Source organism: Ctenopharyngodon idella, chromosome 21 (assembly GCF_019924925.1).
Source record: "Ctenopharyngodon idella isolate HZGC_01 chromosome 21, HZGC01, whole genome shotgun sequence".
Lineage (NCBI taxonomy): Eukaryota > Metazoa > Chordata > Actinopteri > Cypriniformes > Xenocyprididae > Ctenopharyngodon > Ctenopharyngodon idella.
This window is the reverse complement of record NC_067240.1, coordinates 185660-329838: the sequence shown is the minus strand read 5'-3', so window position 1 is coordinate 329838 and position 144179 is coordinate 185660. Positions and strand designations below refer to the sequence as shown.

Below are 144179 nucleotides of genomic sequence, written 5' to 3'. Positions count from 1 at the left end.
TGTGGAGGAAGGCTTCCGTTGGCAAGCCTGAACCCCTTCGCTTTCACAAGCCGATGCCAGAATCAGTACGGCAGGTTCGCAGGCCTCGTTTCAATAAAGTGTTGGAGAGTTTCATTCACTTATCAATGTATTCTGTGCGGGTCTGTGTTTGGAGCAGATCCACGATCGTTTTTCTATCTGGATCTTTATATCAGACTGTATTGATAGAGCATGTCTCGCTCCATCTCTTCCGTCCAGTCTGTTTTTAGAGCAGAATTCCCTCTGTGATGCTTTTCCACACTTCCATCTGCTGACTGAGAGGATCCGCTTCCACCTGAGCTGACATCTGCCGGTTTTTCCCTCTCTCTCGCTCTCATCTAAGATGCTGTGCACATTTTGGATTGAAGCATTTAATTGTCCCACTGTGTGTCAGATGAGAGTCACAGACGGGTCTGATCGCTCTTCATTTCATTTCAATCTTGATCTTAAAGTTAATCTTTTGATCTAAAGGTTTCTGCTGAAATGCTTGAAACGTGTTACACGCACGTTTTTACTGTGAGCGAGTGATTTTCACGAGTAACGCCCCGGTATAAAGCGTTCACAGTCCGCTGAGCTCAAATATCTGGAGTCCCGCTGAGACTCTTCAGTTCGGTTATGAAATGATGACACATTCAGTTGGCCGAAGCTCTTGAATAACTCTGATAATCTCTGTAAATATCAGTGTAGGTCATCGAAGATGAGTATGTCCACATCTGACCACACACTCCGTCATGAACGTTTATCTGATTATTTGTGCTGAGAACAGAACCGGTCATTATACAGTTCTGGGTCAGTGATTTGAAGAACAACGTTTTAAGTTTGTCTGTTAACTGTCAGTGTCTCGGTTTATTGCATTTTCCCCCTTTTTCACATATTTTAGTAATCATTATAATACTAGGCATCATTAAAAATTCAAAGCCATTTTGAAATCAGACATTGCGTTACCATAAAAATGGTGCTTTAAAATCTTTTAGAAGCTCAGTTTTTGTGATATCAACTTCAAATTTGGAACACAACTTGGTTAGACATACGACTTTGATTTTCTAGCAATTTCAAATTATTTTGTAAAACATATTTTGTAGGGATGCACCGATATGAAAATTTTGGCCGATACCAATAACCGATAATTCTTTGTATTTGAAAGCCGATAAATCTAAATCAAAAAATTTTTATATAATTTTGAGAGCCTGATTACAAAAACAGAAGTTTCACTGTTAAAAGCCATGTCCCAAACACACAGTGTACGTTGCACTTAACTGTATTTTCCTTTTTGAAGTGATTTTTAATCATATTTCAAGCAATTCAAAACCAACATGGAGGACAGTGCGTATCTGAAGTGTCTCAGCTGAAGGAAATAATCCATTATTTATCAGCTTTAATATATCGGACAAATTTTCTTATCCGGCCGATAACGTTAACATTAAAAATCAACATATATCAGCCGATACCGATATGGTGGCCAATATATCGTGCATCTCTAATATTTTGTGTAAAGTAAAAGATGTTTAGATCTGCTTTCACTATAATCTTCTTCATGCACTCATGAATTGCAGCCATTTCAGTTCAGATCTGTGATAAAAAAATGGCGGCGACAGTTAACAGGTTTAATAATAGGCCTACATTTGATACTTTTTCTATCTAGAAAACATGTTTTTAATTCATCCTACTGTAGAGTAAAAGAGCAACACATCAGAAATAGTGTTTTCAGGGCATGCACTTATAATGGAAGTCAATGCATTAACGTTAACGTGTAGTAATTTCCTCTTCCTGTCGTCCCAATTCAACTTCCTGTGTGTTGTGGTCAGTTCAGTTCATTAAAGGATTAGTTCACTTTCAAATAAACTTTTCCTGATAATTTACTCACCCGCATGTCATCCAAGATGTTCATGTCTTTCTTTCTTCAGTCCAAAAGAAATTAAGGTTTTTGATGAAAACATTCCAGGATTTTTCTGCTTATAGTGGACTTCACTGGACACCAAACAGTTGAAGGTCAAAATTAAAGTTTGAGTGCAGCTTCAAAGGGCTTTAAACTATACCAGACGAGGAATAAGGGTCTTATCTAGAGAAACCATTGGTCATTTTCGAAAAAAAATCAAAATGTGCTTTATAGGCACAAAAGCGATTCCGTATTCTTCAGAAAGCTTACGCTGAATGTCCTACACCTTCCCTATTCAACTTACGGAACGAACGCAGCACCAGTTCTGTTTTTTCCGTAAGTTGAATAGGGAAGGTGTAGGACATTCAGCGTAAGCTTTCTGAAGAATCGCGTTCTGGTGGAAGCACTTGTGATGCGATCATTTGTGCCTATAAAGCACATTTTGGTTTTTTTTCGAAAATGACCAATGGTTTCGCTAGATAAGACTCTTATTCCTCGTCTGGTATCGTTTAAAGCCCTTTGAAGCTGCACTGAAACTGACATTTGGACCTTCAACCGTTTGGAGGCCAGTGAAGTCCACTATATGGAGAAAAATCCTGGAATGTTTTCCTCAAAAACCTTCATTTCTTTTGGACTGAAGAAAGAAGGACATGGACATCTTGGATGACATGGAGGAGAGTAAATTATCAGGAGATTTTTATTTGAAAGTGTAATATTCCTTTAATTAAAATTGAACTGATTCATCGCTGGTGTTTCAATACAGCTGAATCACTGTGCAGATTACTTACCGATTCCAAATAGTCAGTAACATGTACTAGCTTGCACTTTTTTGGTAATCTGATTACTTTTAGATTACTTGTTTATCACATACTGTAGATTTGAGAAGGATAATCTTGTGCATTTTGGTATAAGCCTAACCCTAGTTGACCAATGAAACGACAGCTGTTCATAAAGATTATTGGAGAAATACAATTCAGTTTTTCGACTTCCAAATTTCGCGCTTAATTCAATTTGTTACTTTCCATTTCTTTGTAATTCTGTGTAAATCAATTTCTGAGTGAAAATTGTTTCAAAGTCATTTTTTCTTCAGCATACATTTATAATATGATTTGGAACAATTATTAAACATTAGAAGATTTATTTTGAAACAACTCAGAAATTGCTGGCTAATATTAAAAAAAAATTAGAAAGAAACAGCAAATAAAAAAATGAACAAAGTATTTTTTTGTAAAACATACTTTAATAATCTTTGTTTTATTTACAACTTAGAAAAATCATTTTTTACAGTGTAGGTGAGGTGATTTATTGTTTTATCTTGCTTTTCCAGGTCATTTGCATGTCCGGATCCGAGTGTTGAGATCCGTGCGAGACATCACAGTCTCTTGCATCATCCGTCGGCGAGGAGCGGCGCAGTCACACTAGGTGAACGCAGGGGCGAGACGCTTCCGGCGACTTGCACATCTACCTCTTACACACACACACACACACATACACACGTGAGTCAGCGAGAGAGAGTAAAAGGTAAAACCACACCCAAGGTGTGAATGTGTGTCAACAGGATTAAGTAACATTGAGTTGTGGTTTATAATGAACAGACCAAACTGTCCTGACATTGTGTAAACGAGTAATTACAACTTGTTAAATGAGAGTACTGCAAAACATGATGTTCTTCCTCGGTGTTTCTGTCTTGTTTTCCAGCACAAATATCTAAAAATATTTAAATCGAGATACATTTACTGGAAAAGCAAAATGACTGAAGATATTAAGTCTTGTTTTCTGAAAAATTAATCAGATTTAAGTGAGTTTTTACAAATATCTGCCAATGGGGTCGGAAAAATAAACTTTGAATTGTTCTTGTTTTAAGCAAAAGTCTTGCTTTTCAAAAAAAGAAGACTTAATATCTTCAGTCATTTTGCTTTTACAGTAATTGATTTGAGAGTGTTTAGATATTTGCATTATAAAACTATCACATGTATTCACAATTATACTGAACATCTGCTCTTGTGTTTACAGAAGAAAGTCATACGAGGTTGGAACGATACGAGGGTGAGTAAATGATTTTGCTGATCTATGTGTGTGTGTGTGTGTGTGTGTGTGTGTGTGTGTGTTTCTTGATAATCAAGAGTAAAACTGTAAATGACATACATTTACTGTACAAGTCAAAAGGTTGGAATAGTTACGATCCTTAACCCCATACATACACATGCATAGAGTATGTGAACGTTTCAGCATTGAAAATCTCAAACTACAAACATAATGAAACGGTTTTTACTGTCAGTTTGATGTTGTTGATGTGTGTGTTGGGGTGAATAAATACAGGGTCTCCGCCGCGTTCAGACCACTCATTAAACTCCAGACTTATTTTAAGCTTCTGGTGGTTTAAACCAGAGCAGCACTCTTGATTTCTGCTCATTCACTGTAAACACAGACGCTGGGACAGCAGGGCTTTTTCATCTACACTGGATTCTAGATCAGGGGTTTCAGTCTTTTAGATCCACGGACCCCCAAAATATGACCATCCTCATGCAAGGGACCATCCTAAAACGGTTAAGGCATCTACACTGCAAATAATGATGTTCTTCCTCAGTGTTTCTGTCTTGTTTTCCAGCACAAATATCTAAACATTCTTAAATCTGAAGATATTAAGTCTGAAAAAAGAATCAAAATGAAGTGAGTTTGTACTTTAAACAAGAATAAATATCTGCCAATAGTGTCAGAATATTATTTATTGTTTTTACATTGTTTTTCTCTTAAACATTTCCTCGCTCTCCCTTGCGGCCCAGTTTGAAAACTCTTGTTTTGCTCGAGTAGAAAACAGATTCAGGAATCATTTGCTCATGAAGTTTAGAGCGCAAGAAACAAGATTAAAAAGAATCAGGTTCGTCCTGAAACACACATCAGGTCTGTAGAGCATGTGTTCACTCTGAACAAACCCAAAAATCTGGAGAATCTTCACCACTGACCAATTACAAGCGTGCAAAACATGCACATACCTCTTGTAATTATCAACAGTTCGTTCCCTTGAGAAAATATGTTAGTTCAAATAGATCACCGAACAAGAGACACAGAAAACACACACACAGATTTAAGCCATCAGTACTGGTAGTTTACTGTAGTATTTCTCTGTAACGCTAGGAATCATCAGGACTGGGTTATTTTTAACCTCATGCTACAGAAAATCTCTATGGAAACTTGTTTCCACCAAGTAATAAAAAATAAAAAAGTTAATTGTGACTTTTTATCTCACAATTCTGAATTTTTTTATCTGACAGTTCTGGGAATTTTTTGTTTAATTGTCAGATATAAACTCACAATTATTAAAAAAGTCAGAATTGCGAAATATAAACTTTGAATTGCGAGAAAAAAGTCAAAATTGCAAAATATAAACTCGCAATTGCGAAAAAAGTCAGAATTGCGAAATATAAACTTGGAATTGCGAGAAAAAAGTCAAAATTGCAAAATATAAACTCGCAATTGTGGAAAAAATTTCAGAATTGCAAAATATAAACTCGTAATTGCGAACAAAAAAGTCAAAATTGCAAAATATAAACTCATAATTGCGGGGAAAAATAGTCAAAATTGCAAAATAAACTCGGAATTGCAACAAAAAGTCAGAATTGCGAAATATAAACTCGCAATTGCAGAAAAAAAGTCAGAATTGCAAAATATAAACTCGCAATTGCGGAAAAAAAGTCAGAATTGCAAAATATAAACTCGCAATTGCGGAAAAAAAGTCAGAATTGCAAAATATAAACTCGCAATTGTGGAAAAAATTTCAGAATTGCAAAATATAAACTCGCAATTGCGAACAAAAAAGTCAAAATTGCAAAATATAAACTCATAATTGCGGGGAAAAATAGTCAAAATTGCAAAATAAACTCGGAATTGCAACAAAAAGTCAGAATTGCGAAATATAAACTCAGAATTGCAAAAAAATGTCAGAATTGCGAAAAAATATCAGAATTGCGAAATATAAACTCGGAATTGCGAAAAAATGTTAGAATTGCGAAATATAAACTCAAAATTGTGAAAAAATGTCAGAATTGTGAAATATAAACTCAAAATTGCGAAAAAATGTCAGAATTGTGAAATATAAACTCAAAATTGCGAAAAAAATGTCAGAATTGTGAAATATAAACTCAAAATTGCGAAAAAAATGTCAGAATTGTGAAATATAAACTCATAATTGCGAAAAAATGTCAGAATTGTGAAATATAAACTCAAAATTGCGAAAAAAATGTCAGAATTGTGAAATATAAACTCATAATTGCGAAAAAATGTTCGAATGTTGTGAAATATAAACTCAGAATTGTGAAAAATGTCATTATTGCGAAATATAAATAGTTGTGAAAAGTGTCAGATTTGTGAGATATAAACTTGTAATTATGAGATCAAAGTCTAAATTGTGAGATGTAAACTCAGAATTGTGAAAAAATTTTCAAATTGCGAGTTATAAATTCTGAAAAAAACCCATGTTAGAATTGTGAAATATAAACTCGGAATTCCAAGAAAAATGTCAGAATTGTACAATAAAAAATTACCTCTTATATTTTTATATTCCGTGGCAGAAACAAGCTTCTGTAGTTTCAGTTTTTTCATCAGTGTGTATATTATGTTTCTCATTGACTTTCAATAGTTGTCCAACAGGGAAATGGGCAGAAACACAAATTAATGTTAGAATACGCAACTGTTGTGAAAGTATCATCATATCTGAAACATGATCCACATGATGTGTGTAAATGTCTTTATACACACCGAGGGACGAGTCTTTGGTAACTGATACTAATGTAACTGTAAGTGTTGTAATGTAAAACAGCTTTCACAACCCACTTTACTTGTTTTTCTGAGGGAACTGGAGATTCAACATGAAAAAAGTTGAATTTCTAAAATATTGTGCATTATTCATCACTTGTGAATGTTTAAGTTGAGAATATATGAACTCAAACCTCACATACTCAGACTGAACGACAACATTTGGAAAAACAAAGAGACTGGAGGAAAATACGAGGAGGGAAAAAAGACCCGGTCGGGTTGGACAATAAAATACTAATTAGCCACTTGCACTAATGCTGAAAATATCGTCTAGACGAGTCACATTAACTGTCAGGCTTTATTTTATGTGAGGCTGCAGAAAAACACTCAGGCTTTTACACGTTTGCTGATTCCAGGGGAAAGTCCAGAGCGAACAGACACCAGAATCCACTCAAACGCCGTCATAAAACATGCAGACGAGGCTTTTATTTGATATTGCTAATATGAATAACAATAAAAAATCTATTTGTGTCTAATGAAGAGCGCGTCAGGACCGTTAATGAGCTGCAGTGATGAAATATAATGAAAGTCAAATCATATAAAAGACTCGTTTGTGCTGAAAGTTACAACCGTTATGAGACTGATATGATAAAACACTGATAATCAAGAGTAAAACTGTAAATGACATACATTTACTGTACAAGTCAAAAGGTTGGAATAGTTACGATCCTTAAATGTTTTTGAAAGAAGCCTCTTCTGCTCACCAAAAAGTGTGTGTGTGAGTGTGTGTGTGTGTGTGTGTGTGTGTGTGTGTGTGTGTGTGTGTGTTGTGGTGAACTGTCTCTGATGAGACGCGGCCGTCTGTGAGATCAGTGTCACATAAACACACACGATTATAACTAAAAGAAGAACAAGACGCTGACTAGAGAAATTCATGTTTGTTTAAACAGAGACTGTGATGAAATGAAGAAGAGTGAGCGGTTCTGTGTGTCTCCATCTCTTCTCCTCACACACACACACACACACACCTTAAAGTGAACCCCTGGTTTTAAGACTTGTATGGCTTAACATAACGTAAATGATGTCTCTTACTGAAATATGTAGTAGAAAACCCATGAAAGATTTACTTTCCACATCGTTTTATACATATTTTGGACAATGGGGGGCGCCATTTTGTTTAGGCGCACAGTGCGTTCTCTGTCATTCTACTAAAAGCCTCAAAGTCATCAGGGCTAAAGTGGAGAGAACAAAGATGCAGATCTTCAGGAAGTTTTATTCGTCCACATTCTTCACAACTTCCCACTCTTTTCTCCTCTTATCGCTAGTAAAGCAGTAAAGACTTTCATCGCTTCTCTTGTGGCTCATCGACTGAAAATTACAACCAAAAGCTGCACAATGTGGCATCGTATATTATATTCTGAGTTGTGTTGCGGTAAAAATAGCTCAGCGAGAGCAACCATTTGACGTCACCGACATAGAACACACTGTGCGCCTAAACAAAATGGCGCCCCCCATTGTCCAAATACGTATAAAACGATGTGGAAAGTAAATCTTTCATGGGTTTTTCTACATATTTCAGTAAGAGACATCATTTACGTTATATTAAGCCATACAAGTCTTAACACCAGGGGTTCAATTTAAAATAAAGTGTAACCTAAATAATTTCTGGTAGTTTACATACTAATATTTTGTTAATTGTCTTGGAATTTTTTAACATTAGAGTGAAAAAATAATGAAGATAATTAAAAAAATTCTATAATTGGGCTAAAAGTTTTTTTTAAAAACGGTTCCTGTTAATGTGTGTGTGTTAATGGGCCGTTACAGTTCCTGCTCCAGCCTACAGGGGCGCTGCTGAGTATGAGCTTAAACACACACACACCTGAAGGTCCACACTTAGCCAAAAATTATAAAATTTCACCAGAGCGTTTTTACTTGATTTTAACATGATTTAAAGCATGACCAACAGGGGACCTGAAAAATGTCCCTTCTTTGCTCAGTGGTCCCCTGTTGGTGAATGTGTAACGACACCATGGTCCCCTGTTAGATAGATAGACAAGTACACACACACACACACACACACACTCTTTCCCACACAGCGTCTCAGAATAACTCGAGGTGGTTTAGTGAAGGCTTCAATCAGCCTCTCTCTCTTCAGAAGATTGTAATTCATCATTCTTTTGTCTTCATGAACTACAATTACAGATCAAACTGCTCCACATCTGGATGTCAGTGTTTGACGGCTCAGAAACATCTAGTCCAACAATATTTGTTTCAGAAGTCAAACTGGAAACTATGAGATCTTCAGAGAAGCATGTAAATGTGAACGTGAAATGCGTCTATGCTGCTTCTCAGTCCAGAAATCTCCTCAAGATCACTTGAGCTGTCAGAGTCTCGGTTCATTGCTTTTTTCCTCATCACATATTTTGCAGGGTATCCGCGGGGCATTAAAAAACATTAAAAGTCATTAAATGGATTTTGCAAAAATTAAGGCCTTAAATGGCATTAAAAAGCATTAAATTTCTACAGGCATTAAATTTTTTAGATAGTTTTGAATAAAAATAATACTACCAGTTTATTTTGAATAAAGCCTAAATAATTAATAACTTTGATTTGCTGTCGCAAAATATGTAAGTTGGTGTGATACACACACGGAACCGGTTTGGTAATTGCCTCCGGCCGGTGCGAAATTGCCGTAACGCCGGTTTGGACAGCGGCGGGCTGAGATCTGGAGACGGAAGGCTGCATCAGTGTTGCCAACTTAGCGCCTTTTCAGACCCCTTTTGTGACTTTCTTCTAAGAAAGCGCGTTGTGACGAATATAGCGATTTGTTAACCTCATCCAGCTTCCGAGACCCCCTGGTTCTGCCGCATGAGCGCGAGATCTTGCTTTCTCTGGTTCAGCAGCGCATTCAGTTGAGGATGTCAGAGAACGAATAAAATAGATATTATTGCTTCTAACCTGAGTGATCATTTTACGTGTACATATAGCCAAAATCACACCAAATGTCTTTATCTTATGTGTATGGTGATTTTGTCACACAATGTCTTGATTATAAATCAGGATTTTAGTGCTGGTTTAACATGTCAGGGCTCGAACTTTACTTTCTCGACCGGACAAGGACCTGATTAAAACGTCAATACCAAAAAAAAAAAAAAGCCAGCAACTTGGGAATCACCAAAACGCGAGTATGACTGATTTTATTACATTTAGTGTTAGTGGCAATCGATAGTGGATAATAATAGTCTGTATAATGTACTGACGGTAACAATGTTGCGCTGTTGAGGCTCATGCAGCATCTCGAGGAGAAATGGAAAAATGGTAAAAATTCAAAATGTGGAGTTTTTGTAACTTGATACTGGTGAGCAAAACCACACGACCAAGAATGCTGTTTTCCTAAACAGGCTACCATCACGATTAAAAACGTGACACTGATATCATACAACAATTAACAAGTAGTTAATATTAAGCCACTTACATTTTAGAAGGAACATTGACTGTTTTTGTTCTATTTTATCAGCGAAAATAGTTTCTAACAAAGATCACAGCAGAACCAAAGCGCTACACTCAGCCTTGTTTTCATTACTGAATGATTCAGCGTTTTGAACGAATCGGTTGAGTCAAAGATTCAATGACCCATTCATAAACAACTGCCTCATTCTTGAATGAATCAGCCATTTGAATGAATCGTTTGAATGAATGAATCAATGACTTACTCATTAAGACGGTTACTTGCTGCCACCTACTGGTGGTTTAGTTTCATTTTCAAAAGTATCCAACATTTCATATTTGTATTTTCAAACAATATTTAAAACAATCCCATAACATTATTTAATGCAGTTGTAATCAATCAAAAATATGCAGATTCACACATGTCAGAGCTGCAATATTCTGAACGGATATTGCTTCAGAACAAATTTATATTTACACAATAAAAATAAAAAAAATTCCGGACAAGCTACTGTTTTACTCGTACAAGTGAATGACCGATTTACGCGTGTCCACATGACAAGGCTTAATGTCGAGCCCTGTATGTAATCTTAATGGGCCACGTTTCAGTCACCATTTCATAATGAATGACAACAGAAAAATATATAAATGAAACAATTTTATTGGGAATTTGGCAGTATTAAAATACATTATGTGACCAAAAGGGTAGCAGCAGAGAAGCAAACAAATGTAAAGGGCTGACATACATGTGAATACAACAATGACATGATGAATATTCTAATTGCCGTATGTCGTCATGTATCGGCATTTAGCGGCATATATATATGGCATTAAAAAAATTGTAAAATTGGCATTAAAAAGCATTAAATTAGATTTGATGAAACCTGTAGAAACCCTGTTTTAGTAGTCCTCCTCTGAGCAGGTTAAGGAAGTATTTGAGAACTTCTTCAGACTTAAATGAAGTTTTGTTTCGTCTGACTGTAAATGATCCTACTATACTTCTTTCGCTGGTAAACTGTAACACGAGTGAGTGAGTTTGTCCATCTGTTCACAGAATGTTCCTTAAACTCTTAAACTTTCTTCATAAGAACATTTTTATTGAATGTTAAGAATGTTTCCTGAATCCAGATGAGCTGATGAACATCTTTGTGTTTGTGGTATCTGCACACGAGAACTCATGATGATAAACGTATGTTTGATATTATATTTGAATACCTTTGCGATCAGAAATCTCTTTAATGTTCTCAGGACGCGTCACATGACTCCGGTGATGTTGAGGAATGTGCAGATGTCAGTGCTCTTGTATTTCTGTCTGAATTCAGCGCTTGATGAGGTCAGAGGTCATGTGAGTAACTGAACTCAAAACCCATCATGGAAAATGTCTCGGAGGTTTAAAGTGTTTTACATGCGTGTGAATGAGAGAGACGGTTGTGACACTCGTCAGACGGGACGAGCTTGTTGAGCGATTGACTGATAGCTTGCAGATTTAATTATATTTTAATATATTCCATATATATATATATATGTATATGTATCTTCTGTAACATTATAAATGTCTTTACTGTCACTTTTGATCTATGTAATGCGTCCTTGATTAATAAAGGTTGTTGTTTTGTTACTCAACATTGATAATAATCATAAATGTTTCTTGATCATCAAATCATCATATCAGAATGATTTCTGAAGGATCATGTGACACTGAAGACTGGAGTAATGATGCTGAAAATTCAGCTTTGATCACAGGATATAAATTATATTTTACTAAATATTCATACAAATTTACATTGTAATAATATTTCACTGTTTTACTGTATTTTTGATCAATTAAATGCAGCTTTGAAGAGACTCTTTCAGAAACATAAACAAATATTAATTAATCCAAACTTTGAAAGGTAGTATAAATATATATATATATGTATATAGTGTTGTCTGAAACCTTAAACAGGAATAAACCTGTCCTAAATCTGTTCCCAATCCTGAATATTAAATATATCCGGACGTTTCTGTCATCTGAAGCCTCTGATAAATCATTCATTGATCATTAAAGTCACTTTGATTTATTGATATTTTATGGAATGGCAGGACTGCGTCATGTGACGTGACGGCGGCGGCTTCATCTGCAGGATTAGGTGACAGACCGCGGCTCATGAAGGCGATCGGGGCGGGAGGCTAATTAATGCTGGTGAATATTTCAAAGCTTGAATAAATTAACATTTTGTGTAAAGTTAAAATAAGGTAAAGTAAAAGCATCATGGTGGGAGTTTTTCTAATGACTGTAGCAGGTGGTGTTCGCTGGAATGTGTGTGTGTGTGTGTGTGTGTGGTAATGAACAGAAATGTTTTTATTAGTTTTACTTTAGTTGTGTAGCCTTGGCCCACAAACGTTAAGTGCTCGTTTCAAACACGGGCTTCAGAAGCAGTTTGTTGAGTTCTCGTTCTTCTAGTTGCACAGATGATCGTCGGATCGACACGTTCGCGTTTCTCTCGCCATTAGCGACTTGTCACGGCAGATTGAATTCTGCAAACATCAGAGATTCAGAGCCGCTTCCAAATGACAGTGTTTGAATGTTCCTGCAGGCAGTAACCAAAGCAGAGACAGAAACACCAGAGAGAGCCAAAGACTCACACACACACACACACACACACACAACACACAAACAACACAATAATCACCAGTCAACACACACACACACACACACATATACACACTAACACACGCACCCTCATACACACATACACACACATATACTGTACACACACACAATAGTCACCAGTCAACACACACACACACAAACAACACAATAATCACCAGTCAACACACACACACACACACAAACAACACAATAATCACCAGTCAACACACACACATACACACACACACACACATATACACACTAACACACGCACCCTCATACACACATACACACACATATACTGTACACACACACACACACACACACACAAACAACACAATAATCACCAGTCAACACACACACACACACACACACACAAACAACACAATAATCACCAGTCAACACACACACACACACACATATACACACTAACACACGCACCCTCATACACACATACACACACATATACTGTACACACACACACACACAATAGTCACCAGTCAACACACACACACACACACACAAACAACACAATAATCACCAGTCAACACACACACATACACACACACACACATATACACACTAACACACGCACCCTCATACACACATACACACACATATACTGTACACATACACACACAATAGTCACCAGTCAACACACACTCATACACACACACATACATACACACTAACACACGCACCCTCATACACACATACACGAACATATACTGTACACACACACACACACAATCAACACAATAGTCATCAGTCAACACACACTCATACACACTAACACACACATATACTGTACACACACTCACTCAAATACAGACACACACACACACACACAGTGATTTTTTATCTCACAACTCTGACGTTTTTCCCTGTGATTGTGAATTAAGATATAAACTCAGAAACGTTTTATTTTTAACTCTGATGGAAACACGCTTCCATAGAAAACCTTGTTATGGAAACATTTGATTATTTTTTCTTCAAAAAATGTTTAAGAATGTTAAAAATGTTTAATAAAATAAAAGATGTAATTCGATATAATTAAGTTAAAGGAGTCATGACATGATTTTTTTTATTATTTTAATATGTTCCTTGAGGTTCACTCATAATGTTAATGACATTTTTTGCACACACACACACACACATATATTGTGATTATTATTATTATTATTATTTTTAACCCTCATTCTGCCCCTTTGAAATGATCAGTTTTTAAGGTGCAGCTCCTTTAAGGCGTGTCAGTAAACGCCCACTGTTTTGATTGGCCATTGTAGAGGAAACCGCCCACTCACTATTGAGAAAGTGTTTCGAAATCATTATCCTTATAATCCATCATTTATAGACAAAGCATTATGAAATCATACACTGACAGTTTATGATGCAGCTTCTGTCAGATCCAGTACAGTCGCTGCTTCATCTGTCAGCTGAAAACTCTTCATTACACTGTTCCTCAGTCAAATGCTCCGAACAAACATAAAATCCTCCAACCTCTTCCGGGACGCCATTAAAATAAACCATCCGCTTGTTTCCAAAACTCGGATCCTTCTGAAGTCTGTACAGAGACGCAAACCAGCTGTTTAAACTGGACTGGAATGTTCTTTCACTCTTTCATTTGTCCTGTTGTGTGGAGCGTGTCAGAACTGTGTAGTTCTATCAGTGTAGACAGCGTCAGCCATTACGATGACTTCTGTTTGCTTTTGACGCGACGCTCACATCCAGCGACTGAACGCCAGTGGGCGGGGCCTATGGTGTGATGTGTAACTATTGGTAAGTGTCTTGCTGGAGGCGGTCATATGCAAATGTATTTGCCCGTGTGATGTCACAAGTCACCCAATAAAAAAAGAGCCGTTTTTGAAGCTTGATTAAATAAAAACTGTTTATAATGTGTTGGACTTTTTAAACTCTGAAACTTGCAGGATGTTTTAATGTTACAGAGTCCTTTTATGTATCAAAAAATCAAGGTAAATTTGATTTCTCATGTCATGACCCCTTTAAGATATTAAGTCTTAATATTTTCTCCTTTTTTACTTGTAAGTAAATGTATCTTGTTTAAAGAATATTATGATAACATTACAATAAGATTTCATCTGTCAACATTAGTTAATATGAACTAACAATGAACAATATTTCTACAGCATTTATTAATCTCAATTAATGTTAATTTTAGCATTTACTAATGCATTAAAATCAAACGTTGTATCTGTTAATATTATTTAATGGACCTAAGCTATTTGTTATGGAAGCCCATTTCCGCTACTTATATAAAAAATTTTTTTTAAAAATGAATAGAAAATTAAATAAATAAATAAATAAATAAAAATACTTAGAAGAAATAAAAGAAAATTTAATTATTACATAAAAAGTGTAAATTGTGACAAGTGAAAATTGATCAAAAAGTGAATGAGATGAAAAGTTATGACTTAAGTCCAAATTCTGACAGAAAAGTAGAAATTCTGACTTAAAAAAGTCTTAATTATGACACAAAAAAATGAAACTATGACATTAAAAAATCTAAATTCTGACATAAGTTGAAATTGACATAAAAAAAGTCAAAATTATGTCATACTAAGTCAAATTATGGATGAAAAAGTCATAATTATGACATTAAAATGTTGAAACTGACATTAAAGAGTTAAATTGAAATTGACATAAGTCAAAATTATGAGATAAAGTCTAAATTATGACATACTAAGTCAATTATGAAATGAAAAGTTGAAATTATGACAAAAAATTGATCAAAAAGTCGACATTAAAAGTCCAAATTCTGATATTAATGTAGAAATTCTGACTTAAAAAGTCATAATTATGACACAAAAAATTGAAACTATGACATAAAAAATTTAAAATTCTGACATCAATTGAAATTATGACAAAAAAAGTCAAAATTACGTCATACTAAGTCAAATTATGGCTTAAAAAGTTATGAGATAAAGTTGAAATTATGAAATTAAATCAATTATGAGATGAAAAGTTGGAGTTATGACTTAAGTCCAAATTCTGACAAAAAATAGAAATTCTGACTTAAAAAAGTCATAATTATGACACAAAAAAAATGAAACTATGACATTAAAAAAATTCTGACATAAGTTGAAATTGACATAAAAGTCAAAATTATGTCATACTAAGTCAAATTATGGCTTAAAAAGGTTAAAACTGACATTAAAAAGTTGAAATTCTGAGTTAAATTGAAATTGGCAAAAAGTCAAAATTATGAGATAAAGTCTAAATTATGACATACTAAGTCAATTATGAAATGAAAAGTTGGAATTATGACAAAAAATTGATCAAAAAATCGACATTAAAAATTTGAAATTCTGACAATAGTTGAAATTGACAAAAAGTCAAAATTTTGAAATAAAAATAATGACATACTGAATCAATTATGAGATTAAACAATTTAAATTATGAGATAAAAAGTCAAATTTATGGCCTTCTGTTATAATTCTGATTTTATGTAATAGGCTTCCATAATCTGTATTAACTAACATTCACAAAGATTAATAAATGCGATAACAAACGTAGTTAAGTCAGTTAAAGCATTCACCAGTAGGAGCGCACTGTGAACTGAAGACGTGTTGATGTTGATGTTGTCAGTCAGAAGGCTCTTTGTCAGGCAGAAGCGGAACGCTGTAAATGGAAAATCCCTGATTGTGTAACACGTCGAGCGCTCATTCAGCAGCGTGAAATGGAGCGTAACAGACTCTGAACTCTATGGGATGAAAGTGAAAGGTGCCGCCCAACTCCACTTCTGTCTTTACAACCATTCACTGCTTTTTTTAGGCATGCTTCCGGCCAAACATTGGAGTATCGCCGTGGCAACGCTGGGGCGCAGGTGTGGCACTCTTACCTGTGTGGCGTCAGATAAGAGGTTTCCCTCAGGGACGGACTCCGGTTGCCGAGCGACCGCATACTTGACAAACAAGCGCGCACATTCCACAGGATCTCCCAGGAAAGGAGCACCTTGTTATTGTTGTTGCCATGGTGCTGCGGCGAGCAGGTGCGCGCGTGTCCCCTTGTTATTGATGTCGCGTGACGCACGCGCAAACCGCCACGGGGAACCCACTGGACGAGTCTCAGTTCGTCGGTTGTGAAGGTGGGAATTCCGGCAGAATGTGTTTACCCAGAATTCCTAGTCGAATTCAAAGGCTTGACCCTGTGTGTGTGTGTGTGTGTAATTTAACCCGTCTGTCTCTCGCTGATCTCACATCAGATATTGTACAGTATGTGTTCATACACTGAAACAGAAACACACAAACATCATGTCACATGACTGAGCAGAGAAACACCACATACAGGAACGGGTCACTAAATATCAGATCAAGTGTTGTTTATTCTAAAAAACCCAATCAAAACACGAGACACACTTAATCCATCTAACGATACATTTTACCCTAATATATTTATCTTTAAACGTATTTCAGTATATGCAAACATTTATTTTGCTAATATAGATGCTAAAATATGATATATAATATATATATATATATATAAAATTTATTACATAAATACATTTTCTAAGTTTTAGTTATCTTCCCTATTTATTATTTTTCATATTTATTTTGGCCATTTTTGAATATATTTTCAGTAACACTTAAGAATAAGGTTATTACCTTACTAAGTGTTACAATGTTTTTAAAAAGTGTTACACTTATTTATTAAGTGTTAGTTTTTTAAAAAAGTGTTACACTTATTTATTAAGTGTTAGTTTTTAAAAAAAGTGTTACACTTAACTGTTACAATGTTTAAAAAGTCTTACACTTATTAAGTGTTACAATGTTTAAAAAAGTGTTACACGTATAGTATTTACAGTGTAACATGTTACAAATTATATATTTGAAGAAAAACACATTTTGCGTTTACCCAAAATTGGAAATGCATTTTCCTGCTCCTTAAAGTGCATCTTGTAATATATTTTTGCTTTGAAATGAATATATATTTTGGTAACACTTTATTTTGCAGTGTGTTTGTAACATGTTACATGTAGTAATACATATAAATTATGCATAATTACATGCCCTAACTCTATAGTAAGTACATGTAGTTAATTAATATTACTCAGTACTTAACTGAACAAGTACACTGTAACACAGACACCTTCAAATAAAGTGTAACACATTTTTTTTAAATATATAATTAATTTTTTTATATTGTGTAGTCACACATATAAGTGAGCACTCGTGCGTTTTGTTTTGGTTCCCATTATTCATGTTAACCGGCGTTACACAAACTTTACAGCAGTTACTGAGCACTGAAGATGAATATGAATCTTGTGTTTCTGATGCGTTACACTCAATCTGTAGGGAAGATGTTAAAGTATGAACCTGAAGGGGTTTTATCATTTCATTCACACTTTTTTAGAAGTTGCAAGTCAGTGCAAGAATGTCTAGTAAATATTAAATTATTTACAGTCAAAATTCTTGTACTTCCTGCCAAGAAAAACATCTGCATGTAAAAAAAGCCAGCTGATTTTTTTTCTCAATGTAACGAGAATCTCTTGATGAAACTGGCTGAGGCCGTAATGAAACCCTGTCCGTCTGAACCGAGAGACGTTCCTCAGACGTCAGAGAGGTCAAACCATTATTTTTCAGGGTGAAATGTAAAAATAATGGGATGATGTTAGTTTTACTCAAATCTACATAAATGACATTCTGTCTCATGTTAATAATATCCATCACGGAGACACAAATGACTCCCAAAGACCCGGAAAGCTGATTATAGACTTACAAATCGCTGTGAAGTGTGTCCCGAGACAGAAACCCATCTCTGAGCTGAAGCGTGGGATTCATGCAGGTATGATGGTGTTTAGACGTGCTTTGGCATGTTATTGATGCGTATCACCTCGTCCAACACAATGTTTAACATCTCATCTGCGGTTTCAGATGCTTTGTGTTAGATATTTATGGAAACACTCATGATAATGCAGTTTTTGCAGTCAGTATTTGTCTAATTGATTTTGTCACTCAAACGAACCACATGGAACAAACACAATCTAGAGGAGCATTCAGGGTTCAGATTAATGCATCTCAAATCAAAGTGGGACAAAAGAGGTGATTCTGAAGCAGCTGTACAGCTCTTTTTTTACAAACCATTATTCTAAAGCAGCTCTACAGAAAACCGTTTTTAAATGTATGAACCTGAAAATAGAGCTTGAAAACAGCTAGAAGTTAATGTCCCCTTAGTGTGTCCCTAGCATACTGCCTTAAAACATGTACCAGAACAAATGTGCCTGTAGTCAAATGTTTTGGTAAAAGACTTGAGCTTGTGAGAGATTGAAAGATCTGTGGCGCCCTCTGCTGTACAAACATCAACTCCAAATGTTTGAAATGCTTACAAATCAGAAAGGGTTATTTAAGTCTTGAAAATCAGTGAAGGTTCCCTCATTTGATGTCAAGATATGGTGATTTGACGTTTTAGTACCTCATTGTTTATGTCTCATTTTATAACAGGGCAACTCTGGTTTCTCTTTTTGTAGCATCCAAGGGGAAAAAAAGCTTTGACAGGTTAAATTTGCTGTACTTCATTTCAACACCAACATAACAGCTAAACAAAAGAGTTATCAAACATAAAATAAACGTACAATTATTATGCACTACTGCCACTTAATAACTAAAAAGCAATAGCCTAAAAATTACATCTACTAATGCAAGGCGTTATTTTAAGGCGTATTTATCAGGCATCTTTTAAGGTGACACCTAGTTCAGACATACATGTATATATTTTTATACATTTCTGATATACATGCACTGCTCCTCCTTCTCCTCGGCAGGATTCTAGCAACTGAGTTTTGCACAGACTTCTGTTTATTTAGCTTTCGAGCTAGTAGAGCATTGCAATAATCAATGCAGGAAAATACAAAAATGTTGATCAACTTTTCAGCCGCAGGGAATGACAACACGGGACGTAGTCTGGCAGTGTTTCCAAGATGAACTCGTGATGTTTTAACAGTGTTCTGGACATCTGGACATGAGGATCAAATGTTGAATTAGTATAAAATATCAGCTGTTAACTAGATTAGCTAACAAACTTTATGCTGGCTTGAGAAAGCCTAGCCTGAAAGTGTGAAGTAGTTTAAAAAGCTTAAAGTTTAAATGTTTTAAGTCTAAAGTAGCTAAAAAAAAAAAAGTAGCTTAATTTAAATGTTTTAATGTTTTAACACATTGCTAACATGATCTTAACACATTGATAGCATATTGCTAGCATTTTTTAGCACAATGCTAACATGATTTTAAGGGTTAGTTCACCCAAAAATGAAAATTCTGTCATTTATTACTCACCCTCATGTCGTTCCACACCCGTAAGACCTTCGTTCATCTTCAGAACACAAATTAAGATATTTTTGATGAAATCCGATGGCTCAGTGAGGCCTGCATAGCCAGCAATGACATTTCCTCTCTCAAGATCCATTAATGTACTAAAAACATATTTAAATCAGTTCATGTGAGTACAGTGGTTCAATATTAATATTATAAAGCCACAAGAATATTTTTGGTGTGCCAAAAAAAAACGAAATAATGAATTATATAGTGATGGCCGATTTCAAAACACTGCTTCATGAAGCTTCGGAGTGTTATGAATCAGCGTGTCGAATCATGATTCGGATCGCGTGTCAAACCGCCAAACTGCTGAAATCACGTGACTTTGGCGCTCCGAACCGCTGATTCATAACGCTGATTCATAACGCTCCGAAGCTTCATGAAGCAGTGTTTTGAAATCGGCTTTATAATTAATATCGCTTTATAATATGAATATTGAACCACTGTACTCACATGAACTGATTTAAATATGTTTTTAGTACATTAATGGATCTTGAGAGAGGAAATGTCATTGCTGGCTATGCAGGCCTCACTGAGCCATCGGATTTCAACAAAAATATCTCAATTTGTGTTCTGAAGATGAACGAAAGTCTTATGGGTGTGGAACGACATGAGGGTGAGTAATTAATGACATTATTTTCTAACCCTTTAACATGTTTTATCACACTTAGCATGTTTCAGGACATTGCTAACATGATCTTAACACATTGTTAGCATATGTTAACATGTTTCTAGCATGTTTTAGCACATTGTTAACATGATCTTAGCAGGTTTTGTCACGTTGTTAACATGTTTTATCACATTGCTAGCATTACCATGTTTTAATACATAGCTAGAATGATCTTAGCATTGTTTAACACATTGTTAGCATGGTCATAACATGTTTTAATGCATTTTGCTAACTTGTTTTCGCATGTTGTTAGCGAGATTTAGCATATTGCTAACATAATCTTAACAGGTTTTATCACATTGTTAACATGATCTTATTATGTTATCTTACTATGGTCTTAGCACGTTTTAACGTTTTATCACATTGCTAACGTTATTTAGCATGTTATTAGCATTATCTTAGCATGTTGCTAACATGTTTTAGCACGTCATTAACATGATCTTAACAGGTTTTGTCACGTTGTTAACATGTTTTATCACATTGCTAGCATTATTTACCATGTTTTAACACATAGCTAGCATTATCTTAACATTGTTTAACACATTGCTAGCATGGTCATAACATGTTTTAACGCATTGCTAGCAAGTTTTAGCATATTACTAACATAATCTTAACAGGTTTTATCACATTGTTAATGTGATCTTACTATGTAGCTAGTATGTTTTAACACATTGCTAGCATGATCCTAGCACATTTTAACGTTTTATCACATTGCTAACATGTTATTAGCATTATCTTATGTTTTAGCACATTGTTAACATGATCTTAACATGTTTTAACATGTTGCTAGCATGATCCTTAACATGTTGTTAACATAAATTAGCATGATCTTAACATGAATTAACATGACTTAGCATTTTGATAGCATGTTTTAGCACGTTGCTAGTATCAATTAGCATGATGCTAGCACATGGCTAGCATGTTTTAGCTTGTCTTAGGATAGTTGTTAAACTTTGGAGACAGCATAAATACTCCATAAGAGTTCTTGTATGAAATTTTTGACCCCCTCAGTGAAAGTCTATGGAAATTTGGTAATGTTCGGAACTCCAATATGGGAATTCCATACGCAGATCAATTAGAAAAAGATATAGCAAACCGAGTCAGAACAGTCTGAGCCGAGTTTGGTGGTTGTAGCTTTAAAGCTTTAGGAGGTATTGTTTATTATTTAGTCTCAGAAGAAGAAGAAGAAGAAGCTCAAATAGTAGATCAGTTTGTTGGTTTGACAAAGCAAAATACATTGAGAAAGAAAGGCCACAGCCACATTATCATCAGGTTTTGAATGTGTGTAAATCTGTCATCTATATAAAAATGAAATTTAAAACCAAGTGATCTTAAGAGTTGCCCGAGGGGAAAAATGTAAATGAGTAAAAGAGTAAAGGGCCCAAAATTGACCCCTGAGGAACGCCAGATTGAAATCACACCCACCTCAGACCTGCGTCCACCCATAGTGACAAACTGCTTACGATCTGAGAGGCTGGACTTAAACCAGTTTAGTGCAGCATCAGAAACACCAATGACAGTCTCTACATGTGTGATTAAAAGAGAATGATCTACAGTTAAGCACACAAGTTTTTCTTCTGTAATAATATCACATAAAATCACTGCATTGTTAACAAAGTGTGCGTTGAAAAGTGTTGATTTCAACAGACACGGGAGAAAACTCCTTGAGTTTAAGCGCTGACAGGTTGTTAAAATGAACCCCAGTAGGCCTACACAAGTCTTTTTTGCACAGAAATGTAGGAAAAGAGACGGCATCGGAAGATGAATGTGTAAAACTGTCTTGAAGAGTGATGTATATAGCGCTTAGGCCATCATATCTATTAACACCATCAGTCAGTGTCGGTGATGTGAAGTGCTGAGAATGTCACAATATTCTCATGAGACAATCACATTCCAGCTACAGCCACACATAAACACGTCATATATCAACTCAAACCAGCTGAACACATCTGTAGGATTTACTTTGAAACAATTCACTCAGAAATTGCTTGTAAATTTCACAAATAATTACATAGACACAGCAAGTAACAATGAAATTTTGAAGTAGAACAACTGAAATTGTATTTTCTTGTAAAACAGACTCTAATAATCTATTTACAACTTCAAAAAATACTTTTTTATTTACAGTGTACATGTAATTTTCAAATCGAGCAAGTGATTTAACTAGAAAACAAATGATTTCTTTGAAAGAGAATGTTTAGTGGCTTTGTTGATTGTAAAGTTGCTTGTTTTACTAGTTTTAAGACTTGCTGTAGAATCAAGACAAGTATTCTACAATTGAGGATCTCAAAAACAAAATTAGTATTTTATGTAAATCAAGATAATTCGTAGCATGGCTAAATATAACATTTTGATAAGATACACTGCAAAAAATGTTCTTCCTCAGTGTTTTTGTCTTGTTTTCCAGCACAAACATCTAAACATTCTTAAATCAAGACAAAATACTGAGGAAAGAACATCATTTTTTGCAGCACACATCACGAATCTCCCCAAAAATCTGACAAACAAACGGAGAGAAACAAGCTGAGAAGAGAGCTAAAGGGCTTGAGTTTATTTGTAAAGCACATTAATTCATCTGTATGAGGTTATATGGAAACAGTGAGCCACACTGACCTGAAATTACAGTGAGAAGAAATAGTGACTCTCGCACACTTGCTGGTTATGTGGCACTGAAGTGCGAGAGCCGCTCGGCCTCCAGATGACAATGATACGTGAGCTAATGAGAAACTCAGGCCTTCGAACTCGGGCAGGAGTGTCATGATCCGCTTTTAAAACATGTCAAAACCCTGCAAGACTTTCAAGGGCCTGTGCAAGATTCTTGGCAGGTCCATATAAACGCTGACAAGCTGAAGGGAGAGTCAGGCACGAGGAGAAACCTTCCAGATCACAAGCGCAGAAGCCCGAGGAAACAGACATGAGAGGTACGACGTATTCGCAGAAGAGCCTGAGCGTCAGCGGCTCCAGCCGGATGAGGGTCCAGAGCCCGTCGCCTTCCCGATGCCGAGGCTCTTCATACAGCCGTGGCCGGACGGGATTCCAGGGTCAGGCGGTGGAAGTCGCCACTGAGATCCATCAGCACCACGCCAACGAGAAGGAGGAGATGCAGGAGCTGAACGTGCGCTTTGCTGGATACATCGAGAAGGTCCAGGCGCTGGAGCAGAGGAACGCCGCGCTGAGAGCCGAGCTGGAATCCCTTCAGGGACGCTTTAAGGGAGGACCGACCGGCCTCGGGGAGGAATACGAACTGAAGTTTAAAGAGATGAGGGACCTAATCGAAGCTCTGACTGCTGAGAAGGGCGCAGCTGATATAGAGAGAGGCTACATCGAGGAGGAGGTGGAGGTCTGGAGGCTGAAGCTGGAGGAAGAGCTGGCCATCAAAGGTGAGGCTGAAGATCAATATGTGCAAAAAATTATGTTCTCGTTTTCCAGAACAAATATCTAAATATTCTTAAATCAAAAAATGTATTATTGAAATTAAAATAATGTCTGTTTGTAGATCAAAAGTTCAATGACCAATTAGTCTAAATTTTAAAAAAAGAGTTGGACCAAAGTCAGAACGCTAACATACAGCCTCTATTGCATGAATAAATAAAAATGTATAATGTTTATTTATAAAATACCATTTGTATATGAACTCACTCATGACCTCGATGAATCGACTCCACAGAGGAGGCTGAAATGATTCTCCGCGAGTTCCGTCAAGACGTCGACAACGCCACGCTACAGAAGGCCGACCTGGAGAAACGCATCGAGCAGCTGGTGGCTGAGATCGAGTTCCTAAAGAAGCTCCACGACGAGGAAGTCGCCGACCTCCTCAAGCAAATCGAGGAGTCCAAGGTGACGGTGGAGCTGGACTCCGACAGACCCGACCTGGCCGCGTACCTGCGCAACATGCGCGCGGAGATCGAGGCCGTGGCCGCCCGCAATGTCCAGGAGGCCGAAAAGTGGTACAAGGGCAAGTTCGACACTCTGAAAGAGCAGGCCAGCAAACACGAGGACCACATGAAGACCATGAAGGACGAGATCACCTCCTTCCACAACCAGGTCACGGACCTGCAGAACCAGATCGACGGCCTGAGGGCGCGTAACGCCGCTCTGGAGCAGCAGCTGGAGGACATGGAGGCCGCGCACCTGGACAAGGCGGCCGGTCTGGAGGACATCATCGCCCAGCTGGAGAGCCAGCTGTGCGAGACCAAGATGGAAATGGGGAAATACATGGCCGACTACCAGGAGCTGCTTCACATCAAGCTGAAGCTGGACGCGGAGATCGCCACCTACAGGAAGCTGCTGGAAGGAGAGGAGAAGCGACTTGGGATCTCTGTCGCCGAAGGTCTGTCTGGAGTGGCGGGTGAGTTTACCAAAATATACTAGTGCTTTAGGATGGTCAAGTGTCCATTCCTGTTAACTTATTATGGCTGGAATACATTGAATGACTTTTTCCACAATTTACAGCTAATTGGCAAAAGTCAAAGTTGGTTTGCAGATTTGGCAGATTTCACAGAAAATCGACTGAAGATCAAACACTAACAGATTTTCAGAACAATTCAAACTCGCGCCGAATGAAACTTCACGTGATATCAGAATTATCATAAATATGAGTTTCCAAGTCGGAAATTGGACATTAACTTTCTCTCAAATCATATTTACTGCTAGGAAACTCAGAAATAATTTTTATACCCCAGTTTCCGAATTTCCTAGTCGGAAATTCCTAGTTGGAGTTTCCTAGTCTGAAATTCCTAGTTGGAGTTTCCTAGTTGGAAATAAACACCCTGTCAAGTCATATTTACTACTGGGAAACTCAGATAATTTTGACACCCGAGTTTCCAAGTTGGCCGTTCCAAAAACTATAAACATGATGGAGTTGAGAACGACTGCTGCTGTGACTGGTGTGATAGAGCTGTGAATGTTTATATAGTTGTAAACGAATGCAACACTACATTTTATTCAAAATGAAATATCTTCAGTACATTTTGGCTTTAATAAGATTTGCCCAAGAAATGGGCAAGAATAAACCTGGTGTCCTCCATGATTCCTATTCTTTCTGACAAGGGGGCGTTCATGTCCAATTTCCGACTAGGAAACTCCAACTAGGAATTTCTAACTAGGAAACTTGTATTTATGATAATTCCAATATCACATGAAGGCAGCATGTCTCTTTCTTGCAAACTCCGGTTGTGTCTTAATGTGATGTCCTAATTTTCACAGCAGTGACGGAGGAGAGAACCACGTCTGTGTCCCGCACTGTAGAGACTCACACGGCTGTTGCCTGAGGACTGATGGAAGCGTCCGACGACTCAAACCCGACTAAACCTGTCCCACTAAACTAACTGAGTTAACTGAGACTCACGAGAAGTAAAACTTTGTCTCATGTAAAAGAACCGGTACTAAATAAAGCTTGAGTTCAATGCACACTTGTCTCTGTTGAATACTGGGTCCTTGATTTCTGGAGTTTCTACATTAATTGGTTTCTTGTCACTGTCATCAGTTGGAGTTAAAAATCAATAATTGATTGATTTTACAACATTAACATTTTTATTGTTTATTGTATAAAGCGCTGCAGAAATAAATGTGACTGGACATATAAAAAGTCAATATGCAGCTACAGTTGAAATATGAAACCAGCAGCAGTTGACCTAGTAATATTACACACATTAACCTGTTAACTGTGATCACACGTCTGAACTGAACTGGATGTAGTTCATGAATCCTGTGGAATACAGACCTCATGCTGGTCTCTTTTTTTATTGCAGAAGTGAAGCACTTCAAAAAATGAAACTGTAAAAAAGTTATAGAACTTTACTGTGTAAAGCAAATGTACTGAACTAAACATTTATTTTATACAAAACAAACATATATATTTTATAAAATAATTTGGCCTCTGAAATTGCTATAAAATCAGACATGCGTCAAACCAAATTTCCAAATTTGAAGTTGACCACAAAAATTGAGCCACTATGGTAACGCAATGTTCAATTTCAAAACTGTTTTCACAGTATGAATTTTGAGCATTTAAGTATTCAAATGATGATTGCTAAAATATGTTACAGGGAAAAAAAATTGGAGTTTCCTAGCAATTGGACATAAATACCCTGTCAAGTCGTATTTACTACTGGGAAACTCGGGAGATAATTTTGAGTTTCCGAGTTGGGCATGCCAAAAACTGTAAACACGGCGGAGGGGAGAACGATTGCTGCTGTGACTGCTATTGTTGATTAGTTTTTGCACAACTATCTGAATTATCGCAAATACGAGTTTCCTAGTCTGAAATTTCAAGTCTGAGTTTCCTAGTTGGAAATTGGACATGAATGCCCTGTAAGGTTGTATTTACTACTGGGAAACTCAGAGATAATTTTGACCCACGAGTTTCCGAGTTGGGCGTGCCATTAACTGTAAACATGGCGGAGGGGAGCACTATTGCTGCTGTGACTAGTATTGTTTATTAGTTTTTCCACAGCAGCAACATCGCCTTGCACATATTCACATAAACGGATAACCATTTTCAGCATATGTTTTACACACATTGAAAATAGCCTGTATTTGACTGGATTCCAGAATTGTCAGCAAGCTGACTATATAACGCGTTGAACGTTAATATATTGTTGTCAACAAATGAGACGCAACATTTTATTCAAAATTAAATATCTTCAATACATTTTGGCTTTAATAAGACTGATTCCTGTTCTTTCGGACAACAAAGCACTTGAACAGAATGAGCTCGTAATCATGACTTAGGAAATGGTAAGTAGGAAATTTCAGATAGAAGGCAGCAAAAATACACAGCAGCAATAATTTATATTTATGGCACGCCCAAATCAGAAACTCAGGAAGCAACTAGGAAGTGCAAACTAGGAATTTCCAACTAGAAATTTCCCAGTAGGAAACTTAAACTAGGAATTTCCGACTAGAAAAATCCAACCAGGAATTTCCAAGTAGGAAACTTAAAATACGAATTTCCGACTAGAAAAATCCAACTAGGAATTTCCGACTAAAAAACTCCAACTAGAAATTTCCAAGTAGGAAACTTAAACTAGGAATTTCTGACTAGAAAAATCCAACTAGGAATTTCCGACTAGAAAAATCCATTAGGAATTTCCGACTAGAAAAATCCATTAGGAATTTCCGACTAGAAAAATCCAACTAGGAATTTCCAAGTAGGAAACTTGAAATAGGAATTTCCGACTAGAAAACTCCAACTAGAAATTTCCGACTAGAAAAATCCATTAGGAATTTCCGACTAGGAAACTCCAACTCCCCTGAAATTGCAATAAAAATCAAAGCCATACGGCTAACCAAGTTTCGTTCCAAATTTGAAGTTAAAAAGTTTTAAAGTAGTGTTTTCATGATAATGCAATGTCCAATTTCAAAACGGTTTTCACAGGATGAATTTGGAGTGTTTAAGCTTTCGAATAATGACTACTAAAATATTATGGGGAAAAAAGGAAATAAACCTGGACATTGACAGTTAAAAGATTAAGTAAACCAAACTGGATTCTCCCACATAAAGAAAGTCTCACTGCACAAAAGTTTCCTTTTATTTCTCATCATGTCACAAAATACAAAACCTGTGCAGTTTATCAGAGTATTTAAGCAGTTCATGACAGCATCACTTCCTCTTCTTCCTCTTGAGGGCCTTCCATTCTCCCTCCTGATTGGCCAGACTGCCGAAGAGCTCCTTCACCTTCCTCTTCCTCTCCGCATCCCTGATGCACAAACACAACAACACCATGAGAGACTGGCATGATTAGAGTGCAGTCACATGACACGGACATCACGCTCACCTGCTCATGACGTCATTGAGTTTCTCCCGAGCCAGGAACCGAGTGTCCTTCCGGATCTCCCTCAGCGCTCCCTTAAACTCGCGCTTGTACTTGTGCTTGAGTCGCTCTCGCTCCTTCTCTTCTTTGGTGTTCCCTCGCTTTTTACCGTAATCCAGACTGGAAGAGAAAGAAGAGGAACGATTAGTTTGGCGCTAGAAAGTCAAACATGGCGAATCTGTCAGAGGGGGATGAGTTCCTACTTCATGTTTGACTCACATTTGCACAATTTTAGGTGTGAGGAGTTTCAGTGGGATGGGTTTCTTCTTCTTGAACACCAGAGGTGCATGCTGGGAAGGCTCTTCAGGAATGGCATCTAATATCTCTCTGTGAAGATCCTGCAGGAGATAAATCGGAATGAATCAAAATGTCCTGATCGTAGTAAACATGAAACATGAGGTAATGAGTGAGCATGAACCTGTATACAGGTGGGGTAGAGCTCAACAGGAAGATGGTTCAGAAGCAGTGTTCTGATTGGCTGAAAAATTGGACCGTATGACGTCAGGTGCTTATAGAGTGACGTGCATCGCTTCACCAGATCCAGACACGAGTCGAGAAGCGACAGCCTGAAACACACAAACACGTCATTTCATCATTGATGAGATTAATTTAATAGAACAGTTCATACACACTAGGGATTGACAGCTGAATTCCTGGTGAAAAACTACATTACCCATGATTCTACAGAAAAACTCCACCAATCAGAGAACCTAAACAAGCAAGAGCCTACTTCATGGCAGTGGGCGGAGCTCTTTTGGCTTGACTTGTTGCAATTCCCTGATTGGTGGAGATTTTAGAATCATGGGTAATGTAGCTTTTCATCAGGAATTCTGTTGAATTGTAAACAATTATTTAAAAAAAAACCTCAAGACTTCAAACAATCAAAAGATTCATGTTAATGTTATTAACAGTGATTGAATGTCGTCAGTTGGAGAGTATGTAAGAGTAAGTATAAGTTTATGGGAGTGTGTGTGTGTGTGTGTGTGTGTACCTGCAGTGGTCTCTCTCCGCTGGACTTCTGTGAGCTGTATGCAGTGACATGGGCTTCCTGTTCCAGCTGTGAGATGCGTTTGGATCCGTCAGAACCAGCAGATCACAGTTCTTCCCCTGCTGTCTGAACGGACTCACCACCGTATAACCTACAAACACACACACCAGTCAGAACCACAACACGAACACCAGCACAACACACACATGGTCACATGACAATAACGAATGTCACATGAGTTCGGCTAACTGACGGTCATTCAGAATCAAACACTCAGGCTGAATGTGTGAATCCAGAGCTCCAAACTAACATACTTCTCATAAAACAAAACTTAATATCTTCAGTTATTTTGCTTCTCCAGTAAATGTATTCTGATGTAAGAATGTTCAGATATTTGTGCTGGAAAACAAGACAGAAACACTGAGGAAGAACATAATTTTTAATTGCACTGCATTTAGTCGCAGTCTGGAGCCCCGAAATACTGTAATGCTTCTGTAGCTCGTGACGTTGCAATGGAGACGAGCAGAAAGGAAACACCCAGATTCCTCTTCCTGTTTCCACACAGTTATGTTTGAACAGACGGATCAGATGAAGGAAAATCGAACTGGACGCTTGAGTATGTAGAAAATTTCCTATCACAGCCAGACGCGACACATCAGTTAACACAGCAGTGAGACTATTTCTGCTGCTCATGTGAAAAGAAACGCACAGAACACACACCTGTGCTGCTCTTGTCGGGGACCGTCAGGTGCAGGAGCCCCAGCAGGAAGTTCAGCAGTTCTGGGAAAAACCTCTGAGACAGAGACACAAACTCCAGCGCCAGACAGCAGAGAATCAAACCCTTACACGCGTCCTCCAGAGAGACCACCACACACTGAAACACACAAACACCACAAACCATCGGCTGCAGGAACATAAGCAGGCGACACTGATGCGCTCTGTATAACTAAATTAAACAGTCGACTCATTATTCCAGACACACACAGACCTTGGTGAGCGCCTGGCTGATGTAGAGGAACGCTGGCGTCGTCACCGGATGCCTGAAGTCTGATGTGGGGAACAACAGCGCTGTGATCTTCAGAAGGACCAACTATAACACAAACACACACCATCAGTTCAGGATCAGCATCTCCTCGCTCTATCTGTGTACCAAAAGTTTATCAGCGCACCATGTCCAGATTGGGCATCGCAGCGCGACCTTTGACCTCCAGCGTCTCCTCCATGCTGTGAGCGCTGTCGCTGAGCAACGTCTGCACGGCTTTACAGGCGGCCTCCGGAAACAGCTGACACAGACTGTAGATCTGACTGCACAACACACACACACACACATAAACACACAGCTGAGTGTGCGTGTTGAGTATGTGCGAGTATGTGTGAGAATGTGTGTGAGAATATGAGTGCACGTATGTGTGAGTATGTGTAAGTATGTGTGTGTGAGTATGTGTATGTGCGAGTATGTGTATGTGAGTATGTGTATGTGCGAGTATGTCGGAGTATATGAGTGTGTGTATGTGCGAGTATGTGCGTATGTGTAGGTGTGAATACGTTTGAGTATGTGCGAGTATGTGTATGTGCATGCCTGAGTATATGAGTGTGAGTATGTGTATGTGCAAGTATGTCTGAGTATGTTTGAGTGAGTATGTGCGTGAGTGCATGCAAGTATGTGCGAGTAAGTATGTGCGAGTATGAGTATGTGCATGCAAGTATGTACGAGTATGTGAAGGTACGAGTATGTGAGTACGTGCATGCGAGTATGTACGTATGAGTGTGTATGTGCAAGTATGTATGAGTATGTGTATGCGTGAGTATGTGAATATGTGCATGTGATTATGCGAGAGTATGTGCGTATGAGTATGTGTATGTGTGAGTATATGAGTGTGAGTATGTGTATGTGTGAGTATATGAGTGTGAGTATGTGTATGTGTGAGTATATGAGTGTGAGTATGTGTATGTGCAAGTATGTGCGTTTGAGTAAGTGTATGTGCAAGTATGTTTGAGTTTGTGTATGTGCGTGAGTATGTGCGAATATGTGCGTGAGTATGCGAGTATAAGCATGTGTGAGTAAGTATGTGCGAATATGTGCATGTGAGTATGTGTGAGCATGTGAATGTGCGGGTATGTGCGTATGAGTATGTGCGAGTATGTGTTACTCACGGGATGAGTGCGTTGACGGTTTTGAGATCAGGAGGATTCTGGGTGGCGAGTTCACCAACATACTCCAGCAGAAAGCCGAACAACCTCTGAACACAAGAATAAAACACTGAACAATCTCACTCAACACACACAGCGGTTCTGAGTCAAACACTCAACAGGCAGCATCCTGACCGATTTAAAATAATCACTTGGGAAAATTAGGAAATTTAACAATTAAAGAGACGTTTGTGGTGTCTGCTTGACTGAATACATGCCATTAAGTGACTCAACTAAAGCATCTTCTTTACTTTGATTCTGTTACTTTCCTGTTTGTTACTGTGAAGCCGCTTTAAAACAATTTCTATTGTACAAATAAAAAAAGATTTATATAAAAAAAAATACAAAAACCTAAACTTAAAATGTACTAAAATAACTAAAAATTAAAATAATAATAAAAAATTAAAAACTTTATAGACATATTTAAAAAAAAAAAAATTAAAAAAAATTGTTCGCTCTCTCACCTGTAGTTTGGCTTTGTTTGCTGTGGCCAGACTGGGATGGTGACACTTGACCGTTCTGTCCAGTATGAGGCGCTGCTGCTCTGAACTGTGACCCTGCAGGAGCGACTGCAGATCACTGTAACTCTCTGGGGCTGAAACACACACAGTCTCTACTTTCACTTACTGACAGTCACAGGAAATGAACAGAAGTCAGGTGTGTACAGGTACTCTAAGCCTTTAAGTGACGCTGTGATTTTCATCTCAAAGTGTGACTGATGTGTTTTATTATTATTATTGTGAATAAATTCTAACATTAAACTTCAGAACTCAGGAAGTGGTTTCGCTCATAATCATGTGACTGTGCAGGAGTGTCACCTGTGAATGTGTACGGCAGTTCTGCTTTTGCGGCTTCCTGTGCGGCTCTCCTCTGCTCCTCGCTGACCACTGCTTCAACACTGACCTCCTCTTCCTCAGCGCCCTGATCGTCCTCATCCTCACTGCCCTCGTCAGACTGCAGGTCACAGTGATCATCATCTCCATCATCATCCTCTCCTGCGTCTTCATCATCATCCTCCTCCTCCTCTTCACCCTCATCATCATCTACACCAGTCTCATGCTCTTCCTCTCCTCCCTCTTCATCATCCTCCTCCTCTCTCTCCTCCTCCTCGCCCTCGATGTTCCATTTGCCGTCCTGCTGACAGACAGAGAGTCAAACTCGCTCATTTACATAAATGAATATTTAAATCACATGCAGTGTGTTTCTGACCTTGTAAGCGAGTGTTTTGCGCTCGTCACTATCCAGTACGAATCCATCATTGATATCATCAGCAGAGATGTGTGTGTCTGTCTGAGCTGATTCCCCCTCAGCTTCTCCCATCATCCTCTTCAGTCTGTCGGCCTGAATCACAAACACACATCAGTGAGTCTTCCTCACCTTCATCCTCATCAGGTGTTGGGCAGCAGGTGTTCAGTACCTCCAGCGTCTGCAGGCGGAGTCTCTCCTCTCGAGCGAGTTCCTCGGCGCTCTTCAGCTTCTCTGACGGCTGAGCCTTCATCTCAAAGCCCAGCTCTCGCACCATCACGTCATACTCCTCCAGCTGACACACACACACACACACACACGTCAGAGTGAGGAAGAGCAGCACACACTCACAGACGTGATCACAGGTCGCTGTGGTACCTTGGGTTTGTCCGCCTCGTCTTTCGTCGCTTTCGGGGTTTTGTGGGCCAGAAGGTTCTGGATGGATTTCCATTCCTGATCCAGTTTCTCCGTGAGCACCTGCGCCTCCTCCTTCTGAGTCTGACGCTCGTGCTGAGAACAGGAAGAGCATCGCCGTTAAACGTCCGTTTAAAATTATAACCAAAACGTTTTATTAAACACTATCTCTAATAGCAAATAGCAAAGTCCACATCACAGCCAATCAAAATCTATTCTGCTTTTAAAACAGAAAAAAACGACTATTATTATAGTTATTACAGCTACCATTATATTTATCATTACAGCTGTTGTTATAGTTATCGTTACAGTTACCATAATAATTATCGTTACAGCTGTCGTCATAGTTATCGTTACAGCTATCGTTAGAGCCATCATTAGAGTTATTGTTATAGGTATTATTAGAGTTATTACAGCTACCATTATATTTATTGTTACAGCTGTTGTTATAGTTATCGTTACAGTTATCATAATAATTATCGTTACAGCTATCGTTATAGTTATCGTTAGAGCCATCATTACAGTTATTGTTATAGGTATTATTACAGTTATTACAGCTACCATTATATTTATCGTTACAGCTGTCGTTATAGTTATCGTTACAGCTGTCGTTAGAGTTATCGTTACAGCTGTCGTTAGAGTTATCGTTACAGCTGTCGTTAGAGTTATCGTTAGAACCATCATTAGTTATTGTTATAGATATTATTATAGTTATTACAGCTACCATTATATTTATCGTTACAGCTGTCGTTATAGTTATCGTTACAGCTGTCGTTAGAGTTATCGTTACAGCTGTCGTTAGAGTTATCGTTACAGCTGTCGTTAGAGTTATCGTTACAGCTGTCGTTATAGTTATCGTTAGAACCATCATTAGTTATTGTTATAGATATTATTATAGTTATTACAGCTACCGTTATATTTATCGTTACAGCTGTCTTTATAGTTATCGTTACAGCTGTCGTTATAGTTATCTTTACAGCTGTTGTTATAGTTATCGTTACAGCTATCGTTATAGTTATCGTTAGAGCCATCATTACAGTTGTTGTTATAGGTATTATTATAGTTATTACAGCTACCGTTATATTTATCGTTACAGCTGTCTTTATAGTTATCGTTACAGCTGTCATTATAGTTATCGTTACAGCTGTTGTTATAGTTATCGTTACAGCTGTCTTTATAGTTATCGTTACAGATATCGTTATAGTTATCGTTACAGTTATTACAGCTATCATTACAGTTACTGTTATAGCAATTACAGCTACCATTATATTTATCGTTACAGCTGTCGTTATAGTTATCATTACAAATATCATTAGTTATTGTTACAGCTATCTTTATATTTATAGTTACAGCTATCATTATAGTTATCATTACAGCTATTGTTACAACTATCGTTATAGTTATCGTTAGAGCCATCTTTTCAGTTATTGTTATAGGTATTATTATAGTTATTACAGCTACCATTATATTTATAGTTACAGCTACTGTTATAATAATCATTACTGTTATCATTACAGTTACGACAGCTATTGTTATAATTATTGCTACAGTTATCACAGTTATCATGACTATAGTTATCGTTTAAGTTACCATCTAATGGTGTGGACAGGGTGAAGTTTAATCACAGTAAAGTAACGTTGTATTATTTAAAGGAACACTGACCTTTTCCTGTTTGGATTTGACGATGAGTTCTTCGATCAGTTCCTGCCGTGACTTCGGTTTGTGTTCGTCACCTTCATCTCCAGCGCTCTTCTTCCTCAGCAAACCTCCACCGCCGCCGAAATGCGTCGCGGTCAGCTCAGCTGCAGAAACAGATACGGTCAGTCTGATCGCTAATCATCGCGTCAGGACTTGAGCGTATCATCAAATAATTATTGACGTATAAACGTGTCACCTGACAGCAGTCCCTTCTCCTCTGAGTCGCTGTCGCTGTCAATCACATCCGTCATCTTCTCCAACTCTGCCAGAGACTGACCGTAATGCGTCAGCTCCTCTTCCTCATTCAGATTATACATGTCCTTCCTGTCGTGAGTACGCTACACACACACACACACACACAGTAAACACACATGATGAAAGTGAATGTGATGATGCGGTAAATGTCATTAATGAAGGTAGTGTGTTGTGATGATGATGATGATGATGATGAGGTGTGTCACCTGTCTCTCCAGTGTGAATCTCTGCAGAATTTTCTCCTCAGGTGTGATTTTATTATCATATTCACCGAAGCGTCTGTCAACGAATTTGTTGTTCTTGTCTTTCATTCTGAACTCCTTCAGGAGAGTTTCCTTCCTCTGTGAATCAAACAGACTCTTCATCAGGGCTGGACACTGACACAAATTTCACGATTTGATTCGATTCCTTTTCATTTTCGAGTCAATTCGATTCGATATGGATTCATTTGGACATATATCAGGTACAGTGCATGTCAATCACAACATTACTGCAATATTAAAGGTTAAAATTAACAACTGATTTGCATACAACCATTGCCGTTTTTATAATAATAACATCACAATGTTTCTGTAGCGGTACAGATGAAAATACCACGGTATTTTATACAACACTTACACAACACAGTATGAATTCATGCCCATAATCATGACTTTACCATGTTTTACCTTCTTATTGGCTTTGGATCGCGAGACTCCCGGCAGACCCACGTCATGTTTACTCTTGCGGCCCAGAACATCGAACTTCTTGCGGTTGATTTTCACCTCGAACGGGTTTTTCTGAATCTCCGGAGCCGCTTTAGACTTGCGGACTTTATCGGACAAACCGCTGCTGAACTTCTGTTTCCTCATCATTAAACTCACCGATCAGATACAAAATAAGAGATTGATATGATCATTTAATCATTATAATCTTTAAAACAAGCGTTAAATCCCGAGAGCGTTTCATCTGTTCATCACACACTCACACGCTGCGCACACGAGCACGCGGAGGACAGACGCTGATGGGGTGATTATCGCCTCCCTGCGGTCGGGAGAGGAACTGCACACACGCGCTGCGCTCATCATTGATTCTGTTATTTTCCTGTTTATTACTGTGAAACTGCTTTGAAACTATCTGTACTGTATAAAGCGCCATAGAAATGCATGTGAAATCATATGTGATAGATCTTGTTAAAATGGTGAAATCAGCACTAAAATGAATGAATGCTCGTTTGAACGAATAAATATATGATGTGACAATAAAATGCAGCTTATTACATTTTTAAATATGCAGAAATTTCCACGTCTTTTAGTTTGTACATTGAAACAAAGCTGCACTTGCACACAAAACAGCAGCAGGGGTCGCTGTGATCCTGTGTTCACTGTGGTAATGTACAGCATTCGCGTGATGACGTCACTGCGATGACGTCACTGTAACGAGCAGCTCATCTCATGCTGCACAAACAAGCCAATGAATTTTTTTTTCTCTTCTGTGGTTTGTAATTCATTTGCTGCTCTACCAGAATATAGAAGAAACACACACACACACACACACACACACAATCTCTCTCCAGATGTTTCACCACACAGGCTGAGTGTGTGTGTATCTTTAATCTAGACCATACTGATGTATTTACTTGTTGGCTAATTGCAATGGGAGCCTGCTAGTCACCTACACACACACACACACACACACACACACACACACACACACACTCAGAGCTGAAATGGTGTCAGTCAGTTGTTTATAATCTGTAATAAATCTAGTCGCTGTGATTTGACTGTTATCTCAGAGACTGAGAGTTTCTGCAGAGTTTTTCTCGACTCGTTTGTCGTTTGTCTGACGGTGGAAAAGCGCCTCTGAATGCCGTACGTCAGCAACACACGTCGGGTCAGAGGTCAGCGTGTGCTGGAGTCATTATGGGTTAATAAGAAGAAGAGTTTATGATACACGACCGGCACACAGTTCAGTTTCACAAACGACTGAAGGAAATCTGGAAACAATCAGGACGATTTTCTTTGCCGCTCACTTTCTTTTTGAATGACACAGGATGTGAGTCAGGCTTTGGCCCGTGTGTGTGTGTGTGTGTGTGTGAGTGTGAGTGTGTGTGTTCAGTGTGAGATCAGTGTGTTCAGTGCGTGTATGAGTGAATGTGTGTGTGTGTGTTCAGTTTGTGAGTGTGTTAAGTGAGTGTGTTCACTGTGTGTGTGTGTGTGTTGATCATGTGATTCTCCAACATTGATCAGACTCTGTCCGTGTCAAACACCACAATGTCTTCACTTTACTCTCTTTGTCCTCACTCGATGGTCTAAAACTCAAACCAGTCTTCACAAAGATAGTTGTACAAGTACACACACACACACACACACACACACACACTCTCTCTTCCACCAGTGCTGCAGGGTCCCTGAACTCCAGAGTGTTTTGCAGGAAGTTAAAGAGAAAAACAGACAGAAGCGCTTGTGTTTAGTCATGGCTTCTTTATTTGGCAGAGATGGAGGTGAACACTAGTGAACTAGAGCAGACACACACACACAGAGACAGACACACACACACACACAGAATGACAGACAGCGGTCAGTACAAGTCTCTGGTTCTGTGGAGTCAGTCGATCTCAGGTGAGTGTGATTTGGCACTGGAGAAGCGTCTGATTGGTTTTGGCACGATTCAGTGTTCACAAACGGACGAGATCGAACGCCGCGGCGCAGTGGTTTCTGGGCGACTGGAACCCACAATCCTTCAGAATGATATTTACATTATATACACATATATTTACATCAGACGAACACACATCAGATCATCTAATATGAGAGACACACAAACAGTAAAACAGGAACTCCACAGGCTGACAGGGATTGTGGGAAAGGAAGGACGGACGTGGCCCTGTCTCTCTCTCACAGCAGACAGATCAGACTCTTGCCCTCCTCGATCTCCTCCTGCACTTTATCGCTGGACGTGGCGATCTCGGCCTGCGCGGAGAACACGGCGCAGATGAAGGTGAGGACGGTGCCGCCCAGCGCCGTGTAGAACGCCCAGCCCATGGAGCACAGGCCCAGCTTATAGGGAGACGCGTCTGGACCGCAGTACAGCTGGACCTTATCAGAACCCCAACCAGCGGGATACAGCATCAGACCCAGAATCAGGAACAGACCTGCAGACAGACAGACAGAGACAGACAGTCAGACAGATGAACGGACAGACGAACAGAAAAACAGGCGAAAGGACAGACAGACGAACAGACAAAAGGACAGACAGCTGAACGAACAGACGGATGAACAGACAGACAGACGAACAGACAGATAGACGGACAGAACAGACAGACAAAAAGGCCAGACAAACAAACGGACAGAACGGAGAGACAGACGAACAGACAAAAGGACAGACAGACGAACAGACAAAAGAACAGACAGCTGAACGAACAGACGGATGAACAGACAGACAGACGAACAGACAGATAGACGGACAGAACAGAAAGACAGACGAAAGGACAGACAGACGGATAAAGGGACGGACAGACACAGGTGAATGGACGGACAGACAGTCGAATAGACAGACAGACAAACGAAAGGACAGACAGACAGACGAAAGGACAGACAGATGGACAAACAGACAGACAAATGGACAGACAGATGAACATACAGACAAGACAGACGAACGGACAGACAGATGAAAGGACAGATACAGGCGAACAGACAGACAGATGAATGGACAGACAGACGAACGGACAGACAGACAAACGAAAGGACAAACAGACAGACGAAAGGACAGACAGACGAACAGACAGACAGACGAACGGACAGAACGGACAGACAGACGGATAAAGGGACGGACAGACACAGGTGAAAGGACAGACAGACGAATGGACAGACAGACAAACGAAAGGACAGACAGACAGACGAAAGGACAGACAGATGGACAAACAGACAGACAAATGGACAGACAGATGAACATACAGACAAGACAGACGAACGGACAGACAGATGAAAGGACAGATACAGGCGAACAGACAGACAGATGAATGGACAGACAGACGAACGGACAGACAGACAAACGAAAGGACAAACAGACAGACGAAAGGACAGACAGACGAACAGACAGACAGACGAACGGACAGAACGGACAGACAGACGGATAAAGGGACGGACAGACACAGGTGAAAGGACAGACAGACGAATGGACAGACAGACAAACGAAAGGACAAACAGACAGACGAAAGGACAGACAGACGAACAGACAGACAGACGAACGGACAGAATGGACAGACAGATGGATAAAGGGACGGACAGACAGAGGTGAAAGGACAGACAGACGAAAGGACAGACAGACAAACGGACAGTTTCATCATCATTCGTCAGTCAGTTCATCAGATCCGTCATTTGAAATCCAGCTAGTACTCAGAGTTAACCAGGCCAACTCTAACCGCTCAAGTTACTCTGAAGATGAACCTGACACGCTCACAGATATAGTTTATTCCCGCCCACTTACATAAGAAGAGACCAATCACAGTTCATGGTTCAAATGTGTTGTTTAAGGGCGGCTTTACCTGACAATAACACACAAGACTCTCTCTGTGTGTGTGTGTGTGTTTAGTATAATACAAGGAAATGAAAGTAGGTCATAAATTCTTTCCACATGTTGTTGAGGGTCTGAAGGTCTCAGAGCTGCAAACACACACACACACACACACCTGACTGTCACACACAGACATACACACACTGAATCTGTAAATCTGTCAGAACCAGCCTGTTTCAACTCAAAACATCATCCTGACCTCTGACCCCTTCAGTCACGGGTGAAGAACCATCAGACAGCAGCAGCAGCTCCATCACTGATGAACATCTACGTCTACCCTCCTCTAATCAATGACTGATGCTGCGCTTCACACACACACACACACACACACACACACACTGCACGGTTATTGTGATTATTACGTGATCTGCAGCACACAAACACAGACTTTGAGCTGTTAGACACTGAATTATCTTCAAGAACCTCCAGACACTGAAGCCTCATGTCCTTAAGAAAAAAATAAGATGTCCGTAAATACTTGAGAACCTCTTAGGAAATTTTCAAGAATTAGACTTCTGACAAACTTCTCACAACTTTATTTCTCAACTTCTTAAGAAGATTTTCACGAATCCTTCCACACCCGGCTTCCGCTATATGATGTCATCACAGAGTCAAATACCCATCAGCCCTTTTCTCAGGGTCAGAGGTCGGACTGACTCATACATCAGCAGAATATTCTGGAAAACAGATGAAGTGACCTCATCATCCCATGTGACCTGTTCCACACACACACACACACACACAGACCAACTCAATATCATCAACCGTGAACGTCCTACACTCACACTACACAAGAACTCGGAGAACACCCTCGCAACTGCTTAACAACACCCTAGCAACCACCAGAACACCCTCGCAACTGCTTAACAACACCCTCGCAACTGCTTAACAACACCCTCGCAACCACCAGAACACCCTAGCAACTACCTAGCAACCACGACAACTTCCTTGCAGCCACCCAGAACACCCTAGCAATTACATAATGCCCTAATAATTACTCAGAACACCATAGCAACCACATAGCAACGCCCTAGCATACATCCAGAACACTCCATTAACTGCCTTGGAACCACATAACTCCCTAGCAATCAACCAGAACACCCTAGCAATTACATAATGCCCTAGTAACCACCCAGAACATCCTAGCAACTGCCTAGCAACCACATAGCAACGCCTTAGCAACCACCCAGAACATGTAACAAATACATAATGCCCGAGTAATCACCCAGAACACCCTAGCAGCCACATAGCAACACCCTAGCAACCATCCAGAACACCCTATCAACTACCTAGAAACTACAAAACTCCCTAACAACCTCCCAGAACATCCTAGAAATTACATAATGCCCTAGTAACCACCCAGAACACCCTAACAACTGCCTAGCAACAACATAGCAACGCCCTAGCAACCATCCAGAACACCCTATCAACTGCCTAACAACCACATAACTCCCTAGCAACCACCCAGAACACCATAACAATTTCATAATGCCCTAGTAACCACCCAGAACACCCTAGCAACTGCCTATCAACCATATGGCAATGCCCTAGCAACCATCCAGAACACCCTAGCAACTGCCTCAGTGCCGATTTATTATTAATCTACTGTAATGTTGGACGCTGGTGCTGTCCTGTGTATCTGAGCTGTCTGTAATGGTCATTTTTACTAGGTCAGCTTTAGTTAAGTCAGTCTTGTGTGGTTTTTGATTCATCATCACATCATTCCCAATGCATTATGGGATGAGTATCAATAAGCTTTAATTAATTGAGTATCAATTAGCTTTAATTAATTGAGTATCAATTAGCTTTAAAAACAGTTTCTTCTATCAAACACTGCAGTGATTCAGAGCTGGTTGGTTTAGTTCTACTACTGAACGTTACTGAACAAAAACTGAAGACTGTTTAAGAAAATGAGGTGGAAGTAAATGGAAAAAATACTCTGGAACATTAACAGCCAATCAGAAAAGAGCTTGAGCATTTACAGCGGCAGACGACAAAACTGCAGCGCGAGCTTAGAATAAACAGAACGATATCTGGTGTGAGCGCTGATATAGTTATCGTTCTTGGTGCGAACGGCCCTTTACCATGGCAAAATCACTCGAAACCACGACCTCACCTGCGATGGCCTGCAGGAGTCCACACACATTGAAGATGCTTTTCTTCATGATGCTCTGGAAGCACATGGTGAAGACGGATATGAAGGCCACGGCGCACAGCAGCAGAATTCCGGCCGCCAGGAAGATGGAGGTGGCCTGCCAGAACCCGCTGGCGATCTCGCCGAAGTGCACGGCGTACGGCCCGCACAGAACGCCGCGCCGCAGGTGGGGCAGCCGGATGCAGCGGCCGTAGATGCCCAGCGTGGGCCGGTACGCCTCGCCCGCCGCCGTCGCCCCGTGCGGAGAGAACACGGCGTCCGGCGTCCGCGGGAATCCCACCAGCCAGTCGGTGCTCATGAAGGCGATGAGCTCGCTGAACGCGGCCACGATGCTGAGCAGCGTCCACAGCATCGAGCGGCACGTCACGATCACATGACACATGGTGTGGCGGCTGAGGTCAAAGGTCACTGTGGGGATTTCTGACGGATGACCGGAGAGGTTGAAACTGCTCTCTCTCTCTTTTCTTCTTCTTCTTCTTCGTGTGTTGGAGTTCCTTCCTCTTTCTGTCTCTCTTCCTCCTCCTCGTCTGGATTCTACATCTTAGTGCGGAAGTTTGACCATCATCTCACAAACACACTGCAGGAAGAGAGAAAGTATAAACACAGCTTTTAAAAACATTACATAAAAAACACATTTGAACGTTCAGAGAACATTCAGCTGTGATTACACTCACATATATGGACACAAGTATGGAAGAAAACACTGAGATAAAGAAGATCAGTGAGATCTGGCGACGTTGATGCTGATGGATTCTGCGCTGTGATTGTCATCAGTGTTCGTATACTTCTGAGAGTCTGAATGACTAAACTCAACCACAAATACAAACACATGTGGATGATGTCATGGGTTAACCAGCCCGAACACCCATGAGTCACCACACCAACACAAGACACGCCAGTGCAAACACAACATGATGAAGAATAAAGGACGACACTTTATCTGTGTATTCCTGCGCTGCCACAGGGTATGATGGGAAATGTAGTTTTTCTGTCCTCTTTAAACCAGTTTTCTGGTGAACCGTTTATCAGTTCTTCATCAACAGCGCATAAAATGGTAAACAAGAGCAACATCTGTAATTATAATCAACATGTGTCTAACTCAAAGTCGCGCTCACAGTAACGAGTTTCCAGGAGAAACCCTTACAACTAGTCTGACTAACTAGCAGTTATTCAAAGGAAGTTTTTATACAACTGACAACTGAAAAAGTTGAATAGTTGAAGACAGAATAAAGATGACTAACTTAATGAAGCTCATATGTGCTCAACTCATAGAAATATATAATTTAAAGGTATAGTTCACCCAAAAAGGAAAATTATCCCATGACTTACTCACCCTCAACCCATCCTAGGTGTATATGACTGTCTTCTTTCAGACAAACACAATCAGAGATATATTAAAAAATATCCTGTCTCTTCCAAGCTTTATAATGGGAGTGAATGGGGGGCGAGATTTTGAAGCCCAAATAAGTGCATCCGTCCATCATAAAAGTAATCCATACGACTCCAGGGGGTTAATAAAGGCCTGGTTCAATGACGTGACGGGTCATTTTTTTGTCCAAAGGCCTTAATAATAATAAAAAACAAAGATATGACATCCAAAGTATGTAAGGTAGTACAACTAGATCTCTTTTATTGAATACAGAAGGTTTTAATTATATTTTGCAACATATAAAGATATTTTAAAGATTTTAAAGTGTCATTCGGTTTAACCGTCCAAAGGCCAATACAGCCATTTTAATTTGTGATTAAAATATTTTAAAATGTAATAAATGTATATATTTTTTATTCTGGCATGATTTTATATCATCATATATCAACATAGTGCAAAATGGTGTTAAAATTGTGTGTAGAAGTCGTTGCTTTGTTATGAGAAAGAATGTCCGGAAAAATGAATTTCATTGATGTCATTCGGAGTAACCAATATAAAGGGACCATTTTGGATCAAGTCATGCGGTCAATATCATGTGACAGGATGTGACATCATTCAGACACCTGCAAAGGACCACATGGTCATGAAGCAAAGTCACTAACTCTCTCTTAACTATCTGAAAAATTCATGTTTTCTCTTGATCATACTCATGTCCCGAAACATCAGGTCATTCGGTACAACCGCTATAAAACATGGAAAATGTTGTAATATTTTAAAAACTTGTACTAAATATAAAATGTTTGATTGTCCTTTTGCATATCAGCCTGTTAGCATTGTTTGAAAATATCGTCATTCGGTAAAACCGAAATTTTGGTTAAACTTTTTTGGTGAGAAATTTTGTCCATCTTGTAAAAAATGACAAAATCAGTGTTAATAGATTATAAAAACCACATGATCTCATTGTTAACACTTAAAAAAACTTCAAAATTAATTATATCTCCACTATGTTTTTTTTACAAGAAAAATATCCATATTTATAACTTAATAAACTATAATAATTAGCTCCCGGCAAACATCAGTCGACTTACGGAGGATGAGTGACCTCTGACCCTGCGCATGATGTACTGGCGAACGCTGAAACGCAGAGGCTAGAGCAAAACAAAACACCGGTCACGATAGTCTAAAACAAACATTTTTAAAGAGAAATGTCAGAGGATTTTGATATAAGAGAAGAGCAGCTTGAGTTTGTTGCACAGCCCTATTTGTTTGAACCGCGAGAGGCGTCTAAACTTACGATACTCAACATCCTGCGTCATTCATTGGGTCAGAGGTCACTCTTTCGGCGCAAGTCGACTTGCGAAGAGACAGGATATTTTTAAATATATCTCCAATAGTGTTCGTCTGAAAGAAGACAGTCATATACACCTAGGATGGGTTGAGGGTGAGTAAATCATGGGGTAATTTTCATTTTTGGGTGAACTGTCCCTTTAAGGCTCATTCACACCAAGAACGATAACTTTAATAATAACTATATTAGTGTCCACACCAGCGGATGGTATCGTTCTGTTTATTATAAGCGTGCTGCGGTTTTGTGGTCTGACGTTTTAAATGCTTGAGTTTGTTAAAGCAGGATGGATTCTGATTGGCTGTCAATGTTTTTATCGTTCATCAGCTGGAAAAAATCGTTCTGAAAGTGTGTTGTTATCGTTATAGTTGTGGCGTGGACTTTACTATCCTTTTACATTTAAAACGATTTTTACTATATCTTTATAGTTATTGTCTTTGGTGTAAATGGGCCTCTTCCTCTTTACACACACACACACACACACACACACACACACACTCTGCACAGACATAGTCACAGAGACACTACAAACAAGATCAACTGAAACAAAACAACTTCAGAACAAAGAAGGATTTCTTGAACACACACACACTCACACACACACACACAACGGCTCCATGCAGGTATAAACATAAGGCCTCATTCTCTCTGAAACAAGAAATTGAAACCAAATGCTCAGATCACATGACCTTCTGAAAAGCCTTGACTTCTGACCTCTGACATCTGCAGCCTGATGAGTGATAAAAACTGCACAGTGTGTGTGTGTGTGTGTGTGTGTGTGTGTGTGTGAGAGAGAGAGAGAGAGAGAGAGAGAGAGAGAGAGAGATCAGCTTTATACATCGAGTTCTTCCTAATTAAAGTCGAGAGAGAGACAGTTCAACGCGCACACACACGCGCGCACACACACACACACACACACACACACACACACACACGCACACACACACAGATAAATACCTCTGATCATGGCTCTGATAAACTCACTGAAGTCATATGAACTCAATCCCAGCGTCTCGTCTCATTCACTCCACATTCTGAATGACCATCTGCTCTAGTGATGTCATCTCCTCTGACTCCTCCCCCCACAGGCTCCGCCCCCCGAGGGGCCCGTCTACAGCCTGAATCTGGGTTACAATAACACACAGTCTGGCAGCAGCAGATGAAGTTCTGCTGTCTAAACTCCAGCGGTGCTAAAGTTCATCATCCCATCCTTCATCTGATCATAAAACAGTAAAATGTCAGATCAGACCCAGATGAATATGATGATGAGGTCAGGAGAGATCACATGATTCACTCAAATGAGTCTCTAGACCTGGTTGAAAAGCCCGACCCGTGTCATTTATCAGTACATTCAAGATAACACCACACCCGAAAGTGTTTGATATGTTGTGAACATTGACCGTTTCACCCCACCCGAAGAACACGATTACTGAGCAGTCGAAATACGAGAACGGAGACGAGGCTTTAGAGAGAAAAATCACTTAAAAACAAACAATGATGAGCAACCAGGAATAATACAAAGACCTGTGTGATTTATTTGGATACATTCGCATAGGAAAACTTCTCATTCATGACATCCGCACGTGAATTTGTACTAATCCTCTTTTACAGAAATCACTTTTAGACGGCTGGTAGGGACTACAACGAGCTTCTTCCCGGGTTGGTGACATCACTAACCCTAAAATTTACATAAACCCCGCCCCTGAGAACACACAACAAAGGGGGCGGGGCCATGCTGGGCTGCTTAGAGAAGAGGAAGAGTTGTTGTAGTAGAGTGTTGTTGACATGCCGTCATTTTACATTTAGTGGATGAGTTGAATCAACTCCACAGCAACTACATAAATTTATCCACTAACCATTCAGAAACGTCTAAAAGTTGTAACTTCTTCCTGAGTCTCTCCATCAGTGTCGACTCCGGTTTGAACAATGTAAGGCTGAAAACCTTCGTCATTTTGGCTGCGTGAGATTCTCCAGCTTTGTTGTTGTTGAGCGACCGAAGCGCGAGCCGTTAAAGCTCCGCCCTCTTCTGGAAAGGGGGCGGGAGCAGCAGCTCATTTGCATTTAAAGGGACACACACAAAAACGGTGTGTTTTTGCTCACACCCAAATAGAGGCAAATTTGACAAGCTATAATAAATGATCTGTGGGGTATTTTGAGCTGAAACTTCAGACACATTCTGAGACTTACATTACATCTTGTGAAAGGGGCATTATAGGTCCACTTTAACACTAATTCAAAGTCACTCCTGCAGTGAAGATCAGCTGAAATCAATTCAGATCGTCTTGCATCTTTTTCCACGTCGTCTGGTGGAACGATGATTCCTGACCAGCACATTTCCAGGACAAGCGGCCGTGATCCTCATGGAAAAACGGCCCTCATGCAAACGTGTGTTCGGTGAGATCATATTTATGACGCTCACACATACACACTCGTCCCTGAGCAGATTATTGGCTGATAAAACGCAGCCGAACACAATCGCTCCGGTGCGGACGGGTCAGTGAGAGTATCTAGGAGAACTTCATCATAACATCACAACAACAGTCACGCAGTGATGTCATCGTCAAGATTCCAGGAGCATCACTCACACACACACACACACGCTGAGCGACTTTCCAGAAGGCCGGGTTTAGGATCCAAGAGAGAAACATTTACGCGTTTTACACACTCATCCCACAATCCATTACAACAACAAACCACAAATGTAATGTGTCATCGCAGGAAGCACTCATACTTCACTAAACACTTCACTAGTTAGCGTGGGAAAACCAGGAGCGCTGGGTCAGCTGGGAGAACACCTGCGACTGGAGAGGTGATCAGCTCCCATAATGGAGAGAGAGGCTGTGATTGGTGGGAAAGGTCACATGATGAAGAACAGCAGCTGTCTATAAGAGTCCGTTCTGAAACTATGTATTTGAGACGCTCACTGAAAGATATTGGGGTCATGTGAGAATGTAGCGCACTACTGTTTGAGCCGGTTATGGTTTGTTTACGTGGCGTGCTGAAGATCAATAGGGCTGAAGAGGCGATTTCCTCTCAAAAACTCCCTCTCACATGACAGGGAACAACAGACGGCCGGCTGCAAGCGCTCCAGTCTGAGTGTGTGGTCGAGCAGAAGCAGAACTCCCACAGGAGTGTGTGTGTGTGTGTGAGACGGTCGGAGCAGCTCTACTGATGTCTGTTATCCGACAGTATTCCGGGTCTCTGTGTGACCCTCTGGAGACTCCCAGCAGCCCCTGCAGCAGCAGCAGGAGGAGGATATCCGCAGCACTATTGTTCAGAATGAGTGTTTGTCAGTTTAATCTGTTCCTGCTCACACACACACACACACACACACACTGCCCTACTCACCTACGACTGCGTTCACTCTCATCTCACATCCGCGCTCACGCTGTTCTCAGAGTCTGAGTCGAGGAGTTAACGGTCACATCAACACCCCACAACTGGCTGAATGTCAGCGGTCAACGATTTAGACTTGAGTGTTTGAAAAGCTTCAAGACAGAATCAAACACACACACACACACACACACAGCTCTGATAGGAGGAAACTCACCCGGCTCTATTTTAGTCGTCAGTCTGTGTTTATTATTGCAGGGGTTTTCCTCCAGGATGGCAGGTGTGATCTGAACAACATCACGCGTCTCATTGTGTCTGAACACTATCAAACACACCTTCACACTGTTAAGCACTAAAGCAGCTGTGCTGATGGGAAGGATTCTGTTCATTCATGAAAACGCTGTACTATCGTATCCTCACCTGCAGGAAACACTCACACATCAACACTCAGAAGTGGAGTGACACCGTATTGAACCGCAGTGTGAACGAGGCCTATATGAGTCCAGCAGAACAACTGAATCAAAGTGACGTGACTGACGGCTGACACGCGACACACAGGCGTCATGATTGAGAGCTTCAGTGTTACACAGCGCTCTGTCAGGCGTAACATGTCAAACGATGAGGACAATTGAGTTCATTAACACGGTTCACAGCACAGTGACATCACGGGTCACAAACCCCGAAAGACCGGCAGACGGAAACCAAACGAGAACACAAGCAGAACGCTGAAAACACAAGTGTCTGCATCAGGTCCACAAACACACAAGCAAGAGGAACATTTACATTTACACATGTGGCATTCATTTTATCAGTTCATGCGTTCCCTGGGAATCGAACCCATGACTTTGGAGTTGCGAGCGCTGTGATTTACTGTTTGAGCTACTATATTTGCAGAATCCAGTCAGAAAATTTTAACTTACTGTACACACAAACACACACTCACGCGTTTACAATAACACAACACAACATAAACACTACATTGGTTTGGAATATTGTCTTTCCCAATCGGGAATGAAAGACATGCATGCAAATGAAGGAACAAAGACAACCAACAATTAACTTCATAAATCACTGGGAAAGTATTCATTTAAAATGATGAAACTACCAATTAAACACAGAAGATCGATCCGTCAATAACCACATCAGATCTGATCTTGTGTGTCTGTCTCGAGTTACTGACGTTCATCTGATGGATTCACAACAGCCACACGCCTTTAAAGAGCACTTCCTGTCTCCTGACAGAGCACTTCCTGTCTCCTGGCACCCATTCTGACACACTGAACTGCTGAACCCACAGACAGACGTGGAGAATGACTGTAAACTGTCCGTCGGGTCTCCAGTCTCAGTCTCTCCTGCATGTCAATCATTCCAAACATTCCCACAAACCCCAGTGAGAAATATCACAGAAATATCAGACATTCTCAGTGACCTCTGACCTTCGCTGAGAAACAAATGTGTCTTTCCTAAACTTTCTGTCAGTCAAACCCCTTTGATATTGATAAGTTCATATTTCAATAATTTAACAACATGTTCATGGTTCTCTAATGTCAGTTACAGTCACATGACATGAAAGTAATCAGATATTGTGATTTATTGTGATTGTTTTTATTTCAAATTATTTATTTTAATTTTACATTTTATGATTTAATTCATAATTATCTTAACCCTGATTAAGCCTGTTTAAAACACAGTTTATTCTACATAAAGGCCCGATATACTTAAAAATCAAAGAACGAACTGGTGTGATGTCATTTCAAACAAAATCATGCCGATTTACTACTTCATTCCCTCGATTTGCTCAATCATGCACACGATTGACTACTTCGTTCTCTCGATTTGCTCAATCATGCACACGATTGACTACTTCGTTCTCTCGATTTGCTCAATCGTGCGCACGATACTATTTCGTTCCCTCGATTTGCTCAATCGTCCGCACGATTTACTATTTCGTTCCCTCGATTTGCTCAATCGTCCGCACGATTTACTATTTCGTTCCCTCGATTTGCTCAATCGTCCGCACGATTGACTATTTCGTTCTCTCGATTTGCTCAATCATGCACACGATTGACTACTTCGTTCTCTTGATTTGCTCAATCGTGCGCACGATACTATTTCGTTCCCTCGATTTGCTCAATCGTCCGCACGATTTACTATTTCGTTCCCTCGATTTGCTCAATCTTGCGCACGATTTACTATTTCGATTTGCAAAATCATGCACATGCTTTAGCCTACTATTTTTTTCCTGTGTGGGGCTCCATAAAAACATGAACACACTGGAGAAATGCTTTATAGTAGAATGAAGCTGTAATTCTAATTAAAAGTGACATTGACACTGTTTTTCATGTTTAATACCGTAAAGCTGCTGCTTTAAAGCAACTATTGTATAAAGTGCTGTATAAATAAACATGGCGTGACTTTACTGGAGTCTGAATGGCAGAGCTGCTGTAAACATCCACATCACTGCGATCAGATGCTTTCTGAACTGCTATTTTCTCATTTTTATAGTGTGTTTATTTAGTTATTGAGAGGAAAGCGCGCAGCATGTTACTAACAGTATACTGCTGCCAAGGTATTTCTTTTTACCCTTGAGTAAAGAACAAAAAAGAACTTCACTTTGATTATCTCAGGGCCTTAATGGTGGGACGCCTCAGATCACATGACCAGAGGAAAACCCTAACCCCAGCTGTTATCAGACGCTTTCAGCTGTGAAATGAACGTGATCAGAGCATTTATAATGACATCATTAGCTGAACACAAATCACAACACACACAATCATGTTATCATTAAAAAAACACAGAGCCGCGATTGGGCACCGTGACCGCTCATTTGCATACAGCTGTGAGTTATAAACACATCACAATCTGGAAACAGGATCACACTTGAGTCTGTTAGCACTACAGAATAATAAACTGAGCATAAACGGTCAACACTGAGTGCAGTGAAGCAGCGCAGAGATGAATAATACACTGAAGCGTCCTGCAGAGCTGCGGGGGTTTGGGTGGGTCAGCTGGACCTCCTCCGTCCCGAAACACACCGTGAGCTCACCAAACTGAGACAAAGAGACACAGACAGAGAGAGAGCACAAGGAATTTGCTTGATGCAGCACAGATGAAAAACACACACTTTAGAGCGAGAGAGAGAGATAAGAACGACAGACTGGTTTACTACAGCACTAATCTTATCAGTGTGCATGACTGATCCACACTACAGCACACAGCCAACCCCTGCACACTGGCCTCACACACACACACACACACACACACACACACACTCTTACACACACACATACACACACACACTCTCACACACACACACACTCACACACAGAGCACAATGAAGACGCTCTACAGGTCAGCCTGACTTCTGATCAACACAATCACTCACTCTTATTCTGGTGTGACGCGACGGCCGGCGCTCAGACCTCTGGGCTTGATTTGAAGGCAGAGCGGCTCGGCTGGTTTTAATTCAATCAAACATGCTCCTTTTGGGAGCGCAGCATGGAAAACTCCAGCACGTAATGTGACCCATTTAAAGCACTTCTGCGCTTAAACAGAACCGGCCACATCCAGATTCTGTCAGAGCAGCACACGAGTCTGAACTGTGACTGCTGCGACAAACACAACTACGTATCAATATCTGCGATTGGAAAGCAGCATGTTTTAACGCTGATATGAAACCAGACGGCAGCTGTGCTGGAAACCGCAGTGTCTGTTTGCCCTTTGACCTCCAGCACACAATCAATTAGCATTTTAACACTGTGTTGGTCTTGGGTTTCACATTCACACACTCAGAGACACACTCTGGATCGTGTTACAGGCGATCTTACTGTAACCAGTTCAACAGCTTCAAATCACAAGAACGAATCACTCCACTTCTGAAATGAACCACTGTCGATCAAAACTGAATCAATTCCTTACTAAAATTAACCACTATAGTTCAAAAATGAATCAATACAGTTCTAAAATGAATCATTGCAGTTCAAAGAAGAACCACTATACTTACAAAAATGAATCAAAACAGTTCTAAAATGAATCATTGTAGTTCTAAAATGAATCACTGCAGATCGAAAATAAATCATTATACTTCAAAAATGAACCACTGTAGATCAAAAGCGAATCAATACAGTTCTAAAATGAAAATTGATAGTTAAAAATGGATCACTGTAGTTCTAAAATGACTCAATACAGTTCTAAAATGAATCACTAAAATTAAAAAATGAATTAATACAGTTCTAAAATTAATAATTATAGTTAAGAAAATGGATCACTGTAGTTCTAAAATGAAACGACACAGTTTTAAAATGAATCATTATAGTTAAAAATGGATCAATACAGTTTCAAAAATGAATCACTGAGATTTAAAATGAATCATTATAGTTCTAAAATAAATCATAGTTCAAGAATTAATCACTGCAGTTCTAGAATGAATCATTATAGTTAAAACATGAATCATTACAGTTCTAAAATGAATCACTGCAGTTCTAAGAGGAACCACTATACTTAAAAAATGAGTCAAAACAGTTCCAAAATGAATCATTATAGTTCTAAAATAAATCACTGTAGATCAAAATTGAATCAATACAGTTCGAAAATGAATCAACACAGTTTTAAAATGAATCATTATACTTAAAAAATGGTTCACTACAGCTCAAAAATGAATCATTATAGTTAAACAACGAATCAATACAGTGATTTGAACTGCAGTGATTTATTTTTGAACTATGATTCATTTTAGAACTATAATGATTCATTTTAGAACTGTATTGATTCATTTTTTAACTATTGTGATCCATTTTAGAACTGCTGCAATTCACTTTTTAATTTTGATTTATTTTAGAACTGCAAATTAATTTTTGAGCTGTAGTGATCCATTTTTTTTATTACTATAATGATTCACTTTAGAACAGTATTGATTCATTTTAGAACTGTATTGGTTCAATTTTAACTATAATGATTCAGTTGTAAAATGAATGACTAAAGTCACTTTGTCACTGCAAATCCCTGTCAGTGTGTCTTAATGAAATGTAAAGTCTGCCAGCGTGATCTTTGTGCCAGTGTGCCTTTGATCACTTAAACGCAGTCTAGGTAGGCAGCTCAGTAGGTTTTGAACGAATTCGAATCATAAAGATGTGGCACAGACTGTGTGGTCCGAGGTCTAAACATCACTCTGTTTACCTGACGGCCCACAAACACTGCAGCAAAACTCTGCTCTGATTTTCCACTCCTTCATGGAGGAAGGAGCAAACGAAAGCGTGTCTCTCTCTCTTGGCAGCGTATGAGAGGGACACGCGTGTGTTTTCTCTTGGCTTGAGCAGCCCGTAATGAAGCGTCTGTGTTTCTTCCACAGTTTTTACGGCCGGCGGTAGGACCGTCCACGCTCTTATTCTTAGCTTCCATAAAGTGAACGTTCACTGATGACCGAGTGCTGGTTAACCAGCTAACCTCAACCAGACCTTAAAGGGCCAGCGCAGGAAAAAAGACATCACACTGATGTCAGTAACTGTGACTGTGGGCCCAAGGCATTGTGGGTCCCTAAAGCAGTCACATTATAAACACATGGTACTTTGCTGTTTTTAAACAAGAAATATAAGTAAAACCTTCATAATGCACAGCGGAGAGAATAATTTACTGTCAAGATGGTATTTAAATTGAGAAAAAAGCAAATATTATCACTATTAAAGTTAAAAATTGCAATGTTTTATCTCACAATTTTGACTTTTTGTCTCAGAATTGCGACTTTACCTCACAATTCGGACACTATAACTCGAATTGCTAGTTTATATGTCACAATTATTATAATTGAGAGATATAAACTCCAAATTCGGACTTTTTTCTAGCAATTTCGAGTTCATAACTTGCAATTTTTTTCTCAGAATTGTGAGATAAAAAGCCACAATTAACCTCTTTTATTTTTATTCCATGGTGGAAACAAGCTTCTTTAGAAATAATGTAAAATATTTAATATTAATGACACATCTGAGCCATAAAATCATACTGTAATATCATAATACTCTGATATATCCATCATGGCACTAAATGATAAATATATTGATGTACTAACCACATAAAACGACATGATAATCTTATAGAATAACATGGTATGTGTACAAAAATATATGATATTACAATAATAACATGTCCATGACAGAATATTTGATCCACAATAATACCATCAGATTTTCGTAAATATTATTTCACACAATATATTGTGTGTTTCTGGCATACTGTTGAATGAAATAAAGAAAATAAAGCGTTTTGTTTAGATAAATGGAGTATGAATGAGTAAATCTGGATTCCTCCTCACGGAAAAAAAAACATCAAACCAAACACATTTAATCGAAGAACAAACATTAATCACCGACTAAATGTCAAGTTATATCACGTTAAAGCAAAGAAAAACGCTTCCAAAATCCAGAAAAAAAAGAGAGAAGCGAGAAAGAAGGAACTCGTCGTTTCTCCTGCCACGACTTTCCGTTCTGGACAAACCGACCGACGATAAAAGACGTAAAAACCGATTCAAATAGACAACTTTCTGACTGAAATCTTTCTGTCGTCTTGGTCTAACGGTAAGTGAAATTAATCTGGTGTTTTTTTGTTTTTGTTTTTAATTAATCTGAGGTGTTCATTTAAGAAAGTGAGGTAAATGTATAAATCTGAGGTAAATTCGCGAGAACAAAAGCTACTCACGTTCGCGCGCTCTTCAGCCGGAGGGTCTCGAGAAAGAAAGTCGGTGATTTCAAACATCCAGAAAACGAAGGTTTCCGTTAAACCGTTCGCGAGCTCACAAACTCATTCACCGACACACACTCTCTCTCCCTTTCTCTCGCTCTCTCTCTCTCTTTCTCGCCACCGTCACCACGGCAACACACCGGCGCTTCCACGAGGGTTTACAGCTGTGTGTGCGCGCGCGCGCGCGTGCTCGCTCAATAATTCTATAATCAGAGCAACACGAGGGTCTTTCATTGTTCCGATGTTGAATGGTTTTATTGAGACTGTAGGCTTGTTTTGCGTCGTTTTGTATGTGATAAAACTCATTGTCAGACTTCATCACATCACATGTTTTCAAACAGGTCCGGGGAAAAGTTTAGAAGAGTGTAAAAACTATATATAGTATATTTAAAACATTTGTTACTGTATTTATTAATCTTTGATATTGTTAGTTAATAAAAACACATTGTTAGTTCATATTAGCTCATGTCTATTAAATAATATTTACAGATACAACTTTTAATTTTAATAATGCATTAGTAAATGCTGAAATTAACTAAATGCTTTAAAAGTAGTTCATGTTAACTAATGAGACCCTATTATAAAGTGTTAGTGTTTAATCTCTCAGATGTGTGTTTGGTGAGCTCGCAGGCGGAGGCTGCATGTATTTGTTTGTATGGCACACATTCTTCACCCACTGTAACCCTGACAGACCACCAGCCGTCTGCCCTAAACTGATCTCAGATCATCTGTCCCTGCGACACACAGCTGAAGAAATAAGAGGTGTGTGAATACAGAGAGCTCACAAACATCACAGAGGAGACGTTTACCGCTCACAGCTCGCTCGTTCATAGCTCAAAGACAACCTCAGTTGCGTCTCATTTAATCATGCAATATTTCTCCTCAAATGCTGAACGACTAGAGGACACGCATGTCAGATTACTTTTTCTCAGGAGAAACAGGAGACTTAAGTAAAAGATTCCATTCCTCTCACAAAACTATAGCGTTCTCCCAAGAAACCTTGCGTTCGCACGCAAAACTATTGTGTTCCTTCAAAAAATGTTGCGTTCGCTCGCAAAACTTTGTTCCCTCGTGAAACTATTGCATTCCCTCAAGAAACTTTGTGTTCGTCCACAAAACTATTATTGTGTTCTCCCAAGAAACTTTGTTTGCAAAACTTTGCGTTCCCTCGCGAAACTATTGCGTTCCTTCAAAAATCTTTGCATTCGTTCACGAAACTATTACACTTCCCCAAGAAACCTTGCGTTCGCTCACAAAACTATTGTGTTCCCCCAAAAAACTTTGTTCGCTTGCAAAACTATTGCGTTCCCCAAAAAACTTTGTTCGCTTGCAAAATTATTGCGTTCCCCAAAAAACTTTGTTCGCTTGCAAAACTATTGCGTTCCCCAAAAAACTTTGTTCGCTTGCAAAACTATTGCGTTCCCCAAAAAACTTTGTTCGCTTGCAAAACTATTGCATTCCCCAAAAAACTTTGTTCGCTTGCAAAACTATTGCGTTCCCTCAAAAAACTTTGTTCGCTTGCAAAACTATTGCGTTCCCCAAAAAACTTTGTTCGCTTGCAAAACTATTGCGTTCCCCAAAAAACTTTGTTCGCTTGCAAAATTATTGCGTTCCCTCAAGAAACTTTGTTCGCTTGCAAAACTATTGCGTTCCCCAAAAAACTTTGTTTGCTTGCAAAATTATTGCGTTCCCTCAAGAAACTTTGTTTGCTTGCAAAACTATTGCGTTCCCTCAAGAAACTTTGTTTGCTTGCAAAATTATTGCGTTCCCTCAAGAAACTTTGTTCGCTTGCAAAACTATTGCGTTCCCCAAAAAACTTTGTTTGCTTGCAAAATTATTGCGTTCCCTCAAGAAACTTTGTTCGCTTGCAAAACTATTGCGTTCCCTCAAGAAACTTTGTTTGCTTGCAAAATTATTGCGTTCCCTCAAGAAACTTTGTTCGCTTGCAAAACTATTGCGTTCCCTCAAGAAACTTTGTTCGCTTGCAAAACTATTGCGTTCCCTCAAAAAACTTTGTTCGCTTGCAAAACGATTGCGTTCCCCAAAAAACTTTGTTCGCTTGCAAAACTATTGCGTTCCCTCAAAAAACTTTGTTCGCTTGCAAAACTATTGCGTTCCCCAAAAAACTTTGTTCGCTTGCAAAACTATTGCGTTCCCCAAAAAACTTTGTTCGCTTGCAAAACTATTGCATTCTCCAAAAAACTTTGTTCGCTTGCAAAACTATTGCGTTCCCTCAAAAAACTTTGTTCGCTTGCAAAACTATTGCGTTCCCCAAAAAACTTTGTTCGCTTGCAAAACTATTGCGTTCCCCAAAAAACTTTGTTCGCTTGCAAAACTATTGCGTTCCCCAAAAAACTTTGTTCGCTTGCAAAACTATTGCGTTCCCCAAAAAACTTTGTTCGCTTGCAAAACTATTGCGTTCCCTCAAGAAACTTTGTTCGCTTGCAAAACTATTGCATTCCCCAAAAAACTTTGTTCGCTTGCAAAACTATTGCGTTCCCTCAAGAAACTTTGTTCGCTTGCAAAACTATTGCGTTCCCTCAAGAAACTTTGTTCGCTTGCAAAACTATTGCGTTCCCCAAAAAACTTTGTTCGCTTGCAAAACTATTGCGTTCCCTCAAAAAACTTTGTTCGCTTGCAAAACTATTGCGTTCCCCAAAAAACTTTGTTTGCTTGCAAAACTATTGCGTTCCCCAAAAAACTTTGTTCGCTTGCAAAACTATTGCGTTCCCCAAAAAACTTTGTTCGCTTGCAAAATTATTGCGTTCCCTCAAGAAACTTTGTTCGCTTGCAAAACTATTGCGTTCCCCAAAAAACTTTGTTTGCTTGCAAAATTATTGCGTTCCCTCAAGAAACTTTGTTTGCTTGCAAAACTATTGCGTTCCCTCAAGAAACTTTGTTTGCTTGCAAAATTATTGCGTTCCCTCAAGAAACTTTGTTCGCTTGCAAAACTATTGCGTTCCCCAAAAAACTTTGTTTGCTTGCAAAATTATTGCGTTCCCTCAAGAAACTTTGTTCGCTTGCAAAACTATTGCGTTCCCTCAAGAAACTTTGTTTGCTTGCAAAATTATTGCGTTCCCTCAAGAAACTTTGTTCGCTTGCAAAACTATTGCGTTCCCTCAAGAAACTTTGTTCGCTTGCAAAACTATTGCGTTCCCTCAAAAAACTTTGTTCGCTTGCAAAACGATTGCGTTCCCCAAAAAACTTTGTTCGCTTGCAAAACTATTGCGTTCCCTCAAAAAACTTTGTTCGCTTGCAAAACTATTGCGTTCCCCAAAAAACTTTGTTCGCTTGCAAAACTATTGCGTTCCCCAAAAAACTTTGTTCGCTTGCAAAACTATTGCATTCTCCAAAAAACTTTGTTCGCTTGCAAAACTATTGCGTTCCCTCAAAAAACTTTGTTCGCTTGCAAAACTATTGCGTTCCCCAAAAAACTTTGTTCGCTTGCAAAACTATTGCGTTCCCCAAAAAACTTTGTTCGCTTGCAAAACTATTGCGTTCCCCAAAAAACTTTGTTCGCTTGCAAAACTATTGCGTTCCCTCAAGAAACTTTGTTCGCTTGCAAAACTATTGCATTCCCCAAAAAACTTTGTTCGCTTGCAAAACTATTGCGTTCCCTCAAGAAACTTTGTTCGCTTGCAAAACTATTGCGTTCCCTCAAGAAACTTTGTTCGCTTGCAAAACTATTGCGTTCCCCAAAAAACTTTGTTCGCTTGCAAAACTATTGCGTTCCCTCAAAAAACTTTGTTCGCTTGCAAAACTATTGCGTTCCCCAAAAAACTTTGTTTGCTTGCAAAACTATTGCGTTCCCCAAAAAACTTTGTTCGCTTGCAAAACTATTGCGTTCCCCAAAAAACTTTGTTCGCTTGCAAAACTATTGCATTCCCCAAAAAACTTTGTTCGCTTGCAAAACTATTGCGTTCCCTCAAAAAACTTTGTTCGCTTGCAAAACTATTGCGTTCCCTCAAGAAACTTTGTTCGCTTGCAAAACTATTGCGTTCCCTCAAAAAACTTTGTTCGCTTGCAAAACTATTGCGTTCCCTCAAAAAACTTTGTTCGCTTGCAAAACTATTGCGTTCCCCAAAAAACTTTGTTCGCTTGCAAAACGATTGCGTTCCCCAAAAAACTTTGTTCGCTTGCAAAACTATTGCGTTCCCTCAAAAAACTTTGTTCGCTTGCAAAACGATTGCGTTCCCCAAAAAACTTTGTTCGCTTGCAAAACTATTGCGTTCCCTCAAAAAACTTTGTTCGCTTGCAAAACTATTGCGTTCCCCAAAAAACTTTGTTCGCTTGCAAAACTATTGCGTTCCCCAAAAAACTTTGTTCGCTTGCAAAACTATTGCATTCTCCAAAAAACTTTGTTCGCTTACAAAACTATTGCATTCCCCAAAAAACTTTGTTCGCTTGCAAAACTATTGCGTTCCCTCAAGAAACTTTGTTCGCTTGCAAAACTATTGCGTTCCCTCAAAAAACTTTGTTCGCTTGCAAAACTATTGCGTTCCCCAAAAAACTTTGTTCGCTTGCAAAACTATTGCGTTCCCTCAAAAAACTGTTCGCTTGCAAAACTATTGCGTTCCCCAAAAAACTTTGTTCGCTTGCAAAACTATTGCATTCCCCAAAAAACTTTGTTCGCTTGCAAAACTATTGCGTTCCCTCAAAAAACTTTGTTCGCTTGCAAAACTATTGCATTCCCCAAAAAACTTTGTTCGCTTGCAAAACTATTGCGTTCCCCAAAAAACTTTGTTCGCTTGCAAAACTATTGCGTTCCCCAAAAAACTTTGTTCGCTTGCAAAACTATTGCGTTCCCTCAAAAAACTGTTCGCTTGCAAAACTATTGCGTTCCCCAAAAAACTTTGTTCGCTTGCAAAACTATTGCATTCCCCAAAAAACTTTGTTCGCTTGCAAAACTATTGCGTTCCCTCAAAAAACTTTGTTCGCTTGCAAAACTATTGCGTTCCCTCAAAAAACTTTGTTCGCTTGCAAAACTATTGCATTCCCCAAAAAACTTTGCATGTTACCAAACATTTTGCGATCATTCTCAGGGGAATGCAATAGTTTTTCTAAAAAAGCATTTAAACATAATTTTTCCTCCCAAAAAACATTGGACCCCATTGACTTTCGTTGTTTGGACAAAAAAAAAAAGACAGACATTTTTCCAAATATATTCTTCTGTGTTTTTCATACAGGTTTGGAATGACATGTAGGTGAGTAAATGATGAGAGAATGATCTCTCTTGGTTGACTCATGATCATTTACGATCAATGAAACATTAAAGAAAACATAATGAAACTCTCTGTCTGAACGAGGTTCAGATGCTTTCAGCTGATTCTCACTGTATACGTCCATGAAGAGAAGATAAACAAAGAGATGAAGAGAAATCTAAACAAAGGACTGGAGGACGAACCGTGGCAATAAGCTGAAGCAGTTACAGTGATTTTACCACAGTAAACGGCTGATGAGTGTGTGATAGAAAAACAGAAGGAAAGAAAGTTGAAAGAGAGAGCAGATGGACGAGTGAGAGGAGAAGAAACCACACCAGTGACGAACAGAGAGAGTCTGTATACTGCAGCTGTCAGGATCTCACTGGCATCAGATCAAAGGTTAAAGGTCACGCCCACATTGGAGGTGTTTCCTGCGACACACACACACACACACACACTTATTTACTTCAAAACAATGTCACAATTTGTCATTTAAATGAATGAAAATGTTCATCATCACACACAAACTTTATCTGCTGGATCTCACCTGACCTCCATCTCGCCCTTCACACCTCCAGCTGCGGCCACAGATCAATCAATCACCTAAACTAATCTAATCTAATGAACCACTAAATAATCAAGATCAAAGATCAAGAATTCTGATGATCAGAGCACTGACCTGTATGATTGACAGGGGCGTCACCATGGAAACAGCCCAAATGTGCACTCATGGCTTTATTTCATTAGTTTTCCAAACAAGGGTTCATAAGTTGATGAAAAAGCGGATAATTAATTATATTCAATGTAAAATTAAAATAAATAAACGGGGCTGCGCGATAATCACAATATAGCTCAGCGCAGGAGATAAACTGCCGTTTCACAGCTGTAACACGTTGATTAGTGTCAGAGGATGTTCATGTCCACATATTTTCCATGTTTCTCCTCACTGTCTGTAACTGACGGCACACTGGAAATAACCTGGAATGTTCCTTTGTGCGGCTCATAATGGCTGGTTTCTGTCGCACACACTCGACCCTCGTGACCCGCAGCGCTCGGCCCGTCTGATAATGTTCACGTGTAACTGGACTCATCCGCTCCATCAACATCTGTGTGACAAACACCTCCAGCATATCCCAGAGTTCCTCAGTCAAATCACACAAAATTACCACCTTCATCTGTGAGCGAGACACAAAACCTGCTCTAATTTCAGCTGGTGTGACTGAAACACAACGTGACACTGACGATCAACAAACACAGAAGATGAACTCACATGACCTGAAGGAGAAGAGTTTCTGTTCTCATGAGATCAAACACATCTGGAGTCTGTTCACCGTGACATCACAGGAACACACACCTGACATCACTCTCTCACACACACACACACACCTCACAACATCTAGTTTTAAAGCTCAATATTTCTCAAACACTTTCAGAAGGACACAGAGAGACAGACTGAGACACGTGGAGACATTGAGCTTCTGCTCCAGCCAATCACAGGCCACCATTCCACACTCACAGGAAGTGCAGAGGAGGGGGCGGGTCTGATTACAGGAAGTGAGCTGCTGTCTCTGGAAAAGTCTGTCTCCTCCTCTCTAATGGCTTTTCAGTCTGTTCTCCGTCTCTACAGTGAAGCACAAACCCAGTTCAGAAGATCTGCTCCTGCTTCAGACTGATGAAGATGGCGTTAGAAACCAGAACTGACCAGAACTCTTCCTGAGAGGAGCCGCTGGACTGGACCAAGACTGAGCTTCTCAAGGCCATAAAAGATCAATATGATCTGATAAACCTGTCGCACTCAATCTCAATATTTATATGCATTTTATGTCAGTATCTGCTGTACTGTATCAAGATCTCATTGATTTACAAGCGTCAGAATTCCATCTTACATTTTGTCCATATAAATATCAGCATCTGCTGCAAACTGCATATTTTTGTATAAAAAATAAGTTGTTTTTCCTCCATATTCTCACTTTATCAGACTATATGAGGCATAAAAGCCCAATGGATCAAATATGACACTCAATAAAAACACATTTTTTAAAGTTTTTTTTAATATTTTGTCCAATACTTCAATAAATGTTCCATTTAAAAAAAAAAAAAAAAAAAAAAATAGATTTTTCATATAATTTTAATAGAGTTAATTGACAGCATATGATGTGTGAGAATGAGCCTCATTCCTCTCAGTGTTTCTCATCCAGAGCTCAACTGTTAAAACACACAAGAACCAATGCATGATGGGAAACACCAGCTTCAGTGGAGAAGATCATCAGTGTTCACTCACAGAATCAGGCTTCAGAAGACTCACGAGTCATATGAACGACTCTTACGATGCTTTGATGATGGAAAAGAGCTGAATAATGATTCTGCAAACTTGGCTTTCGTTCAGAACAAATACTGACAGATTTTATATTTTTGGGTGAACTACTCCTTTAAACACTTAAAAGCTTGTTTCTGCCACAGAATAAACAAGGTAAAGGTAACTGTGACTGTTCATCTCGAAATTCTGACGTTTTTCTTGCAAATCTGAATTTATATCAGAATTGCAAGGGGGGGAAAATCTGAATTGCGAGAAAAAAGCAAGAATTGCAAAAAAAAAAAAAAAAGTCAGAATTGCGAGATGTAAACTCAGAATTGTGAAAAAAAGTCAGAATTACAAAATAAATTCAGAATTGCAAGATATAAACTTAGAATTGCGAGAAAAAAGCGAGAATTGCAAAAAAAGTCAGAATTGTACGAGATAAACTTCGAATTGTGAAAAAACATCACAATTACGATATTATAAACTCAGAATTAAAAAAAAATAAAATAAGAATTGCAAGATAAAAACTTAAAAATTGCAAAAAAATCAGAATTGCGAGAAAAAAGCTAGAAGTGCAAAAAAGTCAGAATTGTACGATATAAACTCAGAACTGTGAAAAAACGTCAGAATTACGATATAAATTCAGAATTGCGAGATATAAACTTAGAATTGCAGGAAAAAAAAAAAAAAATCACAATTGCGAGATATAAACTCAGAATTGTGAAAAAAAATCAGAATTGCGAGATATAAACTTAGAATAGCAAGAAAAAAGACGAAATTTCCTTTTTTTATTCCATGGTGGAAACAAGCTTTCTTACTTTATATGCCACCAAACAGAATAAATTAACATCCTGTCACAAACTCACATGAGCCCAAACACACACACACACACACACACACACACACACACGCTGCAATCACATTTGATGCTGATCGTGGTGAAAAATGATTCATGTTCAGAAGACTGATATGATTTAAAGGTGAGAGCTGTAATCACACACACACACACACACACGAGTGCATTTATGTGTATAAACACTGAAGATGTCCAGCTAAACTTCATGACTGTTCATAAGCGTCACAGACGCTCTTCAGCAGCTCTGTTTGCAGTACTAGCCTTCATCATCCTCATCATTCCCAGGGTCCCCAGGCTCCCGTGGCTTCGGGGTCACAGCGCGGGTCATCGGGGGGGAAGATGATGGGTTTGGCCTGGTTCTGGTACTGCTGCAGGCGTCGGAGCAGGAAGGCCACAACCTCCGGGCGCTGATGGGAAACCTCCACGCGCTCCTGGGGATCCTCCTCGATGTTAAACAGCATCACCTGCTTCAGCGGCTCAGGCGCCTTCACCGGACGGCCACCAGGGGGCGCGATCCAGAGAGGACAACCTGAAAGAAGCCCACGATTATCACAGCGTAACTTCCCTTTCATGACGACTTTAAAGTGTAGAGATGTTACCTGGGTAACCCGTCAGAAGCTTCCAGTTCTTGTAGCGAATGGCGGCGTGAACCGAGATATTAAACTCTGAACGAGAGCCGAGAGCGACCGGCCGAGACGCTGAGGAGTGAAGAGAGTCCTGCAGGAACTCGCCCGACACCTCATCACCTGGACCTGAAAGAGACACGCAGCTCATGTGTGATCGGGAGTGAAACCTGATTCTGGTCTCAGTGTAAACCGTCTCTCACTCACAGGGCGAGTCGTCCACATACAGCGGGTCGATGTTATGCAGAAGCTCGACACGAGGAGACGCTTGACCACGACTGAAACACACAAACACATGCTTCGATTAAACCGAGAGATGAAGTGATCATCAGACATCCTACAGGCAGAAACTGGGACAAAAATACCCGTTTTTCAATAGTGCTTAAATAATATTTATCAGCAAAAGTGCAAAAATGATTGTCTGGTTTTCCAGACAATGAAAAATGTATCAAAATGAAGTGAGTTTGTGCTTAAAACAAGAATAAATATCTAGTTTTTTCCTTTGAATCAAGTTTTTTTGCTCCATGTGCAGTGTATTGTCTCAGTTCATCACTGGCAGGTGATGATGATGAAGAGCAGCTCACAGTCACCTGATAGTGTCCCACACATTGAAGCCGTCCAGAGGTTTGGTGCCGTTGGTCGACGCCCCAGCCAGACCCACAATCGTAGGCAGCCAATCAGAGACATGGATGAGCCCTCGACTGACAGTTCCTGGCTGCTCGATCAGCGGTCCGGTCACGAAGGCCACGCCCCTGACTCCTCCCTCCCAGAGCGTCCACTTCCTGCCACGCAGAGGCCAGTTATTTCCTCCTGCCAGGGTCTGACCACCGTTATCTGCCCCAACAGAGAGGAAACAGCGCCACCTCATGGACTGATCATGACACAGAGATTTTTACACAAACCATTCATTTGGACTCATTTGTTCCCTGATGTGGAATTCATCATTTGATCCTCTAATGATCAGACATATTTCAATACTGTTCAACTATTAACAGCCATCAAAACAGCACCAACATAAATTTATAAAAATACTAAATCTTATAAAATACTCTGAGCTCCAATCAAACGTGTTCATGCACTTACTGCACTCACAGCACTTCATTTCTTTTAATTCAACTGAGATTTCTACATCCTGTTTGTCACTTCAACTGATGCTCCTCATTGACTTTTTGAGAATCGTTTACTATCAATAAATCTTTTAAATCTGTTAATGAAGCAAAAACGACCGACATTTAAATCTCTTAACAGAATAAAACCGACCGAAATGTAAAATATTTTAACGGAAACAAAACTGACCGACATTTAATTTTTTTTAAAGGAACAAAAACAACCGACATTTAAAATCTCGTAACGGAATAAAACCGACCAACATTTAAATCTCAACAAAAACGAACATCATTTAAATTTCTTAACCAACCGAAATTTAAAATCTGCTAACAAAACAAAACAACCAACGTTTAAATCTCTTAATGAAGCAAAACCGACCGAAATTTAAAATCTCTTAACGGAACAAAAACAACCAATATTTACATTTCTTAACGGAACAAAATCAATCGACATTTAAAATCTTTAACAGAACGAAACCGACCAATGTTTAAATCTCTGAATTGTAGTCACTGATGTATGTACTAGACAACACTATAAATACAATATAGCTATTATAGAAGTATGACTTGAGACGATGTGTTTGTGTAACATGCTCTACAAATACACTTGACGTACATCTTTGAGCTCCTCAGTACCTGTTGAGAAAATGAGAACGGTGTTGTTCCACAGTCCAGCGTCCTGAAGAGCTCGGCTGATGTTCCCTACGGCTTCATCCATCGCCGACACCATCCCCGCGTACTCGCGCCGCCGATCGTTCTTGATGAAGCTGTAGGGGGCGACATAGCGCTTGGGAACCTCCAGGGGGGCGTGAACCGCCTGCAGCGCCACATAGAGGAACAACGGCTGCGAAGCAAGAGAAACCATCAAAAACTCCTCTGTGACATTCATGAACTGACAGATGCAGCGCATTCATATCTGATATGAGTGTTTATTTTTTTCCTAAGTTAATAATCTTTTCCTTATTAAGAGTTGAAAGCAGAGACGCATGTGTTTCCCTGCCTCTGGTCAGACGGATGCATTTCCCATTTCTGATCTGGGTTTTTAAAATCAAATTTAAGGCTTTTAAGACCTTCACAAATAACATTAGTACCATATAGGCAGGGTAGAGCAAGAGCAACAATGTTGGTGTGAACAGGAAGAACACGTCTGTTCAGATGCAGATGACATGTTTTTTCACGTGTTTGTGTTTATGAGCATGTGTACCTTCTCAGGTGGGTGGCGTGTGATGATGTCCGTGGCTCTCTGAGCGAAGAGTTCTGTCGAGTACTGACCCGTGTAATTGCTGGCCACGTCCTCCCCGTCCCGCAGGTCCAGAGCGCAGCGCGTCACGTTCAGAGGAGCGATGAAACTACATCTGTGATGAGTGAAATATTTCTCTGAACCCGTGAGGTAACCTGCAGACAAACAAACACAACCACATGACCAATATAAAGCGTCTGTTCCTGGTTCCTGTTGACTCTGATCCTCCATCTGGTTTCTCGCACCTACCGAAGAAGGTCTGGAAGCCTCGGCGGGTGGGCAGACAGTCCTTCCGGAACATGCCCAGATGCCACTTGCCCACCATGTGCGTGTCGTAGCTGGCGTCCCGCATGAGCTCCGGCAGAAGCTTCTCGTCCAGAGGAACACAGTACGGCTGACACGGCCAGATGATCTGATGCTGCAGACCCGTGTGAATCTGACCACAACACACATGTACAATCAAATATACTGTGGCACTTCCAACAAAAAACAACAACATGGTACTATGGTAAACGTGCATGTAATTGAATTTAAATAAATAATTGAATATGCATGACCAATATGAATATGGTATTAAACAGTACCATGGTATCTATGCACATAAACATGGTATTATGCATGTTTATAGATAATTTATACTGAAAAATCAAATGCATTAACAAAAACTTCTATGAACTTTTTTTCCATTTGAACTCTACTTCCTTAAATTCAAATTCAGGAAATGAATTCCTTCTCAGTTCAGTTCTGAACTCTTGATACCAACACATTAACTTGCTGTACACAATACTTTCTCAGAGAATATGATGGTATAATTCATTAATTAATTATTCATTAATAATTAATTTCTGACCTGGTAGCGGCCGGTCATCAGCTGGTTTCGGGATGGAGTGCACAGCGGCTGGACGTAGTAATTCTCCAGCCGAACCCCCTGACCGGACAGACGGTCCAGATGAGGAGTTCTGATCTCGGAACCGTGATATCCCACATCATTCCAGCCGAAGTCATCCGCCAAAATAAACACGATATTCGGCGGTTTGGCCGCGACACGAGTGACAGAAACGAGCAGAAAACACAGCGCGAGTTTCATTCTCAGCTTCAGCCGAACACGGAAGAGTCGCTCACAGACAAACTCTGATTCCTCTCAACACGCTGAATTAAAACTAATCATGTTTGATTAAAGCAGAACAATCATACACCACTCAAACTAATACAGCAAAAGAGGGAAGCTACAAAATAAGAGAAGTCCCAGCTCATGAATATTCATTAGTTCCGCTGACGTTCCTTGGAACATTTCAATGGTGAGGGCGTGGTTATGAATATTAAATAGTCATGTGACGTCTCGAGTACCTTGTGACAGCCTTCGTAACGTAATTAATACTCATTAACCGAGCTTAATAAATATTAATTCATAATAAATATGAAATAAATCATAAAAAAAAACACAGCAGTTTATTCCATTTAAATTCCACTTCCTTAAATTTAAATTCTCACACAGGAAAGGATTCATTTTCAGTTCAGTTTTTAACCACTGTACTATGGTAAATATGATTCTAAACTTTTAAATCTTGCAAAAACTTTCGTTCTATGATTAAACCGACATTTAAATTTCTCAATGGAACAAAAACAACCAACATTTAAATTTCTTAACGGAACAAAAACAACCAACATTTAAATTTCTTAACGGAACAAAAACAACCAACATATAAATTTAGTTTAAATTTAGTTCCGCTGACGTTCCTTATGGTGAATATTTCAATGGTAAGGGCGTGGCTATGAATATTAAATAGTCATGTGACGTCTCTCGAATACCTTGTGACAGCCTTTGGTAAAGTAACGTAACGTAATTAATATTCATTAACCAAGCTTAATAAATATTAATTCATACTAAATATTAAATGCATTCATAAAAAATACACACAGCAAATATATAAACTTTATTCCATTTGAATTCCACTTCCTTAAATTCTAATTCTCACACGATCAGGAAAGAATTAATTTTCAGTTTAGTTTTGAACCACTGTACTATGGTAAATATGATTATAAACTTTTAAAAACTTTTCAAAAACTTTCGTTCTATGATCAAACCGGCATTTAAATTTCTTAATGGAACAAAACGACCAACATTTAAAATCTCTTAACGCAACAAAAACGGCCGACATTTAAATTTAGTTCCGCTGACATTCCATATGGTGAACATTTCAATGGTGAGGGCGTGGTTATGAATATTAAATAGTCATGTGACATCTCCTGAATACCTTGTGACAGCCCTCGGTAACGTAACGTAATTAATATTCATTAACCGAGCTTAATAAATATGAACTCATACTAAATATTAAATGCATTCATAGAAAATACATTTATAGCAGTTATATAAACTTTATTCCATTTGAATTCCACTTCCTTCAATTCTAATTTTCACACCATCCGGCAAGAATTCATTTTTGAATCACTGTACTACGGTAAATATGATTCTAAACATTTAAATTCTTCAAAAACTTTTGTTCTACGATTAAACCTGTCAGAGAGGAGAGAGAGAGTTTATTCACACTGAAAACATAGAGTACAGAGATAGAGAATAATAAGAGGTCAACATCATACTGGAATCATCTGAGATTGTGTTTTATTAAAGTTCTTCTCTGGCTCTTTGTAAGACTCGACAGTTAGTCGGACCCTCGAAACTCTGAACACAAAATACTGTCAAATAAATCATAGAATTAGACTAGAAATCATTCACAGAATCTGGACATTAAGACAATGTTTCAGCAGCAGCAGCAAAACGTCACAGTGTTTTCAGTTTTTAATGCTTTTTAACACAGATTTCAACATTTAAAAAAAAATACGACCTTTCATTTTCATTTTCACGTTCACAGTTGTTTTGAGATTTTCATCTAGACGAAACGTTCACACAGAAATGAAATCTTCTGTCGTCACATCATTGAATGCATTTATGAAAGGTCATTAAGGTCATGTCCAGTTCTTCTGGTCTTCAGGTTCTCAGACGCTCTTGCTCTTCTTCTGCAGGCGGGTTCTGGTGGGTTCTGTGAGGACTAGCGGCTCCTGAGTGACCGTCGCCAGGTATTTCTTGCCCAGAAGCTCCACTTCCACCTGCTGACCCACGTGAATCAGATGGACGGGCAGGTACGCGAACGCCAGGCTCTGCTGCGTGGTGTAGCTGTACGATCCTGACGTCGTGTTCCCGACCACCTCCACGGAGAACAGAGACAAACACGGAGATGTCTTAAACAATAGTATTAAAAAATTACATGATATTACCAGTAGATGGCTGCAGAGGACCACTCATTCCACTCCCTAATATAGTTCTTTTCATATGTTTTGCTTTTGGATTTATATTTAGACATTATAAAATCACTATTATAACATCTATCCTTTTCTGTTCTGCGCCCCAGAACATTTCCCTCTATTTATTTTGGTCATGTGACTGTGAGTTGATAAACTCTTACGTAATCTCTTCCCTGATGGTTGTTTTGCTAAGAAAAGACTTTCTGACACATGCTGATGTCTTTACCTGGCCGTTGTGCCAGACGGTCTCGTTGCCCTCCGGGTCGATGTCGTCCGTGTCCAGCGTGAGGAACGCCAGCCGACGGCTCAAACCCTGAGCCTTGATCTCCAGCAGGGCCTGTTTACCGATGAAATCTGCAGGCTGGAAACATCAGATCAGCCGTGAGATCCGGCTCACACCTCAGAGAGCGAACGGAGACGGCTTATTATTACCTTATTGAGTTTGATGAAATAGTCCAAACCTGCTTCTAAAGGATTCGTGTCGCAGTTCATCTGGAAACAACAGAACAGACGCTTGAGATGAGATTATTTCCTGTAAGATGTTTACAAGACACATGTATGTCATGTAAAAAATGCATGTCGTGTGTGTGTGAGCAGGACCTCAGCTCCCCAGGCTCTGAAGCCCTTCTCCAGTCTCAGTGAGCTCATGGCGTATGTGCCGAAGTTATCGATGTCCTCGTCCTGTCCCGCCTCCATCAGCGCCTGATACACGGCCGACATGTTCTTCATGTCCATGTACAGCTCCCAGCCCAACTCACCTACACACACACACACACACACTGTATGAGGACAGCTGCTCATTTGCATAAGTTCTGTCAGTCAGCCTGTACTGATCGGCATCACCTGTGTAGGATATCCGGATGGCGCGGACAGGAATGCCGGCCAGCTGAATGGATCTGCAGTGCAGGAATCTGAATGCTGCGTCACTCATGTCTTCATCGGTCAGTTTCTGAAGAACCACCCGTGATTTCGGCCCGGCGACGCCCAAAACACCAATTTCATCCGTCACGTTAGACACACTCACGTGATAATCGCCATCAGACACCTCGCGCTCGATCCATCTGAAACAGACAGAAACCACCGCGGCACGCATTACATCGCTGTCAATAACAGAATTAATAACTAGATTCTTACATTTTAAGAGTATTGTTTGTCTGTACAAACTTGTGGCCATGATATTATGGTGTTATGGGTCACTGGCAAGATGTTTCAACGGGGTTTCTACTGTGTTTTTAGGCAGTTGCTAGTATTTTTGCAAGCCTGAGGGATTTTTTAGCTGTTTCCTGATCCACACACACATTAAGACTCACTGAAGGTTTCATCACTGTCGGCTCTGGTATGAGTGAGGACTAATTAATTAAGCAGCAGTTATTAACAGCTCCATTTATTAGTCTCTCTTAGTACTGCTGGTCAATTCACTTTCATCCAGAAGGGGGCGCTGAGTGTGTGTGTGTGGCAGTGGGGAGGTGAGTGCGCTGCTTTCTGATTGGATGAGATGAGGGGCAGAAACCAGACAGCTGTTACTGACACATACATTTCTTCAGATATTCTCACTTTACACACACTGGCTCCCTTCAGCTCTCAGACAGTAGTAAATGTTACTGATGTGTGTGTGTGTGTGTGTGTGTGTGTGATTGGACACACCTCAGATCATGAAGCTCGGACCCGGAGCCTGTGATGAGCAGAAACTCTCCAGGTGCAATCTGGGTAAGCGTGACCTCAGCGTAGACACGCCCCCGCGGGGTCAACATGTGACTGATGTTGGTTTGGCCCACCTGAGAATCAAACATCATCATCATTCAGTCTGATTCCTGTTGCTGTCAGTTACAGGTGTTTGTACTGTCAGAGACACTCATGAAGTGATTCTCCATCCAGATCATCAGACACAAGCTTTAACTAAAAAAACATTACTGCCAGTTTCTGTTCAGTTTCCTCAAGAAAACTTCTTTCTTTCTTTCTTTCTTTCTTTCTTAATTTTTAAAAATATTTTAGGCTGTTGCTATGCAGCTATCAGGTTGTTCTGAGCGTTTTGGGGGTTACTATGCAGTTGCTAGGGCGTTCTAAGTGTTTTAAGCTGTTGGTATGCAGTTATTAGGGTGTTCTGAGTGTTTTAGGCTGTTGCTATGCAGTTGCTAGGGCGTTCTAAGTGTTTTAAGCTGTTGGTATGCAGTTGCTAGGGTGTTCTGAGTGTTTTAGGCTGTTGCTATGCAGTTGCTAGGGTGTTCTGAGTGTTTTAGGCTGTTGCTATGCAGTTGCTGGGGTGTTCTGTGTGTTTTAGGCTGTTGCTATGCAGTTGCTGGTGGGTTCTGAGTGTTTTAGGCTGTTGCTATGCAGTTGCTAGTGGGTTCTGAGTGTTTTAGGCTGTTGCTATGCAGTTGCTGGGGTGTTCTGTGTGTTTTAGGCTGCTGCTATGCAGTTGCTAGGGTGTTCCGAGTGTTTTAGGCTGTTGTTATGCAGTTGCTAGGGTGTTCCGAGTGTTTTAGGCTGTTGCTATGCAGTTGCTGGGGTGTTCTGTGTGTTTTAGGCTGTTGCTATGCAGTTGCTGGGGTGTTCTGTGTGTTTTAGGCTGTTGCTATGCAGTTGCTAGGGTGTTCTGTGTGTTTTAGGCTGTTGCTATGCAGTTGCTGGTGGGTTCTGAGTGTTTTAGGCTGTTGCTATGCAGTTGCTGGGGTGTTCTGTGTGTTTTAGGCTGTTGCTATGCAGTTGCTGGTGGGTTCTGAGTGTTTTAGGCTGTTGCTATGCAGTTGCTGGGGTGTTCTGTATGTTTTAGGCTGTTGCTATGCAGTTGCTGGTGGGTTCTGAGTGTTTTAGGCTGTTGCTATGCAGTTGCTGGGGTGTTCTGTGTGTTTTAGGCTGCTGCTATGCAGTTGCTAGGGTGTTCCGAGTGTTTTAGGCTGTTGTTATGCAGTTGCTAGGGTGTTCCGAGTGTTTTAGGCTGCTGCTATGCAGTTGCTAGGGTGTTCCGAGTGTTTTAGGCTGTTGTTATGCAGTTGCTAGGGTGTTCCGAGTATTTTAGGCTGTTGCTATGCAGTTGCTGGGGTGTTCTGTGTGTTTTAGGCTGTTGCTATGCAGTTGCTGGGGTGTTCTGTGTGTTTTAGGCTGTTGCTATGCAGTTGCTAGGGTGTTCCGAGTGTTTTAGGCTGCTGCTATGCAGTTGCTAGGGTGTTCCGAGTGTTTTAGGCTGCTGCTATGCAGTTGCTAGGGTGTTCCCAGTGTTTTAGGCTGTTGTTATGCAGTTGCTAGGGTGTTCCGAGTATTTTAGGCTGTTGCTATGCAGTTGCTGGGGTGTTCTGTGTGTTTTAGGCTGTTGCTATGCAGTTGCTGGGGTGTTCTGTGTGTTTTAGGCTGTTGCTATGCAGTTTTTAGGGTGTTCCGAGTATTTTAGGCTGTTGCTATGCAGTTGCTGGGGTGTTCTGTGTGTTTTAGGCTGTTGCTATGCAGTTGCTAGGGTGTTCTGTGTGTTTTAGGCTGTTGCTATGCAGTTGCTGGGGTGTTCTGTGTGTTTTAGGCTGTTGCTATGCAGTTGCTAGGGTGTTCTGTGTGTTTTAGGCTGTTGCTATGCAGTTGCTAGGGTGTTCTGTGTGTTTTAGGCTGTTGCTATGCAGTTGCTAGGGTGTTCTGTGTGTTTTAGGCTGTTGCTATGCAGTTTTTAGGGTGTTCTGTGTGTTTTAGGCTGTTTTCGCTCTCTCTCACCTTTGGCAGTGTGTTGGCAAACAGTCGGTCGAGCAGCTGGTGTGAATCGTCTCCTTTCACCATGAACTTCCCGAAGGGTGAAAGGTCAATCACACCCACTCCCTCCATCACCAGTTTACACTCTCGTCCGACCGGCCTGAACCAGTTAGTCCTTCTGAAGCTGGGACTGCATCACAGGACCAGAGAGAGACACTCACATCGCTCTTCATTTACACTACTGTTCACAAGTTCAGGGTTTTTTTGTGTACTTTTAGTTACTGTTATTCAACAAGGATGCAGTTATTTTAAATGGTAATAATATTTCACTCTCTTTACTGTATTTTTGATCAAATAAATGCAGCCTTGGTGAGCAGAAGAGACTCTTTCAGAAACATTAAACATCTTACGGACCCCAAACGTTTGAAAGCTAGTGTTAATAAATAATTTATACTATATAGATATCAGCATCTGCTAATAGATCGCTCACTTGTATCCGGTGTCGTCTCCAGGTTTGTGGAAGTAATGTGGCTGTTCCCAGCCTGCATGGAAACCCATAGAGCATTTGTCCTTCAGCAGCTCATAAACGCCACTGACCCGGCTAGTCGGTCGACCCGCGAAACGCTCCTCTTTAGGAAAACCCACTGAAACCAGTCGGACACACAGATCATTTACATCAAACACTCACTGACATCATTACAGCATCCACACGCATCTTCCTGTCACGTGACTCACCAACATTGTTGAAGCCGTACGATTCCCTGGCTTTGGCACACAGGTACGGTACGGTGGTCCAGTGGCCATAGCGATTGGGGTCACACTCGATGAGGTCATACGGGGGTTCACCGCTCATGATCCAGTCGCTGAGGAACTTCCCCACTCCTCCAGAGTGAATGATGCCGTACCTGTCAATCACACCTCACACGTCAATCATCACGTGATCGTGCGCTACCGCTCAAAAGTGTGGAATAATTCAGATTTAGTGCTGACCCGAAGCCGATGGCGGTCCAGTAGTTGCGGGCTCCCTGGTGCGGCCCGATCATGGGCAGCAGGTCCGGCGTGTATGTAATAGGTCCAGACACGATGTTGATGATGTCAGCGTTCTTCAGAACCGGCACCATCTCCATGGCCATTTCCACATGATCCATTATACGGTCCAGATCGGACTCGAACAACTCCTTACCGAAACCTTCAACACACAGACATAAACACACTTGATTGATGTACGACTGTGCTGTGATTGGACGTTGCTATGGTGTTCTCTGACCTGGCGGGACGCCGTCTCTGATCCACGAGTCCTGCAGCATCATCTTCTCCTCGCTCTCGTAGGGTCCGAACAGCAGGCCGTCGCGCTCCTGACGCAGGTAATACGAGCCCTCCAGATCCCGGATCACAGGGAGCTCCGTCTTCAGGGCCTTCACCTCGGGAACGGTCGCCGTAACGACGTACTGGTGATGCACTGGGACGGTGGGGTGCTGGAAACCGATCATGTGACCCAGTTCACGTGCCCAGAACCCTGAGATTAAGTCAGTCAGCTTTATTTATAAAGCACTTAATACAATATAGATAATTTCGAAGCAGCTTCACAGTAATGAACAGAACAGATGCAGACTTCATCTATTATGAGACAAACTCAATTCAGCAGTAAAGCTGCTCTACAGAGTCATTATTCAGATCAATTCAGAGATCAAAGATAACTGCACATGCTCAGATTAACCTCCTTCAGATTTAAATGCTGGCAAAATGGGCTTTCAATTAAATTTGGCTGCCTATGCAGTAGAAAGGCAGAAAATATGTTTGAAATTGATGCTCCTGACTAGAGAAAACAGAGAAAAAAGGCTGTTGTCTTCTCTTTTGCCAAATAGGTAGGAAAACTTTAACACCCATAATGCACTGGGCATGTTGCCATCCAAGGCCACGCCCACCAGCCTGCTCTGGATACGCTTACCAGAGTCAAATACCACCTTGCTTTAGTAGGAAATACTTCTTGGCAAACTTTTAGTCATAATAGTGTCGACTTGTATTGTTCCCGGTGCAAGAATTCAAAGAGTTAACGTTTAGCGGGAGTGAGTTACTGAGTTTCCAGTGAAGGATCCAGCGCATTGTAAGCAGCGGCTAAAGACTAGAAAGAATCGTAAATATGGAGAGAACGCAGAGATGGAAAATTTGAAAAACATCCGTGTTTGTTTGTAGTCAACATTTCAAACTGGATGACCATGAACACAGTGTTTTAGGCCAAATGGAGGATACAAAAATGCTGACGTACAATCTATAGTTTTCACCAAAGCCCTGGAGCTGTGAAACGTGAATTTCTTGTTCCAGGTACCACAGACAACGAGTAAACATAGTTCATATACATATACTACTGACATTGTAACAATACAATCGGCATTTAGAGTTACACTCTAAATGAAATATGTCATAAGTATCAAGTTCGTTTCTGCAGTTTCTCCTAGAGTTCCTCAGGCGATCTCAGAGTGTTTGTGCAGCTCCATGTAGATTTATGTCAGCTCATGTTTTAGTCTTTGGATCAGAGACGCTTCGCAACATAGTCAACACATAAAACCCACTACAGATAGTTCACTACATGCAGCAAACAATCACAGTTCAGTATGCAAATAGATTATGTATATAGAAGCCCATTTTCACCACATAGGGAAAAAATATGCTTTGGTAAATCATAATTATGACATACTAAGTCATATTAATGAGATGTAAAGACAAAAACGTGTCAATTTTTGTGCTATCTACAAAACAAAGCTTGAATTGAGGTTCAGATGAAACCTTGAGCAGATCAACACAGAGCCACACAAACACTGAAGATGTCCTGAAATAATCACACAGAACATGATCCATCAGTCTGAAATAACCTTCAGCAGCTGACACACACACACACTATACACACATACACTCTCTCTCAAACACACTCACACACACTCACACACAGACAGATCACACACACAGAATCATTCAGTGCAGAAATGTGTTTTTAACACTGTTCTGTGATTTATCAATAAAATAGCTTAGAAACTGAAAAGCATATATTTCTTAGTAACTGAAACACACAGCTTCGATATTAGTAAAGAGACGCTGCCAGGTAGAATGAATTCACACACAATCACTCTCTCACTAATGCATTCATATTAATGCAATCTTTACTGTGCTACTTCATCTGTGTCTGATTTAGAACGAGCAGAAATCTGTGAGAAATATAACGATCCAAACACAAAAGAACTGATAAAAATGAGCTGTTATGTAGGACAATAGCCTTGTGGGCAGCGCTGTCGTATGTCATAGCTGTGCACAAGATGACCCGCGTTCAGTCTCAGGCTTGTTCATTAAAGACGTCCTCAACGTCGATTTGACTTCCATCACATATCAATGTCAACTTCAAAAAATCTAAAGTCGTTCAACCCCTAGTGTGTGTGTGTGTGTGTGTGTCATAATTTCTGCTGTGGATCAGAGCTAGTTTAGCTAGAGCAACAAACACACAATCACAAACATCTGTATCGAGGTGAGACGTCGTCTGATTGGTCGTTGTGTTTTTCCAGCCACCAATCACTGCTGACGGTGTGTTTGTGGGTCATCAGGGTTCAGAGTAACAGGATCCTCCTGCAAACATTCCGTGAGTTCTGACCTTTGACCTCTCGTGTTCTTGACTGATCCCAGATCTGCAGCCACAAACACTTGTGATGTCATCAGTGAAGAATGTGTGGAGTTCACTTCATAAACAGCTTCACTCTCCACCTCAATATCCACACAGTGCTTTTAGTAATGCACAGCCTCATTTGCATATCATTTACATATGCATATTGCCATACAGACACATGATGCTATGCAATCATGAGAAATGACTGTGCTTTGCCCAGATAAGAGAGATGATAAACCATAAACTGCATCTGAACATGAGAACTGAGTGAGATATTAAGACAATCTCACTGCAATAACAGCATTTTATTCTCCATTTGCAAAATATTTTTTTTGTTTTGTTTTACACATATAAACCCTCACAACAAACTACAGCTCGTACAAAATGCAGCAGCTAGAGTTCTTACTAGAACTAGGAAGTATGACCATATTAGCCCAGTTCTGTCAACACTGCATTGGCTTCCTGTTAAACATCGTATAGATTTTAAAATCTTGCTAATTACTTACAAAGCACTAAATGGTTTAGCTCCCCAGTACCTGAGCGAGCTCCTAATTCATTATAGTCCTTCACGTCTATTGCGATCTCAGAATTCAGGCCAGCTGATAATACCTAGAATATCAAAATCAACCGCAGGCGGTAGATCCTTCTCCTATTTGGCACCTAAACTTTGGAACAGTCTTCCTAGCATTGTTCGGGAAGCAGACACACTCTGTCAGTTTAAATCTAGACTAAAAACGCATCTCTATAACTTGGCATACACATAACACATTATAATATTAATATTAGTCTTTCTGTTTATCCTGAGGTTTACCGTAGTAAAACTGAACAGAATAGAATATAACAGATAAGAACAGAATAAAACAGAATATATTAGAACAATGGAATAGAACAGATTAGAATATAATAAAACATAACAGAATAGAATAGAACAGAATACAACAATAAAACAGAACAGAATAGAACAAAATACAAAATAATAGAATAGATTAGAACAGAATGGAATAGAATAGAATAGAATGGAATGGAATAGAACAGAATACAACAGAATAGAACATAACAGAATAGAATAGAACAGAATACAACAGAATAAAACAGAATATATTAGAACAGAATGGAATAGAACTGAATAGAACAGAATGGAATAGAATAAAACAGAATAAAATAGAATAGAATACAACACAATAAAACAGAACAGAATACAATAGAACAGAATTGAACAGAATAGAAAAGAATAGAATTTGAAAGAGCAGAATACAACATAACAGAATAGAAAAGAATAGAATCTTTTTTCCAATGACTGATGGCCTACAGAAAGAACTGAGCCAAAGAGTTTTGTTCAGTCAGCTTGAAGAAAAAAAAAAAAACGAATGAAGAATTCTGGTAGGAACTGGATGAGCTGAGGCGTGTGAGAGAGACCTCTGGTGATTGGCTGAGAGATGAACTGTTGGCGAGAGCTGATTGGCTGATCATGTGAGCGGGGCTGAAGGCCAAAACCCCAAAAACGTTAAACCAGAACTATCAGCCAAAACAAACACACACACATACATGCATTCATACATACACAGATTTGATTCTGCTTTGCTCATTTTATTCCACAGAAACAGGAAACCTTAGACAGGAAAAGGAAACAGAGAAAAGTCTGACTGCATCTGACCTCTGGATCACACACTACACGTCCAGCACCTCGTTTCAGAGGTGAACAAAACGCTCAGAATACAGCCGACAGCAGCAGATCTCTGGGACATTATCAGGTGTGTTTGCTATAGCAGAGGTCAGAGGTCAGTGATCGGCCTTTAGGCCCGTGTGACGGCACAATGTGTGTCTGAACATCTTATCACCGCTGCTTCAGCACATCAAACTATTACAGCAAAACCCGCATCTGTCTGTCTGACACAGAGATCAGATCATTGATTATCAATCAGATTCATTTAGGTAGTCTTGAGTGACTGTGATGGAGAAACTTCACTCTTCTATATGACGTGCTACATACAACGATATAATAAAAGTCAGTTCTTAACATCAAACGTAAAACTGTTATGGCCAAATCTTTTTATGGCCTTATATTGTCTCAAACTGACTTTTTAAGAACCCTGAAAAACACCTCAAATTTCCAGAATCTCTTCTGGAGTTCACATGAGGTCAGACAGCTGGAACTCTGAAATATAAACGGGGAACAGACGCACTGAGGGGTGTGGCCTAACACAATGAGGTGTGGTCTAACATACAGAGGTGTGGTCTAACATATAGTGCATGGTCAAACATATGGTGTGCGGTCGAATGGGTTGTGGTCTAAGATATGGGGGTGTAGTCTAAGATATGGGGTGTGGTCTAACATATGGGGGTGTGGTCTAACATATAGTGTGAGGTCTAAGATATGGGGGTGTGGTCTAAGATATGGAGGTGTGGTCTAACATATGGTGTGCGGTCGAATGGGTTGTGGTCTAAGATATGGGGGGTGTGGTCTAATATGTGGGGGTGTGGTCTAACATATGGGGGTGTGGTCTAACTTATAGTGCATGGTCAAACATATGGTGTGCGGTCGAATGGGTTGTGGTCTAACATATTGGTGTGTGTTCTAACATATGGGGTGTGGTCTAACATGTGGGGGTGTGGTCTAACATATGGGGGTGTGGTCTAACATATGGGGTGTGGTCTAACACATAGGGTGTGGTCTAAGATATGGGGGTGTGGTCTAACATATGGGGTGTGGCCTAACCTGTGGCATTGACGATGCGATTGGCTCTGATGGTTCCGTGTGGAGTCTGGACGTCCCATCTGCCGTCAGCGGTCGGCGTGAGGCCTGTGACCGGAGCGTGAGGATAGATCTGAGCACCATACATCCGCGCTCCCGCTGCCAGAGCCATCGTCAGAGAGTATGGGTCGATGTGACCATCGCCCGGATTATAGAGACCCGCCAACACCTGACACACACAGAGAAACATCTTCACATCTTCACACGTGTGTATTTTTAGTTTTATTTACTGGTACCTGAATGTAATAAAAAGTCTTATACGCTGTTTTTTTATTTCTCTCCACAATACAATTTTAGCCGAGTTGTAGTCAGATGCAGTTTATTTTGTATGTGCTTCAGTCTAATCGTGTACCTTGTTCATGTTGAGCAGAGGAAAGAGCTGCTGGATCTTCTCCGGGCCGATGAGGAACTGTGGCGTGGGATGCCAGTGAGTTCGGCTCATCTGATACTTGAGCTCGTCGACTCGGACCGGAGTGGACGCGATTCTGATGCTGCCCGGCTGATGGAAGCCCACGGCCTGCGACACAAACACACCACCATCGCCTTCAACACACTCAATAACCTGAGCGAATGAATCTCTCTAACTCTAGTAAACATGACTGATGCGTCTCACCTGTCCCGTCTCGGCCTCCAGCTGCTCGAAGAGTTTGATGCTGTAATAATGAATCTTCTTCAGATTAATGCCCGGATGATAATATGTGGTGAGTCCCGCCTGTGGATGATGACATCATCAGACACTTGCACACTAACTAGTGGAGCACATGCATGTTAAGGCCAATTCACATCACACTGACAGACGGCAACAGATGTGTGTCAGTGTGTTGGTGTGTTACACCTGTCAGAGAGTGTCTGAGCTTGTTTTTTGCTGACTGAACATGCTGAATGAGAATTAGAGAGACTGAGAAGAGACGTGCTGTAATCTGGAGACTGTTGGGCCTTTAACTAAGACAACACATGCACACTAACTAGTAGAGAATGTGCACACTAACTTGTTGTGGATGTGCACACTAAATTGCACACTAACTACTAGTAGAGCACTTGCACAATACCTAGAAGTGGATGTGCACACTAACTAGTAGAGGATATGTACACTAACTTGTAGTGGACATGCACACTAACTAGTAGAAGATATGTACACTAACTTGTAGTGGACATGCACACTAACTAGTAGAAGATATGTACACTAACTTGTAGTGGACATGCACACTAACTAGTAGAGGATATGTACACTAACTTGTAGTGGACATGTACACTAACTAGTAGAAGATATGTACACTAACTTGTAGCGGACATGCACACTAACTAGTAGAGGATATGTACACTAACTTGTAGTGGACATGCACACTAACTAGTAGAAGATATGTACACTAACTTGTAGTGGACATGCACACTAACTAGTAGAAGATATGTACACTAACTTGTAGTGGACATGCACACTAACTAGTAGAGGATATGTATACTAACTTGTAGTGGATGTGCACACTAAATTGCACACTAACTACTAGTAGAGCACTTGCACAATACCTAGAAGTGGATGTGCACACTAACTAGTAGAGGATATGTACACTAACTTGTAGTGGACATGCACACTAACTAGTAGAGAATATGTACACTAACTTGTAGTGGACATGCACACTAACAAGTAGAAGATATGTACACTCACTTGTAGTGGACATGCACACTAACTAGTAGAAGATATGTACACTAACTTGTAGTGGACATGCACACTAACTTGTTGTGGATGTGCACACTAAATTGCACACTAACTACTAGTAGAGCAATTGCACAATAACTAGAAGTGGATGTGCACACTGACTAGTAGAGGATATGTACACTAACTTGTAGTGGACATGCACACTAACTTGCACACTAACTACTAGTAGAGCACTTGCACAATAACTAGAAGTGGATGTGCACACTGACTTGTAGTGGATGTTCACAATAACTTGTAGAGGACATACACACTAACTAGCACATTAACAACTAGTAGAGCACTTGCACAATAACTAGTAGAGGATGTGCACACTAACATGTAGTGGATGTTCACAATAACTTGTAGTGGATGTGCACACTAACTAGCACACTAACTACTAGTAGAGCATTTGCACAATAATTAGTATTGGACATGCACACTAACTTATAGTGGACGGTGGACGTGCACACTAACTAGTAGAGGATGTGCACACTAACTAGTAGAGGATATGTACACTAACTTGTAGTGGACATGCACACTAACTAGTAGAAGATATGTACACTAACTTGTAGTGGACGTGCACACTAACTTGTTGTGGATGTGCACACTAAATTGCACACTAACTACTAGTAGAGCAATTGCACAATAACTAGAAGTGGATGTGCACACTGACTAGTAGAGGATATGTACACTAACTTGTAGTGGACATGCACACTAACTTGCACACTAACTACTAGTAGAGCACTTGCACAATAACTAGAAGTGGATGTGCACACTGACTTGTAGTGGATGTTCACAATAACTTGTAGAGGACATGCACACTAACTAGCCCATTAACAACTAGTAGAGCACTTGCACAATAACTAGTAGAGGATGTGCACACTAACTTGTAGTGGATGTTCACAATAACTTGTAGTGGATGTGCACACTAACTAGCACACTAACTACTAGTAGAGCACTTGCACAATAACTAGAAGTGGATGTGCACACTAACTAGTAGAGGATATGTACACTAACTTGTAGTGGACATGCACACTAACTAGTAGAAGATATGTACACTAACTTGTAGTGGACATGCACACTAACTAGCACATTAACAACTAGTAGAGCACTTGCACAATAACTAGTAGAGGATGTGCACACTAACATGTAGTGGATGTTCACAATAACTTGTAGTGGATGTGCACACTAACTAGCACACTAACTACTAGTAGAGCATTTGCACAATAATTAGTATTGGACATGCACACTAACTTATAGTGGACGGTGGACGTGCACACTAACTAGTAGAGGATGTGCACACTAACTAGTAGAGGATGTGCACACTAACTAGCACACTAACTACTGGTAGAGCACTTGCACACTAACTTGTAGTGGACGTGCACACTAACTAGCACACTTGTTTTCCCTTTAAATTAAGTTTAAATTCAGATTATTTTGCTTCTCCAGTAAATGTATCTTGATTTAAATATTTGTACTGGAAAACAAGACAGAAATACATTCTGCAGTGTAAGCTGTCAAATACTTTGAAGTTATTGAAGTTGTTGCCTATTTAACCTGGAATACTTCGATCACACTTCATCCGACTGTCATTTTCACCTTCGGCCGTCATGTTTTTAATCTCTTACAGCTGAAACACAGAGTCCAGGTGGACAGAACGGTGAACAGAATTGGTTAACTACTAACAGAAGAGGATCAAACGTCTTAAATGTTTGTCAGAAGAGGATCTGAGCAGCTTACATGCCGAAGTCAGTGTGAGAGGAGCAGACGGAGCACTAACGGCGGCTCAGTTTGTTTATTCTAGAACACAGAGTCTTCAGGCTGAACAAGAGAAGCTCTAATTTTCATATCACTTTTATCAGCGAACAGGTTTTGTTACAACCGGCCGCTGTGTGCTCATGTGTTTCCTAAACGATACATAAATGTAGATTGTGTCTTTTTTCAGTGACACTTTCACTGTGTCGTGTCTGACCCTTGACCCGTGCCCGTACCGCGTGCCATGTGGATCCGGCCGTCAGCTCGGACTTTTCCAGCAGCACCACGTCCTTCTGTCCGGCTTTGGCCAGATGATACGCCAGACTGACCCCGACACACCCGCCGCCGATGACCACCGTCTCTGCGCTGTCCTTCAGACGCCTGCCCAAATCACCAGCAGCTCCATCTCTGAGAACCACACACACACACACACACACACAGATGACAGTTCACATCATAACTCTATGATCAGAGACTGAATCACAGTCACACATATGATTTCTGCAGAAAGATTGAAATATCATAATTGTCAGATATATGTGATATAATCATATTTTCTCAAATCTGTCAGATAAATAATGATTTAATATTAATATAATATTATTTAATATTAAAACTCATTATTGCTAAGTCTATCAGATATAATTCATATTTTCTCAGCTCTGTTATAGCTATAGAACTATTTTTCTCAGATATATCTCAGGTTTTTCTCACCCGTCATCAGTCGCGAAGCTCCGAGCAGAAACGCGCAGTGTTTTTCTCCTGAAGTCTCGCCTCACGAGAGCGTTAAACGCGTTTAATATTCGCGACATTTTGTGTTGGGGTCCGAACGAAGTTGTCTTGAGTTTAGTCTTGAGTTCAGCTCAGAGTTTCCAAACAAACGGTCAAGCAGAAACACGCACGAGCAGCGCGCGCACGCGTGCCTGTCAGAGACGCGTCGAACACGCGGCGCGTCTATGAGGGGATTCCTATTTGTTGTATTTTACAAATGACCTACACGAGAAAACACATTATAAATCAGAATGATTCAGTGCACACAACATCTTAACATAACATATACGCTGTTTTCGATGTTTTTCATTTCTTTTGCGCGCGCGCACTGCAGCGATGACCTGCAATAATATATCTTTCATAAACAGTCTGAGTGAATGAACGATCTGCTACATAAACAAAGATTGCAGCAACCCTGACTGTGTGTGTGTGTGTGTGTGTGTGTGTGTGTGTGTGTGTGTGTGATCTAGAGGAATGTTTGTGGACGGTGAAATGTGTCAAGGCAGCAGGATCACATGATCAATGTCTCTGCATCGCAAACAGCTGAAGCTCAAACACACAGCGCTGATAATCAGCTCAGACACGATCGATGATCAATAACACGATCAAGCAGCAAAACATCTGCAGAACTCTTCTGGATACAGCTGTGTGACTGAACATTATTCACGGTACAGAAGTCTACACACCTCTGTTAAAACAGCTGGTTTCTGTTAAATCACATCAGAACTTTTGCACCTTTAATGTAAAAAATACAACCTACAGTGTGCAAAAGTTGTCATATGATCTTTGTTGCATCACAAAAAATGTGGCGTAAGACATCAGACGCATTATTGAATATCACTCTGACGATAATGATGTTCTGAGTTTGAAATATAAACATTAACCAGTAACATTGTGAACTAGTTTAGATTACAAGGGGCCGATCTTTCTCTCTCTCTCTCACACACACACACACACACACCCCTCCAGCGGTGCTTTATAAGAGCTCATCTCATGTTCATCTCACTCCAGTCTCCCTGAGCTCTCCTGAAGGTCTCCATCTGTCCCTGAATCTACAGCAGAACATGGCACCAGTCGGATCCAAGAGGGTGAGTAACTGATCTAGAAACTTTCGCCGGTTCTACAGTCCAGTTTGTAGTTTGTAAGCGCGTTATTTTCACACGATCCTGCAGGTTTGTTAGTTTCAGCTATTAATATATATCAGCTCTCTATGAGCAGAAACACACAAACGCGCGTTAAAGTGAGTTAATGCGGTTACAGACGGAATAAAACTCCTGCCGGGCGCGCGCACATGCACAGTTCTGCGCGTTCATTCGTCTCTCTGCTGTGAAACTGTGTGATTTTCCCCTCATGTCGTGTGTGTACAGGGTATTCTGGAGCGCCTGGGCGCGGGTGAGGTGGTGATTGGAGACGGAGGGTTCGTGTTCGCGCTGGAGAAGAGAGGATACGTGAAGGCCGGACCCTGGACGCCAGAGGCCGCTGCTGAGCACCCGGAGGCCGGTGAGATTCCCTCATGCACTGTCATTCCACCCTGATTTTGATTTGTACAAAGGCAATCATTCAGTAACATGGTATAGATTAAACTTTTTTGTAAGAAAGTGTGTTTTTCCAGCGTAACGTGTGATTTCTGTCTGTCAGTGCGACAGCTGCACAGGGAGTTCCTGCGGGCGGGGTCAAATGTCATGCAGACGTTCACTTTCTACGCCAGCGATGACAAACTGGAGAACAGAGGGAACAAGCTGACTTTCACTGTGAGCCACACACTCTTTATACACTCACACACACACGAGTTTCATGAGCTCATGTTAAACGTTGCACAAACTCCGACCTCAGATAAAAACCTAAAGACACTGGTGATGTTTGCTCACCATAATGCCATCTGACCGCAGGGGCAGCAGATCAACGAGGCGGCGTGTGACCTGGCCAGAGAAGTAGCCAATGAGGGCGATGCGCTGGTGGCGGGCGGAGTCTCGCAGACGCCCTCGTACCTCAGCTGCAAGAGCGAAGACGAGGTCAAGAAGATCTTCAAGAAACAGCTGGACGTTTTCATCAAGAAGAACGTAGACTTTCTGATCGCCGAGGTGAGGATCGTACATTCACTCTGCTAATTCTAGATGCCTAGTTTGGTTATTGATTGATTGATTGATTGATTGGCAGTACTTCGAGCACGTGGAAGAGGCTGAATGGGCCGTCCAGGCTCTGAAGGCGACAGGAAAGCCTGTAGCAGCGACTCTGTGTATTGGACCTGAGGGAGACATGCACGGAGTGACACCTGGAGAGTGTGCCATCAGACTGGTCCGAGCAGGTGCGTCTCACAAAAACACTTCGCTAACACTTTATAAGCCCAGCTAACAGGGAATGTTCTCAGAACGTTCCGTTCAAAGTTATCTGGTCTTTAACAATGTTCTCAAAGCGTCAGCACAAAACATTATTTATATGTCGCTCATGGAATGTTTTTCTGAAACATTTCAGTTGGACGTTCGTCTAAAGTTTTTTAAATGTTACTACTTTTTTCAGAGAGCATTCAAAAGTAACGTTCCCATAATGTTTGAAAATGGAACGTGTCCTTAACGTTCACGTAACCAAGAAATTTATTTATTTTTAAAAACTGGACGTTCATAAATAACGTTTAAGGGAACGTTAGCATGACGTTCTCAGAACTTAAAGGGTTAGTTCACCCAAAAATGAAGTTTCTGTCATTAATTCCTCACCCTCATGTCGTTCCACACCCGTAAGACCTTCATTCATCTTCGGAACACAAATTAAGATATTTTTGATGAAATCCGAGAGGTATATGACTCGTCCATAGACAGCAATATAATCAACACTTTCAAGGTCCAGAAAGGTACTAAAGACATCGTTAAAACAGTCATGTGACTGCAGTGGTTCAACCTTAATGTCATGAAGAGACGAGAATACTTTTTGTGCACAAAAACAAAACAAAAAATAATGACTTTATTCATCAATCTCTTCTCTTCTGTGTCATTCTCATACGTTGTTTACGTCCAGCGCTTCCAGGTTCTACATCAGAACGGCGACTCATTATTGGCCGGCTCCTGCGTCAGCATCACACGCATGCATCGTGCTGATCACGTGATCAGATTTGGCCAATACTGAGCCGGCATTCGGACGTAAACACGGAAGCTTCACTGTGTTACTGCGTCACCTGCGTAAGATAATGACACAGAAGAGAAGAGATTGATGAATAAAGTCGTTATTTTTGTTTTGTTTTTGCGCACAAAAAGTATTCTCGTCTCTTCATAACATTAAGGTTGAACCACTGCAGTCACATGACTGTTTTAACGATGTCTTTAGTACCTTTCTGGACCTTGAAAGTGTTGATTATATTGCTGTCTATGAACAAATCATAAACCTCTCGGATTTCATCAAAAATATCTTAATTTGTGTTCAGAAGATGAACGAAGGTCTTACGGGTGTGGAACGACATGAGGGTGAGTAATAAATGACAGAAATTTCATTTTTGTTTGAACTAACCTTTAAATATCATATAATAGTGTGTGAGTGTGTGAACTGGGACGCACCGACACCCTTTACAGCATCAGATCAGCAGATGATGGAGATCTGATGTCCTGGTGTCTGTTCCAGGTGCTGATATCGTGGGTGTGAACTGTCACTTCGACCCCATGACCTGTGTGAAGACCGTGGCCATGATGAAGGCGGCCGTGGAGAAAGCCGGTCTGAAAGCGCATTATATGACGCAGCCGCTGGCGTATCACACACCCGACTGCAGCTGCCAGGGCTTCATCGACCTGCCCGAGTTCCCCTTCGGTACACAAACACATTCCTGCCATAATGAATGCCATAAATAGTTTTCTTAATAAGATGAACACGTGAATATGTGAATGTGTGCCTTTCAGCTCTGGAGCCGAGGATCCTGTCCCGCTGGGAGATGCAGCAGTACGCCAGGGAGGCCTATAAGGCCGGCATCCGTTATATTGGCGGCTGCTGCGGGTTCGAGCCGTATCACATCCGCGCCGTGGCCGAGGAGCTCGCCGTCGAGAGAGGATTCCTGCCCGAGGCGTCTCAGAAACACGGCATGTGGGGCAGCGGACTGGAAATGCACACCAAACCCTGGGTCAGAGCCAGGTGAGACAGACAGAGATTCATTTACACATACACAGTTATATATGTATGTTATAGTTTCGATCACAATCATTCTGAGCACGAGTACTAGTGATGATTGACACCCAAGAATTACGAGTGATTCCTCCAGACCAGCAGGTGGAGACTGTCGTATGTGAAACACAAACGAACGCTGGTGCGTTTGTGATGGATAATTCATGAACGTTCGTTATAATTTCAATTACAATCACTCTGAACACGAGTACTAGTGATGACTGACACTCAGTAATGATGAGTGATTCCTCCAGACCAGTAGGTGGAGACTCTTGCATGTGCGTTTGTGATGTATCGTTCATGAATAGCTGTCGCTGTGCTCCTCAGGGCCCGTCGTGATTACTGGGAGAAGCTGAAGCCCGCGTCCGGACGCCCGCTGTGCCCGTCCATGTCCACTCCCGACGGCTGGGGGGTCACCAAAGGTCATGCCGAGCTCATGCAGCAGAAGGAGGCCACGACTAAAGAGCAGCTGCGCCCGCTGTTCGAGAAAGCCGACGCCAAATACTGAGAGGGTCAGAGGTCGAGCTGCAGCCGCGTTTAGAAGCCGACAGAAGATACGCGAGACGATCTGTCCAGCTCTTCTCTTCCTCAGTGTACGTTTACGAACCAAACGCGATATCATGAATAGGATTGTTTGCTTCAGCAGGACCAGACGTTCTGTAGAAACCAAATACATTGAAATGTGTTTAGAAGTTTAATTGTGCCTGTGAAGGTGTAATCGACATGCTTTATTTGACTGATGACTGCATTCCAGATGTTCAGAACACTCCAGTCTGACACAGTGTTTCCATTTCTGATGCTCAATAAACATTCATCATGATCTCACTTACTCTCATTGTCACTGTTTTTTAAACGAATAAAGAACTGGAGCTTAAGAATGGGGTTTTAATGATTAAACACAATGTTTTTACATAAAGAACATACTTACATGAAGTTTTGTGCTTTAATGCATTTACAGTATCATTAATGTGAAAGTGCAGATCTTAAATGAGGAATGTAACATCTTTAACATTACGATTATGATCCAGAACCGTCTGAATATGAGCGCTGTTTAAAAACAGCGACAACATCCACTAGTAATAAAGTGAATTAATTAATTAAAAATGAAGCTCAGTTCATAACTGACCAAACTCTTGAGGTGTCATAATGCTTTGCTGGCGGTCAGTGGCGCCATCTGTTGGACGGAAATGAACTTTCCCTGTTGTCAAAAACACCAACGGAGAAAAACATCACTTGAAAAGAGGAAATTATGGAAGCCCATTTCCGTTACACAAGAAAAAAAATCCTTTGGGAAATCATAATTATGAGATAAAAAGCCGAAATTATGACATACTACATCGAAATAATGACTTTAAAAAATCATATAACATTAAAAAGTCGAAATTATGATAAAAAGTCAAAATTCAGACTTATAAAGTCATAATTATGACATAATAGACATAAAGTCATTATTTCGACTTTTTAATTTCATTTTTTTTTTAAATCTCATAATTATGACTTAATATGACATAATTTCGACGTTAACTCATATTTATTGACTTTTTAAGTCAATGTCAGCTTTTTAATTTCACAATTTTTTGTCACTCAGTAAATCATAATGTCGACTTTTATCATAATTTTGCCTTTTTACCTCAAGACTTGTCATAATTATGACTTTTTATGTAATAATTTCTACTTTTTAATGTCACGAATATGACTTTTAAATTCAGAATTATGATTTACCAAAGCATGATTTGTTTTCTTATGTAGCGGAAATGCTTCCATATAATCACACGTCACATAATTAATTATTCATGTGTGCCTGGTCACATGATGCGACTTTTATAGCTGCACCTTCATGAATTATTGATCAGAGAGAGAGAGATAAATCAGCTGTTTCATCGCTTTTGTCTTCACATTAGAGTACAAACTATGCAGTTGAAGCATCTTATGTTTTAATACAGACAACAAAGAAACTGACAAACAAAAACAAACAAACACAGCTGAGGGGGAAAACGGTGCACGAATTGAGCCACGACGCCACGACGACCACCGTGCGTCTCCTGCGCCTCTGATTGCATCATCACGCAGAGTGCGTGTCCCACGTGCAGATGTTTACGTCCTCCTCTCTGTGACGTCAGCGCCCAGTCGTCGTCGGATGAGAAACATTCGCGATGTTAAAGATGCGGATTAGCGGACAAAAGGCCTCGCAGGCGGCAGGTGACGCGACGCGCGCAGGTATGCCGCGCGAACGACGCGCGCGTTAACAGACGACAAAAACAGAGGGGAAATCGATGTTATTATCGGACGGTTTAAGTGTGCTCATCCGCGTCCGTTAGTCTGGCCTTTCTTCTACTCTATAGAGCGGATTCCGCGTGAACTCGGTCTCGGTTCGGGTTTCTTTGTTATTCGTTTGTCATTCGCGATGGAGGACGCGCTGGAGTCCGGATGGGTCTCGGTCCGACCGAATGTTTTCGAGGAGAAAGAGAAGCACAAGTTCGTCTTCATCGTCGCCTGGAACGAGATCGAAGGAAAGTTCGCCGTCACGTGCCACAACCGAACCGTCCAGAAACGGAGCGCCGCGCGGGACTCGCTGCTCGAGACGGCCGAGGGCGAGCTGACGGCGGACAAACCAGCGCGGGCCAGAGAGAGCCCGGGCCGAGAGCAAGCCAGCAGCAGGCCGGTGAAAAGTCCGAGCAAGAGCGCTGACCTGGAGCTGCTGGACGCGGCGGCGGCGGCGGAGGTCGCGGAGGATCCGGAGCTCAACCCGCGGGAGGACTTCAGCTGGGCCGGCCTCTTCTCGTTCCAGGACATGCGGGCCGCTCACCTGCAGCTGTGCGCCGTCAACTCGGACCTGGAGCCGTGTCTGCCCGCCTTCCCCGAGGAGCAGACGGCCGTGTGGTCGGTCCTGTTCGGCGTCCCGGAGATGCGCGCGCGAGACACGGAGGCGCTCTGCTTCCAGCTGCAGGTGTATCTGGGTCACGCGCTCGACACCTGCGGATGGAAGATCCTGTCTCAGGTTCTGTTTCCGGACAGCGACGATTCCGAGGAATATTACGAGAGTCTGAGCGAGCTGCGGCAGAAGGGCTACGAGGACGCGCTGCAGAGAGCCAAGAGACACCTGCAGCAGGTGAGACAGGCGCGCGCGCGGGTACCCGGATCTGAGTTCTGCTCGTTCACTTTAACATCATACAGTCAACTTATAGCGCCGCAAAATGTAACTGTATTATCGCACAGTTTGTTATATAAAGCTGGATATCTAGTATAAAGCAACTGCTTGATTGTTTATATCGTCACGAAATGTAACTATTATCGTCCAGCTCTAAGATAAATGCGACTAAAGGCTTGAAGATACTAAGATATTATAAACATTAACATGATCGTTTTCTGTAAGGCTGCTTTGAAACTGTGTATTGTGAAAAGCGCTATACACACAATCACACACACATATGCTCACACACTCACACACGTGTCATGACAGCTGAAGATCATACATGTGCATCAAACTTTTTTTTTTTTTTTTCATCTCTTATATATTTCATCAAGTATAAGTGGCTCTATATGAGGGAAATCTCTAAAAAAATGTAGTTAGGCTACGCTTTATTTTAAGGTGTAATTGTACAATTAAGTAGTGAGTAATATTAAGGGTTTGTGTTTGGTTTAGGGTTAGTTATATGTAATTATGTATAATTTATAGTTATTACTATAGTAACTACACGTGATGTGTAACAAGGACACTGTAAAATAAAGTGTTACCAACGTTTCAAATCCTCATCGACACTGAAATAACGCTGGTGTAGGATTTACTTTGAAACTATTTTCACTCAGAAATTGTTAGTAAATTTCATAAATAATTACAAAGAAATGGCGAGTAAACATGAAATTTGGATGTAGAAAGACTGAAATAGTATTTTCTTGAGAAAGCCAACTTACTGAAATGCTAATAAACTTATTATATTATTATATATAACTCCTAGAGCTTTAACTCTACAACCACCAAACTCGGCTCAGTCCTTCAAACTGTTCTGACTTAGTGTGCTGTATCTTTTCTAACTAATCTGACTTACGGTTTTCCTAAAAATGCTGATCAAAACTCGGAAAAATCCCATTGACGGAATGTTCAAATGAGCCAAGACTGTTCAAACTCCAACTGTCAAACTGTTCAAACTCCAACTGACAAAATTCAAATTTAAACTGCCAGAAGCCCATTAGCTTCTATTAAGCTGCCATTTTATGAACTATTTCTAAGCCATTGAGACTCATTCTATCTATCTATCTATCTGTCTGTCTGTCTATCTATCTGTCTATCTGTCTATCTATCTATCTATCTATCTGTCTATCTATCTGTCTGCCTGTCTGTCTTATTTTCTGATAGGTTGTATTACCTACAAAACATTCAAACTTTAAAACTATTTTAAACTTCAAACTGAAAACCTTCAAACTTCAAGCTTTTAAAACTTTTTTCAAACTTTCTGGTCTGCTTTCTCAAGCCAACTTCAAAGTTTGTCTGGACTAACTTTTTTCTAGTCTTTATTTACAACTTCTTCGCTTGAGTTTGTGTTTCCTGTCTCCCATGTTCGCGTGCGTATGAATGGAAGTGTAGTTTGAGCGGCCCTCGAGACGTCATGGAAAGGCTCCTGTGTGAATCGGAGAATATTCATCATCAGTGATTGAAGCTGCTTGTTATTATTGATTGACGTGACAGTCGACAACTCAGATATTAATAACTGGAGTGTTGAGCGATTTAGAGCTGCTCTGGGATGTGGGTGGAGCCTAAACACTTCCCCCGGTGTCACAGAGACGGCTCAACTCTAGTCCCAGACTAAAATGCATGTTTGAGCTGTTTTAATTGAGCTTTGATGTGTGTGTGTGTGTGTGTATGTGTGTGATAAGCTGTTTTAACTGAAAATTTCATGTTTACTTTTCACAGAACTTTGATTGTGCTGAGTGTGCACATTTTACAATATGTCAGTCTCATTGTTTTGTCTCAAGATGTTTTTTCTAGGGTATGTTTATAAAAGCTACTTAAATGTCCTAATTAAACTAATGTCTAATCCAGGCTTAATCTAAGCCCTGTCTGTGAAACCAGGCCTTAAAGTAGAACTAAACCTATAGTAAAGTAAGCCATGATGACGAGCCCACGTCAGTGTTCGGGGCTCCGGTCAGACGTGATTCTGACCCTCCACCATCAGCACACGGGTCACTGAACACCTAAACTACCATCTGTCAGCCGTTCAGCCCGAAACCTGATCCAGCATCAGCTGCTGCCGGCACAATGAGCGTGAGCCTGTCACACACACACACACACACACACACACACACACTAACATACACACACACTAACATACACACACACTAACGTGTCACTGCACACACTCATACACACTAGGCTTTCTACGATAGTCTGTGTTGACAGTGTTACCCGTGTTAAGCCGCAATTTTTTTATAGTAATAAAAGTAATTTAGTTCAGTTAGAGATCAATATAGCGTGAGCCGAACGAGAGTCGCAGCACAGATCAGATTTCATTTATCAGGAGAGTGAGGAGCTGACTGACGAGACGATGGCGGAAGATTTTTGGATTTTTGCAGTATTTGGGATTTAAACCCAGTGCTAATAGGGAACCAGCAAAGGATTAGTTGTGTTTATGTAATAATCAAGCAATTGGAGCTAATTTGACAGCGATAGTAAAATCCGCACGGGCATTCATAACGGTGCGTGTCTGCTGGCGCGGATCAGAGGAACGAGTGAAGGAATGTTGCGTTTGGGCTTCAGAAGTTGTGAAGTATCAGTTTGGAGTTGTTTATGTGGATCATACGGCTTAGTGCGATTAATCACAACGGCTGTGTTTTAATTCAGTAAATTTATGCGCTGTGTTTCAGAGTGAAGCTGTGTTCATTTACACGAGCAGATCGTGATCCGCCGGTCGAGATTGAGTCGCTTTAACCGGCATCTGTGACCCAAACATGCCAAACATCTTCAACTTATGATGAGAAGCTTTAAGGGCTGAAATAACATTTGAAAATGAAGATATTAAGACAATATTAGTGTTGTAATTTTACAGTTGTAATGTAAAATAAAATTCTGATTATATTATTTTTATTGTTTATATTATTAATTATTGTTATTCTTTCTTTATAGTTATATTGATATATAATCCCAGGCCAGCCCTACAAACAAGCACAGCAAACCTGGGGAAAAATATCAGAAAAATACAATCGCGATTAATTTTTTCCTCAAATCTGCAGCTGTAGTTTATAAATCTGAGCAGTTCCTGTTAGTCCAGTGAATGAAGCTCCGTCAGGACTGAATGATTGTGTGTTTGTTCCTGTGAAGTCCTCGTTACCATGGTGACACACACTCACCTGCACTAGTGATCCGTTCACACACACACACACACACACATTCTGCTATACGACACTAAACACACCTGAGCTGTTATTGCACTCTTATTAAATATGGAAACAATTCTTTTTTTATTTCCAGCTCAAATAACTGCAGTGTGATATAAGAGTTGGTCATAACAATCACAGGGCTGCTCATTTACATACAGTGGTGATGTCACCGGGGGCGGGGCTTTGATTGTGTTTGTTTCTCAAAGAGCTTCAGATGTTTTCTTTTGTGTTTGGCTGAAGAAATGATGACAGTGATCGTATCTGGCAGAAGCACAGCTAAAAATATCATCAGAAGTGTGTGTGTGTGTGTGTGTGTGTGGCAGTGTCGAGCGCTCTCATTGGTCGGTTTAGGTGTTTGTTTAAGTAGCATGTGTTTGTGATGGTGTCTGCGGTCACAGGGTCAAAGGTCATCTGTGTTGTCTTGACGGGTGGTGTCGGTGAAATACTGCCATATGTGTTTGTGTTTATTGTGTGTGTGTGTTGATGGGATGTTGTTTATTCACACTTCATATTAATGTGCAAATGTGTCATAAATACTGTAAACGTGAATAATGAGAGCAGCACACACACACACACACACACACACAAATGTGCAGCTCCTTCAGCCTGATGAACTTGTACAAATGATTCCCACGACAGACAGATCACATGACATCACTGCTGGCAGCCAATCAGGATGTTTTCCACAGTGACTCGTGTATCCTGTGCCAAAAACAGGAGAGCGGAGACAGGATGTGATGTCATAGCTCAAGGGGGTTTCCAGCATGAATAGAGTTAGTGAAAAACAACATTAGAAAAGTCCTGTATTCATCCATGTTCATCATCATCATCATCATCATCTCTGCTGTCCAAACTTTCACTCACCAAGAGCCATATCAGAGGAAACGCACAAACTGTTCAAAATTTTTTATTTTTTATTTTTTTTTTTAGGAAATTAATACTTTTATTCATCAAGAACGCATTAAATCGATCAAAAGTGACAACTTTGATCACAGGAATAAATTAGACTTTACTATATATTCACATAGAAAACAGCTGATTTACATTGTAATAATATTTCACAGTTTTACTGTATTTTTGATCAAATAAATGCAGCTTTGATGAGCAGAAGAGACTCTTTCAGAAACATTACAAAAATATGAATTAATCCAAACTTCTGAACACTTCATTAGAAACTCAACGTTACACACGATCAACTTGAACTTTCACTGATGTTACGAGTGATTCACAGTGTTGAAACTGATCTGGGTCATAATGTTATTAATAATAATATTTCTGTGGGGCTGATGGGATGTTATGGTTGTGAAATCACACAGAATGAATGTGCAGCAGGTGTGGATTCAAATCAGTCAGTTAAAGCAGGTGTGTGTGTACCTGCTGAACAACTGCAGCTCATCTGTGTCACATGACCGTCACATGTTCACTCTCAGATGTGCACACAACCGCCACCCACCGTCTCCACGGCGACCAGTCGTCAAGGTAAACAGAGGCTCAGTGTTGCAGATGAATGGATCAGTGTTTGACCCACTGGAGAGACGGACAGACGGGTCCATTCATCAGAACAGAGCACAACAAACAAAAGATTCATTTACTGACATGAGTGTGTGTTACTGACAGCTTCTCAACTGGACTCATTTGGTCAGTGTGTTGTTTTAATAAAGGGAGTTTTAGGCTTTGTGATGAAAAAAAGAATAGCCTACATTTACTGTGTAATAAAAACAGCACTCTTGTATTCTTATTGCTGACGCTGTTTTGATGTAAAGTGGAGCAACTCTGAGTCGACTCTGAAAATCCCGGAATTAAACACCCCGGTATACAGGGCTCTACGCTTACATTTATGAGATTAATGTGTTAAATAGAAAGTTTTGAACAGAAATATTAAATGATTTAAATAGCTGAAATGATTCTTTAAAAATGAAACTAAAACCGCCAGTAGGGGGCAGCAAGTCACTGAATCATTCAGTCAATCGATCTTTATGAATGGGTCATTGAATCATTGACTCACTAGATTCATTTGAAAACGCAGATTCATTCATGAACGAAATAACTGTTTGCTCAGAGATGTTCAGCTGTGATTTTTTTGGAACTATTTTCGTTTACGAAATGGAGCAAAATGTGACAATAAGTCACTTAATATTAACTTAATGTTTATTGAATTGTTGTATAAAATCTATATTACATTAGCAAACTCACTTTATAATCATTAAAAACTGCCACTCATCTAAGTTCATTGTGATCTCACAAACTTCGGTTGTAATCAATGAAGTTGTCTACTACGGAGTACACACATGACATGCAAGAAAACAATAGTAGGGAACGAAATAGTAAATAGTAATCAAATCGAGGGAACGAAATAGTAAATCGTGTGTACGATTTAGCAAATCGAGGGAACGAAATAGTAAATCGTGCATACGATTTATCAAATCGAGGGAATGAAATAGTAAATCGTGCGTACGATTTAGCAAATCGAGGGAACGAAATAGTAAATCGTGCGTACGATTTAGCAAATCGAGGGAACGAAATAGTAAATCGTGCACACGATTTAGCAAATCGAGGGAACGAAATAGTAAATGGTGTATACGATTTAGCAAATCAAGGGAACGAAATAGTAAATCAAGTATACGTTTTAGCAAATCGAGGGAACGAAATAGTAAATTGAGTATACGATTTAGCAAATCGAGGGAACAAAATAGTAAATCGTGCGTACGATTTAGCAAATCAAGGGAACGAAATAGTAAATTGAGTATACGATTTAGCAAATCAAGGGAACGAAATAGTAAATTGAGTATACGATTTAGCAAATCGAGGGAACAAAATAGTAAATCGTGCGTACGATTTAGCAAATCGAGGGAACGAAATAGTAAATCGAGTATACGATTTAGCAAATCGAGGGAACGAAATAGTAAATCGTGTATACGATTTAGCAAATCGAGGGAACGAAATAGTAAATCGAGTATACGATTTAGCAAATCGAGGGAACGAAATAGTAAATCGAGTATACGATTTAGCAAATCGAGGGAACGAAATAGTAAATCGAGTATACGATTTAGCAAATCGAGGGAACGAAATAGTAAATCGAGTATACGATTTAGCAAATCGAGGGAACGAAATAGTAAATCGTGCATATGTTTTAGTAAATCAAGGGAACGAAATAGTAAATCGAGGGAACAAAATAGTAAATCGTGCGTACGATTTAGCAAATCGAGGGAACGAAATAGTAAATCGAGTATACGATTTAGCAAATCGAGGGAACAAAATAGTAAATCGTGCGTACGATTTAGCAAATCAAGGGAACGAAATAGTAAATTGAGTATACGTTTTAGCAAATCGAGGGAGCGAAATAGTAAATCGTGCGCACAATTTTTTCTTTCTTGCATGTCATGTGCGGGGCTCTGTGGTCTAAACTGCACAACGAATCTTTTGTTTACATCGTGTCTGTACTTTGTTTGTTTCGCAAGCATTTATAACAGCACTGAACAAACTCCAGCGTTTTGAGCGGTGATTGGATTTTAACTTAAACGCCTCTGATTGGCCGTTGTGTTCAAGAAATCAACAGATATGTCTGGTGTTTATGTTGCAGCTGTTGGAGAAGCAGCGTGGCGTGGAGCGTATGGTGGAGCTGCTGCAGCTGTACGCCGAGCAGGACGAGGCGTATGGAGATCTGGTGGAGGCCACGACTGAGCTCTACCACTACCTGCTGCAGCCCTTCAGAGACATGAGGGAGCTGGCCATGCTGCGCAGACAGCAGATCAAGGTAACAGCTTCTGCTCATCACACACACACCTTATATGGTCTGAGCGGGGCGTGGCCTGCTCTCGTCTGTCTGTTGGCATGGCGACCGCCATATCCCATGAGTCTCTGCTCTAATCACATTAAGGGTTGAGAACTGTTGGATGGACAGTGATTTCAGGGTCACCCACAGAATTTCAACAGATTTTAACGTTTCACTGGATTCAAAATCGATTCACTAACACGACGAGACATGACAGAATCGATCAAAAATCACAACCAATCAGAAGAGCGTGTGGGCGGAGTCTCTCTGCAAGCGCACTGCACTCACAACCAAACACACACACACACACACAACACCTGTATGTAAATAACCTCTCGCTCCGTTTTTACAGTTTACCTGCTGACAAACTGACAATTCAGGTTTGTGTTCTGAGATCAGAGACACTTTCAAACCCTCATCATTCACACAAAACACACATGCAAATACTGCACACACACATTTGCATGCGTTTTGAGTGAATTATGGGTTTTGTAGTGAACACACACACACATCTCTGATCTGTAATCCACACATAATAAACCCCTGCAGACACGTTTACATAATAACGAAGACATTAATGAGGCTTTACATGTAATCATGTGACAGATGCTGATCATCAGGTTTGTATTTCATCAGTGTTTCTACGGAAGCGTCACACGAGTCAGTTTGAGTCAGATGAACATACGGTCACCGGCGCCACATGAATGAATGCATGAGGAGATGAATGAGTGACTGGGGCATTATGGGACGCCCAGATCGAGTGTCCGGTGAGCAGAGAGGTGCAGTGTGGGTATCGTATTTCCATACATGAATTAGACATGTGACGAGACGGACGTCAGTTCATGTAGATCTGCGCTTCTCAACCACTGGATTCCTTAAAACAAGATAAAACTGCTGAAAATTTGATCAAATAAATGCAGCCTTGAAGAGCAGAAGGGAGATCATTCAAAACATTAAAACATCAAAATGTACAGAAACTAGGAGAGTCGGCCCTTTAAATAATGTTGTGGACAAAAACAACAGAACAGGATCATAAAAATATCTCAATATAAGAATCTTCTGATTCATCTGTTCACTGCTGTGAGCAAATCATGAATCAGTGAGTTGAACTGAAGAACCAGATCAGTCAGATTTGTGAACAAATCTTCAGAAAGGTTCATTGAAAACCTCCGACTCAAATGTTCATGAATCGGGCATATTCCTTCTCTCATGAACTCTCACAGTGAATCATTCTGATCAGTCAAATCAATAAAGTTACTGAATATTAAGTGATTTTAAATACAAACCCTCAGAAGAAACGAGAGAGAAGCAGGTTTACAGTGTCATGAGGGTGAAATCATGAGTGAACGAACACTTTTAATGCTTCACAAGCAGTTCTTTTTCTTCTCATCAGCGTATCCTTCATTTGACATCATCAGACCATGTGAGTAGGCGATGGGCGTCAGTGAGATCAGGATATTTCCAGCATGACGTGATTCTGATGCGTCTCACAGGACTGTGTGTGTGTGTGTGTACTGTACGACACAGCAGCATCTGGTTCACATTATTCTCCTCAGTGTATATATATATATATATACACACACACACACACACAGTTAAGTGTGCAGGAAGCGTCTCACGCTGGAAACTCCAGTCAGTAAATGTCCCTATTATTATCCTAGTTTTGTTCTGGAGTCTCCTACAACAGGTTCACATGCGTCCAAGATCAAAAACACTTTAATTTTCTCATAATATCCACTGCAGCATCAGCTCTTTTCTCTCAGTGTCTGAAACGCTTCGATCAAGTATTCGGTCTCTCTAAACCCCGCCTCTCTGAGAGCTGCTCTGCTCTGATTGGTCAGAATCCAAACGCTCATTATCATATCTGAATCTCAGCTCTTGATTCACAGTGATACGAACAGTAACGATGGTGTCGGGTTTTACCGTATCAATCTCATCAAAGTGGATTTTGCTTTGGCAGCAGAAAACAGCGTCTTCTCGACATGAACAACACGAACCAAACTCTTCCAGTCTCAGATACAACTACAGTGATTGAGGGCAGGGCAAAGAGACGCTGTTCGTGGACAGCCAATGGGCTGGCATTATGCAAATTAGTTACAGGTTCAGCAGAGCTTTTACATTCACAAACAGCTTTATTACACACTACATGAAAGGTAATGTTTGAAAAAGCATAATTGCGGCACTTTAAGCAGTCTGAAGCTTGTTCACAGACGCACTGCATCACTGTAGTGACCCGGTGTGTGTGTGTGTGTGTGTGTGTGTTGTAGAGGTCAGTCACAGTATTTCAATAGTGATGAACACACAACAACAAACACAACATGACCGCTGGAGTCTGATTCACCAACAAATGACTTTCATGAGCTGACTCTTTTGAATGAATCACTCAGAATGTCTCCCGAATCAGTTTCGAACAATGACTTGATTCTGTTGAGATTCTTCGGGAGACTGTCGGCACTGTGTGTGCGTGTGTGTTTCTCACCTGCTGCTTGTGTCTGTTAGGCAGGAACGGTTTGTGTGTGTTTGGATAATAATCAGATCTCGGATGTCCTGATGATGTCACACACTGCCTGAAAAACACAAAGGTCACCGCCAATGAGATATGGTGATATGTGCAATATTGACAAAAAATGATATTTTCTGTGATTTCGTTGATAACGATAATTAGTTGATATTTTGCCGAGTGTTTTTGTGCTGATTTCCAGGGGCATTTATAGCTTTAAGGCCAATTTTAACCTTATTAGATGTTCTTATTAGAATTCAAATGATTCGTTCAAACAGCTATGGAAGCTTGTTTTCTGCCACAGAATAAAAAAAAAAAAAAAAAAGTAATTCTGACTTTTTATCTCACATTTCTGACTATTTTTCAGAATTGTGAAATATAAGCTTGCAAGTGCAAGAAATAAAATACCTTTTTATTTTTATTCCATGGTGGAAACAAGCTTCAATAAACAGCTGAATCATTCTGCCATTGAATCGTTCAAAACATGGATCAATTCAGTAACGAAGCACCGCTGTGGGAATTCTTGTTGACAAAATAAAAACATTGTGTCTAAAATCTCAGAATGTTGACTTATTCTTTATTGAACAGTTTTATAAAATCAATATGACATTCAGGAAAAACACACTGCTCGTGTGACATCACTAAACTAAATCATTTGATTGATATATAAAACTCTTGGGTGAAAATGTACGTCTTACATTTTGGGTTCATTCTAAAGGCCGTTCACACCAGAGACGATAACCATAATGACAGAGGAACCTGTGTGTGTGTGTGTGTGTGTGTGTGTGTGTGTCAGATCTCGCTGCAGACGGAGCGTCTGGGCCCGCGGCGCGTCGACTCTCTGCGCAGGGAGGATGAGGACTGGCAGAGGAAGGCTCACGCCGCCGTGCTCTCCATACAGGACCTGACCGTCAAATACTTCGAGACCACCGCACGCGCTCAGAAAGGTGCTGACACGTCACGTGATCACGTCCTGCTCTCAGTGTAAAGAGTTCAAGCACAAACATGTTCACTGATGGTGAAGAGACCTTAAATCAGGCCACTAGGGGGCCTCGGCACACTCTCTTCATATCATCACAAAATATCACTATATTATCGTCCAGCTCTAATCTGCTCTGAGATTATTATAAACAACATCATGATTTTCTGTAAAGCTGCTTTGAAACAATGTGTTTCTATTCAAATTCAACTGACTTCTATTTTATGAATAATTCATTTTATGTGATTAATTTACTACATTGCCACAGCTCTGTCATTACAGCAGACGGATCAGAGTTTCTCTCTCTCTCTCCAGTGATGTACGAGCGCATGCGGGCCGACCAGAGGAAGTTTGGGAAGGCTGCGTGGGGAGCGGCAGTGGAGCGCATGGAGAAACTACAGTACGCCGTCTCCAAGGAGACACTGCAGCTGATGCGTGCCAAAGAGATCTGCCTGGAACAGAGGAAACACGGCCTGAGAGAGGAGGTGCCCCACACACACACACACACACACACACACACAGGTTTGTTTTTGTGAATTATGGGGTCATTCCATAGGCGTAATGGTGTTTATACTGTACAAACTGTATTTTCTCTCCTCCTACACTACCCCTAACCCTACCCATCACAGGAAACTGCACTTTTACTTTCTCACAAAAACTCATTCTGTATGATTTATAAGCCTTTTGAAAAATGGGGACATGGAGTAATGTTCTCATAATTCACCCTCTCCTTGTAATACCTATGTCATACCCATGTCATTATACACATTTGTGTCCTGATATGTCACAAACACACACACACACACACACACACTAGTGTTCAAGATCCATGATTCACCATATGTTGATAAGACATGTGACACTGGTCTGCTCTCTCAGATGCAGGGTCTGCAGGACGGAGAGGACGCTATGGTGCGTCTGGACCAGCTGGAGGCGCTGTACTACGAGCTTCAGCTGCAGCTGTACGAGATCCAGTTCGAGATCCTGAAGTATGAGGAGCTGCTGCTGACGGCACAGCTGCAGAGTCTGCGCAGACAGATGAGCGGTGAGCGTCTGTCCGTCCTCACGCGTCTGCGCAGCTGCGGCGCTCTCTCCTCATGTGTGTGTGTGTGTGTGTGTGCAGAGAGGCAGGAGGAGGTGGTTTACTACGACACGTACGAGAGCCCCGACGCCATGAAGGCCACCGACGACCCCTCGACCCCTCTGACCCCTCCCAGAGACGACGTGGCCAAGCTCCAGCAGAGGACGCGGCAGCTGGAGGCGCGCAGGGGCCGCATCACCGCCAAGAAAGCCTACCTCAAAAACAAGAAGGTGAGAGAGAGACTGGAGAACATGAACATGCAGACGAGATCAACCGGACTGACCACTGACACTTTATTCTCAGGAAATCTGCATCATCAATCACACGCAGAAGCGGCAGGGCGGCCCGGACTGCGTTTCCCATCGAGCTTTTCTGCAGGTGAGAGTCAAACAGAACATCACAGACCTCATGATCATCAGGGGTTTCAAACACGCAAGAGCGCTGGGGAAATGTGGAGAGGAAAACTGGGTAAACATGCTAGCGTGTCGGCGCTGATAGCCTCGTGGGCAGCACCGACATACAGTGCAGTTGTGCTTCGGGCGTCCCGATTTCGAGTCCCGGCTCGTGGACCTTTCCCGATCCCGTCCCCCTCTCTTTCTCTCCGACTTCACTTCCTGTCAACTTACTGTCATAATAAAGGCAAAAACACCAATTTTTTTTTATTTTTTATGTTAGAATAATAAAAAAATAAACATTAGATTACAATAAATAAATAATGAATGAAAAAATGAGCTAAGCAAAATTGTAAATATTAGATTAAATAAGAAAATAAATATATAAATGAGAAAATAAATTATGTATTTAGTACAGTGCTATAATGAATGAGTAGAAAAAAGTAATAATTAACCAAATAATATTCAGACATATTTATAACATTAATTTTTCACAATATAATTTGGGCCTTTATACAAGAAACTATCGTTGCCTTTTAACCCTCCTAATGCATTCTGGTCCCTTTTGACCCGGAAGAGGTACATAAAAATATTTTAAAAATCCAGTGTTTAGTACAAAAATGAAACTTTGGATGTGTCAAAATACACATCATTAATTTTATCTGATTTTTTAAAATAAAATGGTTATATCTACATTTTTTTAACTAAATTGTTACACTTTTTGCGTTTGGTCGGTTTTGACCCAAAAGTGAACTGTGGCTTTACACACGAAAATATGCTGAATTATTATTATTATTATTATTATTTATTATTATATCTATTAGTTAGATTTGTCTCAAATTACTCCTGTAAAATACATTTATCCTCTTTCCTACACACACACACACACACACACATTATGTGTTTCCAACTGGGACTTAATTTTGTTTATAAACATGCTTACATTAAAATGACAAATTAAATGAATGTCTGTTTGTAGATCAAAAACCAAATAGTGTAAATATGAAAAAGGAAAGAGGATTTGGACAAGAAGTCACTCTGCTGCCCCCTACTGATGAACCACTGCAGCATGAAAATGAGATTCAGGCTGTTTATCATCTGAAAGTAAAAGTTTGTACAAATAAACGGAATATATTTAGTTTGAAAACATTTCAGAGTAATTCTGATGTTGTTTTGTTAGAAAAAGAATGTGTAGTTTTCATAAATTTAGACTGTTCAGTGGGTTAGGGTGGAATTTAATTAAATTTGTTGAAGTCAGAGTTCATACAGGTAATTCTCACATTATGTGTTCTTATAAATTTCATATTATCAAATAAAATTTCTCATTATATATAAAAGTATATATTTTCTTTAATCATACTGGTTTTTGCTGTAGTTCTTGTAACATTTTAATTTTCAAAGAATTTCTTAATTTTTTTAATTAATGGGGGTAAATGAAGTAATATCATGGTAAAAACTGGGGCTGGGACAATCAGTCATTGCAATAAATCGAGAAATGATTCTGGATCGATTCTGAAATTTCCCAAATGCATCGTGATTCTCTCAAATCGATTCTAAGCTTAGTTTTCAACAGCAGATGGCGCTGCGTGCTTTAGAAACCACCTATAAAATAATCCCTTCTGTAAAATAATCATTCATAAAGTTCTAAAAGGTTGAAGTGAATCACAAGGTGTGGCTGTTTACATTAATCTCGCGTCATAAAAGCATTCTGAGGTGCAGGTACATAGCCGAACGCACGAGCGCTCTTCTTCATGAGCATTTGACCGTGTGGTTAAAAACTAGAGCGCCATCTGCTGTTAAATCTAAGCTCAGAATCGATTCAAGAGAGAATCGCGATGCATTCGGGAAATCTCAGAATCGATCCAGAATTATTTCTCGATTTATTGCAATGGTTTATTGTCCCAGGCTCCCAGCCCTAGTAAAAACATGGTAACATTCAAACTTTTGTGCATTCACTCATTAGTGAGAGGTTACTGATCAGATTCAAGATGGTTTCAGTTGAAAAATATTAGGATATGACTGTTTTATAAGCTTATGCTCCACCCAGGAGTGCAATGTGTGTAAACTCTTTAATGCATTATGAGCAGTGTTGGGGAGTTAACTCATTACAAGTAACTTGAGTGAGATTACTTTTTCAAGTAACCAGTAAGGTAACGCATTACTTTTTCAATTCACAACAAAATATCTAAGTTACTTTTTCACATTTACTGACTGACAGCTCTCCTGACCCCATGCTGAGAGAAATATTGTATTGTATATCAAGTATTGTAGTTCTAGACTAAATGAGAGCATGCATTTACTCATCTCACATTCAGGATTCCTCAAAGTGAATAAAAACAGTGAAATGCAATCGCAGAATTACATGCAAACCTGTAATAATTAACCATATTACACAAATTTAATCTCACTTTATTAACCAATGTATTTGTGGCTGACCTTCAATTATCTAATTCCACCATACTAATAAACAAAAATTACCTGCCGTGTGTCCGCAGGAGGAAGAGGAGGAGGAGGAGCAGCGGCTCTCCAGAGTCAGTCAGGAGAGACAGAAGACGCTGGACCGCCTGCGCAGCTTCAAACAGGTCAGACAAAACACAGAAATACACATCATCACTCTGAGCTTTGATCGAGATGCTGATTGGTCTCCTGCTTCATGCAGCGTTACCCGGGTCAGGTGACTCTGAAGTCCACACGTCTGCGTATGGCGTACTCCAGAAAGAAGGCGGGAGCGAGCGTCAGGCCGGAGCAGCCGCAGATGCAGGCCGCTAGCGTGCAGACGGACGACGCTCCGGCTCCGTTAGAACATTCAGCTGCGGTGCCGGAGCTGCGCAGGCCTGACAGCTTCCTGTCGCTGCCCCCGATGGGCGGAGCTGTCGCTGAGGCTCCGCCTCCGGACTCGCACGCATCACTTCCTCCTGCCAGAGAGCTGCTGCTGCTGGACTCCTCCACCTCGCCCATCTCCCCTCCACCTCCTCCTCCTCCTCCTCCTCCACCTCCTCCTCCGCCGCCTCCCTCTCTGGAGGAGACGCCCGCCGACGGCCCGGCTCAGACGCGGAGCCCCGTGCGGCAGCCGGACGCAGAGAGTCCTCTCGGGCCGTTCACCGCGCGCTTCTTCGACAGCAGTCAGCTGCTGAACGCCAGGAAGAAGCTGAGGAAGACCGCGTCTCTGGAGTCCAACCAGTGGAGGAGAGGTGAGGTCACTTCCTGTCAAAGTTAGAAGGCTTTCACACTGGCAGTGTAGTTACATGAAAAAATGGTCGCATGAAAAAATGCTGTCACGTGACCCAGGAGATCAGCGCGGTACAAACCCGAGACTCCCATGATTCCACACTCATTCACGCATCATCAAGCTATGACCTCTAGTGGCCAAACTTACATACTGTTCCTTTAAATCTGGCCAATTTAAAGGGGTGGTTGATTATGATTTGACAATTAAACTTCAGTCAGTGTGTAATGTTGCTGTTTGAGCATAAACAACATCTGTTAACAACAGTGTTTTTATGTCATATTCCAGAATTCGCATAAAAATAGGTGGATGGAAACACAGCTAGTGTTTCTGAGCTGAATAATAGTGAGCCAATGATCAACCAGATCCAAAAAGAACACAAAACCCTAACAAAAACAAGACTGAATAACACAACGAGAGATATATAAGATTTATGGTCATTTTTTGGGAACACTGAGGTGTGTGTTGTGTCCGCAGCGAGCTCCCCGATGGACGAGGTTCTGGCCAGTCTGAAGCGCGGCAGTTTCCACCTGCGGAAGGCCGAGCTGCGCGTGCTGGCGCCGGATCCGGACGAGGACGACGGGAACAACATCCTGGCTCAGATACGCAAGGGCGTGAAGCTGCGTAAAGTGCGCAGACAGGAGCGCTGCAGGGGGATGATGGCGGACGCGGCCGACCCGCTGACCCGCTCCATCCACGAGGCTCTGAGACGCATCAAAGAGGCTTCGCCCGAGTCCGAGTCGGAGGACGAGACGCCGCCCTGCACCGACTGGGAGAGCTGAAGCGTGTGTGTGTGTGTGTGTGTGTGTGTGTTTACCTCACAGATCTCCACTGAACACAGACGTCCGTCTGAGTCTTTATTCCAGTTATTACTCGTTCATTCACTTTGATCTTTTTTCTTTTTGTCTTCATGTGTGACAGCAGGAGGAGAGACGGGGCCGCCCGTCACCTGCCGTTCATCAGCATTATCGTCTCTCATTTATCGTCTTGTAGCTTCATTTATCTCGCCATATGAATAAACTTGATTTATTACTGTCATTTTCCCGTCTGTCCGGCACTGAAACATCCGTAGTCTCATTCCGCTCACGTGTTTAATGAAGGTTCACGTGAAAACCCGAATCATGACACGACGTTTACCCACAATGCTGTTCTGGGACAGACTCCTTTACCAGACACTGCGGTGTATTTTTACGTTTTTCATCACGTGTACTGTATTTAGCTTTTGATATTATTTGTTTTAATCATATTAATTGTTCTGTATGTTCTATGCATTCTTACTTGGTCAATCAAACCGTATTCCCGCTGAAACACTACAGTCGTGAGCGATCCTCAACTCACTCGACATGTGCAATATTATATTAGGAACTGAAAACCGTGTAAAATATCAAGTGTAACAGACCGCAGATCCATCGCATGTTTGCCTAGAGGACACCTGTATTTATTGAGTTCAACTAAATATTTAAATATGTAAAGCAATATCATAAAATGTACAATGATTTTTTTTCTTTGAAAATTCAATTTTGCTTTTACTCAGCTTTTCCAAACATTGTACTCCTAATAGTTATTTTAAATTTGCATTTTGCCCCTTACATAAATAAAGATTCAAAACAAACTGTCCTGTGTGTGTGTGTGTGTGTGTGTGTTACTGGTGGAATATCATTAGTGTGAGTTCAGTCAATGACACTAACTGACCACTGGGTGGCGCTGACGTCATCTGCTGATCATCTTTGTCAGTAGGGGGTGCGTCTTATCCTGCATGCAGATGAATTAATATTATTAATGGACCTGAACTGACATGAACAGTTGTGTTTTAATTAATTAACATTATCAAAGATGAATAAATACTGACACACGTGTTGCTCATTGTTAGTTAATGTATTAATGTTCACTATTGGCACCTTACTGTAAAGTGTTTCCTGTTTTTGCTCGCTATTTCTAATATGGATGTAAACCTGATTTAGTGTCTCATTATGAATAATTCATTTACTCGTCATCATGTCGATCCAAACCTTTTCTCCAGTGGAACATAAAGCAGATGTTTAGCAGGAAGTTCAAACAAACAGCTCCAGAAACAACACAAAAACACAGAGATATCATCTCACCATAACAGTCCTCCATATGATCTGTATTCCTTCTGAAGTCACATGACTGATTCATGTGAGGACCAGAGGAAAAGTGCCACATTTGAACACAAACAGACGTGAGACTCGAGAGCGTGAATCTCAAACACGTCAGGTCCCCAAACCAAAGAAAAATTAAAAAGAACTAAATATATTGCAGCCTATTTCTGAAGATGAAGCTACAGTGAGATTCAGACCACAGTAACGAGTCGAGGAGGAAATGTGCTGAACGTCATGAAAATAGTGTCACAAAACAATCCATATAGTTTCTTATTTTTCTTGCCATTGGGACGTGAAATATATGGAAGCTTGTTCCTGCCAATGAGATAAAAAAGTAATATCTCATAATTAGGACTTTTGCAACTTTTTAAATCTCACAATTTTTTTCAAAACTTTTTTTCTTGCAATTTTGAGTTTATAATTCGGACTTTTTAACTCATAATTGCACGTTTATTTCACGCAATTGTGACAAAAAAGTTAAATTATTTGATAAAAAGTCGCAATTGCAAGAAAGTTAAAATGGATAAAAAGTCACAATTGAGGGAAAAAAGTTAAAATGTTTGATAAAAAGTTGCAATTGTGAGAAAAAAGTTGCAATTGCAAGAAAGTTGAAATTGCAAGATGAAATGTCACAATTGAAAAATGTTAAAATGTTAAAATTGATAAAAAGTCGCAATTTCAAGAAAAATGTTAAAATTGTTTGATAGAAAGTCACAATTGTGAGAAAAAAGTTAAAATTTTAAGATAAGTTGAAATTGCGAGAAAGTTAATTGTTTGATAAAAAAAAAAAAAAAAAAAAAACGTCACAATTGTAAGAATAAAGTCACAATGAGCTTTTTTATTATTTGGTGGCAGAAACGAGCTTCCACAGAGATATGACACTTTCACTACAAACGTCTGTTCTGGGTTCAGCCTTTCACAAAGAGAAAAACAACACTGTTGACGATTTTTCCACTTTAATTTTACTATAAACTCATAATTACAACTGTGTTGAAGTGTGTGGTTTAATCAATATCATTATTCAAAGGTATCGGAGCCTCACAGTGTCACATGGGCTCATGAATTAAACATAATAAAGCCGTCCAGTGTGTCAGAAACTAGCGCAACAAGCCCTTGAAGTTCTTCAAACACACGCGAGCGGATCGTCGTCACACACAGTCACTGGTTTTTGGCAATAGTTTCCCATAGTTCGCTACCGTTGATGCGTCTCAGTACCAAAGGCAACTTCCTCTGTACAAGAGAAGAGATTTGGCAAAGAAAAACACTCTCTCTGCAAAACCAAGTCATGTTTTGATTCCCTTTTGACACGGTTTCCCTTTTAAATAGTTCAAAAATATTGCCAGTTTATCCCCACATTTACAAAACAACCATATTTCCACATTGCAAGTAATAAAAACAAAGGGGGAAAAAATGAAAACAAACATGTTTGTACTTGAAATATCTACGTAATGCAGCCACTGTGATTAGAATATATAGATATATATATATATATATATTTTTTTTTTTACAATAAATAATCAGAAATCATACAGTAGGAAGTAAACCTCTGCTCTTCATAAAGAACAAAATGCGTAATTTCACCTCAATCCCAAAGAACGGCGCGTCACACGAGTGCACCAAAAATCTGTCATGTTTATATTTAAAAAGATTTGGAAAGGAAAGACGGTTCAGAGTGTGTGTGAGACAGAAAATACCTGATCGTGTTTCTCTCTTGTATTGCTCAGATTGTGGAAGTTCAAGAGTGGAAGAGTGTTTCTGAACGCAGTTCATCCAGACATCATCAGTTCCTGGAGTTTCTATAGAAAACCTACGCGAGCAAAACACCGTCAGAGTCAAAAAGTACAAGGTTTTCTCGGACGAAATCACTAACTCCGTCGTCGGTAACGCAGTCTTTGCATCGTGGATCAGAAACAGGAGTATAAAATGCGCCACGGATGAGATTTGCAGTGTTTGCGTGTGAAATCTGAGATTAGTGAAGGCAATTTCACAGCCCAGTCGAGCCGCGAGTGTGTGTGTGTGTGTGTGTGTCTGCAAACTTCAGGCACGTGTCAGAGGAACTGGTGTGTGTTTGCGTGGACATGCGTGTGCAGTACGAGATGATCATGTGACTGGAGAGCGGCTCTAGCTGCTGCCGTCCTCGAGGAGTCTGGCCAGACTGTCTCTCAGTTCGGTCAGCTCGAAGATCTTCCCGTCCAGCAGCTCCAGCAGCGAGCGCAGACTCTTCCGGAAGCTCTCGCCCTCCTGCCGGCTGCTCTCCAGACGCTCCTCCACATCCGACAGACGCGTCTCCAGCTGCGCGTTCCTCACCTGCGTCTCCTGAGGGAAGGAAACACAGTGAGAAGCATCTTCTCAGCAGGACTGAACGAAGAGCCGCTCTGCGTTACTCACCTGTAGTTTCTGGGCGAGCGAATCTTTCTGCGTTTGCAGCAGGTTGGCATTCTCGACTTCTTCCTTCAGCTTCTCCAGTTCCTGTGGGGCAGAAATGGACTCAGCACCACGAGGTTTGTGTGTAAGTCAGCTGATGTGTGTTTGAGTGACCGTCTGACCTCCTCCTTGGCCTTCAGCTCGGCCTCCAGCTCCTCGATGGTCTGGTTCAGCTCCGTCTTCTGTGTTTTGATGCCGGCCGTCTGTCCGCTGACACACTCCAGCTCCGTCACCTGAGACACACACACACACACACACACACACACACACACACAGAATCTGCTTCAACACATAAGTTTATAAAAATGCTTCCATTTGCACTTCTGGTCAGATGCTAAACTCATTGTCTCTGAACTTAAACCCGGCACAATGACAATAAAGCCACCATGACGTCACAGAGAAACTAAACAGTGTTTTTTCCCAAAAGAGTCGGTGAGGCTCATTTATTGGTGCACCATCTGAAAGTCTTCATTCATTTAGCCTCATAATATTTACATTTTGAAATCTCCTAAAGCTGTGTGAGGTGTGGTGCATCTCTGACCCGTTTGTGGAGCCTCTCGGCCTCGTCCTGATACGCCGCCAGCTGCTGCTTCCACTGCTTGACGTTAGCGGTGGACTCGAGTAGCGCGGCCGTCAGTTTAGCGTTGTTTCCCTTCAGAGCCGCCAGCTCGGCCTCCCAGTGTTTGGTGATGGACGTGGAGCTGCAGGAAGACAACAGAGATCAGCAGAATTACAGAGCATCTGTTAAAGCACACTGGAGTTTTAACCTGTTAACTGTCAGGGTCCCCGGAGCAGGATCACATATCATAAGTTCAGATCTACACTGATGAATATATACACACACACACGCTGATGAAGCTCCAAACAACTAGTTTACGTTTAACATCAAATGAAACACTGATGTGAACTTCACAATAACAAGCGTCAAATACTCCCAGTAAAGCTTCTGTTATTGTGACTGTCAGAGACGCCGATCGGCTGTAAGTGCTTCTCATGGGCAATGATTTAAGTGCCTTTTCATCCATATTTAATGTCTGTCTAACACAGTGTTTTAATGTAATGTTGTCCGGGGAGGTCGGCGGAGCATGAAATATGGATGAACACATTAATCGACACGCAGACGGCGGCCGCTTTCATTTAAAGCAGAAGAGCGTGGGGATCGGCTCACCTGTGCGGGAACGGCACGGCGTTGAGCTCCGCACGGCTCTCGGTGTTGAATGCGGCGTCGGGCGTCACTCTCTCGTCCGTTCCGTTGATGCTCTCTGGAGTCACGGGAGACTGAAGATCGCCCGTCGCTGATTCCTGTCACAACAAATCAACAAATCACAAACACACCCGATTCTGACACATTCAGATCAAACTCAAACGTGATCAGAAAAATCATGGTTTGGAAAGTGTACACAAAACGACTTGAATCAGCAGAGATGAATGAAATCTTCAGATTAAATATATATACTGTATATAAAGCTGCACGATTAATTGTTAAAAGATCGCAATCTCGATTCACAAATGACAGCGATTTGACTCTAACCTTTGACAAGTCCGATCACAGCGAACATTCAGATCTGTGTTCTGATCCAGAGAGAGCCGTTGTCATGTATAGATATGAAACAGCTTCACAGTCTTTTCAAACACACAGTATCATTATTTCTGTCTTACAATAATTTAAATTACCACAGAAGTACAAGATAAAAGTTTATAGTTCAGATATAAACACTGATGTCTACAGTAGTGATCAAAATAGAGCAAATCACCTGTTGAAAGCAACTTGACCTTCAAATAAAGATTATATCGTTACACCAGTAGGTGGCGACAAGTGTATGTATCTGTCATTGAATCATTCATTCAAGAGATTCGTTTAAAAACACTGATTCAACCAGTAATGAAACAAGTCTTTATGAGTGAGTCATTGAATCATTCACTCAAAACAATTAAAAAATAATAGTAATTCAAATGAATTAAACATTTTTAAATAGATTGCAGCAATTAACATTTTGTCAGAACCTCTAGAAAATTATTTTGTTTAGTTGTGTGTTCAGAATGATGGGAAAATTGTGATCTCTGTTCTAAACAAAACAAAACAAAAAATCGTTATACTCTATACTGTATTTGTCCTGTTTTTGATGTATTTATGTTGTTGATTGTGAAGCACTTTCAGCTTTGGAAAATAAATAAATTAAACTTATTAATATTAATAACCATGTAGCTGAAGAACCATTAATGCATGTTTCGCCCAAAGTAAAATAATCTCATTCATCCTGCTGTTCAGACGCAGTGCAAATCAGAATTAAATTCAGTACAAACACATCATGATTTGTAAGTGTGCTTGATTGTTTTGCATTGTTTTGATGAGAACTGAATTCATCTGAATCAATCTTTACACATCCACAAATATGAACCATTTCTGGAAAAACATGTTGCTTCTTGGCAGGATGAATCTCTGTTCTAGTAGGAAGGGATCATTATGATATAAAGGACTGACATGATGAAAACTCACACTACATATTCTACAACACAAAACCGACATTCACCAATGAATAAAGTTCAGCTGATTTGATAATATCAGGATCGTCTGCTTCAGTCTTACCTTCGAAGCGCTCCGGATCTGTTTGTTTTAGAGAATTAAACGACATCATGAGAGAAATGACAACATCTCATGACAATAAAGTGAGTATTAATCACAGTTATCGTCCAGCAGGGGATGTTAGAGTGTCAGGAAGGACTCATGTTGGGATTGAAGGGAAGTCTGGGATGGATTGGTTCAGCTGCTGGATCCTGTAGGATGGTTTAACTGGATTGTGGGTCTCACAGGTTGGGTTTGGAGGTTTTAAGGATGTTCTAAATGTGCGTTTGATCCTTACCTTTAAGCGTGGAAAGCACGAGACCGGTTTGCGCTTGAGAGACAATGTGATTGAGGAAGTAAATAGTTTGACAAGTACAGCAGAAGTACAAACACACCGACTGCAGGTTCATGGTGGTTTGGTGCGGTTTATACCTGTGAGGGCGAGCTGGTCAACTCCATCTTCTCCTGAGATTTCTCTTTCGCCAACCGCGCGGCTTCTTTGAACTCTGCGAACTTTTCAGCAAACTACAGACAGAAGGAAAACAACACAGACACGTCAGAAAATAATAGAGCTGGACACACGCTTCACGATTCAATTCACTTCTGATCTTGAGCCAATTTGATTCGATATTCTGCTGTTTTTCACTCTTTGATGGATTACACGAGACATGATTCATTTCAGTAAGTTGTTCTGTATCTTTCAACATTCCTTCTGCTGTTCATTCATGTTTCGGTTCAACTGATGCGCTGCAGCGATCTGTCAGCACACATTAAAGAGCCACAAAAACACACTTATTGACTGAATTTAGTAATTAAACAAAGAATTTGAACACTGAGATTTTGTTTTATATCAAAAGTATCAAAGATTATTGTAAATATTTGATGGCAGGAGCTACAAATAATGTTTAGTGAAGTTGTTCGCGCATCAGCTGAAAACAACATATAAAAGATCAATCTTGGGATTTAAGAATCTATATGAGAATTGATTGAAATCATTATTTTCATGATGAGTGAGAAGCAGCTCTGACTTTGCTGAGATGAGCCTCGGAGGAGAAGCCGAGGCCGTAGACGGTGTTGGCCCGACTGTCGGCCCACTGCCCGAACTTGTGCGAGGTCTTGGTGAAGGTCATGTTGGGGGTGATGGTGCTGTTGATGATGGCCTGCAGAACACAGAACATCATGTTTACATACATCAGCGCTCTGGAAAGGGCTCCAGCAGGTCTGATGAAGGTTAGGTTATGATCTGTCAGTCCAAAACTGATTATTTGTGTATCTGATTGGATCCAGATCTACACACTGTGCATCACAAATGTTCAGATCTGATTTGTGTGTCTCGTGATGAGCTTTCATTTTCCGGAATATCTGCATTGGTTTCTATGGCAGTGACGTTGCGTTGGTAGGCGTACGCCAAAAACAACAAACAGCAACAAGATGTAGGGGTCTGCAATACCGATGTTGTCTTATTTACATTAGGCTTGCTGCGATAGTCGGTGTTGACGGTGTTCAGCCACAACATCAGTTACGTCACTTGCCCGCCGCGGCACCGCCCCCACCGTCATTTAGATTTTTTACAGTAATAAAACATTTTAGTTCAGTTAGAGAACAGACACTACAATTAAAAACTGAACGCATCTGCTCAATTCAGCGCGAGTCGCAGCAGGAGTCAGATTTCATTTATCAGGAGAGAGAGGAGCTGACTGACGAGACGATGGCGGAAGATTTGGTTTCAAAGTGAAATGTAAAAGCGTCTATTTGGCAATATTTTAGATTTAAACCCAGTGCTAACAGCGAACCTGCAAAGGGTTAGTTGTGCTTTTCTAGTTGCTGCGTTTTCATTAATAATAATAATGAACCCACCATTCAACCAACTGCCCCCGAATTGGCGCTTATTTGAAAGTGAAAGTAAAATGCGCACGTCCGCACAGGCATTCATAACGGTGCGTTTTTTAGTTCATCAACTGAAAACACTTGCTCTGCTCCACACCGTTATGAATGCCTGTGCAGACGTGCACATTTTACTTTCACTTTCAAATTAGTGAATTAAAAGTGAGGTGAACACCCCTCGGAGATAGTGGTATTACCAGTGTGGTCACACGCTGCAACCCTAATTTACATCATGATGATGTGCAGTCGCTGTGCTGGACTGAGGCTTTATTTCATGCTGTGGTCTCCGCCGGTCTCAGAATTCAACACGTGTCCATTATATTGTAATTTTCTGCTCAACAACACAACCTTGTTTCTGCAGCGACTTTCAGCACATTTCCCTATAACAACGTCTGACGTTTACGTTTTATGCGGCATGAGAAAGTGACAAACCATGCAAAAGAGCGGTCTAAAAACTGATTTCCAGAAATGAGATGAATAGGATTTCCAAACATATATGAATGAGGCAGATTTGCACAAATCGTGATTTTTTTTTTTTGCCGTTCACACTCGCTAAATACGATCGGATTCCAATCAGATATGCACAAAAATCAGATTTGGACTGACAGTGTGAATGAGGCAAAAGTAAAGAAAGTTTAAGGAATAAACTGAAGGAGACATGAAGAAATATTCATCAATGGGTCAAAAAAAAAAAAAAAAAAACTTAATTCAAAGGCAAAATGATTATTTTTCTGACTACATTGGCAGATATCTGTTCTTGTTTTAAGCACAAACTCAAAAAATGATGCATTTTTCATTAAATATCTTCAGTCATTTTGCTTCTTCAGTAAATGTATCTTGATTTAACCTCTACAGCACACCGTTGCCCTCAGGCAATGGAAAGTTTTCTTAAGCCCTGTGTTTAGTAAATTTTTCTTTAAATGATTACAACCAATTAGAAAGTTCGAGAAAGTACCAAAGAACAGTCCAGTAAGGTGTGGGAGTCACTATCAAGCACCATTTAAAGGCGGGACGTCCTGTTCTGACACATGGTCACAGGAGCACATGGTGTGAGAAGAAGACAAGATGATTTGCTTTAGTAATCTTATTTAAAATGACATGAACTGTACATAAAAAATATGTGTGTGTATGAAGGTGTAGAGAAGCCTTTTGTCAGGTTTTATGAAGTTTTTTTTATTTTGCATGTTCAGAAATTCAGTTTTTCTTTTCGTTGCCTCAGGGCAACGGTGTGCGATAAGGGGTACTTTTGGATGTTTTGGACAATACCTCACATTGGCCATAATGTGTTATAAGAAGGGAAGATGCAGGGCTCCTGGGTGTGCAGGAACACCCAAAGTGATGTGCAAAAACTGTAACATACACCTCTATTTGACAGCAGAGAAGAAGTGCTTTTTGAAGTTTCGTACGGAGTGAAATCTCATTACATGAAGTACATTATATGGCATGACACACTACATGATACAGACCTACGCATGTATCAAATTCAATATATTAATGTCTTTCAAGTGTTTTTCCCTTTTTACTTAATGATTTCTTGACATTTAAAAAAAAAAAAAAAAATTGATTTTGATGATAATTTTCTCTATGATTCTGTACCACTGTTGCACAACATTGCCCTGAGGCAACAAAAAATATTTTTTGGGGGGGGGGTAAAAAAAATTTTTTTTATCAATAAAATGTTCCCAAATGAACCAAAAAATGATGTGGAATACTTTTTTTTCATGTGCCGTCAACATGTGTGCAGTAGAGGGTTAAGAATGTTTAGATATTTGTGCTGGAAATCAAGACTGAGGAAGAACAGAGTTTTTGAACTGCATGACTTTATGAATTTAAGATTTTCTGCTCCAATTTAAAGGCCTGTTCACAACAAGAACGTTATTTATAACTTAATATCTCAGCAGGACTTTAAGTACTTCGGCTGATCAAGCGGCCTGACCTTTGACCCGTCGAGGCTGATGATGCGGTAGACGTTGCGGGTGCTGTCGTAGAAGTACGAGACGGTGACGGCGTGTTTGCTGGTGGGAACCCAGTTCTTCTTGGTGTTGGGGTCGATCTGGAAGACGTGCGCTCTGGTGCTGAAGATCGGCTGCTCTCTGCAGGAAACACACACACACACATTCATCAAGTGCATGCTGGGAAACCACAGCCCCCGTTACCCACAATCCTCCCTCACATCAGCTGACAGACCCGATCCACACAGTCAGATTAGGACTCGTCCTGGATTATGAAGGATTTTCTGTGAGAATGACTATTAACACATCGCTTTAGTCCAGGACTAGAGTTAATCTGTGTCTAGATAAGAGCCGCGCGTTTGTTATCAGTTTATCTGGCCGGTGCCGTCTGGCAGATCATCGGCACGAGCGGACACATGGAAATCCCAGCATGCAAAGCGAGCTTCCCTGTTCCTCCGCGTAACAGAACATCTTATCTGCTTCATTCCAGCGACCGCATACAGTTAATCACAGCCGATCACGTTCTGTTCAGTGAACTCGCTGCAGAACCAGATTAAACGCTCCAGAGCTGGAGGACAAGAAAGGAAAGGAGTGTGAATGTGGGTCAGACGGATCGAGTCTCCGGAGCCTCACAGCTCTTATTTAACAGCACACACTCATTTATCCTGTAATTAATCACATTAACACATCTCTATCTGGATCAGATCTTCTGTACATTAATTACATGCTTAATTAAAGTCACCGTGAACTGAAATGGACAATCCTTGTTTTTTTATGGAATATTGCAGCGTTTACTCTAAATGATCTGTGTGATGATGGGGAAACAGTAATAAAGCGTGGCGAGTGTGAACGTGATTCAGTTCATAACGGACTGAACAGCTGAACTGATGCTCCCTGTGAGACGTGTGTGTGTGTGTGTGTGTGTGTGTGTGTGTGTGTGTTTGGTCTGGAGGAAATCAGCTCTTATCACACACGGCTGTCACTGAATTTGACTACAACACACTGAGGCATTGTTCAAACACGCGTGTGTGTGAGTCTCTGTCTCTCTCTCACACACACACACACACAGATAAAAGTCAAACTGGCTGATGAGGCTTTGACATCAGCAGTTCTAACACACACACACACACACATTGTGTTAATGAACACACACACACACACACACAGGCCAAGGGTGAGCCGGTCCATCTGCTCACAGTGCAGTCACCATCCAACCAATCACACGCCGGCACAAACATCTAAACATGTCATTACCAGCACAACTGCTGTGGAAGCACGTTTTCTTTCATTCATGTAAAACATTTCCTGTGAATAAGGAGCGATGAGCTCTATTATCTGTGAACTGATTCATCAGATGACATTTGTTCATTCTGATATTAATATCAGTGCGTCTGATCATAACAGCAGTGATCATTTCCACAATCAACACTTCAGTTTTCATTTATATTTACATACAATGCATTTAACAGAAATCTTATAAACGAACCTTCTTTACCTGCATGTCACATGACCCAGAGAACCGTGAACATGCGAAAGTTATTGATTATTGAATTGGGCTCAAACGGGTTCCACACTGAGTCCAGAGCCGATCACACCTCCGATAAACTTCCCCGTGACATCATCACGCGGAGTGATGACATCATCTGGGCCCGAGCCAATCGGCATGCGTTCGGCTGCTCGAGAGAAGCACACTTCAGATACCGCTGCTATTTTTGGCCCTGCTCCTGGAACACTGCCTCGCTCCGGCCGGGAAAGTGGAGGGAAAACAGCCCAACATAACACCGACACGCTGCGTATGACTGATCTCATGAACATCTTCACTGATCATGAAACACTGAGCTCAGAAGTGTGGAGGAACATCTCCACCACATTACTGGAAACATTATGCTTTTCTAAATCATAGTTTAAAATTGACAGACTAAGTCATATATGAAAGTCAAAATACTGATACAAGTCATAATTATGATGACAGTTAGCCTTTTTATATCATAATTTCAGCTTTTTATGTCATAATTATGATGAAGTGAATTTCAAGTTATGATGTCATAATTATGAAGTCATTTTCAACTTTTTGTCAACTATAACAAAGTCATTTTTGACTTAAGTAAATTATGACAGTCAATTTCAACTCTATATCAATTATGATGGTAACTTTAAAATTATGTCATAATTATGACAGTCAATTTCATAATTATAACAGTCAATTTCGACTTTTTATGTCATAATTATGACGGTCAATTTCGACTTTTTATGTCATAATTATGACTGTCAATTTCGACTTTTTATGTCATAATTATGACAGTCAATTTCGACTTTTTATGTCATAATTATGACAGTCAATTTCGACTCTGTATGTCAATTATGATGGTAAATTTCGAATTTTATGTCATAATTATGACGTCAATTTCGACTTTTTATGTCATAATTATGATGGTAAATTTCTACTTTTTATGTCATAATTATGACGGTCAATTTCGACTTTTTATGTCATAATTATAACAGTCAATTTCGACTCTGTATGTCAATTACAATGGTAAATTTCAACTTTTTATGTCATAATTATGACATAAAAGTTGCAATTATGATAGTCAATGACTACTACTAACTAGACGCTCAAATCACAAACTCCTTCAAGACTCGAGGATCCACACGACTGTGTCACGGTACACAACTGACACGGTAACACCGCGGTATTATTCTGTGAACGATCTGAGAGTAAATATGACAACAGTTTATTTGTCAAAGTACCTAAACCCATTTCTGCCACATAAGAAAACACAATCACGCTGTGGTAAATCATAATTATGACGAACTAAATAATAATTATGACATGGGAAGCCATAATTATGATATGAAAGTCGAAATTATGAGAAAGTCGAAATCATTTCTATTATCTATCATTTCCATTTCTGACTTGTCATAATTTCGACTTTTCATCTCAACAATATGACTTAGTATGTCATAATTATGATTTACCAAAGCATGATTGTTTTCTTATGTGGCAGAAATGAGCTTCCATGCACAAAGCAGCAGCAGCTGTAGTAAAACACAGTAGAATCATGGTAACATACCCCATTTTGCTGGCTCACAGATCCTCTCTCTGTTTTCTGCTGATATGCTCGCGATTCTCTCGAATGTGATTCAGTCCGCCGTGAATCGAGTCGCTCCGCTCGCGCGCTGATGCTTAACGCCGCGGTTCATGGTGAAGAATTAGACGAATATGATCCGAGCAGATGATCAACACATCGCGTGCAGATGCAGACGCACAGTGATGCTGAACACCAACAATATCTCAGCGCTCATCCATCAGAGACGCGCCGGATCATCAGCATCCTCCTCCTGCAGCGATCAGACGATTTCACCGCGATCAATCAGATGATTTATCCCAGTTCTCTCACATCTGTCTCTCCCTCCTTCTGTCTGTCATCTCATTTATCATCTCCGCTTCGCCGCACGACGTCATCACGCACTCGCGTCACTCTCCTTCGCGCTGAACTCTGACATCACGGACAGTACAGTACACGTGTTCCGTCACTTCCGGCCATCACCCTCACACACAGTGGGCTGCTTCCGACACGAGAGCTTCAAATACTACATGTTGTGTGTTATGGTATCGCAAACGAACAGCTTTACTTGAGCTACACGCAGTAACGGATCACTGATTTAAAAGTCAGTAAAGGCAATCATAATGCTCACGTCAATCACATCCAGTCCGTCTGCCCTCTAGTGGACACGAGCCGGAAATGCAACACACGATTAATTTGTCCATTCACCATGCTATGGTCAAAAATTCAGTTTGAACCAGTTTGAAATTCTTGTAAATAGTAGCCTAATTAGGCTGAATAATATTCAAGAGAGACGGTTCACTCAAAAAAGAAAATTATGTCTTTTTACTGATTTACTGATGATGACTTCAATTACGTCAACAAAGCATCTCTGAACACACACACACACACACACACTCACTCACACACACACACACACACACACACACACACACTCACTCTTTAAGTTTCTGATTTCACCTGATCTTGTGTTACACACTCACACATATCTGCAGTGACAGACATCAGCAGGTGACGCAGAATCAGGAACCCTGCATCTGTTTTTCATCACACATGAACAGAGATTTAAAGGCATCTTCCAACTTTCAACAGGTTCAGATTGATTTTCTTTTCTTCACATACATTTTCACCAGTTTATACACTCACAAAAGCAATTAAATATTTTACAAATCAGCATAATAAGAATGTATTTACAATAGAAATTTCACAATTTTTACACTTTCCATAACCATGTGAACTCTAAAAAGTTCACACAAGAATCTCTCGCTGGGAAAATGCGATTCAAAATAAATCTAAAGATATAAAAGCAAAAAATCAGCTGTTGCACTGATTTACCGCTGCAACACAACACCCAAAAACAGCCTTTCAGAAGCAACCGGCTTGACTTCTGCAGTTTAATGGTGATAAACATCTGCGAAGAGTCTGTTTCCCTTCAACTCGTCGTGACCCGCAGCGCCTCCGAGAAGCTCACGTATCTGTGAAGTATTTTTAGGTTTGGCAAGGAGAGGCAAAAAACCCAATGCATGCTTTCATAATGTGACACCAGATGAAGGTGCACAACTCTTACCAAAGTCTTGCAGCACAATTAAAATTTCACCCTTTGAGAATGACTGACACCTGCAAGTAGATGCACTGCGCCTCCTTACTGCGTTCTACAGCTGAAGACTGGACGCCCGTGTCAGGCTATTTACAGATAATGCTGAGCAAGAGAACATTCCCACAGCTGAAATGACATGAAGAGAGCGACCCGTTCGCCTGCGAAGCGCCTCTGATTAATGCAGCCTGCAAGAAAATGGAAACAATGGAAATAATGGATCCGGAAAGCCAGATGACAGCACTGGAGGACGACATGCCGGCGGAAGAACTGGAACCGCTGAACGACGCACTGAAGGATTTGAGCAACAGGTGAGAACATTAGAGAGCTTAGAGGAGATCAGGGACCTTCATGAGTAGGATTACATGCATTACTTTTCTGACATAACTTCACAAATATCAGACTAATACATTTCTCAATGATGAATTTGGTGTGAAATACTTTGCAGTCTGAGAGAGGTCGTCCAGGATGGTGCTGTGAAGCCCAAACTCCACTGCCTGATGATGGATCCATCCTTCTCCATGGTCACGGTCCAGAGCGAGGATAGCGGGATTGTTTGGGAAACCGCTTCCAGCCGCTGCTCTACGCCGTGGGCCTCCGAGTTCAACGCAGAACCCGCATATCCTCCCTGCACTTCTGGAACGGCTGGCAGGATTGTGTTCATTATGGATGAAGAACTGATGAGCAGAAGGAAGAAAAAGCAAAGATCTGAGAAAACAAAGACTCTTCCGCAAGTCAGCCGCGAAATTCTGGCGGAAGCAGAGAGACCGGCCATGGTAGAAGTGTCCGTGCCTAATGTGATGCCGCGGAGGGAGCAGAAGAGCACAAAACGGCAGATCTAAAAGAAGAGCGTCTGTTCAGTCTAGTCTCTGAAGGATCCGAGATACTAAACATCATTGCTTCGCTGAAAGTGTCCACGGTGGACGAAGAGGAAAGCAAAGGTCTGGAAGACAATTTGTACTACCTTGAGGAGACACCTACCGTGAAATACACAGAGATCCCAGATGAACCTGAGCTGGATGTTCATTCTGAAACTGAGAAGATCCCTTCAGTGATACCAGAGCCCTTAGTCTCATTCCCTCATGTCCAAGTCCCTCGAAGAGGCACGACAGCTGAAGACTACTTTGAGAAGTTCACACTCCTTGACAATCAAGCGCCATCGGGAGCGACGCCCGTTGATGAAGCCCAGCAGCAAACAGAGGAAAAGATCACAGAAGACGCCGATAATGCTCCTGATGTGGAACCAGGCCCCGGTGTCTCCTCAGCTGTGAGTATGCTAGACATTTCTGGTGAACACTTGGACGATGTGTTTTACGGTGGAGGGGGCGAGCCACACAGTCTCGATACTGCTGCGAGTGTTGGCGAAAAGGGAAGGGTGCCGTCCAAATCCTCTCTGAAGGAAAGCGGCAGCGCGTTGTTTGGAAGCGAGGAGTCGGTCCTCACTCCCATATACCTTCCTGAAAGTCCTCAGAAAATCATCGACCCCAACCTGCTGGAGGAGCCCAAAGCCTTGGCGTTTTTGTACTCGGATCTGTACGCGGATGCCATCGGGACCAGGAAGAAGAAGGATGATGACGCCGAGAGCGTGACCTCTGAGAAATCCTTCCACAGTCAAGAGTCTGACTCCGAGGACAGAGGCTATCTGGAGAAGTTCGTGCTCAAGGTTGAGACTCAGGCCACGGAGAACGACTTCAGGCGTCCTGAAGAACGGCATGACCCTTTCAGACTCACTGGATTCGTGGAACGCCACAAAGCGGAAGTGGAAAATCAGGCAGAAGAGCTGGAAGAAATCACGGATTTCTTTAGAAACAGCGCATCTTCGTCACCCTGCGAACCTGTCGAGCGGATGGAGAGAGAAGAAGAGATCGAAGTTGTCAGGACTCCTCGGGTTACTTTCAAAGAACCTGCGCCAACACGTACAGAACAACGGGCGAGCGATCCTCAACCATTCGCTGACGACGCTGAGTTTTTCAGAAGAATTTTTACCGGTTGAAATAAGTGAGGATTGTCCAGCATGGGAGGAAAACTTGCCGACGATTGTCAGAGATGCTGCTGTAAAATCAACTTCAACCCGGATAGATGCACCAAAACTTAAACCAAAGCCAGTAAGCGATAACAGCCAAATCCAAGCCCAAAACACAGTCAAACCCATAACTCCACGCCACAAACCCTTCTTGGATCTGACCCCACTGCTGCCCGTCGAGACCGAGGATGAGAAAGAAACAACAGAGGGTGAAAAGGAGAAAGAGAACACAAGCTCTGAAGATGCTGGATCATCCAGCACTAAAGAAGAGGGTACAGACTGCTCGCTCTCCAAAGCGATTCCTGACATGTAGGACTGCAATGATCCCTCAAAACGGCTGGATTATCTGCATGAGGGCAATGCTGAAGCGGATCATGTTGATGCTCCAGCTGCCTTGAGAAAGTCTGATTGACATTTAAGGGTCACTGATTCGCTGGCTTGACAACGAGTGATCCGTCTGCATTTGTGACGTCCTGCAAAAGAACAGAAAACGAGCAGAACATTATCATATGTCTCTGAGCGCATAGTCTGGAATGGAAAAACATAAATATGGAATATAGTTAATGTACAGTATATGGTTGTATAAGGCTAATGAGACAAAACTGTGTGTTTGTGAGAGTGTATGTACAGATTACAACTCACCTGCACAGCTGAAAAATAAGTAAATGATAAAAAATAAAAAAAACATTTTATCTTTGTACAATAACTATGCTTAAATGATGTACATATGGCTATAATATTCACCTCTAGACACCATGTAGAATAGTTTTTTTTCTGCTCAGGCTTCAGCATATGTACAACAGTGGAATTATTATATTTAAAAATAATCACAAACGTGTAGACATATGTGAATACAATGAATAAAGTAGAAATGATTTACTGTTAGCATGATGAATGTTTTGTTTCATGTCAGTCAAGTATCTAAAAGTCATTGTTTTCTCATCAAAATCTTTAATGATAAGCCTAAACTTGTGCATCAACCACCAATCAAAAAGTCGTACATTGCTAGAGTGAATTAAATCTCTAATATGAAGCACATGATCGACTGCTTACCTGTATCTGACCCCCAACTAAACGTCATTAAGCACTCAATATTCAGTTTTTAATTGTTTCTTAAACCTTCAGGGAAGGTAATACTATTATTTGTCGTGAAGTGTCTTACCTCAGTAATTCGCGCCTTTTCCTGTCAGTCTCCGGGCGCGCGATCGCGACAATCACAGACGTTTGACGTTTACGACCGGCCGAATGTGGAACAATTTACGCCTCATTAGAAAAAAAAAAGCACGCTTTTGTAAATCAAAATTAATACATAAATCGAAATTAAGTCCAAATACGTAAAATTTTAAACTATGACGTTTCATAATTACGACATTAAAAATTTAAATAAAAAGTCACAATTACGATTTATCATATTTTTCTTATGTGGCAGAAAAAGGCTTCCATATTAATAACATTAATTTAAGAAATAATATAAAAACACGTCTGTACACACAAACCGCAAAAACATGAACATGGAAAAATATGGGTTTGATTTACCAAACCTGAGAATGAATTACAATTTGCAATTAATTGCAAATTGTAGTCTAGTACAGATTACAAATTACATGACGAAAATTAGTAATGTAAACTAAATTACTAAATTACTTTTTGATTACTTTTGATTTAAAATCTCAGGAGTAAATACTGTAATGAAAAAGGGTTTGTCTGACAAAAAAAAGTTTGGGAATCCCTGCTTACATAAACAATAATAAACATGAAAACAATAATTTGTGAAGGTCACTGGAAATGATGAAGACGGTGTTTCACAGCTATATATTATATGTTTAGTAACTTGCATAATTATTCATCTCGTTTCTGTATAATTTTAGAAGCATCACAAATTTACTTACATGACCATTTTATATTGTGAACACCGTCAAAGCTAAACAGTCTAGGATTATTTAGAAAGGAAAATTTAAGAGTAAAAAGAATTAGGGAGAAACAAATTTTGAATAATTTACTGCCATTGTAACATGTAAGCATGTCCTCCATAAAAAGCAACTAATCTCATCATGAGCATTTTAAAACATAATATAATCTAATTACAAGTACTAAACCTTTGGAGTCTGATGACATAATCCAGATTACATGAAATCAGTTACTACCCAGAACTGGTTATAATATTACAAGCTACACGTAACTGAATGTAGGCTACATAAGAGTACCATGTATATACCATAATATATATTGAAACTAAGGGATAGGGCAATGATAAAATATAGAAATAAAAATAGATAAAGTGTCGGCACATTTGAAAAGCTCTATGGTAGTTTTTGCCAGTTTAAATGGCTTCTGTGCAATTTAGAAAGTGCAAATATTCCCTGCCTAATGAATAATTGTGCACATATCTGCTCCATATTAATCACGTGAGTCTTACCTGCGGTGCAGAGACGGTCTGATCCGGATCCGGATCTAGCAGCAGTCAGTAATCCGGTTCACGCATGAACCATGATGTCATGAAACAATCACACTTTTGTTTTTAAACAGACACATTTACACAAATGAGGGGGAAAACTTTATCTAACATTTTCCCCTAAAATTTTAAACCTTTTTAACCGAAAAGCACAGATATTTAAATATTAGAACAGCGGGAACTGTTGAAAAGAGTTGTTTAACATCATCACTGATCTAAAAACACACTTGATAAGTTATGATGACATAATCATCATCATCTGTAAGAAATAAAGACAGCAGCCAGACGACTGTAACAGAGTGTTTGACAACTATTATTATTATTATTATTATTAATCTCTCTTTACACCCAGTGTTGTGTGGACATCTTACTTCAGTACATCATGGTTTTATTGCAGTTCAAAACCGTGTAGAAAAACAATTTAACAGCACAGATAAAAGCACGTCTGATAAACCATCATCGTTCCTGGAGATAAACACACGCAAACGCTGACTCCGACTGCGAATCGATCAGCTTCATAATGAGATTGCAAATAAAAAGTGATTATGATTAAAAATACAACAGAAGAAACAAAAAAACGATGAACTTCCCCAAAAGATAATCGCTTTAATGATAGATGTGTGATTGAATTCTGAGAACGTGTGTGAGATTTCCAACCGGGAGTCTTTTAATAGTTTCAATAAAAAACATCCAGACGGAACAAACCCAGAGAACTTTCTTCCCGACACGAGGAGAGGAACCGAGCGGCTCGACGGCGCTTTCTGATCGATCCCGGGCTTGATGATCACAGAGAGAAGCTTATGCGGCAGAGAAACGCACGGGTCCGTCTCTCTGAAGACGCCAGACAAATAATCATGGTTGATCCTGACAAGGACACGAGCAGATCGTCCTCACACACACACACACACACACACACACACACATTCACTCGGGCACAAATAAAAACAGAAAGAAAACACCCCTAGAATGACGCAGCTGTCACTGCTGTCCATGTGCAACACAGAAACAAGCCCGACACACACACACACGCACGCACTCGTGACCTCACTGTAGTGTGACAGACGTGTGTTGTAGGAGAGCAGCGTGACGTCCTCGTCCTGATCCGTGCCGTCAGTGCCAGTGAGGATCATCATCATCATCATTATCAGATGAAGTCCGCTGCACCTTTACCTGCTGGTGTCCATGGGATCCTCCTTGAAGTTCTCACACTGATCCATCACTTTCCTGCACACAAACACACGACAAATCAGCTGCAAACTCACATGTGACGAGACAAACATTCAGCATGAGGATAATTCATAATTCATGAACACGATTCACAGTCAAATTCACTCGCTGCTTTATGTGCCACTTATTATGCCAGATTGAAATCAGCATTATTAATTCATAATTCATAATTGTGGGTTAATGACAGTACAATTATTACCATAATATACCCTATAAAGATACTGTGTGTGTGTGTGTGAGCGAGTGAGTGTGTGTGTGAGTGTGAGTGTGTGTGTGAGCGAGTGTGTGTGTGAGTGTGAGTGTGTGTGTGAGTGTGAGCGAGTGTGTGTGTGAGTGTGTGTGTGTGTGTGAGTGTGATAGTGTGTGTGGGCGAGAGTGTGTGTGTGTGTGAGCGAGTGTGTGTGTGAGTGTGAGTGTGAGTGAGAGTGTGAGCGAGTGTGTGTGTGAGTGTGAGTGTGAGTGAGAGTGTGAGCGAGTGTGTGTGTGAGTGTGTGTGTGTGTGTGTGAGTGTGAGTGAGAGTGTGTGAGCGAGTGTGTGTGAGCGAGTGAGTGTGTGTGTGTGTGTGTGTGAGTGAGAGTGTGTGAGCGAGTGTGTGAGCGAGTGTGTGTGTGTGTGTGTGTGTGAGCGAGTGAGTGTGTGTGTGAGTGTGATAGTGTGTGTGGGCGAGAGTGTGTGTGAGTGTGTGTGTGAGCGAGTGTGTGTGTGAGCGTGAGTGAGAGTGTGTGAGCGAGTGTGTGTGTGTGTGAGCGTGAGTGAGAGTGTGTGAGCGAGTGTGTGTGTGTGTGAGCGAGTGTGTGTGTGTGAGCGAGTGAGTGAGCGAGTGAGTGTGTGTGTGAGTGTGATAGTGTGTGTGGGCGAGAGTGTGTGTGAGTGTGTGTGTGAGTGAGTGTGTGAGCGAGTGTGAGTGAGAGTGTGTGAGCGAGTGTGTGTGTGAGTGAGAGTGTGTGAGCGAGTGTGTGTGTGAGTGAGTGTGTGTGTGTGTGTGTGTGTGAGAGAGTGATTGAGTGAGTGAGTGAGTGTGTGTGTGTGTGAGTGACTGTGTGAGAGTGAGTGTGTGTGAGAGTGAGTGTGTGTGTGAGTGAGTGAGTGACTGTGTGTGTGAGTGAGTGAGTGAGTGAGTGTGTGTGTGTGTGTGTGAGAGAGAGTGTGTGTGTGTGTGTGTGTGAGAGTGTGTGTGTGTGTGTGTGTGTGTGTGTGTGTGTGTGTGTGTGAGAGAGTGTGTGTGTGTGTGTGTGTGTGTGTGTGTGTGTGTGTGTGTGTGTGTGAGTGTGTGAGCGAGTGTGTGTGTGAGCGAGTGAGTGTGTGTGTGAGCGTGTGTGTGTGTGTGTGAGTGTGTGTCAGTACCGCGCCATGTCCTTGGTCTCTTGGTGAGAAGATTCCAGCTCTAGAACTTTCTGCAGCAGAATGATTCCTCCCTCCTTTATCAGCAGAGGGCAGTATTTACTCGCTGCAGGACGAGAAGGAGAGAAACATCCATTACATGTTACAGATCTGAACGAGAGTGTGTCCGTCGTCACGAGGAGTTTCAGGCTCATCGCAATAAAAAATGACCAAACTCAACTGAAGCATATATATGTGAAATACTCACGGTAAACTGACACCAGGTTATAAAGCGCCCATGTGGCCCAATGCTGACTGACCGGAGCGCCGCTCTGAGGGAGAAGACGCAGGATGGGCTCAAACGACCTGCAGACGGACAGTGATGAGGTCAGTGATCTCTCAAATCATTTGCTAATCAATCTGTATTTCGTTAGCACGGCGAGGATCAGGCTCACACACCTGTAGTTGATGTTGCGTCGCGAGCTAACGTCCCAGCTTCGGATGGCCGCCCACATTTTGTCCATGACATGTGACCTCTTGGGCTCCTCCATGTCCCAGGCATCGGGCCCGTCAAACATGATGTGCGACAGAACTCCGCAGGCGTTATAGGACACCTCGATGCCGTCCGCCTTACTGTCCAGCAGCTCACTGAGACAGAGAGAGACGCCAGCGTCACACACACACACTCACACTGACCGCTGACCCACACACTGAACGACTGTCACACCTGAAGACGCTGATGAACTGCTTCGTCAGCAGCTGCGGTCTCAGCGCTTTCACCTCGGCCACGTTACCCAGCAGCCCCAGCATGTTTCGGTGCAGTTCCTGTTTATCAGGAAACTCCTGCGGGCGAGCAGAAATCAGACGGGTGAAGTAAAAGCAGATGAAAACGGGTCATGTGACGCTAAAGGTTATCCAGGGTGTGTTTGGAACGCGGCATATACACTTAAAGCAGCTTTTCTGGTGTGGTTCAGATTGAAGCGTTCACACTTATTCAACTGAACCGCACTAACACTAGAGTTCGCTTTGATCCAACCAAACCTGCCGAACACGGCCGTACAGAGGCCGCAGCAGTACGCTAGCGTTCCTAACACAGCCAGTGATCGACCGCGCACCTTCAGACACTCCAGGAAGAGGTTCATGCCGTTACACTCCAGAAACATCTGGCAGTTATCCGGCGTCTCGTCGGTGATGTTCCACAGCGCGCTCCAGGAGAACTCCATCACCTGATCACACTGAACACACGACAGTAAACGTCATCAAACGCTCCTGACTTCATAACACACACATTCACTGGAAACAAATAAAGCCGTCTTGCAGTGTTTCTCATGTGTATACAGAAAACCACTGAACAAAACCGATAGCAGTGTTCAGTAATGACGCACCATTCTGTCCTGCAGCTTCTTCTGGATCAGATTCAGCATCGTCTGTGACACAAACCAGACAAACTGTTAGATGAGCCGACAATCCAACATGCACGAGAAATCACATCATAACAGGAAACGGACCAAAAACTATCAATATCTCCTCTTAAAACAGGAAACGCATCACTGCAGTTCCCATATGGCGATTATTGTCACTTCACTGTAAAACAGTGTTAGACAAATTAATTTTATGTATTAGAATTGGTAGATATATGTATATAAATGAGTGCTGTCAAAATTAGCGTGTTAAAGCATGCAATTATTTTTTACAGTTTTCCAGGTTAAAAATATTTAACAATTAATGCAGCATCTGTTTTTCCTGTCACAATTTGGCTAACGTTACGATATATGATCACGCTCTTAATCACGCTAATGCTTTTAAACCATTCAAGCGCCACAAGACAAACTAGATAAAAAAAGTTTGTCATGACAAACTTTAAGTTGGCTTGAGAAAGCCGGACCAGAAAGTTTGAAGAAGTTTTAAAATCTTGAAGTTTGAAGGTTTTCAGTTTGAAGTATGAAGCTTAAAGTAGTTTAAAGTTGAACAATTTGAACGCAATAGTCTATCAGAAAAACAGACAGATAGATAGATAGTTGCAAGTTTGCTAACATGTTGGTAACATGATTACCATGTCGTTAACATGATTTAACACATTGCTAACGTGGCTAACACGATTAAGCACGTTGCTAGCATGTTGTTAACATTATTAGCACATATGTTAACATGAATTGACACATTGCTAACATGTTATTGGCATGATTATCATGTTGCTAGCATGAATTCGCATGTTGCTAACATGATTAGCATTTTGTTAGCATGATTTAACATGTTGCTAACATGATTTAACATGCTGTTAACATTTTGCTAACATGATTAACATGGTGCTAACTAGGGCTGCACAACGATTAATCGCGATTAATCGTTTGCAAAATAAAAGTCTGTGTTTACGTAATATATATGTGTGTTCTGTGTATAATAATTATGTATATATAAATACACACACGTATATATTTAAGAAAAAAATTATATTTATATATAAAATATATTTATAAATATATATTTATTTATACATGCATGTATTTCTTAAATTTATACATGTGTATTTATATATACATAATTATTATACATAGAACACACACACAGATTACGTAAACACAGACTTTTATTTTGCAAACGATTAATCGCAATTAATCGCTGTGCAGCCCTATTGCTAACATGAATTAACGATGCTTACATGTTGCTAACATGATTAACATTTTGTTAGCATGATTTAACATGTTGCTAACATGATTTAACATGCTGTTAACATTTTGCTAACATGATTAGCATGTTGCTAACATGATTAACACATTGCTAGCATATTGCTAGCATGATTGAACATGTTCGCTGGGTCCGAAATCGAATCCTTCTCTACTATCTAGTACATGAAAAACAGTATGCGAACAGAGCAGTATGTCCGAATTCATAGTATTTGAAAAAGAGTAGGCGAAAAATACCTGGATGACTTACTACATCCAGCGAGATTCTGAAGTGCATACGATGGACACTTTACTATCCCATGAGGCCACAGGAGAGGATTTGTGAATGTAGTTGAAGGGACATAACTGACGCTGGTAGGTCATGTGACAGTAACAAAATAGCGGATGTAGATGTCCGAATTCATTCATACTACACGTATTCGTACTATAGAGAACATACTTTTTCAACGGTCGTGAAGTAAATTTAAATTCAAATGTAGCACCTACTCAGACAGTACGCGATTTCGGACGCAGCCGTTGCTAGCATTTTGCTATAATAATAATTAGCACATTGCTAGTATGTTGCTAGCACGTTGCTAACATGAGTTTTACACAATGCTAGAATGTTTTAACGTGACGATAGATAGATTTTGTAAGATCAGAAATGGTAAGATCATAGAAAGAAAGAAAGAAATATCTTCATGTGTTTCAACACAGATACGCATTTTCAGGTGAACTGGCCCTTTAAGCGCAGGAGGAGAAGGAGCGAACATCTGAACAGCACACCACCTTGACGAATCCCATCTTGCCGACGGCTTCTTTGTGGTCGTTGTCGACCTGACAGACGAGAGCGTTGCACAGGTGGACGGCGATGCGCTGGATGGACTCGTCCTGACGCGCCGGCTCCAGGATCTTCAGCAGCAGCAGATTGACTCTGTGATACTGAAACTCCAGCTCCTCCGGAATACTGAAGTTACACAGCGTCAGGCAGCAGTTCCTCTGAACCTGCACACACACACACACACACACACACACACTCAGTCTTCACGCATCTGAAGCTCAGTACAGTCTGAAACAGAACACAAACTAGCTGTTTGTGGTCGCCAGAATAATCCTGTAAAACTCAATGACCTCACCGTGACCTCCTGGTACTGCTCCATGCCGTTGAGCACCACCTGTATGACCTGTCTGCGCAGACGCACACTCTGGTCACTGCGGTACTCCGTGTTGGTGAGGTAAAACAGAGCGGCGCTGCCCGTCACCTGAATGCTCTTGTCATATTTATGAGTCTTCAGCGCTGTGATCACCAGCTGAAACACACACAGACACACGTGACATGTGACACACGCGTGTGCATTGGGGATACTGCCGTCAGAGATCACATGACTGCACTTCATACGGTTTAAAAGACACTTAATATTCAGTAATATTACTGATCTGACTGCACTGACACTGCCAGATGAAAACTGAACTTGAACTGAAATTGTTTGATAATTGTGTGTGTGTGTGTGTGTGTGTGTGTGTGAGACCTGCAGTGCTCGCAGCAGTTGACTGCAGTGCTGAATTCTGGCGATGTCAAACAGCTGGTTAATGGCTCGATGGGCGAGTTCGGGCCGTTGCTCGGTGTACGCCTCGATAGCGTTCAGAATCTGATCCTCGTTCTTGGAGCCGGTGACCTGAACACACAGTTGATTAGAGCACTGGACACAAACAAACACAGTGTGTGTGTGTGTGTGTGTGTGCGTGGCACCTTGTACGCCGGTATGTGTGTGACGGTGCAGAGCGTGGTGTTGTACAGGCCCAAGAACTGCAGCGGCCTCTTCAGCTCCTGGAACGGGTAGATGCTGCTCTTACACGGCTCGATGCTGCAAAACACACAAACACACACGCTCAGATAAACACGGAGAGAACGACACTGTGGGATGTGTGTGTTCGGTGGGCGTCTTCACCTCGGCCGGCCCATGGCGTCCTCAAACGCCGGCACTGTGCAGTTATCCAGCATGATGTGTCCAGAGATGTCCAGAGACACCAGATTGACCAAACCCTGAGCGATGCTGCTCAAGATCTTCCTCGTCATCTTGAATTTAGACGTCCTCTGGTTCTCTCGTGAGATATCCAGGTGTCTGAGGACAGAGAGGAGGAAAACGTCTCACTGATCTAGTGGAGTTTAGAATCATTGTCTTTCAAACTCATTAAAGACTTCAGAGCGTGTGTGTAAACGGATCAGACGTCTCTCTCACCTCAGTCGGCTCATCTGCAGCAGCGTGTGGATCAGTTCCTCCGTCAGCTCCACGTTATACAGCACCAGAGACGCCAGACGCTCCTTCCACTGCGTGAGGAACGCCGGCCGGGGCAGATGGACGCCCGACAGGTCCAGAGAGCTCAGCGACGGCAGCGGCCTCAGCAGCGCCTCCACGTCCACCTCCGGCGTCAGGCCGCCCAGATTCAGCAGACGCAGACGGTTGAAGCCCTGGAAGCTGAAGTTCTGGTCCACCGTGTGCGGGCGCAGACCCTCCTCCAGATCGTCGTCCTCCTCGCCATACGCCAGCGGCCCACCGACCTTCTTGAAGAAGATGTTGGAGCAGCCGAACAGACTGAGCGACAGCAGCGAGTGTCTGAAGTTGGAGAGCGTCCGCAGGCCGCGCGCCGTCAGATGGTTACAGTAGGTCAGATGGAGCTCGATCAGATCCTGCACACATCAGTGAAGGAGGCATGGATTCACACACAGATTTCACATGAATCAGTGAAGGACAGACCTGGAGTGTCTGCAGACGATCTAAATCTAAACCAGTTTGAGATCGTTTCTGAAAAGCATCTCAGATTCAGTAGTGGTTTTGTTGGAAGAAATTCAGTTCATTCCAGCAAATCAGTTCCTTTAAACTGAACAGTTCAATGAATCGATTCAAAATTCATTCAAGTCACTCAGAAAAGTCTCGGTTGTTTAGGTAAAAACATTGAGTCAAGTCAGATTTATTTGCATAGCGCTTTTCACAATACATTGTTTAGAAAATCATGATTTTAATGTATATAATATCTTAATGTTTTATAGTCATAGAGTTGTGTAATAACATATATTTTAACATATTTAACACAGTATAAACAATCAATCTGTTGAGATTTGCTATTTATAGGCCATTCTACAGAAGTGATGTAAACTGCTGTCCCACAACCAAAAAACACATTTAAAAAGCATTTAAGTATTCAAATTTTAGATGTTTACTAAGATCCTTCTATTATCTATTGAATCCCACAATAATATTTAAAATATTAGTAAGATTAATATATATAAAATCATCATTTATTGGGTACTTTCAATTAGGAGGAGTCTGTCCTGAACCCTGACCCCTAAATCTCAACTTGTGAAAATGATATTGAAATAATTTGTGAATTTTTTTCCGTTGTTGTTTTTAAAAATATATTTTTGATTTTTTTTTTTAAAAAAGTAAAGTTTAAAAAAAATTATATTTCATTTTTAAATCATGAATCTTTATGTAAAAGAATGTGTCCTGCATGTTCATGTCACTACCGAAACAGTGTGTGTTTTTCATTGTCTGAGACTGATTTTAACACACTTCTACATTTTTGATCAGGAAATATTCCTGTGTCCCTCCCTCTCATCGCCTCTCTTTCACAGTAGATAGGACCATCATTCTGAGTTAAATGTGTTCGAAAGTCTGAAAATCTGTGTGGAACTTTAAGGAACGTCACTAACAAACACCTTTTTTCTGTAATTAAGCAAACTTTTTGGGTGTTATTCCATAAAATGTAGTTTTTATGTGTGTACAACTGTTCAGAACTGTGCTAGCTAACCATGTGCTGATTAGCATCTTTGAGCGGCTCAAAAATATCAAAAATTGTCACTACCGAAACAGTCACAACCGAAACATGTCTTCATTGTTTTGGTAGTGACAAAAGTGAACGCATAATGTCATGTGATGTGGTCACTACCAACACATTACCGTCACTACTGAAATGTGCAGTCACGACCGAAACATGGGATGTTTTGTCAAAAATAAAGTATATTGAATGATCAACTAAGATGTTATTATAGTGTTTGGTTCAATGTTTATTCAAACTAATGAATCCTTCACTTTGAAATCAGTTTGATGAACTTTATGACTTTTACAAAGAAAGATTGGATTCAAAATACAACAAATCTCATAAATTACACTTGAAATATTGTTAAAATTGTAATTGTTATTGATTTACCTGTGAAAACTTTTTTTAAAAATAGCTAAAAAATATATTTACAAGGAAGACAAAATCTTAATAGGTCAGTGTGACCCTTCTTATTAAATTATTTATTATTGTGTTTCGGTAGTGACAAATTTGTGGAGATGAAAAATATTCCAAAACTTTCTGAAAATACAATATGAGAATAAACTGTACAATTACGAAAGTGTGTGCCTTGGATATTATATAATTTGCATACATACAAAATTTGTGTAAAAAGACACTTTTTTCAAGACGTTTCCGACTCTGATTTGAACCAGTTCTGCAGAATGACCCGTATACTAGTATATATCGCTTAATGATATAAAACATCTGTTGTTATATGAATAAAAATGATTAAATATGATTTTCCTTGTGTTCATTTAGAGAAAAACTATGCCCTGATTATTTTTAACAAGAACTTTACTGTATTTTATGGCTGAATTTACTTAAGAACTCTCTTTGTTGGAAAAATCACTATTCTAAGCTCTTTCAAAGTGAATATATATTATATTTTTTCAGCTGTACGGTCCAGTGCTGATCTGAACTGAAACACTTATTCAGTATCATGAACACACAATCATACACAACACAAGCTGAAACTGAAGGTATGTCGGTCAGGTGATCATCTCACCTGATCGCTCTGTCTGTTATACAACCATAAAGAAAGAACAAACACTGAAAGTGAAAGTATTTCGACTCCCTCGATGCGACGCACATGAGAACGAATGTTTTATCCATGCATGTCTTATTTTGAAAGCTGGTTTGACCTCGTAATGTTGAATTAGAGTGTCATAACTGGCTCTTCCAGTCTTCTCTCTGGTGACACTCTTAAACCCCGCCCCTCATGCTCAGCTGCAGAGAACGGAGATTCGCCCTACATTTTTGCTTGTCTGATAATCACAATACAAAAAGATCAGTCTGTTTCATGATGGAGAAGTTCTCGGCTCATTCCTCACCTGTTTCCCGACGGCCTCCAGGTCTCGGTCCCGGACCAAATCCTCCCTCAGCTGCAGGCGGGTGATTCTGGTGCTGCGCGGGTCACTGAAGAGCTGGAAGAAGCCGTCCTGCGGCTCAAAGTCGCTGTCAGTGTGCACCAGATCCATGTACCTGTCAATCAAAAACATCAGCGTCACACGTCAGCACACGTCACACATCAAAGCGTGTTCACGGCGACCTCTACGTACACGTTCACCAGCCTGTCGCAGATCTCGCTGGGCAGGAAGACGTCCGGACGCAGGCAGAGCCGGTTCCGCTCTCCGCTGTAGCACATGGTTCTCCGCAGGTTCTTCAGGCAGAAGACGGTGCACAGAGACATCAGGCTCTCCGGGTCGTCTCCTACTTTAGTCGCCATGACGACGGTCGATCAGCAGGACGACAGAACAACAACACGACTGCGGCCCGGATCTCAGGCGCCAGACATCGAGATGGAAGAGAAGACGCTCCACCTGAGCGACGAGAGAAACAGACAGGATTCATGAGTCAGATGGGGATATTACTGATCTGACTGAGATCAGATGAGAAGAGAACTGGAACTGTAAACTCTATTGTCTTTTTAGAGCTGCTTTACAGCAGAATTTGAATTTGTTTCATAACTGATTAATTTCGCAACACTGACACTGTTATTGAACTGAATTGAATCAACATTAAACTGAACTGAATTAGTCTCATTAATTGAACTTTGCAACATTGACAGTTATTGAACTGAACTGAATTGGTTTCATAATTGATTAATTTTGCAACATTGACACTGTTATTGAACTGAATTGAATCAACATTGAACTGAACTGAATTTGTCTCATTAATTGAACTTTGCAACATTGACAGTTATTGAACTGAACTGAATTGGTTTCATAATTGATTAATTTTGCAACATTGACACTGTTATTGAACTGAATTGAATCAACATTGAACTGAACTGAATTTGTCTCATTAATTGAACTTTGCAACATTGACAGTTATTGAACTGAACTGAATTTGTTTCATAGCTGATTAATTTTGCCACATTGATGTGGTTATCGAACTGAATTGAATCAACATTTAATTGAATTTGCTTCATAATTGATTAATTTTGCAACATTGACAGTTATTGAACTGAATTGAATCAACATTGAACTGAATTGAATTTGTCTCATAAACTGAACTTTGCAACATTGACAGTTATTGAACTGAACTGAATTGGTTTCATAATTGATTAATTTTGCAACATTGACACTGTTATTGAACTGAATTGAATCAACATTGAACTGAACTGAATTTGTCTCATTAATTGAACTTTGCAACATTGACAGTTATTGAACTGAACTGAATTTGTTTCATAGCTGATTAATTTTGCCACATTGATGTGGTTATCGAACTGAATTGAATCAACATTTAATTGAATTTGCTTCATAATTGATTAATTTTGCAACATTGACACTGTTATTGAACTGAATTGAATCAACATTGAATTGAATTTGCTTCATAATTGATGAACTTTGCAACATTGACAGTTATTGAACTGAATTTGTTTCATAATTAATTTTGCAACATTGACATTGTTATTGAACTGAATTGAATCAACATTGAACTGAACTGAATTTGTCTCATTAATTGAACTTTGCAACACTGACAGTTATTGAACTGAACTGAATTGGTTTCATAATTGATTAATTTTGCCACATTGATGTGGTTATCGAACTGAATTGAATCAACATTGAATTGAATTTGCTTCATAATTGATTAATTTTGCAACATTGACACTGTTATTGAACTGAATTAAATCAACATTGAACTGAACTGAATTCATTTATAATTGATGAACTTTGCAACATTGACAGTTATTGAACTGAATTTGTTTCATAATTAATTTTGCAACATTGACATTATTGAACTGAATTGAATCAACATTGAACTGAATTGAATGTTTCATAAATTATGAACTTAGCAACATTGACATCATTATCGAACTGAACTGAATCACCATTGAAAATGAATTGAATTCTTCATAATTGATGAACGTTGCAAGACAGATACAGTTATTGAGCTGAATCGAACTCGTTTCATAATTGACGAATATTGTAACATTGACACACACATCTTCTTCATCATCATCAACTATAATCACAATGACACTCTGTCATATTCTAATGTTTATATGTTCATTACTGCTGCGGCTGCGCTGTTGTTTACACTCGCTGTACTGGGACAGTGTTCGTGTTAAACTCGATCTGACGTGCTCTAATGAGGCGGTACTTCTATTCAATCGCTACTGCGTTTAATAGTGAAGTGGACGCTTCTGTTGTGCTGATCTGCTGATGTTTGTGTAAGTGTTGATCTTGAGAAGAGTGTTAGCGCGCGGGCTAGCAGCTAGCAGCTAAATAAATCGAGTGAGTTTAATATCGTCGATGAGTGATTGACAGCGGCTGTCGCGAGCGCAGTGTGCGTCTGTCTCTTACCTGACGCCCGCACACCGACTGACGCGCCGCTTCGATTCACAAGAAACTCAGAAATATGAACATGATCTGATGATGATCGCCGCCGCTCTGATGTCAACACAACCTGCGCCACATCCGGGTCACCTGTGCACGCGACACGATCACTTCCTGTTCGGTGTGATTGATAGGGGTACTAAAAAGTGGGTTAATGAAGACGTCCACTTTAAAATCTAACCTGTTAATTACTCTGGATATTCTGACAAGAAACAGCACGTTTATTTTTTGATTGTAATATAATAAATACACATATAGACACATATTAAAGTCAAATCACATCTTTAATATGTTTATAGACTATATGTAGAATCAGTCACTGCTTTAGTGTGTGATCAGATATAATCAGACTTGAGTTTTCCCTTAATAACAGTAAATAACGCACTAATCAACTAATTAAAAAAATATTGCCATCAATCGCATCTCAGGCGTTTCTTTCATCAATAGTCATTCATAGTAGTTTGAGTGTTTTCTCATGCCGTTAAACTACAAACATGATCGAGTAATGTGATGCTGATTTGTAATGTTTTGTAATTGTGTTGTAATGAGCGGAACTAATGTGCGCGCGCCTGTGTTTCCGCCGGTGCTGTTTTTCCGGCAGCGCGTGACTGTGCCAGTCAAACATGTCGAGTTCCTACAAAAACAGGTGAGAAACACAATAAACACGCGACAAAAAGCGCCTTTTCATTCGATCACACATACTTTACTTCATCGACACGCTCGACAGACCTTATTTATATCAGACTCGCGGGCGAAGCGTGATGACACAGCTGAAGTGTGTGTGTGTGTGTGTGTGTAAGAGAGAGAGTGTGTCAGTGTGTGTGTGTGTGTGTGTGTGTGTGTGTGTCAGTCAAAAAACATTCGGCTGATTCAGGTGTATTTTTCATGAGATACTAAGATATGTTTTCTTTCAGCTTCACATTGTAATACCGCGGTATTTACCATGTTTATTTGAGTAATGTACCACAGTATTTACAGTAAAACATGTCCAAAAAAGTCCAGTCAGGTTTAGTTTTATAACCCTTTCACAGTATACACTGTTTCAGAGCAGAAAGTCATTAATTTTAATGTTTATAATTGCTTAAGAGTCACATTGTGCAGTTTAGGGCTGCTCAATAGCATATATTTGTGACAGTTTAAACAATCAACCAGTTGAAATTTGCTGTATTAAGTAAAAGTATAGATCTCTCATTTAAATTCTCATTTTGATGAACCGATATTGATTTTTAAATCCCATGAATTTATGCTTTTGTCTAATAATATGGCACGTTTACCTCAGAAAACCATTCAGTGACCAGAAATTTGATAGTCAGCTAGAAAAATAACTCTAGAGAGGAGCATTTTGATAAATATGTGCACTAGATTACATATTTATTATATTTTTACTCAACTGTTCTTCAATATTTAATGTATGTTTGAATAAATCCATCATAAAAACTATTTTTTAATGGCAGTCACCATTTAAATGTTTCAAAAATGAATTGGTGTAGAAACATAATTATGTCATTAAAAAGTTATTATACCTTATGTGCAATTTAAATGTTTGTATGCAAATCAGCTGTGACCTGTAATATTACAGTAATGCAGCGACTGACGGTTCCTGTAGAGTTTACAGCTTCAGTTCAGAGAGATTTTGACGTGAACTGTGTCTGATGTACATCCAAATGAATCGAACTGACTCGAGATCAGAACTGAATCGAATCGTAATCAGATCATGAGGTTTGTGTCAATGATTGAGAATCTGATTGTAAGTCTTTCCATAAAGCTTCATTTCTGTTGATTCATCAGTCTGATGCTGGTAAATGAGCGACAGGATCCATTCGAGCCGCAGGTGAAAGTTTAACCAGCTAGTCATGAGCCGCTTGAGCTCGTGTGTCTCTTAGTTCTCACTTGTTTCATGTTCTTATTAAAAGTGTTTAATCAATAAAAATGCCAAAGGAATCAATCCGATTCATCTAGATCTTCAGCTGTTTCAGACTCGGTTAAAACTTTATTTCTTCTGTGAAACTCAAAAGAAGATATTTTGAGAAACGTCTCTGTTCACACAGAAGAAAGAAAGTCACACTGGTTTAGACGAAGGGCATGAGAGCGAGTAAATGACGCCAGAACGGTGATTTTTGGCTGAACTGTTCCTTTAAGAGAGCCGTTAGTCGCTGGAGCGTGTGTGAATCATGATTGGACGCTTTGATCATGTGACTGCGGCGAGAGTCCGCGGCTGTTTCTGTGAAAGAGTTTAAGCTAAAGGTGATCAAGTCACAAAGATCTGTGTCACAATGTTCATGTCTGAGTTTATTTCACTTTTTAGATTCTGTCACAACGTCTGGATCCGAAACCTTTCTGTTCCTCATATCGAAAGTCAAGTAAAACATGTTACTGTAACATTTACTGTCGTTCTCATGAAGAAGACTGTGTGTGATGAAGTCGTTTAGGATGAAAGGCGTTTTAAAATGATAAAACGTTTGACTAAATGAATAAATGATCCTGGAATCAGATTCATCTCCATTTGATTCATTCAAAAATATTAAAGACACTCAAGTGCAAATTTGTTCAAGCATTTGTACACATTTGTTGATTCAGATTAATATTAATGTTGAATATTAATAAGAAATTAATGTTCAAGCATTTTACCTTTTTACCTTTATTCAGATTAATGTTCAGTATTAATTAAATCCAATTAGTTAATATTGAAAATGTTATATATAATAATTATTTATATTAATAAAAAATATTAATGTCAAGCATTTTACCCTTTCCTTCCACATTCGTTCTGATTAATGTGAATGTTCAGTGTTCGTATGAATGAATCATTTTCTTCTGCAGAATATTGTGTGATCATGTGATCAGGTCAGATGTTCACGGATCTCTCTTGTTCCTCAGGATCCAGGAGTTCAAGGTTTCTCTGAGCGAGCAGAAGATCGATTTGAAGGCTTTACGTGAGCTGTGCTTCAGCGGTACGTGTGGCGTGTTGGCGTGAGTTAGCGTGTGTTTCTCCACACACTCACTCTTTCTCTCTCTCTCTCTCTCTCTCTCTCTCTCTCTCAGGGATCCCGTGTGAAGGAGGCATCCGCTCTCTGTGCTGGAAGGTCAGTCTCGCGTCTCTTGAGTTTCACTCGTCATCATGTGACTGAACCAATGAAGAATTCAGTCAAACTGACAAAAATATTGTCCCACAGATCCTGCTGAATTACCTGCCGCCGGATCAGGCCTTATGGGACTCTTTCCTGAAGAAGCAGAGGTTACACACACTTTTACTTCATTTTAGACTGTTTTTATATGAGGACGTCTCCAGAAGCAGGTTTGGGTAGATTTTGTCAGGTGTTGTGGTTAAATGGTTTCAAACACACTGTAAAAGTGCATGTTCTCTCATTTTCACACACTGATTCAAGGACATTCTGAGGAAATTAAGCTACAGAATGACGAATGAACAGCTTGATTTTGCTTTAACGCTAAAATAACGTCCCATGTGACCGTCTGTGGAGCACAGACAGCGATTGCTCGCACAGGGTCATTATGCTAATGAGCTCGAATCTGATTGGTCAGGGATCTGTACGCCCAGTTCTTGAGAGAGATGATCATTCAGCCAGGAATCGCCAAGGCAAACCTGGGCGTGTCTCGAGAGGACGTGACGCTGGAGGATCACGTGAGTTTCAGAACTTTACACGGAGCAGAACTCTGAAGACACGCCTGTGTTACTGATCATGTGACGCTCTTCTCTCGTCTCCAGCCTCTGAACCCAAACCCAGACAGCCGGTGGAACACGTACTTCAAAGACAACGAGGTTCTGCTGCAGATCGATAAAGACGTCAGGTGAGAGAGTTGAACATGAAGAAGACTGTTTAGGATTAAAGGCGTTTTAAAATGATAAAATGTTTGATTAAATGAATAAATGTTGATCACAGATTCATCTTCATTTGATTCATTCGAAAATATTAAAGACACTCAAGCGCAAATTTGTTCAAGCATTTGACCTTTTACTTACAAATTTGCTGATTCAAATTAATATTATTGTTCAATATTAATATTAATCAATCCAATTAATTAATATTAATGTTCAATATTCATATTAATTAATCCAGTTAATGAATATTAATAATAATGTTCAAGCATTTGAGCTTTTTCGTCTTTTTACTTCCAAATTTGTTGATTCAGATTAATATTAATGCTCAATATTAATGTTAATCTAATTAATATTAATACAAATATTTTTTAAGCATTTTACCTTTTTAATCTTTAACATCCACATTTGTTGATTCAGATTAATATTATTGTTCAATATTAATATAAAATAATCCAATGAATTAGTATTAATGTTCAATATTCATATTAATTAATCCAATTAATGAATATTAATAATAATGTTCAAGCATTTGAGCTTTTTTCATCTTTTACTTCCAAATTTGTTGATTCGGATTAATATTAATGTTCAATATTAATGTTAATCTAATTAATATTAATGTTCAAGCATTTTGCCTTTTCACCTTTTACTTCCACATTTATGTTCTGATTAAGATTAATATTAATGTTAAATAGTAATATAAATTAATTCACTTATTGAATATTAATAATAATGTTCAAGCATTTGTGCTTTTTCACCTTTTACTTCCAAATTTGTTGATTTAGATTAATATTCAATATTAATATTAATCAAATTAATATTAATACAAATATTATTTAAGCATTTTACCTTTTTAATCTTTAACATCCACATTTGTTGATTCAGATTAATATTAATATAAAATAATCCAATTAATTAGTATTAATGTTCAATATTAATATTAATAAAACATTAAATTTCAAGTGTTTTACCTTTTTCACCTTTTACTTCCAATAATTTAATTAATATTAATGTTCAGTATTTATAAAAAAAAATAATGTTCAAGCATTTTACCTTTTCACCTTTTACTTCCACGTTTGTGTGCTTATTCAGATTAATGTTAATGTTCAATATTAATTAATCTAATTAATTAATATTAATAATAATTTTCAATATTGGTATTAATACAAAATATCAGTGTTCAAGCATTTAA

The 144179-nt window shown here is 40.4% G+C and overlaps 10 protein-coding genes and 2 long non-coding RNA genes across 15 annotated transcripts in view; 6 read left to right on the top strand and 6 right to left on the bottom strand.

The window, feature by feature from the left end:
* The window catches only part of LOC127503922 (uncharacterized), a 12861-nt gene extending 94 nt beyond the window's left edge, over positions 1-12767 (top strand). The window contains exons 1-4 of the long non-coding RNA XR_007927253.1: positions 1-74; positions 3222-3316; positions 3908-3940; positions 11342-12767. The exon at positions 1-74 is cut by the window's left edge and continues 94 nt beyond it. This is a non-coding gene — a long non-coding RNA (uncharacterized LOC127503922). The remainder of the gene's footprint in view (positions 75-3221; positions 3317-3907; positions 3941-11341) is intronic.
* A 7829-nt stretch (positions 12768-20596) lies between these two features.
* LOC127503729 (vimentin) lies at positions 20597-26129 on the top strand. The gene is made up of 3 exons (XM_051877825.1): positions 20597-24100; positions 24388-25068; positions 25926-26129. Exons 1-3 carry the CDS (start codon positions 23635-23637, stop codon positions 25988-25990), a joined length of 1212 nt encoding a protein of 403 aa, XP_051733785.1. The 5' UTR covers positions 20597-23634; the 3' UTR covers positions 25991-26129.
* A 2105-nt stretch (positions 26130-28234) lies between these two features.
* nop14 (NOP14 nucleolar protein homolog (yeast)) lies at positions 28235-36327 on the bottom strand. The gene is made up of 18 exons (XM_051878298.1): positions 35993-36327; positions 35531-35665; positions 35266-35407; positions 35034-35173; positions 33336-33467; positions 33130-33252; positions 32922-33053; positions 32531-32846; positions 32177-32307; positions 31677-31762; positions 30692-30827; positions 30511-30612; positions 30243-30396; positions 29526-29673; positions 28953-29100; positions 28754-28872; positions 28499-28654; positions 28235-28420 (listed from the first exon to the last, which is right to left on the bottom strand). The coding sequence occupies exons 1-18, from the start codon at positions 36176-36178 to the stop codon at positions 28324-28326; spliced, it is 2583 nt and encodes an 860-aa protein (XP_051734258.1). The 5' UTR covers positions 36179-36327; the 3' UTR covers positions 28235-28323.
* Positions 36328-37770: 1443 nt separating this feature from the next.
* On the bottom strand, positions 37771-54992 carry lhfpl2a (LHFPL tetraspan subfamily member 2a). Of its 3 annotated transcripts, none has more exons than XM_051878575.1 (3): positions 54768-54992; positions 41995-42610; positions 37771-38457 (listed from the first exon to the last, which is right to left on the bottom strand). In XM_051878575.1, the coding sequence occupies exons 2-3, from the start codon at positions 42413-42415 to the stop codon at positions 38201-38203; spliced, it is 678 nt and encodes a 225-aa protein (XP_051734535.1). In that variant the 5' UTR covers positions 42416-42610; positions 54768-54992; the 3' UTR covers positions 37771-38200. The 3 variants fall into 3 exon arrangements, with proteins under 3 accessions (XP_051734535.1, XP_051734536.1, XP_051734538.1); XM_051878576.1 differs by lacking the exon at positions 54768-54992 and adding an exon at positions 45705-45847; XM_051878578.1 differs by lacking the exon at positions 54768-54992 and adding an exon at positions 42708-43053.
* A 7112-nt stretch (positions 54993-62104) lies between these two features.
* Positions 62105-67397, bottom strand: LOC127504045 (arylsulfatase B-like). Its single transcript, XM_051878369.1, is given in 9 exon segments — positions 62105-63446; positions 63448-63694; positions 63765-63917; positions 63996-64066; positions 64379-64622; positions 65531-65738; positions 66099-66289; positions 66384-66570; positions 66985-67397. Coding segments are annotated over 9 exon segments (1563 nt in total). The 5' UTR covers positions 67222-67397; the 3' UTR covers positions 62105-63421.
* Positions 67398-68737: 1340 nt separating this feature from the next.
* Positions 68738-84107, bottom strand: dmgdh (dimethylglycine dehydrogenase). The gene is made up of 16 exons (XM_051878366.1): positions 83667-84107; positions 83189-83360; positions 80118-80216; positions 79857-80021; positions 79469-79673; positions 74371-74619; positions 74094-74292; positions 73839-74008; positions 73594-73747; positions 73128-73293; positions 71079-71209; positions 70278-70495; positions 70035-70192; positions 69867-69926; positions 69661-69795; positions 68738-69338 (listed from the first exon to the last, which is right to left on the bottom strand). The coding sequence occupies exons 1-16, from the start codon at positions 83762-83764 to the stop codon at positions 69129-69131; spliced, it is 2589 nt and encodes an 862-aa protein (XP_051734326.1). The 5' UTR covers positions 83765-84107; the 3' UTR covers positions 68738-69128.
* Positions 84108-84622: 515 nt separating this feature from the next.
* On the top strand, positions 84623-88685 carry bhmt (betaine-homocysteine methyltransferase). The gene is made up of 8 exons (XM_051878370.1): positions 84623-84811; positions 85091-85223; positions 85362-85474; positions 85613-85804; positions 85881-86028; positions 87330-87512; positions 87602-87830; positions 88188-88685. Exons 1-8 carry the CDS (start codon positions 84788-84790, stop codon positions 88366-88368), a joined length of 1203 nt encoding a protein of 400 aa, XP_051734330.1. The 5' UTR covers positions 84623-84787; the 3' UTR covers positions 88369-88685.
* A 1148-nt stretch (positions 88686-89833) lies between these two features.
* On the top strand, positions 89834-107799 carry jmy (junction mediating and regulatory protein, p53 cofactor). Its single transcript, XM_051878367.1, has 10 exons — positions 89834-90969; positions 97813-97986; positions 101301-101451; positions 101799-101968; positions 102363-102528; positions 102607-102794; positions 102868-102942; positions 105452-105538; positions 105616-106147; positions 106660-107799. Exons 1-10 carry the CDS (start codon positions 90265-90267, stop codon positions 106962-106964), a joined length of 2553 nt encoding a protein of 850 aa, XP_051734327.1. The 5' UTR covers positions 89834-90264; the 3' UTR covers positions 106965-107799.
* Positions 107800-109241: 1442 nt separating this feature from the next.
* Positions 109242-120596, bottom strand: LOC127504048 (homer protein homolog 1). 2 transcript variants are annotated; one of them, XM_051878374.1, is made up of 11 exons: positions 120197-120596; positions 117110-117266; positions 114318-114449; positions 113722-113814; positions 113612-113620; positions 113314-113331; positions 111895-112028; positions 111268-111427; positions 110849-110959; positions 110691-110771; positions 109242-110618 (listed from the first exon to the last, which is right to left on the bottom strand). In XM_051878374.1, exons 1-11 carry the CDS (start codon positions 120199-120201, stop codon positions 110424-110426), a joined length of 1095 nt encoding a protein of 364 aa, XP_051734334.1. In that variant the 5' UTR covers positions 120202-120596; the 3' UTR covers positions 109242-110423. The 2 variants fall into 2 exon arrangements, with proteins under 2 accessions (XP_051734334.1, XP_051734333.1); XM_051878373.1 differs by lacking the exons at positions 113314-113331; positions 113612-113620 and having other exon boundaries at positions 120197-120592.
* A 376-nt stretch (positions 120597-120972) lies between these two features.
* On the top strand, positions 120973-127295 carry LOC127504049 (uncharacterized). Its single transcript, XR_007927283.1, has 2 exons — positions 120973-122095; positions 122233-127295. It is a non-coding gene; the product is annotated as an uncharacterized LOC127504049 (long non-coding RNA).
* Positions 126550-139282, bottom strand: zer1 (zyg-11 related, cell cycle regulator). Its single transcript, XM_051878368.1, has 16 exons — positions 139120-139282; positions 136870-137130; positions 136642-136792; positions 133711-134159; positions 133420-133593; positions 133221-133335; positions 133000-133146; positions 132607-132780; positions 132260-132475; positions 130193-130234; positions 129923-130042; positions 129535-129650; positions 129267-129455; positions 129076-129173; positions 128832-128934; positions 126550-127483 (listed from the first exon to the last, which is right to left on the bottom strand). Exons 2-16 carry the CDS (start codon positions 137034-137036, stop codon positions 127426-127428), a joined length of 2319 nt encoding a protein of 772 aa, XP_051734328.1. The 5' UTR covers positions 137037-137130; positions 139120-139282; the 3' UTR covers positions 126550-127425.
* Positions 139283-139627: 345 nt separating this feature from the next.
* The window catches only part of tbc1d13 (TBC1 domain family, member 13), a 7074-nt gene continuing 2522 nt past the window's right edge, over positions 139628-144179 (top strand). Inside the window, exons 1-6 of the mRNA XM_051878372.1 lie at positions 139628-139798; positions 142030-142103; positions 142195-142235; positions 142326-142387; positions 142693-142792; positions 142877-142959. Coding sequence (XP_051734332.1) covers positions 139776-139798; positions 142030-142103; positions 142195-142235; positions 142326-142387; positions 142693-142792; positions 142877-142959 — 383 coding nt within the window. The 5' untranslated portion in view covers positions 139628-139775. The remainder of the gene's footprint in view (positions 139799-142029; positions 142104-142194; positions 142236-142325; positions 142388-142692; positions 142793-142876; positions 142960-144179) is intronic.

Coding starts and splice junctions, on each gene's coding strand:
- dmgdh (XM_051878366.1), bottom strand. CDS start 83,764: ATGTCGCGAATATTAAACGCGTTTAACGCTCTCGTGAGGCGAGACTTC. Junction 74,009..74,093: donor TGGACCGCCATCGGCTTCGG/GTCAGCACTAAA, acceptor TGTGATTGACAG/GTACGGCATCATTCACTCTG. Junction 73,748..73,838: donor GTACGGCTTCAACAATGTTG/GTGAGTCACGTG, acceptor GACTGGTTTCAG/TGGGTTTTCCTAAAGAGGAG.
- LOC127504048 (XM_051878374.1), bottom strand. Junction 111,428..111,894: donor GCCGTGCCGTTCCCGCACAG/GTGAGCCGATCC, acceptor GTCTTCCTGCAG/CTCCACGTCCATCACCAAAC. Junction 110,619..110,690: donor CGCTCGCCCAGAAACTACAG/GTGAGTAACGCA, acceptor TCCTTCCCTCAG/GAGACGCAGGTGAGGAACGC.
- lhfpl2a (XM_051878575.1), bottom strand. CDS start 42,415: ATGTGTCATGTGATCGTGACGTGCCGCTCGATGCTGTGGACGCTGCTC. Junction 38,458..41,994: donor ACTCCTGCAGGCCATCGCAG/GTGAGGTCGTGG, acceptor GTCTGTCTGCAG/GTCTGTTCCTGATTCTGGGT.
- nop14 (XM_051878298.1), bottom strand. CDS start 36,178: ATGATGAGGAAACAGAAGTTCAGCAGCGGTTTGTCCGATAAAGTCCGC. Junction 35,174..35,265: donor GGAGAAGGGACTGCTGTCAG/GTGACACGTTTA, acceptor CTGTTTCTGCAG/CTGAGCTGACCGCGACGCAT. Junction 33,054..33,129: donor TCCGCCTGCAGACGCTGGAG/GTACTGAACACC, acceptor TTTGTGATTCAG/GCCGACAGACTGAAGAGGAT.
- bhmt (XM_051878370.1), top strand. CDS start 84,788: ATGGCACCAGTCGGATCCAAGAGG. Junction 85,475..85,612: donor GGAACAAGCTGACTTTCACT/GTGAGCCACACA, acceptor ATCTGACCGCAG/GGGCAGCAGATCAACGAGGC. Junction 87,513..87,601: donor CCTGCCCGAGTTCCCCTTCG/GTACACAAACAC, acceptor TGTGCCTTTCAG/CTCTGGAGCCGAGGATCCTG.
- jmy (XM_051878367.1), top strand. CDS start 90,265: ATGGAGGACGCGCTGGAGTCCGGATGGGTCTCGGTCCGACCGAATGTT. Junction 90,970..97,812: donor CCAAGAGACACCTGCAGCAG/GTGAGACAGGCG, acceptor TTTATGTTGCAG/CTGTTGGAGAAGCAGCGTGG. Junction 102,795..102,867: donor CCTACCTCAAAAACAAGAAG/GTGAGAGAGAGA, acceptor CTTTATTCTCAG/GAAATCTGCATCATCAATCA.
- zer1 (XM_051878368.1), bottom strand. CDS start 137,036: ATGGCGACTAAAGTAGGAGACGACCCGGAGAGCCTGATGTCTCTGTGC. Junction 136,793..136,869: donor TGCGACAGGCTGGTGAACGT/GTACGTAGAGGT, acceptor TTTGATTGACAG/GTACATGGATCTGGTGCACA. Junction 132,476..132,606: donor AGCAGTACCAGGAGGTCACG/GTGAGGTCATTG, acceptor GTGTGTGTGCAG/GTTCAGAGGAACTGCTGCCT.
- LOC127503729 (XM_051877825.1), top strand. CDS start 23,635: ATGAGAGGTACGACGTATTCGCAGAAGAGCCTGAGCGTCAGCGGCTCC. Junction 24,101..24,387: donor GGAAGAGCTGGCCATCAAAG/GTGAGGCTGAAG, acceptor TCGACTCCACAG/AGGAGGCTGAAATGATTCTC. Junction 25,069..25,925: donor AGGTCTGTCTGGAGTGGCGG/GTGAGTTTACCA, acceptor TAATTTTCACAG/CAGTGACGGAGGAGAGAACC.